The following is a 127,277-nucleotide window of genomic DNA, read 5'->3' as shown; positions in this document are numbered from 1 at the left end:
TAAATTTTAAATCAATCGTTATATTTATATTTATATATATATATATATATATATATATTTATATGTAAAATTAACTACACTTACTTTATATATATTTATAATTAAATTTTTAATTATTAAAATTTAAAATGCTAAAAGTAAGCTTAACGTGTTATTTTCAAGAAATATTATATAATTGTGTGTTGAAAGTATAATCGTGCTGAAAATTATATATATATATATATATATATATATATATATATATATATATATATATTACAAAATAAAATACATATACATTGTATGGTGATGAGGATTTCCCTAAGCCTCTTGAATTTCGGACCTACTAGGACTAGGACGTATCTCGAGCTACAAAACTCGAAAAAGGGTGATTCAAAAACGAGAGGAATATTCACGTTGTGAACCTTAATTTTGACTCAAGAATCACTTAATTTGGATTTGTATAACGCAAGATATGGATAAAAGTTATTCTGGGCTTAATTTGGGGTTTGTTTGGAAGAGAATGCTATGAACCTTAAAATTCAGAATTGGGAAAAATTGAAATTCATACCTTGTAAAGAGAATAAAAAAAAAAGGAAATGTGATAGGGAAGGCGCCACAAACAAGGATGTTTGATAAGCCAACAAGATCGCCACAAGAACGGATGAATTCTTGATAAGATCGGAGGTTGCAAGGAAGAACCCTAGCAAAGAATAATTCTCACTATAATCTGATTTCATTCATGTATATCCTCAAAATGATTTCCAAGTGTTTTAGTACAATTCAGTTTTGGAGTTTGTCCACATAGACTCGACATATAAAAACAAAAACTAATCCCTTTAGCACAAACATGATGTATATGTTCAAGTGGTTAAGTGAGCATATTACATCCTAAGGTGTAAGGATTCAAATCCTATAATAGACAATAAAGCATAATAACATGTTTTTTTACACAAAGTACCAAAATAAATAAAAAGTCTTCAAAATTCAGATTGAAACTTTGGACTCTTCCTTCATTGTAATTGGGCTATGCATGTGTACATTTTAGAATTCAAGTGTTGGACTTCATCTGGGTGTTGGGCCTCACATTGGGGTTGGGCTTCTAGCATGGTGCTCAGCATGTGTTGTAGAGCTTCTTGGGCCTTCCTTGATCTAGCTCTTGTCATGAGCCCTCCTAAGCCTTGTAATGGATCTTGGACTGCTTGGGCCTGCGGTTGGTCTTGGTCTTGGACTTGGGTTTGGGCCTGGGCTTCACTCCTTATGTCCACATCATTCCCTCCTTCTTTAGAAGCATTTGTCCTCAAATCTATTAATTCTTCATTACCTGCATCAAACAAAGACAAGTCAGCCACATTAAAGGTAGCACTCACACCATACTCACCTGGTAGGTCAACTTTGTAAGCATTATCGTTGATTTTGGCCAGCACTTGGAAGGGTCCATCTCCTCTAGGCATCAACTTTGATTTTCTCAGTGATGGAAATCTTTCCTTCCTAAAGTGTACCCATACCCAATCACCTGGTTCAAATGTTACCCTTCTCCTTCCTTTGTTAGCATGTTTGACATACCCTTCCATTTTCTTCTCAATTTGAGTCCTGACCTTTTCATGCAATTTCTTGACATCCTCAGCTTTTTCTTGTCCAGATTTATCCTTCAAATGAGAAATATTAGGCAAAGATAACAAATCCAAAGGTGTCAAAGGATTAAAACCATAAACAATTTTAAATGGAGAGCAATTTGTAGTGCTATGAACAGCCCTATTGTATGCAAACTCTACATGAGGTAAACACTCCTCCCATGACTTAATATTTTTCTTTATGATAGCCCTAAGGAGAGTAGACAAAGTCCTATTAACAACCTCAGTTTGTCCATCTGTTTGGGGATGACAAGTAGTAGAAAACAACAGTTTAGTACCAATCTTACCCCATAAAGTTCTCCAAAAATGACTTAGGAACTTAGAGTCTCTATCACTTACAATGCTTCTTGGTAACCCATGAAGTCTTACCACTTCCTTGAAGAATAGATCAGCCACGTGACATGCATCATCTACTTTCTTGCAAGGTATGAAGTGAGCCATCTTAGAAAACCTGTCAACAACCACAAATATTGAGTCATTTCCTCCCTTGGACCGAGGCAAACCTAGAACAAAATCCATAGAAATATCAATCCAAGGATAATCAGGAATAGGCAAAGGAGTATACAAACCATGCGGCATGACTCTAGATTTAGCTTTCTTACATATTAGACACTTTTCACACAACTTATGGACATCATGCTTCATATGTGGCCAATAAAAATGCTCATGCAAAATGTCCAAAGTCTTTTGAACACCAAAGTGTCCCATTAAACCCCCTTCATGTGCCTCTTTTACAAGCATGTCCCTAATTGAACTTTTAGGCACACAAAGTGTCTTACCCTTGATTAAGTAACCATCATGCTTAAAATAGCCATCATGAGCAGTGTGTGAACATGAATGAAAAATATGAGAAAAATCAGCATCATTCTCATACAAGTCTTTTATATGATCAAATCCAATGAATTTAGTTTCAAGGATAGAAAACAAAGCATACCTTCGCGACAATGCATCAGCAACCACATTGGACTTACCTTTCTTGTGCTTGATTGTATAGGGAAATTGTTCAAGAAATTCCACCTACTTAGCATGTCTCTTGTTTAGTTTACCCTGCCCTTTCAAATACTTCAAAGATTCATGGTCACTATGAATGACAAATTCTTTAGGCAGAAGATAATGTTGCTAAGTTTGCAAAGCCCGAATTAATGCATATAGTTCCTTATCATATGTAGGGTAATTAAGGGCAGCCCCACTTAATTTCTCACTAAAATATGCAATTGGGTGTCCTTCTTGCATTAGAACAGCTCCTATCCCTACTCCAGAGGCATCACATTCAAGTTCAAAGGATTTGGCAAAATTAGGCAATGAAAGTATGGGTGCATGCGTTAATTTTTCTTTTAGGACAGCAAATGTTTTCTCTTGTTTCTCTCCCCATTTAAATTCTACATGCTTCTTAACTAGTTCATTTAGAGAGGCAGCAATGGTACTAAAATCCTTTACAAACCTCCTATAAAAACTAGCAAGCCCATGGAAACTTCTTACCTCTCTCACACTCTTAGGAGTTGGCCATTCTTGAATTGCTTTTATTTTCTCTTTATCTACATGCACTCCACTAGAATTAACCACAAATCCTAAGAAAACAACATGGTCCTTACAAAATGTGCACTTTTCCAAATTAGCATACAATTTTTCTTTTCTAAGTACATGCAAAACAGATTTCAAATGATGCAAATGCTCATCCAAATTTTTGCTATACACAAGAATATCATTAAAGTAGACAACCACAAATTTTCCTAGAAACTCTCTCAAAACATGGTTCATCAATCTCGTGAAAGTAATAGGGGCATTTGTCAAACCAAATGGCATCACTTTCCACTCATACAAGCCATATTTGGTTTTAAAGGCTGTTTTCCACTCATCACCTTCTCTAATCCTAATCTGATTATATCCACTTTTCAAATCAATTTTAGCGAAATAACAAGATCCATACAACTCATCAAGAAGATCATCTAACCTGGGAATGGGATGTCTATACTTGATAGTGATGTTGTTAATTGCTCTACAGTCAGACCACATCCTCTAACTTTCATCCTTTTTAGGCACTAAAATAACAGGAACAGCACAAGGGCTCAAACTCTCCACAACCCAACCTTTGTTCATCAAGTCAGAAACTTGCTTTTGAATTTCTTTGGGGTTACTCCTATATGCTGGTCTGTTAGGTAACACAACTCCTGGAATCAAATCAATCTGGTGCTCAATACCTCTCAAAGGTGGTAGTCCTGATGGTATTTCTCCTGGAAAAATATCTTGAAACTCCTGCAAAATAGATTTAACTCCACTAGAAAGTTCAAGATCAGAATCAAATGTAGCAATCTCTTTATTATAAAGTATATACATAGACTTTCTTGCTATTAGAGCTCTTCTCACCTCACCACTCTTTACAAACAAAATATTTTTCCTTTCTTTCTCTTTATTTTTAAGCTCTTGACCTCTCTCTTTATTTTTGCTCTCTTTTTCTATTTCTTTCTTTTCTTTTCTCTCTTGCTCTCTTTTTTCTTTCATGATATTTTGATCATCACAAACCTCTTTTGGAGACAGTGGAACAAGAGTAACCTTGCGATTATCATGGTGGAAAGTGTATTTATTTGTGTGACCATCATGGTGAGCTTTTCTATCAAATTGCCATGGTCTTCCAAGAAGCAAATGACTAGCTTCCATTGGAACAACATCACATAGAACTTGATCCTTATATTTCCCAACAGAAAATTCAATCTCCACTTGCTTATCCACCTTCAATTTTCCTTCTGCACTTAACCATTGCAACTTGTATGGCCTAGGATGGGATTTGGTATCCAAATTCATTTTTGTGACCAACCTAGTGCTAACAACATTGGTGCAACTCCCGCCATCTATGATCAATGAGCATAACTTCCCTTGGATAAGGCACCTAGTATGGAATATGTTTTCTCTTTGGCTTCCTTCATCTTCCTTGGCTATCCCTCCTAACATCCTTCTCACAATGAATAAGTCTCCCTCAGGAATCTCCTCTACTTCTTCACTCTCTTCTCCACTAGATAGTTCTGATTCAGAACTCTCACTAATAATCTCTTCATTATCTTTTAACACCATAACCTTCTTAGTTGGACACTCAGAAGCTATGTGTCCTCTACCCAAACACTTAAAACACTTTATATCTCTAGATCTAGACTTGTTATCCACTTATTTACCTTTGTTTTGGGTAGGTTGTGGTGCTGCTATAGGTACCCTAGAAGATGAAGTTCCCTCCTTCGTAAACCTCCCCTTCCACCTAGAATTATCAAAATTAGAGGAACTTTTTCTCACACTTTTTCTTTTTAATTGTTGTTCCACTTTCATGGCATGGTGAACTAGGTCTTCCATCTCTACATAATTTTGAAGCTCAACAACATCCCTTATGTCTCCATTCAGCCCATCAAGAAACCTAGCCATGGTAACCTCTCTTTCCTCCTCAACATTGGCTCGAATCATAGCTATTTCTAACTCCTTATGATATTCATCCACACTCCTACTACCTTGGGTAAGCCTTTGCAGCCTATTATGCAACTCTCTATGGTAATGGGATGGCACATACCTCTTCCTCAAAACTCTTTTCAGCTCTTCCCAAGTCTCCAACATAGGCTCTCTATACCTCCTTCTTTCCTTTTGGAATTGATCCCACCATACTAAAGCATAATCAGTGAATTCTAAGGTGGCTAACTTAATCTTTCTCTCATCACTTAGGGTATGGCATGAAAAGATTTGTTCAACTTTCAACTCCCACTCCATAAAGGCTTCAGGATCACTCTTTCCCCTAAAAGGTGGTATATTCACTCTAAATCCCTCATTTATGTCCACCCTAGGTTCCTCCTCATTTTCTCTCCTTCTTCTCCTTTCTTGTCTCTCATCCCTTCTTCTATCTCCATTTTGTTCTTCCTCTCTATTTTGGTTTTGATTTTCTATATTATCAAGCCTCTCATAAATCTCTTCAGTATGCTCCCTTATTATCTGATTCATCCTTTGAGTTAACGCATCTAGTAGCAACCTATGTTCTCTAGGAGGTGATTCCTCTCTTTCAGCCATACTTCTAATTTTATGATAAAATAAGATCTTCACCAAAGTGTTTCACTCTAAGTGTTTCACACAAGAGGCTTTTAAGCAAATGTATCTCTCTTGCCTTTTTCCACTCTTCCTCTAGCCTAAGGTTCTTACAAGCTTCTCTAATCAATTACCAAGAAGTAAAAGACAAGTGACTATCAAGAAAGGCTCTAAATTCAGATTATGGCACCACACAAAGAAGTAGTAAAGAACAATTCTACTACCTAACAAACACAAAAAAAAAAAGACAAGCACGCAAGGAATTATTTGGATAAAATTGAGACAAGAAAGAACAACACAAGCAAAGGGAAGGGATTAAGAATAAAGGCACAAGATAACTAAGAATTTGAGTGACTTAGTTCCTTATAGGTCCTACACTTCAAAAGCTTAAGCACAAGCTTCAACTCTTCTAAAATTCAGCAAACCACACTTTCAAAGTCAATTGTAAGTTTCAGCCACACTACAAGCCACCAAACAACCACTTCACACTTGAATTTAAGTCTCCAACAACAAACTCAAACACTCTCCTTTTTTTTCTACTTTTTTTTTAAAGACAATTTCGTTTCTTTTTTTTTTAATTTAATTTTTTTTTCAGCAAAACAGCCACAAAGAACTAGGTAATTTGCAATCAACAAACTTTAATTTTCTCCTTTGCAAGTACCCAAATTCAGCATACAATTCTAACAACTTAAGTGTACAAATAGAATTTTAATTTCACCCACAAAGTTCCAAAACACAATCACAACTTGTAGTAATTAGAATACCTACTTGGTCGCCAAGTGAAACATTAGAGCAAACACCTCATGAGCGCAATTTGCTGTCTCCAATTCAGCCTCTTCCACAAGTGCAATTTTTGTTCTCCTTGTTCCAATTGCTGCACAAACCCAAACACAACCACACACACACACAACCAGCAGCAAACACTTCCAATTTCAACTCAAAACTAGCCCTAGTTAACCAGGCTCTGATACCAAATGATGAGGATTTCCCTAAGCCTCTTGAATTTTGGACCTACTAGGACTAGGACGTATCTCGAGCTACAAAACTCGAAAAAGGGTGATTCAAAAACGAGAGGAATATTCACGTTGTGAACCTTAATTTTGACTCAAGAATCACTTAATTTGGATTTGTATAACGCAAGATATGGATAAAAGTTATTCTGGGCTTAATTTGGGGTTTGTTTGGAAGAGAATGCTATGAACCTTAAAATTCAGAATTGGGAAAAATTGAAATTCATACCTTGTAAAGAGAATAAAAAAAAAGGAAATGTGATAGGGAAGGCGCCACAAACAAGGATGTTTGATAAGCCAACAAGATCGCCACAAGAACGGATGAATTCTTGATAAGATCGGAGGTTGCAAGGAAGAACCCTGGCAGAGAATAATTCTCACTATAATCTGATTTCATTCATGTATATCCTCAAAATGATTTCCAAGTGTTTTAGTACAATTCAGTTTTGGAGTTTGTCCACATAGACTCGACATATAAAAACAAAAACTAATCCCTTTAGCACAAACATGATGTATATGTTCAAGTGGTTAAGCGAGCATATTACATCCTAAGGTGCAAGGATTCAAATCCTATAATAGACAATAAAGCATAATAACATGTTTTTTTACACAAAGTACCAAAATAAATAAAAAGTCTTCAAAATTCAGATTGAAACTTTGGACTCTTCCTTCATTGTAATTGGGCTATGCATGTGTACACTTTAGAATTCAAGTATTGGACTTCATCTGGGTGTTGGGCCTCACATTGGGGTTGGGCTTCTAGCATGGTGCTCAGCATGTGTTGTAGAGCTTCTTGGGCCTTCCTTGATCTAGCTCTTGTCATGGGCCCTCCTAAGCCTTGTAATGGATCTTGGACTGCTTGGGCTTGCGGTTGGTCTTAGACTTGGGTTTGGGCCTGGGCTTCACTCCTTATGTCCACATCATATGGACTACTAAATTAGTATAAAAATCATTAAAATAAATAAAAATATATTTCATAAAATATTAATAGCTACTCTTTTCAGTTACTTTATCAATTTTTATTATTTTTATTAAACTAAATTTTTAATTAATAAATAAACTTTCAACTAATTATAATGCCTTATCAAACATATTCTAAATAAAAAATATATTAAATTATATATATGAACAAAGAATTTTTTTGGTCATTTCTCATTTTGTTGTTTTAGATATTGATTTTATTTTTTATTATTTAAATTAATTTTTTTATATATTAAAAATTATTTTTAAATATAATATCAAATTTAATTTTCAATTTTCATAACTTATAAAATTTGAAAATTTATTTTTTTATTTTTATTTTATTTAATATAATATAATATAATATTTATTGTTTAAGACTCAAATATTTTCTTAATTATGCTACTTTTTTACCATTTAATATATATTTTTAAATTTAATTTACAATATTCTTAGTGTTAAAATTTTATTTTATTTAATTTTTTGTTTAGATTACTAATTAAGTAGGAATAAGTTTTTGCCAATTGATCTATGTGCTCTGTAATAACTTAATCTTATCTAACATAGTTAAATGTTTATTATTAGAATAAAATATTTAACTTTTAAAAATTTGAGAAATTCATATAACATAATTTTACTTTATTTTATTTTTTAAAATATAATATTATCTATATAACAAATAAAAATTTTACCAACATAAAATTTAAAATGTATATATTATAGATAAATTACAAATCATAAGTTCTTAAAAATTATGATAAAAAAATCAATATTATTTCTATTTATTATCATATATAAATTTAAAAATAATTAATATTATATTTATTACATACAATAAAATTATATTATATTAAATAAAATCAAAATAATAAAAATTTTAAAATTTATGAATAATTCAAAATTTAGTATTCACAAATTAAAGCCAACTCTTAAAAACTCCTATTTAATAAAACACGTACAACCTTATCGTTCAATATTTAGAACTTACATATTATACGTATATTGCCCATTAAAATTAAATTCAAAAAACAAAATCTGAAAATTTAATAAAAATATATTATTATAAAAAACATAATAAAAAGATAAAATAAAAATATTTGTAATGAAAAAATAATTTATTAAAAAATAAAATAAAATTATTAGGATAAATTATAAAAATCTTATTAATTATGTATAATGAATAAAAATATAATTATTAATTACGTTGAAATGAATATTTAATGTCATGTTTTAATATAACAATTAATAATATAATCTTTAAACTCTTATTATAAATAAAGTTTAAGTGGATAAAATAGAAATTTGATCTTCTAAAAAAATTTTGAAACAAACATCGTATTTTCAGTCAATATGAAAATTGTAATTTATTTTAATTTTTTATTTATACTAGTGAAAAATTAAGTATTAATATAAAAAATTATTTTTATTACTTGTGATAAATCATTTCTTTCTAAGGATTTAAAATATTTTTATTTATGATAAATTATGAAAAATTATAGTAACAAAAAAAATTATTTAATTTTCTTTATGAATAAAAATTAATTACATTTAAAATATTTTTGTCTATAAAAATAACCAAAATATTTAATGATATTATATTAATAAATTTTATCTTAAAATAACGTTCATCAAATTATTGACGCCAATAACTTAACTTTTCATTATTAAAATATTATTATTAGTAACTAAATAAATTTTCACAAATTTTATAGAAGTTTTAATTATAATATTTATTTTTTATATTACATAAATATTATTAAATTAAAATAAAATTTTTAACAAATAATTAAGAAAATATATAATATTGAAAACAATTACTTGATATGTTGACAAAAGAACTAATTTTTAAAATTATTAAAAACACTATTAAAATAAGTTATAATTTTCTTTTATTTTTAGTTAAATTTAATATTTTTACAGATAATATATAATTAAATAGTTTAAGAGAAAAATTGATAGGAGACGGATTTTATAAAACTTTAAAAATAAAGAAATTTAATTAATTTAAAAAAAATTAAGAAACCAAAGTTACATGTTATAAAGAATAAAAATGTAACTAAATATATTTATTTTTAAGTAGTATGAAAAGTGTGTATTAATAACTTTTAACTAATGCATCAAACATATATAATAAAAAAGCATGAATGAATTGAATTAATTTTTATTTTTTTATTTTTACTAAACATCAATATTTTATTAAGGATAAATTTAGAATATAAAGGGTACTCTAACTTGTTATAACTCTAAAGGAAATTAACAATATATGTTAAGAGATCATTAGGATCTGCTGCAAGATACCTAGAAGAGTAATACTTACTAGAATCAAACATTCCAAAGCATTTAACACACTATTATTAAAAAAATATTATTCCACTCAAGTCAAATTGTCCATACTACTGCAAATCATACTATTACAACTCCCCTCCATCATCTAAACTTTCATCCTCCAAGCGTCCAAATTCAATGAGGCATCGTCATAACTCTCCAACGATAAAGTATTTAAATCATGATACCACTACCCTCCTTGAAAGAATTCTCCCCCATTTTCTTCGACCATCTGGATTGAAAACACGATATCATTAACATGAATCCTTAGATCTTCATTAATTAGAGCATGTGTTTGAGTTCGTAGGTGAACTTTGGAAAATTCATATGTCTTCAGAAAGTTGTATCATCGTCCATGCACACAAAATGTCCCAGTAATGACAACATCTTCCGAAAAAAAATGTCTTTGACTAAGCATGATATGGCACGTCGTATAAACAAACCCCATGTTCCCCTATTAATAGCCACCATACGAGGATTCCACCAATCAATGGTATAAAATAACTTAGACAAACCATCTTTATACATAGCTATAACCTCTCCTAGATCCTTCAGAACCACTGATCTCAACAAAACCATATAGTTACCCATGGTAATGGCCTTAACATTCAATACGGATTCCTGTAAAAGAAAGTCAGTCATAATATTGCTCTTTTGTGGCTGATGTAACCTTTCCACCACCGCTTTGCAGCATCCCTAAATTGTATCCTGATCAACATGAAACTCGCTGTGAAACCACTATTTTTTCTTAGGTACCCACACCGCATTTTTGTTTGGCCCTCCAACAACACCTTTCCCTTCACTATATTTACATAGCTTTGCTCACCAACACTATCTCTTCCTTCCGCCTTGGTCCCAATGCCGGTCATTGGTTTCGACACCTTCGCACGCATAACATTCTGAGTTTGTCTCGTAATTTCTTGTTTATTGTCAACTCTGCTATATTTAGACACATTCATTGTCATTCGCACATGTTACTTATCGTTATGAAACTTAGTCTCTTTTCCATGTCACAAACATTCCTGACCTCTACAAACCACATGAACCCGAATCTGCGTCTATCCTTATCTTGTTTCTTTGGAATAAACAAATCCTCAACCTTCTCACGCCTCTTGAATATCTCCCATTGACACTCCATGGTTCTCCAAAAAATTTGTAACAAAAATATTGGTAATGTTTGTACATGACCACGTAACTGTCAAATTTTGCTTAAAATTTTATCTATTGAGATGTCACAAGCATCCACTCACCGTGAACCTCCACCTCTCTCTCACACTCTCTCACTCTTATTTTGTAGTACAATGCAAACCACTCTTCCTCAACACCTCCTCCTTTTCTTTCGATCTCAACACTCCTCGAGATCCTTACGATTTACCCTACTCTAATTCTCCTAGACCAAAACATCTCTAATAAAGGACTAAATTAATTATGTTTCATCAAAATATTAAAGATATTAGTAGCAAAAATATTAAAGATAATTTTCTTTTAATTAATTTAAGTATTGTGTTTTTAAACTATTTTTCACTCTATCTATATGTTAGATAAAATTAATTTTTCTTGTGATCTCATTTAATTAATTTATATAGTATATCATTTGTCAACATATTGAATTTAAATAATGCTTAATTTTATTTAATAATTTTTTGATTTGTTTCATACTTCCAATTAACATGTTTTGAATATGTACTTTAACTACATTTTATAATTTTTATATTTTTAAAATAATTTTTTGCAGTAAAACTGAAATAAATTTATAAAAAATTTTAATTTTAAAAATAAATTACAAAAATTAAAAATAAAATTAAATTGAAAAATAATAAATTCTCACTACAGGATTAGTTACATTCTTTTTTCTCTAGAAAAAAGCCTCTTAAATATACTATTATTTAAGATACTTCTTAAATATATTATGTTTAAAAATTATAACTCATAATTTTACGATAGATAAAGTTAAATTGTGAAAAAAAATCAATGGATATTACATATTTAATTTTTAATTTAGTTAATTTGATAAATTAAAAATATTAAATATTTTTATCTTTATTTAATTAAATTAAATTAATTAGAAAAAATTTTAAATGTAAGAAATAAATTAAAATATCTAAAATTCAAATTAATTTAATTAAAAACTAATTAAGGAATGACAAAAGGTAATTAAAATAATAATAATAATAAGAACATTACCACGTAATCAATTAACTTAAAATTCAAAATATTCTATGTTTGCATCACTTCCTACTCTAATATACTGGCATGGTGGGGTAGTAGAGTTAAAATTTTACCATTTCGAATGAAATATCTTTTTCTTTTAATCATCACACTTAACTTTATTTAAAATTCATGAAAGTGTAATAATTTTATAAAAAATGCATATTGTTGATAATTATGTGTAATAATCCTTTTTTAGTTATTTAATAACTTATTTTTTTATTAACTTTTTAATTAATACTTATAATCTGGTAGATTATGAAATCATATAGATTTAATTCTAAAATATTTTTAAACAATTATTCTATCAATGCAAAAGTAAAAAAAAAAAGATAAAAAAAAATTTCTTAGGATATGTTTGATTTCTCTTTTAAAAAAAAATTTATATATTTTTTTAAATATAGTATAAATTATACTCTTAATATCGAATTCTCACTATCGTGTTATAAGCTTTGTGAAAAGTACGCAAACTTTTTTTAAATTTGAAGCAACCTCTTTATATACATCATTAAATACCACTTCTAGTTAATAGTTAAAAAAAAGTTTAAAAATGATATAGATGAAATGTAGAAGCATGTAAAGGTTAATATAAATTATTAATCATTATTTTTGTTAATTTTACTATAACAAATTATCTTTTATGTTGCCTAATTATGTAACAAATTACTTTAGATATTTGAATCAAATCTTTCTTACTAGTATTTTTTCTATAAAATGCTGAACACTTTTATTTAGTTCTTAAGTTTCATACGAAGCTAATTTTGCACTTAGTAGTTGCTCATCTTGAAATAACTCTATTTTTTTTTTCTTTTGGAATAAAAGCTTGAAGAGACTATTCTATATAAAAAAAAAAACTTAGTTATCAAGTATGGGAAGGTCTTATAAGAAAAGAATATTTAGAAGATATTTTTATATTATATTTGTTTAGAAGCAAGTGAAAAATGTTGCTCTTATAGACTTGACATGGGGACATGGCTTTTGATGATTGAGAGAAAATCAAAATAAATTTGAGTGTTATGTTTTTTTGTTTTTTCTCTTCTTCTATTTTAGTTTTGTTTTATTGCCAAAACTAAAATTTAGTAAAATTTTGTAATAAAGTTTGCGCATGTTTAAAGAAAGACAATATACAAGAGATTGTTTGATGGATTATACGGTTCAAAAGAATTACTTCTTTGAAAAATTAAACTTTATTATTTTTATTTATTTTGGTTAATAGATTTCATAGTAACTAAAATTGTAAATCAGTGTAAATGATAAAGACTAAATTTATATTTTAATCAAAAATTAAGTATTGCATATAAAAATTATTAATTAATAATATAAATATTTACCATTTTAAAATTTATAAAAGATTAAAGTATAAATTTAGTTTTCTTTTGTTAATAAATAAGGCTTAACAACTCAAAAACAACAAACCAGATAGTCAATTTAGGATATCAACTACTTACAGTATCCAATATTAAAAAAGATACTAAAGAAGAAGAAGCCTCATCAAAACAAAAGAAAGGTAACTCACACTCAACATCTAATTTAGTCAACCAATCAACACTTTGATTAGTTTTTTTCAAAACATAATTAAATGTTATAATTAAAGTCCTCATATAAGCAAAAGATTTTTAATTCGTCCTAAACATTTTAAATTTATTAACAGCATTAAATGAATTTGTCTTAAACATTTTAAATTTATTAACGGCATTAAATGAATGAGACCAATATATATAACATTTTATAAATATTAGAATTAAAATTTTAATTATAAAGACTAATTTATAAATCAGTGTAGATGATAAGGACTAAATCTGTATTTTAATCATAAATTAAGAAAATAGACTTATTTTAAAAATAAGTACCAAGGAAAACCTCACAAAATTTTAAGAAATCATAAATGTATATTTTTAAAAAAGTAAAAATATTAATTTTTAAGGACTAAGTTTAAACAACTAAATATAATAAAATATTATTAAAAAATATTTATTACATTTTTATTCTAACAAAATCTGTATTCTAACTATAAATTAAAAAAAAACTTGTTAAAAAAATGAAGTACTAAATAAAAAATTAAAAAAATTTAAATACTAAAAGTTTAAATCTTTAAACAAACTTATATATAAAGTAGTTTCATATTAAGATAGTAATTAATTGTTTTTTGGTTATAAAGATAGTTTCTTTGTTATAGAATTTTTTAAAATATTCAAGAATAATTGATATATAATAAAAGTTATAATAAAAGTATTAAACTTGATATTTTTATTCATTTATTTGAAAGGGTAATAAAAGATAAAAATATAAAATAGAAAGATGTTAAGTTGAGCCCTTAGACTAAATTTAAAAAACTAATTATGATAAACTTTTATTAAAAGGAGAGTATTTTTATAATTTTAATATAAAGAATGAAGTCTTTTTTAATTAAACAAAATTATGTTTAAATCCTTAAACTCAATTCTAATAAAATTATATAAAATAAATTAATTTTTTATTAATAAAAAATTAAATGTGTTTTAAAGATAAAATCAAATTATAATACAAGTTAATTATCATTAACAAATTAGTTTTTAAAGTTAAAATTTTATATTTTAATTTTTATAATTTTAATTTACTTTTTGTTCTATCAACATAACTGTGTGTGCTTTCTTTCTCTTCTACATGTGTTTTACTGATCCAATTAAATTTATATCTTTATTATTATTTGGATTTTAAAAAATATATAAAATAACTTTACTATTAATAAAATTATGACCAAAAAATTTACATAAAAGGCAGTGATAATAAATACGAGTATGCCATCAGTTACAGTTCAAATTATATTATATTATTTTAAACATTAGATTATTATTATCAGTATATAATTTGAATTTCTAATACATTGTTTAGTTGAATAGTAAATAAAGGTAAAAAATTATTTTTCCTCCCCTTTGAAATAAGATAGAAACTACGGGATAAAATGAGTAATTTGTTTTTTACTTTTACTTTTTGTTTTAATTTGGTCTTCCAATTATTTTCTTTTACTAACTTTGAAATGTAAATAACTTACTACATCGATTAAAAAAAGAGGTGGAAGAAGAAAAAATAAAAAGGAGAAAAAAAAAGAAAATAATGATAACTACAAAATTAAAAGGAAAAGTAAAATAGTAATTAATAAAATTAAATATAATTAAAAACCTATTTAGTCAATATTTAAAAGTTAAAAAAATAAAATAAAAGGTTAAAGAATTAAACCAGATAAAAATAAAGTTAAAAATTAAAATATTTAACTTTGTCAATAATAGAGAAAAAAATATTTTTTGTGTGTGAATTTCACATTAAAATTTTCTCTCCGTAATGACAAAAATAGTGAAAGCGGGATACAGAACAAAATATATTTTTCTCCCTATAAACAAATAATAGTTACTTCTATCATTAGATATCATTTTACTTTGTACTGCTTTATTTTTCCAACACTTTTTTTTTTCTAAATAACTAAAAGGTTAAATATATTTTTAATTTTTGAAAATATGAATTTTATTTTAATATACAAAATATTCATTCTAAATTCTTAAAAATTAAAAATTAGTGTGCGTTTACTCCCTAGTAAAAGAATACAATAAAACCATATTATTTTTAAATCAAATAAGAAATAATTTTATCTTGATTTACACATCTCTTTATTTACTTTTTTTATTTTTTTCTTTATTTTGTGTCTTTCTCAAACCAAAAATAAGTATATTAATAGACCTTTTTAATAGACATAATAGATATTTATTAATATAATATTTATTAGATTAATTGTATTTTTGTCTCTCTAGCTTAGATAATGTGTAATTTCGGTTCTTCATTATTTTTAGTCAACTAAGTCTCTTCATTCTTAAAAGTCAATAAATTTAGCTTTTCATTGATTTTTCTCCCCCATAAATTTTAAATTATCATTTTCTACCTAAAATATTTACCAATTAAATAAATTAAACTGTGGTCCACTAAAAACTAATCAATCAAAATATTAAAATTTATCCAAAATAAAAAATTTCAAAATTTTCTCTATTCAAATCTTAATTTCACATCTTATAAAACTATTTAAATTTTATAAAATTTTACTAAACTATTAAATGTATTTTGTCTAATAATTTTATTACAAACCCTCTAAAATTTTACATAGAAAATCAAATTTAGAGAATTCTAAATAGAAAAAATCAACAGAAGAACCACGTTGCATAATTTCAAAGAAACTTAATTAATTTAAAAAAATCTAAAAAATTGAAACCGCAGATAATCTAATACTTTTATAATAAAAAAATAATAACCTTATTTTTCAATTTAATAAATTAACGCAATAAATTCTTATCTAAAATTTATTTAAACACAATAATACTCATACAACATACAAAGAAGTTTACTAGTTATTAGAAAACAATTATATTGATTATTTCTGATTTCTTATAACCCACTGTTATTAATTTTTGGGCGCAGGAAAAACTGCTTAGCGTTAGCATCAGGAAAGGGCGAAAAAAAGCGTGTGAGAAACAAAAAGAAAAGAAGTAGAGAAGCAGAAACTCCAAATCCGACATGTTCTAAAGTCTTCTCTGCTTATATGCAACGGGCACAGCTTTAGTAGCCACTGCGCAACACAACCGCATCCTGAAAACGATTTTCACAACGCCGATCGACCCGTCACAAATCGGATCCAAACGAAGATGAATATTTTCAGGTTAGCTGGGGACATGACCCATTTGGCCAGCGTCCTCGTTCTCCTCCTCAAGATCCACACCATCAAATCTTGCGCCGGTACCCTTTCCTCTCTCTTTCTTTCCTTCAGATTTGTATTGCAAATTTCCAATGCTGGTGTTTCTCTCTGTTCGGCTTTGGGGTTTCAATTTTAGAGGATTTGATGTCAAACTATAAGATAGAATTTTTATTTTTATTTTTGGTAATGTTGGGATTGTTGTTGTATGGTGTATTTCTGGTAGATAGGTGCTATAGGTTTCAATTTATGTTCGATTCCGTGAATTTTCTTTTTTATGATAATATCTTTCTGTACAACGTAGAGAACTGTTATACATATTGTATTATTATTGAGGAATCATCTTGCATCTTGAGTCTTGACCCCGTTCTTTTGAACCAAGTTAAAGGTTCGGAGGGTATGCATTTTGCTTTCTTATGAAACAGATACAACCTATCATTTCTAAATTTTGAAGAAACGAGTTGGTGTTTGCCGTGAATATTGTGTCTAACAAGTGCCACCTATCAACAAAGAGCAATATGAAGTTTTACATTAGTCTCAAAAGTACGATTCTAAAACTTATGGTGTCTTTCGGAAATAGGGTGTGTTAAAATTAGTCAGACTAATCTTTTTGCTGTGTCTATTTCTCTATGTGCAAGAAATGGCAAGTTCCAAATAAGTGTTGGTAGAATTTGTATAGTGAGAACACTATATAGGCGTAAGAATGTGGTTGTAGTTGTAGACAAATGAAGAATAAGTCTGACGCAAGTGATGCTGGACAAAGGTGTATGTTGGTCTGCTTCTTAAATTTTGTAGTGCTTTTACTGTAACTCAACTGCTGTTTGTGTTTCTGTTGTGCTAAAGTACTATCGGTAGCCTATACTGAAGCCTGACATGTAATTGTAAAAGAAACCCTTTATCCTGCATCAACATGTATATGTTTTTCCTTCCTATGTATGTGTTTCTTTCTGGTAAAGAAAGAACATAGACTATTTAATTCATTACCAGATGAAGAAAAAGAGGATAAAAGCGATGAACAAAAAATTTATTCATTAAAGCTGTATACACCTACTTAAGCGAGGCTTTTCATTTTCATATTGATTGAATGTGTTTTAGTCTGACTTTTTAATATTTATTTGGGTATGTTTTTGTTGTTATGATTTGAATTTTATATAAAGAATCATATAAAATCTTGATTTGAATCATTGCACCTTGTTTTACCTTTTATTTATTTATCTGGATGAGCTTCAATAAACAATAAACAGTTATGAAAGTTATAATTGTAAACCACAATCAAATCTATGGAAGCATTGGTTTGTACATCTCTCTTGGTTTAGACTTTAGGAATCACTTTTCTCACTATCTTTTCTAGAGAATACATATTTCTGACTGACTTTGGATGCATCTTATTTATTTTGCAGGTGTCTCATTGAAGACTCAAGAACTATACTCAATTGTTTTTGCTTCTCGCTACTTAGATATCTTCACTTCTTATATCTCTCTCTATAATACCATTATGAAGTTGATATTCTTGGGAAGCTCATTTTGTATTGTGTGGTACATGAGATACCATAAAGTTGTTCGTAGATCATATGACAAAGATCAGGATACCTTTCGGCATTATTTTCTCATATTGCCCTGCTTACTATTGGCCCTACTTATCAATGAAAAATTCACATTTAGGGAGGTTAGTATGCGGCTGCTGTTATGTGTTGTCTATACTATAATATCTGTCATGTAACTACTTTGTGCCCTTTTGACTGTTATCAAGAGCTGAGTATGCATTACTTTAACTTACGCTTATTTTCTCAAAAATATATTTATTCATGGAATAGGTGATGTGGACATTTTCCCTGTATTTGGAAGCTGTTGCTATACTTCCTCAACTAGTACTTTTACAGAGAACTAGAAATATTGACAATTTGACTGGACAATATGTCTTTCTTCTTGGGTAAGATACTGTCCAACTATCTATTTCTGAATATTTTTACATATTTCCATGATTCTTGTGGTTCTTGTTATTACATTTGCATTGGAAATGAAATTATTGCTGTTACATTCCAAAGGCATTTATATTATTTGTGTTGATATCTATTCCATCAGAGAATGAGCTTAGTAGTGGTTTGGTGCAAGATGAAGATAGGAGTTGCTACTTTAATACATATCAAGTTCACTGAAGTCAGTAATTCTGTTTAAATATTCAAACAGTGAAAACCATAGCTTTTCATCTGATTATGGTACAGTTTCCAAAACGGTTCATCGTCAAACTCACCTAAATAGGGTGAGTTTGCAGTAGTGTGCATGGGCCAGCTGTCCGTTGGCTTCATTAGAAAAGCTCATTGAATTTGTCCTTCTACTATGATCATGAATTGAAATTTTTTATATGTGGGAGACCTAAGTCCTAAGTTCTTAGTTTTCTTCATCTTTCCTCCCCTTTTCTGAACTGACTCCAACTTTTATTGCCAGTTTGTATGACGTCAAAATACAGATCCCCCTTTTATTCATTTTAGCCCCTAAAATCATGTTCAGGTATATTTAGATGGGAACACTAGCCTTAATTTGCCTAGGTTACATGAACTGTTCAACACCCTAAGTGTGATCTCATGAAACAGTGATCCTATTTCTCTTTTCCTATTTAGATTTCCACAATTGATGGGCATAAGAGTGCAACATAGGAGAGAATTTGGCTATCAATTAAATTAAGTCTCTGAATTATTAAATTCAATTGTTATACAAGCTTGTAGTGTGCATTCTACTTTATTCTGTCTAAGAAGTTAGTTAAGAACTCCATTCAAAATGGCTTTTGTTACTGTCAACTGTTTGAGGGCTATATGAATCAGGTTCCATGAATCTTTTTCCATTTGTTTCAGGTGTTCATTTAATTTGGATATAACTTCCCAGTGATTTGCTCGTGATGTGATATATGTGCATTTGAATAAATTCTTATGAATCTTGTTCAACTTAAACTCATTTGCAATTTTTTTAAGTCCATGATATCATAAAATTATTGTTGTAATATTATTTTGCCTGGCTAAATGCAGTGCATACAGAGCACTATACATTCTCAACTGGATCTATCGCTACTTTACTGAGCCCCACTTTGTCCACTGGATAAGTATGATTCTCTCTGATTTTGTTTTATGGTTATTATTGTTTTCTGCTTTTACACTTATTATAAGTATCAAGTAACTATACCTTCTGCGTATTAGTCACTACCATATGTCTTATGGTTTTGCACCTTTTCATTGCATATTCTAAGTTTCATATTATTTGGAATTCTTGAAACTCATGAAGCATTATAGCATTGTGCTACAATGTTCCTTATAATTCATATAACCGTTTTGTGCAAGCTCTTTAAAATATTCACAAATCTATCTATTATTCACTGCGTAGAATCCATTACTGAAGAAGTTTTACTTTGTTCATTTCTATATAGAAACAAATATTTCCTTTATTCATATATATGTGGTATTATATTATAATAATGTTTATGAAGTGAGTTTCTATTGCTACATATCTTTGAAATGTCTATATGATGTATCCCATGTTTGCTTCTAATATTCAAGTGGCAAATGTTTACGAGCGTTAAATAAGTTAAACATTGATATTTCTTTTTCATCAACTAGGTATGGACAATAATTTGGCATCCAATTATCATGTGGAGTACCTGCTACCATTTAGCTGGTACTCACAGGCTAATATATTCTTGCTGACCGAATACCAATCAACACAAGTTTAGGATAAGTTTATTATTTCTTTTAAAAGAAAAAGAAATTGAAGATTAGCTTATTGATAAGAAAAAAAGTTAATGTTTTTCTGTTTATTTTCCCCTTGTTTAAAAATAGTGATTTCTCTTTAGATGGCACAACTGTTCAACATTCATCACAAATAACCTTTTGCCTAGAAATTAAACCTGTAAACATGATGGTAGCCATGGATCTAGGCCTCTCTGTCTACCATGTCTTGTTGCAACATAAGACATGAGGAAAACATTGACCTGATAACCCCTATTCACCCAAACCAAGAAACAATCGTCTCCCTCCCGCCGCTTCTGTATTCTGAAAATTTCATCCTGATTCCCTTTGATATGTTCTTTTGCAGCATGGATTTCTGGTCTTGTTCAAACACTGCTCTATGCCGATTTCTTTTATTACTATTTCCAAAGGTAAATTGACCAGCTTTTCAGTTCTGTTTTATTTATGCTAATAATCCTTGTTCCATTGGAGTTTTAATCGTTAAAAATTGTGCTGTGCAGCTGGAAGAACAACCAAAAGCTTCATTTGCCAGCATGAGCGTATTCTTCTCAGTTATTAAAAAACAGATTCTATATGGACAGTTAACCGTGAGCAGAGAGGATCCACAAATTTGTCTGGACACAGTGGTTTCTGATTTACCATCCCTATTTGTTCGTTATTGCCACCTCAAATATTTCTGTACTAATTACTAGGAAGATTATAAACAAAATGCATCAAATTGTTTACAACTGTAATCTTGCAATTTTAACTTTAAAAAGTATTGAGATCCAGATTGTGACACAATGCTTATTTGGATCCTTTCCTCTTCCTTGTCTCTATCTAACTTGGGTAAGGTCTTAACAAAGATCTTGTATGGCCTTGTCACTTTGCTTTCATGGTAAAGATAGTAGGTAATTGTGGTGGAGGATTCTAAACGGGTGTTAACTTGTGCGTGAATAATTATTTGAAATAATTTGAGAATTTAGCCCCAAACATCATTCTCTAGTGACATGCAAGTCTTGATTTGATTGGTCATTTAGCTAGGAACATTAGAATCAACAAAAGATTAAATATTTTTGTCCTTGACTATATAAATTTTTTATTTTAGTCTTTAATTTTTTAAAAATTACTAAATTGAGTCATTTTTCCTTTATTTTTTTTATCATCATTAAAAGTATGAAAAGGCAATGTCATTTTATGAAGTTAGAATTAAAGTTATTTTTTTTGTAAAATTTAAACGATCAACACTTCTAATTTAAGAAATTAAAATAGGCATTTATTTGTATGATAATTTTAAATTTTGGCACAAGTCAACCAAAATAATGAAAGTAACGGAAGCAAACCGCAAAAGCCAGAGGATAGTATTCGCGGAGTATATAGTATACTATCACTTCATAATATACTTAGGAGCATAAATACAATTATTTTAACCTCAGGGAATGATAGAACTAGCCTAAAGGAACAACTTTTTCAAAGTTAGATGATACAACACTTTCTTTGGGACAAGCATGTAAAGGAAGTGGCAGCTAAGTTTTAACTCTAGCGACACACGGGCGAAGTGTATCGGAGTAGGAAGTAATGTGAACATAGGATTCATATCTATGTTCACAAATTTTATGTATTTTCATGTACTTTTCACTAGTCAAATAATAACCATAGACATACTTTTGTGTAGCAAAAACTAAAAGATTATCGTTTAAAACAACAAAACTCATGATATCGGAATCCTTCTCAGTCAATCCCATTGCTTTTACTCTCACTTTCAAAATCCTTTTCCACTTGCTTAATTCATAATTTGTCGAAATCCATATAGTGAACACACGTTTTTTCAATCTTACTAGACAAATGGACTGACATGAACTAGTGACTTTGTCCCATTTAAAAATTTTCATATCACAAGTATGGTCATGAGAACCCTTTCTTGCTTCTTTGGGCAACCTCAACATCTTTGAATTTCCATTCTCAAAATTATATGACATAATATATGGCCTAAAATAATTGCTTTTTCTTGTAAAGTAAGGAAAACAATCTGAGATGAAGTAGATGACTCCATTATGATACACAGGCATGTCAAATCTCAGGTTTCTTCCTCCACTAAAAATATTTTGTTCCATTGCTTTCCACACTCCTTTCTTGGATAAGTAAACATTGCAATTCAAATTTGACCAATCTTCTGTGTAAAAAAGAAACACCATCCAATCATTTGAGTCACATTCAAAATCAATAAAATCACCATTAGTGATAGGCTTGTGTAAACAATCAGGGGTAGGAATGGAAAACCAAGACTTTGTTGCTGGATTGCAAATAAATAATTTACTTTGATTTTGATCCATCATACAACAAAGAATCAAACCATTACTTGAACCTAGAATATTAGTTGACTTAGACAAAAAATATAGAACCTCATTAGAGAGCCCAGATGATAGTTCCTCTCCAGGTAGAGGGTGTAACTCAATTTGTCCATTGTGACTTTGACCTTTGTATGGTTGAATGAAGAAACATGTGTCATCTCTTAATAAGGCATTTTGTGCTTGTTTTAATCTAAAATACGTTTCGTTTGGAAACTTTGTGAATAACTTGCCGGCCAACATAAACTTGTAAATAGCTTTTGCTGGTAACCAAGAGAATATTTCAAACAATGCATCTTGGGACACTGTCATTATCACAAAAGGTTTGGAAGTAAAAGAATATTTCAAGAGAAAAAAAAAAGATGCGCGGGATATCATATTTATAAGTAGCAGTAAGACATAATCTAATTTGAGAACTAAATATCTTTAAGAAAATATTTTTTCAAAATTTAAATTATAAAATCGTATCTATATCCAATTTAAAACTAAATATCTCTAAGAAAATATTTTTTAAAATTTAAATTATAGTTCGTATTTATCTTCGAGTAGTTGTTATAACAAAAAGATATATCAATTTGAACTTGTATGTAACAGTTTTAATCTAAACCTGGACTAATTGATTTTTTCCTGGCTATAAAGATTTAACCATCGGGAGTAACCTGTGTGAAATCGTAAACACTTTCTCACCTAATGCATTTTTTTTTTCTAAAGTTTTTTTAATGATAAATAGTATCTTAATTTTGTCGTAAATTTTGGCACATTTTATAATAATTAAGCAAATAATTTGTGTGAGACAGTGGTTGACACAATGCTTATTTGGATCCTTTCCTCTTCTTTGTCTCTATCTAACTTGGGTAAGGTGTTAACAAAGATCTTGCATGGTCTTTTCACTTTGCTTTCATGGTAAAGATAGGTAATTGTTGGGGAGGATCTACACGGATGCTAACTTATGTGTGAATAATTATTTGAAATTATTTGAGAATTTAGCCCAAACATTATTCTCTAGTGACACACACATCTTGATTTGACTGGTCATTCAAATATTTATTTTAATCCTCGATTTAATAATTTTTTATTTTAGTCTTTAATTTTTTAAAAGTTACTCAATTTAGTCAAATTTTTTACTTTATTTTTTTATCCTTGTTAAAAAGATGAAAAGGAAATGTTATTTTATAAAGTTAGAATTAAAGTACTTTTTTTTTATAAAAACTAAAATATGAACACTTCTAATGTAAGAAATTAAAATGGGTATTTATTCTTTAATAAAAAGTGACATTTAGTAATAATAAAACAGATATTAATATTTAGTTTAAACATCAGTTGCTAAATTAAGCAACTCTATCATTTTTTACATCAGTCGATGCATAATTCTTAAAATGCAACGATTTGTTTATTTAGAAAAAGAGGTTGAGTACCTTTCATCCAAGATTCATTGGAAAAATAATGAGTTTTCAAGGCATAAACCATGGATGGAGCTTAATTGTATTTTAATGGCAGTTTATCCCAACATGAGTTGTGATAGGATTGTGAAAGCTTAAAATTTTTTTTAAAAAAAATAAAAGAGTTACTACTAAAGTTTATTAAAGAAAATTTTAAATTTTTTTTTGAACATAATCTTTAAAATTAAAATGGATTCAAAAGTAATTTATGTATAAAAAAATTTATTAGCATCCAATAATATTGGTTTTAAAAAAATAGTTACCTTGAAGTAATTATGTAAATTTATTATAAATTTAAAAATATTTATTTAACCTTAAAATAAAACTTTTGCTATATATATATATATTTACTTTTTTATTTATATATTATAAATATTAATTAATATTAAAGAAAGGAGAAAAAATTACTTTAAAAATTATTTTAACTTGACAGATTTAGTTACCGCTTATACGTATTATTAGGTGTAATGAAAAATTTAAAGCCAGTTAGTTCTATACAAATATTGTGAAATTGGTTAATTAAAATTAAGTTTAGTAAAAGAAATTTTATTTTAAAATTAAAATTATTTTCATAAGATTATAACATTTAGGATACAAGTATATATATATTTACTAGAAAAATAATATCAAAGTTAAAAAAAATTACTCACCTATATTACAAATTGTTACAAAAAAAATATAATAGTTAAGGTAATATATTTGAATTTATAAAAAAATATTTAAATATATATTTTTTAATTTCAAATTTGATATTAAAAAAAGTTTAAGATAACATAAACTATTCATAAATCTCTTACGACTTATTTGTCAACTGAAATTGATGTAAATCGTATAGCAGTATTGTACAATATAGCATAATAAAAGTAGAGAAATAAATTTAAAAAATTAAATGTTTGGTTATTTAACTTATCAAAGTTAGAAACATGATTTATAAAGATCTAGTATAAAATTATTTGTATTCAATGATAGGAGAAATATTTAAAATGTATATTTAAATTAATTAGTACATATAATTATTTAATTAAAAGAAATTAAAATATTATTAAATAAGTTTGTAATACATGATACTTAAGATAATATTAGTATATAAAAGTACTAATGATTTAAAACGCGTTAAGGTATAAATTGTTATACAATAATATTATAAATTACTGTTTTAAAATAATTTTTAACATAATTCAACGAATCAAATACTAATTTGATAGTTAAAAGAAAGATATCTTAACAACTTCATTTTGATTAGTAAAAATATTTATTTAATTAATTAAAATTAAAATAAATTATATTTTTAATATACACTATTTAAGACTTTAGATAATGTAAGTACATGTACAACTTATTAATTTATAACACGTAGCAACAAAGAAACTACATATTAATGTTAAAAATTAATAAAAATATAATATTATTTATTTATTCAATATAAAATAAATTAAAAATTTAATTCACTCATCATCAACATTTTTAAATTATGTAATTTGTAATAAAAGATAATAATGATAAAGAACAAATAACATAAATAAATTATTAAAATTTAAACAACGAAATAACATAAAAATATAGTGAAAATAAATATAATATAATTGAGAAAATATAAATTTATATTATGTTTAAATCAATTTTAATCATATTTTCTTTTTCTTCTTATTATTATTATTACTTGAAAAGATTAAAATATAGAATTAAAAGAACTAAATTTAAGCATAAAAATAAAGAGTAAAATATAGACTAACATAAATAAAATAAAACATGAGATAAAAATAACATAAATAAAAAGAAGAACTTTCATTTTTTTTAGACACAAAAAATGTTGGACTAAAAAAATTTGGACAAAAATAAGATTAGGTTAAAACAAACAGAAAAAGGAGTTGGAATCAAACAAAAATATATAAAAAAAGGTTGAAACACGCAAAATATAAATATTTGGCTAGGATAAAAAAATCCCAAACAAAAAAATTGGGTTGAAACAAGCAAAAAAATAAATACTAGACTAGAACAAAAAAATATTTTGGTCCAAAAAAAAATTATATAAATGTTTCTAGAAAGAAAAAGAAATTACATATATATATATATATATATATATATATATATATATATATATATATATATATATATTTGGAGTTTTGGAGTCTTAGGACATAAAAGGTTTTTTCAAGAAGAAGAGCCATGGAAGGGTGGATGTAAAGTTGGTGGAGGTCATGGTTTGGATTGGTGGATGATAAATAGTGTGTGTGAGAGAAAGCAAAAATGAAGGATGGAAAGTGGAGAAGTGGTGTTGGGTAGGGTTGTCAAAATGTACTTAACTCAAGGAACTGACATGTTTAAGACATTAAATTTGGGTTGGTGGATGATAAATAGTGTGAGAGAGAAAGCAAAAATGAAGGATGGAAAGTGGAGAAGTGGTATTGAGTAGGGTTGTCAAAATGGGCTTAACTCAAGGAACTAAAATTTAGGTTGGTGGATGATAAATAGTGAGAGAGAGAAAGCAAAAATGAAGGATGGAAAGTGGAGAAGTGGTGTTGGGTAGGATTGTCAAAATAGGTTTAACTTGATGAATTGACCTGTTTAAGCCATTAAATTTGGTAGGCCGGGCTGAGTGGTTTGGATTTAATGACCCATTTAGCCTGCCATAATATGGGTCAATGGCGGGTCAGGTCCATTTTTTATTTTTAAAATTTAAAAATAATTATTTATTAATTAAATATTTTTTTATTAATATAAAAATATTTTAAAAATATTTTTCATTTTTTATTGTAATTTTTGGTGGACTGACCCATTAATTAAATGACCCATCAATTTTTTTATTTTATTTTTTTGGTTTTTGGCAGACTGGCTCGTTAGTCTGTCAGTCCACTCTTAAACAAACTGAACTAAAAAATTTAGTCTATTTTTTTAAATGAAGCATGCTCAGGCTAGCTTATTTTTAAACAGACTTTTGGTGGGTCGGGACATGCTGGCCCATTTTTCCATCCCTAGTGTTGGGGTTGATAGGTTGAAGAAGAAGAAGAAAGATGGAAATAAAAGAGTTTTAATGGTGGATTTGAGAGATTGAGGGTGATGGGTTGAGGTAGAGAAAGGAAGAAAACAAAGTGGAGAGGGAGAAAGTGGTGGAGGTGGCTAAAAAAAAAGGGCAAAGCGGCTTAGGTGAACTCCAATGGTGATGGATGGTAGCCAGGGCTGCTGATGACAGTGATTTGTGATTTTTAAATATTGTTCTTTTGTATATTTTTTATTATTTAGACATTCTGAGATTAATTTTATTGTATGCAACTTACATTTATGGTATGAATGTACTTGAATATGCATGAAAGACTTATTTGAAGTTCTTAAATATCTTCTCTTGCTTTCTTTACTTCTTCCTTCTTTTTTCTCTCTATATTCAAAATGTCCTCTATCAAAAAAATTTCATCCCTTCTTTGATGCTTCTCTCAATGGTTATCTACTTCTCTTTTATGTTGGTATGGTTTTTACTTTTAAATTTTTCATACAAGGTCAAAATTCTAAATTTTTCTTTCTTCATGTATTGAGCGAACATTGATTTATGAATTTAATTGTTTGCAATGTTTCATTTTCCATTCTTGAAGTTAAATATGTGTTTGTCCCTTCATTTAAAACTATTTCTTATTTTTTTGAAAATAAAATTATTTCCTTCTTTTTTGGTCAAACAAATTTAAATTTAAATATTAAAAAAATAAATATAAAAAATTTGAATAAAATTTAGTATTTATTATGTTCAAATACCTCTCACTATTTTGTATCAAATTAGAAAATAGCGTTGAAAACAACGGTAGTTATATTTCTATAATTGATTAAAACATAATTTTTGAAGCTATAAATATAAGTTTATTTATTAAAAAGATGAAATAATAAATATTACTTTACTTAAATATTCACATTTCTTTACATTTCATGTATAAATGTGTTAAAATAAATTATTATTTTCTTAATTTTATTTTTTTTAAAATAATATTTATCTAGAAAACAAAATTGTTGTATTAAAAAGAATGCATTTAAAAAAAAAAAAGAATGCATTTTTATCTTCAACATTTAAGAGGATGAGTATCTATCAAATCAAGAATACTTGTTTAAGTGTTTTAATTTTTATTATCAGTCTTTATTCAAATGTTGAGATAATAACATTTATTAAAGTTTGGTTAATTTTGAGATTATATAAAATTACATAATTTGAAGTTTTATAAACTTTGTTATACTTTTTTATACCTACCATTATTTTGATAGCACTGAGCCCGTAAAATTATTATGGGTACCCATTTGTTTTTCTAATTTTTTAAATGTATTTTTATAGATATTGAAAAAAAAACTATATTTTTATGGGCTTGAATTTAAGACCGTTGATCAGATGAGATTCATCATTGTTAACTATTGTTATTTTCTTCTTATCAAGATGTTAATTAAAGTAGATTTTTTTTAAAAAAATATTTTTAATCTAAACTATATTTTCTTTAAAAATTTTGTGAATAACTTAACAATCAACTTGAGTTGGTAAATAACTTTTATTGGTAATCAAAATAATATATCAAATGATTCGACACTATTATATTTATAAGTAATATATTCTAATTCAATTTAAAAATTAAATATCTTTAAAAAAAATATTTTTTCAAAATTTAAATTATAAAGCATATCTATACATAGTAACAAGTTATGATCTAATTTAAAAACTAAAAGTCTCTCAAAATTAAATTATAAATCATATCTACACGTAATAAGAAATTATGATCCAATTTAAAAATTAAGAGCTTATTTGTTTTCTCTTTTTAAATATAATTTTTAATTTTTAAAATTAAAAAATAGAAAAACTTACTTGTAAATGTAAGTTTTAAAAACTATTTTTAAAAATTAATTTTTATTTTTAATTTTTAAAACTGAAAGTAGAATTGCTATTTAGGTGTTTTTATTTTTATTTTTCTGTTTTTTTTCTTCTAAAACTAACAACAGTTTAACTAAAAATAATTTTAAAAACTAAATTATCAAACAAAATTTAGTTTATTTTATTTTTTAAAAACATTTTTATAAAATTGTTTTAAAATATAATTTTTAAAAATTAAAAATTAAAATTAAATCAAACAAACTTTAAATATCTTTAAGATTTTTTTAAAAAAAATTAAATTATAAATCATATTATACGTAATAGAATTTAAAAACTGAATAGCTCGGAAAAAAAATCTTTTCTATAATTTAAATTATATATATATATATATATATATATATATATATAAATTTGATTAGACATATTAATTTTTTTTGGCTATAAAGATTTAACCATTTAGAGCGGCATTAACAATTTTACAAAGAAAGTACAAGTCATGTTGCTATGCCAATTTTATCCAAATTTCTAATCCAAATAATAATATAAAAAAATTAAAATTCAGAATTTGAATAACAAAAATAATTATATTATATAAGAGGTTAAAACAGTGGATAAAAATTGATTTAAAAGAATTTTTTGAGAGTTACAATAGAGTCGATCAATAAATAAAAAATAAGTTAAAAAAATTTAAAAAATGATCAAAGATAATAAATAAATTTTGTAGGAGAGTGAATAAAATTATTTTAAAAAAATTGCTTGGCATTTATTAAAAAATAAAATATTTAAAAACTAGGAACACCAATTTAAAGTTTAAAAATAATATTAGTGACATTTTTTGAATTTTTTTTGTCAAAAGACATTTAATGAAGTTCAATATATATACATGTATATAATATTAAATAATAGATTAAATCTTATGACTTTTAAAAATAGAAATATAAATATTGATGAAAATTTTAAAAGTTTATATAATATAATAAATTTTTTTTTGATATATGTATATATGGGATAAAATCTTCTTATACTGATACAAGTTTAAAATTTTTTACATTTAATTTACAAAAAAATTTAAGTTTATATAAAAGAATTTTACAAATATAAACAGAAGTATCTAAAAAAATTTAAAGTTTATATGAAATAATGAAAAAATTTAAATAACGTATTTTATTTTCAAATTTTAGAATGAAATTAATAAAAATTGTGAATTAAAATAAAATTATTATAAAAAGAGAAAGTGCTTAATTCATAAATAATTTTCACTCAATTTTAATTTTTAAATTACATATAACTAACTATGAATGATAAGAGGTCACTCGATCTTCACTTCTTAAGTAAAGTTATCTTATTTATAATATATAGAGTTAATAAATTGAATTTTTTTATGAAATTATAAATTTGATTTATTAAAGTAATTTAATTTTATCTATGTTGAATTAATATTCAATGTATTTTTATTATAATATGATAAAAATAATAACTTTAATTTTGAGATAATGACACCTATTGATCCTGTGGGGTATATGTAAATATCTTTATTATCATAATACTTGATCTACATATCTTTAAATTGTGAAATTTTTTTTAACATAATAATATAAAAAAATCGTCATTGAGATACTATAAAATTTAATAATATAAAGTTATGCTAATTTTATACTTTTTTTTTATAACTACTAATATTTTGATAGCACTGAGTCAAGTAAAATTGTTATAGGCAACGATTTTTTTTTTTTATATTTAACTATTTTTTTATGGTTTTTGAAAAGAAAACTATATTTTCATGGGCTTAAACTTAATACCCTTATTAAATTAGAGAGTTATCATTAATTAATGTTATTATTTTTATTATATATATATATCAAAATGTTAAGTGACGTAAACTTTTTTGAAAGAATGTTATTATAGGATAATTAAAAAAAGAATTTATAGTTTCTAATTCTTACAAGTTATTTCTATTGATTGGAAAAATCAAGTCTCTTACAATAAATTATAATATTACTATAATTTTTTGTACTTTTAACAAAATGTAAAATATGTTATAAGTGATAATTACTTTGCTAATTCAATTCATGTATAAAAAAAATTATTCTTACATCAGAGTTTTTATTTTTTTAAATTTTAAATGAAAACATTTTTAAGAGTCATACTCTCTCTCATTGTATCGTATAACTTTTCTTACAAGCATTTATTTTTTTTAATTATATTATTTCTTTTAAATATAATTTCTTTAATTTACTTTTTAAATTTTAATATATCGTATCTAATTGAATTTTATTTAATTTTTATTTAAAAATAATTTAATATAATGTATTATAAAATTTAAATTAGTAACGAATTAGAAAATAAAAATGTTATGAAAAATCATTTATACAAAAGTAACATGGATTAACATAAATTGTTATCCATGGCGGAAATCTCCGAATCACCGACGAAACGGTTCAAATCACCCACCGTCGATGACAGAATCAGTCACCTCCCCGATGTCCTTCTCGTCCAAATCCTCTCACTTCTTCCCACCAAACAAGCCGTCGTCACCAGCATTCTCTCCAAGCGGTGGCGCCCTCTCTGGCCCACCGTCACCGTCTTTGACTTCGACGACGAGTCTCCGTCGGATCGGCCCGAATCGGACCGGAGAGACGACCTGAAAGCCCGCAACCTAGTTAGAGAATCAATCAATCCCTTGATATACGAATTCTATAATGAAGGATGATCATGAGAATCATGATATGAATTAGTCAATCCCATTGCTTTTACTCTCACTTTCAAAATCCTTTTTCACTTGCTTAATTCATAATTTGTCGAAACCCATATAGTGAACACACATTTTTTCAATCTTACTAGACAAATGGACTGACATGAATTAGTGACTTTGTTCCATTTAAAAATTCTCATATCACAAGTATGGTCATGAGAACCCTTTCTTACTTCTTTGGGTAACCTCAACATCCTTGAATTTCCATTCTCAAAATTATATGACATAATATATGGCCTAAAATAAATGCTTTTTCTTGTAAAGTAAGGAAAACAATCTGAGATGAAGTAGATGACTCTATTATGATACACAGGCATGTCAAATCTCAAGTTTCTTCCTCCACCAAAAATATTTTGTTTCATTGCTTTCCACACACCTTTCTTGGATAAGTAAACATTGCAATTCAAATTTGACCAATCTTCTGTGTAAAAAAGAAACACCATCCAATCATTTGAGTCACATTCAAAACCAATAAAATCACCATTAGTGATAGGCTTGTGTAAATGATCAGGGGTAGGAATGGAAAACCAAGACTTTGTTGCTGGATTGCAAATAAATAATTTACTTTGATTTTGATCCATCATGCAACAAAGAATCAAACCATTACTTGAACCTAGAATATTAGTTGACTTAGACAAAAAATATAGAACCTCATTAGAGAGCCCAGATGATAGTTCCTCTCCATGTAGAGGGTGTAACTCAATTTGTCCATTGTGACTTTGGCCTTTGTATGGTTGAACGAAGAAACATGTGTCATCTCTTAATAAGGCATTTTGTGCTTGCTTTAGTCTAAAATACGCTTCGTTTGGAAACTTTGTGAATAACTTGCCGGCCAACATAAACTTATAAATAGCTTTTGCTGGTAACCAAGAGAATATTTCAAACAATGCATCTTGGGACACTGTCATTGTCACAAAAGGTTTGGAAGTAAAAGAATATTTCGAGAGAAAAGAAAAGATGCATGGGATATCATATTTATAAGTAGCAGTAAGACATAATCTAATTTGAAAACTAAATATCTTTAAAAAAATATTTTTTCAAAATTTAAATTATAAAATCGTATCTATATCCAATTTAAAACTGAATATCTCTACAAAAATATTTTTCAAAATTTAAATTATAGTTCATATTTATCTTCGAGTAATTAGTTATAACATAAAGATATATCAATTTGAACTTGTATGTAACAGTTTTAATCTATACCCGGACTAATTGATTTTTTCATGGCTATAAAGAATTAACCATGGGAGTAACCTGTGTGAAATCGTAAACACTTTCTCACGTAATGCATTTTTGTTTTCCAATTTTTTTTAATGATAAATAGTATCCTAATTTTGTTGTAAATTTTGGCACATTTTATAATAATTAAGCAAATAATTTGTGTGAGACATAGTGGTTGACACAATGCTTATTTGGATCCTTTCCTCTTCCTTGTCTCTATCTAACTTGGGTAAGGTGTTAACAAAGATCTTGCATGGTCTTTTCACTTTACTTTCATGGTAAAGATAGGTAATTGTTGGGGAGGATCTAAATGGGTGCTAACTTGTGTGTGAATAATTATTTGAAATAATTTGAGAATTTAGCCCAAATATCATTCTCTAGTGACACGCACGTCTTGATTTAATTGTTCATTCAAATATTTATTTTAGTCCTCGACTTAATAATTTTTTTATTTTTTTCTTTAATTTTTTAAAGTTACTCAATTTAGTCAAAAGAAAAAGAAAAATTGCCATGGAAGGGTGGATGTAAGGTTGGTGGAAGTCATGGTTTGGGTTGGTGGAGGTCATGGTTTGGGTTGGTGGTTAATAAATAGTGTGTGAGAGATAAAGCAAAAATAAAGGATGGAAAGTGGAAAAGTGATGTTCGGTAAGATTGTAAAAATGAGCTTAAGTTGACGAACTGACCCATTTAATCCATTAAATTTGGTAGACTGGGTTGAGTGGTTTGGACCCAATGGCCCATTTAGCTTGCCATAATATGGGTCAATGGTGAGCCAGAGTAGGTTGACTCGTCAGGTCTATTTTTTATTTTTAAAATTTTAAAAATAATTATTTATTAATTAAATATTATTTTTTATTAATATAAAAAAAATTTTAAAATATTTTTTATTATTTATTGTAATTTTTTATTTTTTATTACTTTTTGGTGGACTGATCCATTAATTAAATGACCCATCGATTTTTTTATTTTATTTTATTGGTTTTTGGCAGGCTGACTCGTTAGCCTGTCAGCCCACTCTTAAACAAATTGGACTAAAAAACTAGTCTATTTTTAAATGGAGCGTACTCTGGCTAGCTCATTTTTAAATAGGTTGAAGAAGAAGAAGAAGAAGAAGAAGAAGAAGAAGGAGGAGGAGGAGGAGGAGGAGGAGGATGAAAGCAAAGTGGAGAAGGAGAAATTGGTAGAGGTGGCTAAAAAAAAGGGCAAAGTGGCTTAGGTGAAGTTCCAGTGGTGATGGATGCCTAGCTGCTGGTGGCAGTGATTTGTGATTTTTAATTTTTTTTTGTATATTTTTTTATTATTTAGACATTCTAAGATTAATTTTATTATATGAAACTTACATTTACAGTATGAACGTGCTTGAATATGCATGAAAATTTTATAAAATGCATGACAACTTATTTGAAGTTCTTAAATATCTTCTCTTACTTTCCTTTACTTCCTTCTTTTTTCTCTCTTTGTTCAAAATGCCCTCTATCAAAAAAATTTCATTCTTTCTTTAATGCTTCTCTCAATGGTTGTCTACTCCTCTTTTATGTTGGTATGATTTTTCCTTTTAGGATTTTTCATAAAAGGTCAAAATTCTAAAGTTTTTCTTCTTCATATATTGAGCGAACATTAATTTATGGATTTAATTGTTTGCAATGTTTCATTTTCTATTCTTGAAGTTAAATATGGGTTTGCCCCTTTATTTGAAACTATTTCCTATTTTTTTTGAAAATAAAATTATTTCCTTCCTTATTTGGTCAAACAAATTTAAATTCAAATGTTTAACAAATAAATATAAAAATTTTGAATAAAATTTAGTATTCATTATGTTGAAATACCTCTCACTATTTTGTGTCCAATTAGAAAATAGTGTTGAAAACAATGGTAGCTATATTTCTATAATTAATTAAAACATAATTTTTGAAACTATAAATATGTTTATTTATTAAAAAGATAAAATAATAAATATTACTTTACTTAAATATTCACATTTTTTTTATATTTCATGTGTTAAAATAAATTATTATTTTCTTAATTTTATTTTTTCAAGAATAATATTTATCTAGGAAACAAAATTGTTGTATTAAAAAGAATGCATCTTTATCTTCAACATTTAAGAGGATGAGTATCTATCAAATCAAGAATACTTGTTTAAGTGTTTTAATTTTTATTATCGGTCTTTATTCAAATGTTGAGATAATAACATTTATTAAAGTTTTGTTAATTTTGAGATAATATAAAATTACATAATTTGAAGTTTTATAAACTTTGTTATACTTTTTTATATCTACCATTATTTTGATATCACCGAGCCCGTAAAATTATTATGGGCACCCATTTGTTTTTCTAATTTTTTAAATGTATTTTTATAGATATTGAAAAAAAAAAAACTATATTTTTATGGGCTTGAATTTAAGACCGTTGATCAGATGAGATTCATCATTGTTAACTATTGTTATTTTCTTCTTATCAAGATGTTAATTAAAGTAGATTTTTTTAAAAAAAAATATTTTTAATCTAAACTATATTTTCTTTAAAAATTTTGTGAATAACTTACCAATCAACTTGAGTTGGTAAATAACTTTTATTGGTAATCAAAAGAATATATCAAATGATGCGACACTATTATATTTATAAGTAATATATTCTAATTCAATTTAAAAATTGAATATCATTAAAAAAATATATTTTTTCAAAATTTAAATTATAAAGCATATCTATACATAGTATCAAGTCAAGATCTAATTTAAAAACTAAAAGTATCTTCTTTTTTTTCAAAATTAAATTATAAATCATATCTATACATAATAGAAAATTATTATGCAATTTAAAAATTAAGAGCTTGTTTGGTTTTTTATAAATAGAATTTTTAATTTTTAAAATAAAAAAATGTTTGTAAATATAAGTTTTAAAAACTAATTTTAAAAATTAATTTTTATTTTTAGTTTTTAAAACTGAAAATAGAATTGCTATTTAGGTGTTTTTATTTTTATTTTTCTGTTTTTCTTTCTAAAACTAACAAAAGTCTAACTAAAAATAATTTTAAAAAATAAATTATCAAACAAATTTTATTTTATTTATCTAAAAACAGTTTTATAAAATTGTTTTAAAATATAATTTTTAAAAATTAAAAATTAAAATTAAATCAAATAAACTTTAAATATCTTTAAGATTTTTAAAAAAAAAATAAATTATAAATCATATTTATACGTAATAGAATTTAAAAACTGAATAGCTCTGAAAAAACCTTTTTTAAAATTTAAGTTATATTTCATATCTATGTTCAAGTAGTTAATTATATATATATATAAACTTGATTAGACTAATTAATTTTTTTTGGCTATAAAGATTTAACCATTTAGAGCGGCATTAACAATTTTACAAAGAAAGTACAAGTCATGTTGCTATGCCAATTTTATCCGAATTTCTAATCCAAATAATGATATAATAAAATTAAAATTCAGAATTTGAATAACAAAAATGATTATATTCTATTGGAGGTTTAAACAGTGGATAAAAATTGATTTAACAGAATTTTTTTGTGAGTTACAGTAGAGTCGGTCAATACATAAAAAATAAGTTAAAAAAATTTAAAAAATGGTCAGAGATAATAAATAAATTTTTTAGAGAGTGAATAAAATTATTTTAAAAAAATGATTGGCAGTTATTAAAAAATAAAATATTTAAAACTATGAACACCAATTTAAATTTTAAAAATAATATTAGTGACATTTTTTGAATTTTTTTTGTCAAAAGACATTTAATGAAGTTCAATATATATACATATATATAATATTAAATAATAGATTAAATCTTATGACTTTTAAAAATAGAAATATAAATATTGATGAAAATTTTAAAAGTTTATATAATATAATAATTTTTTTTTAATATATGTATATATGGGATAAAATCTTCTTATACTGATACAAGTCTAAAATTTTTTACATTTAATTTACAAAAAAATTTAAGTTTATATAAAAGAATTTTACAAATATAAACAGAAGTATCTAAAAAAATTTAAAGTTTATATGAAATAATGAAAAAATTTAAATAACGTATTTTATTTTCAAATTTTAGAATGAAATTAATAAAAATTGTGAATTAAAATAAAATTATTATAAAAAGAGAAAGTGCTTAATTCATAAATAATTTTCACTCAATTTTAATTTTTAAATTACATATAACTAACTATGAATGATAAGAGGTCACTTGATCTTCACTTCTTAAGTAAAGTTATCTTATTTATAATATATAGAGTTAATAAATTGAATTTTTTTATGAAATTATAAATTTGATTTATTAAAGTAATTTAATTTTATCTATGTTGAATTAATATTCAATGTATTTTTATTATAATATGATAAAAATAATAACTTTAATTTTGAGATAATGACACCTATTGATCCTGTGGGGTATATGTAAATATCTTTATTATCATAATACTTGATCTACATATCTTTAAATTGTGAAATTTTTTTTAACATAATAATATAAAAAAATCGTCATTGAGATACTATAAAATTTAATAATATAAAGTTATGCTAATTTTATACTTTTTTTTATAACTACTAATATTTTGATAGCATTGAGTCAAGTAAAATTGTTATAAGCAACGATTTTTTTTATATTTAACTATTTTTTTATAGTTTTTGAAAAGAAAAATTATATTTTCATGGGCTTAAACTTAATACCCTTATTAAATTAGAGAGTTATCATTAATTAATGTTATTATTTTTATTATATATATAAAAATGTTAAGTGACGTGAACTTTTTCAAAAGAATGTTATTATAGGATAATTAAAAAAAGAATTTATGGTTTCTAATTCTTACAAGTTGTTTCTATTGATTGGAGAAATCAAGTCTCTTACAATAAATTATAATATTACTATAATTTTTCGTACTTTTAACAAAATGTAAAATATATTATAAGTGATAATTACTTTGCTAATTCAATTCATGTATAAAAAAATTTATTCTTACATCGGAGTTTTTATTTTTTTTAAATTTTAAATAAAAACATTTTTAAGAGTCATACTCTCTCTCATTGTATCGTATACCTTTTCTTACAAGCATTAATTTTTTTAATTGGATTATTTCTTTTAAATATAATTTCTTTAATTTACTTTTTAAATTTTAATCTATCGTATCTAATTGAATTTTATTTAATTTTTATTTAAAAATAATTTAATATAATGTATTATAAAATTTAAATTAGTAATGAATTAGAAAATAAAAATGTTATGAAAAATCACTTATACATTAAAAAATTTATTAATCACTAAGAATGTTTTATTTAAAATAAATTTTAAAATACTGTTGTGATAAATACTAAATTGTATACAAATATTTCTTTCTTTTTTAAAATTAATAAATAATAATTTTATTGTTATAAATTATAATGTTTAATAATATTAAATTTTATAATATCGTTTTTTAATAAAAAAAAAACAATGTGAAAAAGACATGTCGAACGAGACTTCAGTGATGCGGGAAAAAAAAAAAAAATAGAAAGAAAAGAAAACACAATGAAAAGATGCTGACATTGCATCTTACACTCGACACAGCACAAAGAACTGTGAAAACCAAAAACAAAAGTAACATAGATTAACATAAATTGTTATCCATGGCGGAAATCTCCGAATCACCGTCGAAACGGTTCAAATCACCCGTTGTCGATGACAGGATCAGTCACCTCCCCGATGTCCTTCTCGTCCAAATCCTGTCACTTCTTCCCACCAAACAAGCCGTCGTCACCGGCATTCTCTCCAAACGGTGGCGCCCTCTCTGGCCCACCGTCACCGTCTTTGACTTCGACGACGAGTCTCCGTCGGACCGGCCCGAATCGGACCGGAGAGACGACCTGAAAGCCCGCAACCCGACCGGGTTTGCCGAGTTCGTATACTCCGTGCTCCTCCTCCACGACGCGCCCACAATCACGCGCTTTCGCCTCCGCTGCGCGAACCCGGAGTGTTCCGCGCGCGACATCGCCGCGTGGCTGGTACACGTGGCGCGCAAGAGAGTGGAGCACGTGGATTTGAGCCTCTCCCTCTCGCGCTACGTGGCGGTCCCTCGACGGCTCTTCAACTGCGACACCGTTTCGGTGATGAAGCTCAACGGGGTGTTCCTCAACGCGCTCGCCTCGTTCTCCGTGCATCTCCCTCTGCTGAGAGTTTTACACGTTGGAGAGAGGGTTTTGTTTGGGTGCCACGATTACGTGGTGAAGCTTCTCGCCGGGTGCCCCGTGCTCGAGGACTTGGTGCTCGAATCCACCTATAATGATGCTTGTGGAGGACTCGTTTGTTCCGATGGAAATTTTGAGCTCAATTTGAAGCATTTGTCACGTGCCAAAATTGGGTTTTCTTGGAAGGAGAGGTGCCAGAAATCCATGCTTATTGTTTTCCAAGCGCTTTGTAATGTTAGGTGCCTCTCGCTTTTGCCCTCCACTGTTGCGGTACGAGATTCTCCACTCTATCCTTATGCAAGCGTTTGTATCTTGAATTCATATTCCCTTCCAACTTCAATTTAACATTGTAGTTAATTGTTTCCTTTTGCCTGAAAGAATATTATGTTGCATTGAAAAAATTTGTGTTTTATGGGATGGGTTGTTAAGGTGTTAGGGTGCGTTTGTTATCCTTTCCTTAGGTCCTACAACATCCTCAAATTTGAATTCAGATAAAAGGAGTGGATTGTGTATTTCTTGGGTACTCTTAGTCTTTTGCAAATAAAGGTCACTAATGTCTTTCCAGTGAAGGAAGATGTTATTTTCAGTGTACACTGTTTTTTCTCATCCTCCACCGTGCTATCAGTTTTCACTTCTGCCAGCCCAATGCTTCTCATAGTCTTACCCTCTACTCTCCACTCTAACAATGTCTCCATTGTTCTGACTAGTACACAAACTTCTCTACTCCTTCAAGATCTACTGATATTATCTGTCTTCCAGACACTGTTTCCTCCTGTGAAGCAGGTGTTGGCTGATTGGAAATGGAAAAATTCTGTGCAGCTGGAGTTCGATGCCTTACAACACAGTTGCTCGTGAGACCTTAAGGATTAATTAATCATTGATCAATAATTGTGCCATATTTTGGATAAATAATAGTAGTAGTAGTAGTAGCTGTAGTACAATTTGTTCAGTGAACAAAACTGTACATGAGCTAAATACCAGCTATTGCTTTCTTTCCTCCAGTTACGTGTCAATTTATATTTTGGCTTTTATTTTCTGAAAGAATGCAATGATTTTTAGGAAAATGTGGCATTTTTTTATTATTTGTTTCCCATGCTTTCTTCATGCAGTGTCTGAAGCATGCTTCTGCGGGTGATATTCCGGTGTTTGACAATTTAATCAAGCTGGAAATTTCATTTGGAAATTATTCTTGGGATTTGTTAGCGAACTTGCTTCAACGATCCCACAAGCTTGAAGCTCTTATGATTTATAAGGTTTGCTGAGTTGAAAAGTGAATCTTGTTTAATCTGTTATTTGCTTTGTTTTGAGGGGCTTTGGTATCTGTTATTGCAGGAACCACAAAAATATGCAAAGGGACAAGAGTCAAGATGGAACCATCCACTGCTTGTTCCTGAATGCCTTTTGTTGCATCTCAAAACGTTCTGCCTCAGAGAGTATCAAGGATTGGAAACTGAGCTGGATTTTGTTGGGTATATTATGCAAAATGCCAGAGTGTTGGAGACAATGACTATCTACTTATCAAGTTCCTTAGGCTTAGACGAAAAGCTCCAAATTCGCAGGCATTTATCTATAATTCAAAGGAACTTTGAAACCTGTCAAATTGTATTCCATTGAAGTGTATAAGGTATGTTTTTCTTAATTTCTTTTCTATGCGCAGATGATAAAGTTAAAAGCTTCATGAAATTAAAAGCTTTTATTATGATCTGTGTTTAGCAGGGTGTGAATTGTTTCAGGAAGGATGGAAAAAAAAATATTTAAATTGAAAGCTCTATTCAATTCTATTTGTTTGTATCTCCTTGCTCATTTCATGGTCAAAATCTAAACATTTTCCTAATGCTAGCTTTTGGGATGTGTACTGAATCTCATGCCCCGTTTTAGTTCAATTATTTGCTGCTCAAAAGCTGCCTTCTCTGTTTGGGTGTTAAGGGTATGGGTATCGTCTCTTTCATTTATGGTCTTTGACTATGGTATCTTCAATTCATTGCTATGAAAATAACTACCTGAGCTGAGGGTGGCAGTTAGGGTATCTTTAAAATTAAATCTATTAAAAGTGCTTATAAACTTTATGCTCTCTTACTATCTTGCGAGAGAATAATATTCCCTTTTCTAACTCTTCTTGTGTTGTCTCTTGAGTTTGGAATGACTAAATGCTTAAAAGAATAAGACCTAGACAGGAGGAATTTATTTCTTTAGTTTGCTTTATGATACTTAGTGGTTGGTGATAATGGGCCAACAAGAGCATTAGATAGGTGTTGCTAAGATGATGATTTTCTGTTGGTTGAGCGTGTACACAAGAAATTATTAGATCAAGAATGAATATATTCAAGAGAAGGTTGGAGTGGCACTTGTTTTGGAAAATGTGGTAGAGTAATGTCTAAGATAGTTTGAACATGTGAAGAAAAGACCAGTAGAAGCTCTGGTTAGACGAGTTGACTAGATGAAAATAACCTTATAATCAGAGGTAAAAGCAGACCAAGAAAGACTGAGTAAAACTTTTTTTTTTTTTTTTACAAATATAGGTCTGGATGGCTTCTCTGAGGTTTGTGACAGAACACAATTGCTTCGTTTGATCCATGTAGCTCTTTTCTACTTTAAATTCTAAACCTAGCTTTAGAATTTGCACATATAATCGTCTTTAATGTAAGAGGAATATCTAGGATTTTAATGCAAAAGGAATACCATGAATGGCTGTTGCTTTGTTTTGTTCAATAGGCTTTTAAACAATTACTCTTTCATATGGAAGAACTTTCTCCTCTTACTCTGGCAGTTTAGTGTTTTGCATTTTCCAAAAATACTGGGATTGATGCAAATCTCTATGTAGGACAAAGCTAACCACCTAGTTTTTGCTCTCTTTTATGAAGTTTATAAAAAGAAGCAGATGAGTCTGCTTTCTGCAGTATTGCTTGACAGTAGATTTAGTCACCTCTTGGCGTATAGTGGTTGAGGTTGGACCATTTTTGTAAAGATCCTGCTGAATACAACTGGTCACTTCTTGAAAGGTCTAAATTTCCTCCTATGGTTTTTGGTTTTGGTGTATTGTATTTATCAAAGGCTGAGCTCCTTATTCCATCCAATATGCCATTTGGTCAAGGCACATCATTTTTCTGTATGATTTTATTTTCTCTCTTTTATGTTATTGAAATAATTTGTCCAACAATTTGGTACAATTGAAATTAGTAGTGTCAAAATAATGGGTTGAACTGTCTGTAAGTTATCTGCATACTGGCCTTGATATAATTGAAATTATGAATATAGTTGAAATATGACAATCTATAATATACAGTAGAGCTGGTTATTGCTGTTGTAGAGACATTGGTTATTTAGGCTTGCTTCTCGATAATTCAGATTCTATTTCATTTATAAGAATTAACGGTCCTATTCTTATGCATGCTTTTCAAAGCAGGAAAACCAAGTACACCACCAGTTTCAAGTGCGGACATTATTCTCTTGTAGTGATGGTATTGCAGCAATTTGCTGATATCAAAGTTTGACGGAGCCTATTTTGATCTGAACAGTATAATGTTCCAGGGCCTTCGTTTTTTGTTGTGTTGCTAATAGTCTTTGTTATTGTGAATACTTCTAGTTGGTCTAGGAATTGAACAGTGAGCTAAGGCTCGTTATAGGCTGTAACATGAATACTTGTCTTACCTAAAGAAGTTACCTTAACATACTGCTATGAGGGAAAAATCTGTAACCAACTTGTATTCCATACTTTAAAAGTTCAAAATAGCTGTGACATTTATTATTTGACTGTAACATGGATAGCTTTCTCTTGGGGAATTGTTTGACTGCCCTGCCAGATCTTGTGTGAGCTTGGATAACATATGATCCTAGTATGTGTCCTAGTCCCCTGTTTTGTGGTGGTTAATTTCTGACATTTATGATTGTAATGTTAATGAACATAACTGAATATTCTTTTAGTATGTGGTTATTAAATGCATTAGTGAAATAAGAAAGTCTATGGGAAATAGGCCCTTCTTTTAGTCATTAACCCTCTCGTGTAGACGAGTCATAAAAGCAAGTACTGTTTAGGTTATAGCACTGCCCAAGTGTAAACCCTGCTTATTCAGGGATTGAAAACGAAATGCCATATTTTAAAGGACAACATAGGTACTGACGGTACTTATCGCCAATTCAGAATTTAAGTTTTACTTTAATTATTTGCATAGTAAGAATTAAATGTCAGCTTACTAGTATTAAAGGTTGATGCACATTATTAAAACGAAACTTTAATTTTAATTGGAGAACCAAATCAACAATACTGGGACTGTGCTTAAATTTTATGCTTTTTTAAATTGTAAATTGTTAAATACATTGGCCTTAGTCTGCGACTATGTTGAATGTAATACAATTTATGGGTTCCTTGGCTTCAAACCACTTACATGGTTCAAAAACAGCTAGATATTTTGATGGAAAAAAAGAAAAGAAAAGAAAAAGATTTAAGGTGATTTCTTTTTGTATTCCTTTTCTTCATCTGAATGCATCAATTTTTTCCATCTTCTGGAAATCAGATTTTTGAAGATACTATTTTCTAAATTAAATTATGTGAGTCATTTTAGAACATTAAATTTTGAAAGGTGGTCAAAAAGAAATTGCCTAAATTTAATATTCTACTTTAAATTTTGTACTAATGAAATCTACGTAATAGAAAAAATCTCCCATCTCTCATTGAACTCTTTATGAAAGAGATTTTTTTATTCTGCATCACTTTTTTTCAGTTGTAAGATTTTATTATACTTCTGAAATTTAACTTTTTAAAAAAATTAAATGCATATTTAGAATTTACTTTTTGAAAATAATTTTATATGTCCCAAAAATTAAATTTTAAAAATGACAAAAAAAAGGAGTAATGCAAATAAAAAGAGTGTGTAAATAAATTATCTATAAAAAAGACGAGATCTCCTAATAAATTGAGAATTTTTAATATTAATTAACTCAAATAGTGTGCTTTTTTCAGGTGAATTTTTATATCAAAATAACACATTGTTTGAGGTATTTAATAAATTAATAAAAAAAGTACATTTTATCTTCTTATATGTTTTATTACATGCAATTTAGATTCTAATTCTTAAAGTAGGTAACATAATATTTTATACTCTTAAAAGTGTAAAAAAAAAAAAAAAAAACTTTCCGTTACTTAGCTGTTCGATTTCTCTGTTTCTTGACAATAATACTCCATGCATCATTTTGTACACTGTTTTAGTTTAAGAAATAGAAAAATTAGACACGAAGTGACAGAAAAACCTTTTTTTTTTTACACTTTCAAAATTTAAAGTCTGAAGTGCATTTGACCAAATATAAATGTTAGTAAATTAGACCTTTTTCTAAATTAATTTAGCATATTTATTTTTAATATATATAATTTAAACGTAATCCACTGAAAAAAGCACAATTCGTGCCTTGATTATAATAAAAAAATTACACATACTTTTGTAAAAATATTAAATATAATTCAAATTATGATAATATTAAATTAGTACTAATATCTTTTAAAATAAAAAACAATCATCAGGACAAAAATAATAGACATTAATTCTTTACATTTTTGTGCATTTTCATTTTACACTGTATAATAATCTTGTTTAATATATTTGATATATTTAAATTAATTTTTAAACATTAAAATTAACACATTATTATAACTACATCTTATTGTAAAATTTAAGCCCCTAGTCTAAATTTTTCTTTCTTAAGGTAATTAATCATTCAGTAACAAGTAAGAAACAAAAAATAAAACAAAATAAAAAACTCTCCATCCATTGATGTATAACATTACTATACTCTTTGATGATGAACTACCGTTGAATGGAATTTTTATGATTTTTAAGTGTTAGCGGGAGACAACCTTTAATATGAAAGCAAAGAAAAATGGCAACCCACCCAACTTCTCTTTATCATGTAAATTGCTTTAGTTTATTGTGTATTATTGGTCATTGATCCCATTACTTTGTGCCTTTCGGCTATGCATGAAAAAACAAACTCATGAGGGTGGAAATAACCATTCCTCATGCGTTGCGTAGTTTTAAGTCTTTTGGTCTTCTCCACGTTCCTTTCATTACTCTCATCATTCATTTTTGTGACAATCTTTTCAGTTTCCTAGTTCTTCGTTTTGGATACCCAGATAGAGTTAAAACTTCACAATGAACAGTACTCCATCCATTTTCCATACTAATTACAACCTTTCTTCTCAATTCTCATGGCTCTGCAACCATCCTCATCCTCTTCCTTCACCTAAAGATTCAGTTGTGATGTATTCCTCAGCTTTAGAGGCTTAGATACTCGTCACGGTTTCACTGGTTATCTCTACAAAGCTCTTTGTGACAGCGGAATCAGCACCTTCATTGACGATGAGGAGCTTCAGAAAGGGAAGGAAATCACACCATCACTTCTTAAGGCAATTGAAGCATCTAGGATTGCCATTGTCGTGCTCTCTAACTACTATGCATCATCATCGTTTTGCTTGGACGAACTTTCCAACATCCTTCATTGCGTTAACCAAAAGGGTCGGTTGGTTTGGCCTATTTTCTATTATGTGGATCCTTCCCATGTAAGACATCAAACAGGTACCTATGAAGAAGCATTGGCTAAGCACGAGGAGAGGTTTCATAGATAACAAGGAAAAGATCAAGAATTGGAGAAATGCTTTGCAACAAGTAGCTAACTTATCTGGCTGGCATATCAAGCATGGGTACGTGTTAGAAGTAATTCTAACCAATAGATAGGATTAGTTGAATAAATTAGTTTAACATTTTATCATTCCTAACTATCAGTTTGTTTTAGTTGTTTCTTGTGTATGCTATAAATACCAATTTTTCGTAAAAGATGAAATATACATAATACATTCTCTCTCATTTTTCCTCTCTCTGTTATTGCATTTCGTGAGTGTATTTAAGTTTTTGCTCTTGCTCCAACAAAATTGGTATCCTGAGCCAAGGTTTCGATTGAGGGATCTTTGCGACACATACAATGGGATCAACTGGCGCGAATTTCTCAGCAAATCTTCCCGTTCTCAATGGAAAGAACTGGGATCGGTGGTGTGTGCAAATGAAGGCGATTTTGGGCTATCAGGAAGTTGCAGAAATTGTTGAAGAAGGTTATCCAACGCTCATTGAAGATTCCACAGAAGGACAAAAGGCGCTACACAAAGAAAATAAGAAGAAAGATTGTAAAGCGATGTTCTTGATTCATCAATGTGTTGATGAGGCGCACTTTGAGAAGATTGCAGGCGCTGCAACTTCGCGAGAAGCGTGGAAGATCCTGGAGAAATGCAGTGAAGGTGCAGAGCAATTAAAGAAGGTGAGATGATGAGGCGTCAATACGAATTAATGCAAATGGAGAATAATGAAAAGATAGCTGAACTCTTCAACAAAATACATTCTCTCTCACTTTTTCTCTCTCTGTTATTGCATTTCGTGAGTGTGTTTAAGTTTTTTCTCTTGCTCCAACAAAATTGGTATCATCACTCACACGAATGCCATGAAGAATTGTGGTGAGAAAATCTCAGATCAAAGAATTGTAGAAAAGATTCTGAGAACGCTCAATCCCAAATTTCGACCACATTGTTGTAGCCATTGAAGAATCCAAGAAGCTTGAGGAATTGAAGGTAGAAGAACTTCAAGTTCTCTCGAGGCACATGAGCAAAGACTCATTGAAAGAGGTTCAGAGAAGCCTGGTGAACATCAAGCACTGCAGGCTCAGACATCAAGAAGAGGACGCTACAAAGGAAAATTCAGAGGTCGAGGTCGTGAGAGAGATTCCAGAGATGGCTTCAGAAAAAATGTTGAAAGCCAAGAAAGAGGAAAGATTGATCAAGATCAACAAGAAAGTTCTAATAAAAGAGGGAACTTTAATAATTGGCGAGGAGGAAGAAAAAAAATTGATAGGAAAAGGAATCAAATGCTTCAATTGTAATCAAATTGGACACTTTTCTACAGAATGTACAACCCCAGCAAGTCACGCAGATCATCAAGGAAGCCAGTCACACGAAGATTATCATGCACACATGGTTAAAGAAGAGAATGAAGCGAACTTCGAGGAATAACCTTTGATGCTAATGATGATCACCAATTCAGAATCTTATAACAATGAAGTATGGTACATAGATTCTGGATGTTCCAATCATATGATTGGACATCGAGATTGGATTGTCAATTTTGACCCAAAGAAGAAAAGTAATGTGAAATTTGCAGACAATAGAGCCACTCAGGGTGAAGGTTCTAGAAATGTTCTAGTCAAAAAAGAAGATGGAAGACAAGCAGTGATTACAAATATTTTATATGTTCCTGGAATGACCACTAACTTGATTAGTTTGGGTCAGCTCTTGGAGAAAGGATGTTCAGTGAATTCAGTTAAATGTTTTCTAGAAATTTATGACAAAGCAAAGAGATTGGTGATGAAAGCTCCATTGGCCAAGAACAGAACCTTCAAGGTAAGCTTAAACACTATTGAATCTCAGTGTCTTTCCGCTGCTACTTTGTCAGATGATTCATGGTTATGGCATCTTAGACTTGGCCACTTAAATTTTAGAGATATGAATCTCCTGAAATCTAAAGAAATGTTAACTGGTCTTCCTTCAATTAAAATTCCTAAGAAGATATGTGACACTTGCTTAATCAACAAACAACCCAGGAATTCATGCAGCAATTTTACTGCTTATAAGGCCAATGAAATACTGCATATTGTTTACTCAGATGTCTGTGGACCTTTTGAGACTCTATCATTAGGAGGAAATATATATTTTGTCTCTTTTGTTGATGATAGAAGCAAGAAAGTGTGGCTTTACCTAATTAAAGTCAAGAGTGAAGTGTTCAATATTTTTAAAGATTTCAAAGTTCTTGTTGAAAAGCAATATGGAAAGTACATTAAAATTCTGAGAACAGATGGCGGAGGTGAATTCACATCTGGAGAACTTGAAAATTTGTGTAAAGAACATGGTATAGGTCATGAGGTAACTGCTCCATACACTCCCCAACACAATGGCATTGCAGAAAGAAGGAATAGGACAATCTTGAACATGGTTAGAAGCATAAAGAGAAGAATCTTCCTCACAGTTTCTGGGGTGAAGCAGCTATGACAGGTGTATATATTCTGAAGAGGTGTCCAACCAAGAGGCTTGACTCTATGGTTTCAGAAGAAACTTGGTTAGGAAGCAAACCTTCAGTCAAACATTTTAGAATTTTTGGATCTTTATGTTATAGACATGTTCCTGATCAGAGGAGAAAGAAGTTGGATGACAAGAGTGAGCCAATGATTTTTGTTGGATACAGTTCTACTGGTTCATACAAGTTATATAATCCAAAGATTCAGCAAGTTCTATTCAGTAGAGATGTCTACTTTGATGAATTAAGCTCATGGGGAGAATTTCAGTCTACTTTTGAGACAATACAGAAGATTCAGCTTGAATGGAATGATGATCTAGTGAGAGAAATACATCCAGAAGTGATTAATAATGAACCTCAGGTGGAAGTTGATAGATTTACAAGAGTAAGAAGTTTTTCCTTGAGACTCAGAGATTATCAGATTTACTCTGATAGTGTAATTACTGATGATGGTGATTTAGTTCAGCATATGGCACTTATGGCAGACATGGAACCTATTACTTTTGAGGAAGCTGTCTCTAAGGAAGTATGGAGATCAACAATGGAGGAAGAATTGAAGAGCATTGAAAAAATGATACATGGGAAATGGTAAATTTACTTTAGAACAAAAAGCCTATTGCTGTTAAATGGGTTTTTAAAACTAAACTCAAGCCTGAGAAACGATTGCCAAACATAAAGCCAGGTTGGTGGCTAAAGGATTCATGCAGAAGGAAGGCTTAGACTATACTAAAGTATTTGCTCAAGTAGCAAGATTGGAGACTGTAAGATTGATTGTTTCATTGGCTAGTTGGAGAAATTGGAAACTGTGGCAACTAGATGTCAAGTTAGCCTTTCTAAATGGGCCACTTGATGAAGAAGTATTTGTGGTACAACCTCCTAGCTTCATATGTAAAGGTAAAGAACAGAAGGTTCTGAGACTGAAGAAAGCCCTATATGGCTTAAAACAAGCACCTAGGGCATGGAACAAAAGAATTGATTCTTTTCTCACTGGTTTTGGTTTTCAGAAATGCTCAGTCGAGCATGGTGTGTATATCAAAACAGTAGGTGAAACTGAGATTTTGATATTGTGCTTGTATGTTGATGATTTACTTATAACTGGTAATAGTTTGACTGCCATTGAATCACTCAAGCAAAGATTGAAGATTGAATTTGAGATGACCGATCTAGGTATTCTATCTTATTTTCTGGAATGGAGTTCGCCTACACTGAGAGAGACATTCTCATGCATCAAAGAAAGTATATTTATAAAGTCCTGAAGAAATTTAAAATGATGGGTTGTAAACCAGTAGAGACTCCAGCTGAATTGAATGTGAAACTTGTAAAGAGTGAAGATGAGGGCTCTGTTGATGAAACTATGTTCAGGCAGGTTGTTGGCAGCCTGAGATTTATTTGTCACAGCAGGCTAGAAATAGCCTTTAGTGTTGGTTTGGTCAGCAAGTTCATGAGTGATCCTAGATAATCACACTTGACTGTAGCTAAAAGAATCATGAGGTATCTTAGAGGAACACTCGAATATGGCATTTTGTTTCCTCATCACACCAAGGGAGATGATGGTCTACACCTTGTAGCCTATTCTAATTCTGACTGGTGTGGTGATCTGGTTGACAGAAGGAGTATCATGGGGCAAGTGTTCCTGTTGTCAGGATCTCCTATATCTTGGAATTCTAAAAAGCAAACAGTAGTAGCGTTGTCTACTTGTGAGGCTGAATACATTGCAGCTTGTGCAGCTGCCTGTCAAGCTTTATAGTTATCCTCTTTACTCAAAGAATTGAAGGTGTTTACTGGTGAGGCAGTGGATTTGTTGGTAGATAGCAAATCAGCAACTGATTTGGCTAAGAATCCTGTGTCACATGGTAGGAGCAAGCACATAGACACCAAATTCCATTTCCTCAGAGATCAAGTAAGTAAGGGAAATATCATACTATAGCACTGCAGAACTAAGAAACAACTTGCTGACATTATGACCAAGTCTTTGAAGAGTGAAAGGTACAAAGAGTTAAGAGAATTTTTAAATGTTGTTAGTTTGTAATTGGTTTGAATCAAGGGTGTTAGAAGTAATTCTAACCAATAGATAGGATTAGTTGAATAAGTTAATTCAACATTTTATCATTCCTAATTATCAGTTTGTTTTAGTTATTTCTGGTATGCTATAAATACCAACCTTTAATAAAAGATAAAATATACAAAATATATTCTCTCTCACTTTTCCTCTCTTTGTTATTGCATTTTGTGAGTGTATTTAAGTTTTTGCTCTTGCTCCAATAGTACGTTCTTATTATATCATGTTTTTCCCTTTTATTATAACTTGACTAATGCAAATCACTATCACAAACACAAACATGATGTATTAGTATAAGTATGACTTCATTTCTTTTATTTGATAGGGATGGATATGAACACGAATTTATTGGAAATATCGTTCAAGAGGTCTCAAGAAAGATCAATCGGGTTCCTTTTCTGTTGCTGAATATCCATTGGAATGGAGTCTCGGTGGTAGAAGTAATTTCATTTTTGGATATTGGGTCTAATGATGAAGTTCACATGATAGGGATCCATGGAATCGGTTGTATAGGTAAAACGACCCTTGCTTTGGCAGTTTATAATTCAATTGCCGATCATTTTGAAGGTTTATGTTTTCTTGAAATGTCAGAGAAAATTTTAGAAAACATGGAGGACTATATCTCCAAAAGATCATTGTTTCTAAAACAGTTGGAGAGGTGAAAAATGAGTTACAAGTGTCAATGAAGGAATTTCAATCATTAATCAGAGGCTCCAGCACAAGAAGGTTCTTTTGATTCTAGATGATGTTGACAAGAGAGAGCAATTACTGGCTATTGCTGGGAGACCTGATTGGTTTGGTAATGGCAGTAGAGTGATCATCACAACTCGTGACAAACAGTTGCTAGTACGTCATGATGTTAAAGAACATATGAAGTGGGAGAGTTGAACAAGGAAGATTCTTTTGAATTGCTCACGTTGAATGCTTTTAAAACTGACAAATTTAGTTAAACTTATGTGGACATCTTCAACCGTGCAATCACTTAGGCTCTAACTTGTTCGGAAAGAGCATAGAAGAATGGAAATCTGCATTAGACCAGTAACATTGAAATAATACACTGGAATCTCTCGTATAGTAAAAAAACATAGTAGAATGGAATGGAAAGGCGTTCAAGAAAATGAAAAACCTCAAAACACTCATTATTGGAAATGGTCATTTTTCCAAAGGTCCTGAGCATCTTCCAAAGAGTTTAAGAATAATGTTTTGTTGGACATATCCTTCCCCTTATTTACCTTCTGATTTTTGCCCAACGAATCTTGTAATATTCAAGTTACCCTGTAGTTGACATCAAATGAGTGGGTCGGCTTAGGGAAGAAGGCAAGATTCATTTCCCTATCATGTTTATTAATGACTTCACCTTTTGATTATTATTCATTTCGTTCTTTGTTTATTTCTTTTTGTAGAAGTTTTACAACGTGAGTCTTAAACTTGGATCAGTGCGATTGTTTAACACTGATACCTGATGTATCTGGTCTGCCAAATCTAGAAGAATTATCATTTGAACTGTGTCAGAATTTAATTGCAATAGATGACTCGGTAGGGTTGCTGAGTAAACTTAGAAGTCTTGAGAACTGGTTTTTGTGAGAAGCTTATGAAATGTCCACCCCTCAAGTTAACCTCCCTTGAATACCTGGACCTTCATGACTGTTCTAGTCTTGAATATTTTCCAGAAATATTAGGTATATAACAAAGCTTGATTTCTTGGGAGGCGTTGGCTCTTGCATGAAGCAAGTGCCACATTCCATTGAAAATCTTACACGGCTAGCATTGAAATTTTCATGATGCCAGAGTTGACTCGTGTCACTATGGTGGGAAACAAAACGGAGTGTGAGATACACCTAAAAGAGGACGATTACAAAGGTGAAGAAAAAGCAAGTTCAATGCTGTCACTTGAATTGTTGCAAGCGACTTCGAGAAATTAGAGGGATTCCGGCGAACTTAGAACATTTCTCTGCAGCAGAATGTGAATCCTTGAGTTTCTCACAGAGAAGCATGTAGAGGGAAATGGGATCAACTCTTCCGATTCCTTGTATTTGTATGCCAACAAAGATTTATGTACATTATGTCCCATCATTTTTATACTAAATATTTTATTATCACTTAATACACTTTTAGAAAATCAGGCCATCTAGTTGTATTAATATTTAAATAAACAAATAAATAACCTTGACTTAGCTTTATATTCTTATTTCATTTGTTTAGTCATTGTAATTTTAGAGTAACAAAAAACATTCTTTGCATTCTATTTATGACAATATTATATTATGTATAGCAACAGAATTAATTGAGCAGGTATCATAATATCCTTCAAATATCTCACATTATATTACGTGTTATCACAAACGACTTAGATTTTAAAGCCTAGGTGCATGTCACAACAAACCTCTTCAAATCGTATATATTTATTAGTTTAGTAGCAATGCATAAATATTCTATTTTGGGATAAATATATATAATTTAATAATTAAAAACAAAATTTTATAATTTTGTAAATAAATATATATCAAATAAAATTATTTCAAATAATAAATTTTAAAAATATTTTAACTTAACTATATAATTATGAATATTATATATCAAAGTGATTAAGATTTAAAAAATTAAATAAATTTAGAATATAGTTGTTTTAAAATAATACTTTTATGGTATAATGTCAAAAAAAAATTAATTAGATGTCAATAATCAATATATATTAATAATTATAAATTTAAGAAATAAGACTCTTAAAAGTAAAGTCCAAATTCAAATAAAAAAAATTTAAAATAATTTTATAAGTATAAAATAGATATTTATGAAAAATTTAAATAAGATAATAAAGAAAAGTTAAGTAATAATTTTAATCTTTAAAATTTAGAAAATAATTAAAAAATATATGAATAAAGAGTAAAATCATTACAACAAGATAAAATGTAATTTAATGAAAGTAATTCTGTTAATGCTTCACTTCTCAAATAATAAACTTTTATTTATAATATAAAAGTTACTTGTTACAAGCTCTTTAAAATTTTTATTATATGCACTACATAAAGTAAAGAAAAAAGTACATCAAAGCAAACTAATATTAATATTAAATGAGTAAAAAATTTACAAATAATAAAGGTTTTAATTTAATTTTACAACCCTAGATAATAAAGAGAATTATATTTTATTTTGCTTGTTTCAATTTATATTTATTTTTTATATTTTATATTTTATTGCACTGAAACTTTATTTAAATATTTAATAATGTAATATATGTTTAGCTTAATTATATTTTTAGTTCCTATAAATATTGAACATTTTACGATAAATTCTTATAAATTTTTTTATTAGGATTTAGTTTATGAAAAGTTAAGAAATTAGGTTTAATCTTTACCGTCAATTCCTTTTTGTTAAGTGCTGAGGTGACTGACGGACTATCAGTTCAACACTCTTAAATGATGTATCATGTCACATGGCACCATGTAGAAGTATTGACGGAAAGAAGTTGATGGCAGGGACTAAATTGTAATTTATTAACTTTTCAAGGATTAAATTCTAAAAAAAAAAAATTATAAAAACTTATCGCAAAATATCTTATATTTATAGGGACAAAAAATATAATTAAACCTATATGTTAATACTAACATTTAAATATAAATTTAACTTTCATTAATGTTCAATCTGTCAATTTTAATTTGTCATACTTTTACTAATTAAGGGTTAAAATATTTTAGATTTGGTTGATTATATAAGTTAAATAGTTGATTTTTTTTTTGAAAATTTAAATAATTATGTGATTTACTATTACTTTTTTATATATAAATTAATTTTTTTTTTATTATTACAGAGGCTAAAGCATAAATAATAAAAAATTACAATATTTTTCTAGGAGAACAAATCTCATAATTATTCTCTTTAAGGATAAAAAACATGGAATCTCAAAGAGAATATAAGAAAACTAATTCTAAGCCAACTTTATGTCCTAAATTTGCAAGATGTTTAACAAATTTGTTAGCCTTTCTAGAAATATGGACTAACGACAATTCATAATTTAGGTTTATCTTTTTTTTGTTCCACCAATGTTAAATAATAGTGAAATGGTTCACAAGATTTCTTGATTAGATTGATAACAACTAAAGAGTTTATTTCTTTAATAACCTTTCATGAGTAAAGGGTTGCATGAACTCTCAAACCATGCAAAAGGCTCAATATTTCAACTTTTAGAATAGTTTAACTATCCAAAATTCAATAAAATCCTTGCACAAAATGACTACTTGCATTTATGATAGTAGTTCAACAAGTTGCTCTACCAAAAACTAGAAGTAAAGAACTATTAAATCATTGTTGCACCATTTAAGATTGAAGCTCATTAATGGAACATTAGCTTCCTTTTAATCTAATTAATGTAAATAATAGTATGTTGATGTAAGTTTGAGTAAAGTTCAAAGTTTCAATAAACTAAATGATTTTTATCCTTCTAAATTAACCAAATAGATATCCAACGAAAGTTCTTCAAGAGTATTTGACCAATCTCATAAGATTAATTGACCAAAGTCATGGAACTATCAAAAAGATTAAAATTTAACCAAAAAGTTACAACTTTGCTAAAAAACTACATTAAGGTTCCTAATCATTAATATTGTTCCAAAATTCTTTCACATGAATGGATATTGTCTTTAAGGTTATGCATAATAGATTCAGGAGCATCATTATAGTAAGGGTAAATGTCAAAGTCAACAAAATCTCTACGCTTCATTTATAGATTAGTTAGGAGTTAACCATGAGCAACTCTCCAAATAAATATTTTTATTCTTTACAGATCCTTTTAATTTTCAAAGTCTAAACAAACAAAAGAATTATTAGACTGATCCAACATAGTTAAGGATTCATATTGTAATTTCAATGAAAAAAATTTCATTTGGAGATGAAGATCATCTTCATCATTTGGTCTTGGAGGAATGATGCAAGCATTGTCATTAGAAATTGAAATAGGAAGGTTATCATTCAAAGATTCCCAATCCCAAGTATCATTCTTAACAAAAGAATTCACAGTAAAATTTTGACTACCAATATTAGTGACCCAAATATCTTCCTAAAATCTAACTGAACTCCCATTACCAATTACTCATGCAACATTGTTCTTAACAAAATCTAATATTTAAACCAAACTACCTCAAATATTAGAAGTTTTGGCCATCTAGCTTATTAACAATAGGAATAGGAATATTAGACACTCCACAATTATATTTTTTATTTAGAACTCTAGCCTATAAGGCTTAAGGTTACAAAATTAGTTGCCAACTAAGCTTGATCACATAAGCTAATTTAGTCACTCTAAGAATCTAAATCAAAGACGATAATAAGACTTAGGCTCATAAAGTTCTTTTTCTTAATAGCGCTACCTCAAATAAAGCTTATGCACAATTTCTCTATTTTATCTAAAATTGTAGTCAGGACACAAGCTAGGGCAAGAGTCACTCTAACAACAATAGATAAACTACTATTCCTCAAACATAAGAGTTTATTTCTCACCTTGTCAATAAGAAAAGAAAATGAATTGTAGGAAGGTTAAGAGTTTGTCATAGGCACTACCAAATACATGCACACATTATCCTTGGGCTTAATTTCAAGGCTTAAAGATTAAAATAATGCAATTATAAAAAATAATTATTAAAATAATGTAAAAAAGAAAATAATTCCCTGTCTGGGGCGTTTTTTGGCCACATCAGCTATAATTTCGTATAAAAGTCAGACGAAACAAGTTTTGATTAATTTTTATTTGATCATTTCGTATTAAAGATAGACAAAATACGGGGAGCAGAACACGTGGCAGTAGTTTCATATAAGGATGAGACGAAAAGGGTTAAATATTTTGAAATAAAGTTTCCCGCCAGAGGACACGTGGCCCAATCAACGTGTTTCGTCTCTGCGTTAGACGAAAGCATCTTTTCGTCTGACGCAGAGACGAAACACGTTGATTGGGCCACGTGTCCTTTGGCAGGAGGTCACCGACGCTCCTCCTTCATTTCTCCTCTTCCGTTTCGAGAACTCCCGCAAACCTCCATTGTTGACGATCTGGACCTTCGGTGAGGTTATTTTTTATCATTTTAGAGTGAGTTTTGAGTGTGATTAGTGATACATTGCACAAAACTGTCCAGATCGATTGAGTTTGGAGTGATTTGTGGTGTTGTTGTTCTGAAACTTTGAGAAAGTTGGGAGAACGGAGAATAGGAGGTCGTTGGCAGAGAGACGTTACGGTCCAGTGGAGTTGTTGCCGTGTGGAGTTGTTGCTGTCGTTGAGAACCCACTGTCGCCGGAAAACGTACTGTCCGCCCCTGCCGCTGTCCCCCACCCCCTCTCCATCAATCCAGGTTTTTCAATTTCTGAAAAAATTTTAAATTTTATATTTATTAATAATAGTAAAAGGTTGAATAAAATTTTATTACAGTAATATTAGATTAAAAATTAGAGTAATATTAGATTAAAAATTTGTAGATATATCAACATAATCAGAATTTGTATAATTAAATTTTGACAATAATATTAATAAAAAAATTAGAGTTTACACTTAGAATAATTAGAATTTGAAGTAAAAAATTTTAAAAATTGTAAAAAATAATTAAAAATCAAATAATAAATAGTTAAATAAAATTGAAAATAGAAAAATATAAAATAGTTGTATGGTTGATTAATTATATAAGAAATAATAAATAGAAAAAAGTGTAACAAAATTATAACATAAATTATGTTTTTTAAATTAAATAACATTTAAGAATATAAATTAAAAGATTGATTTATGATTAATGAACAGATAATTACAAAAATGTTAAGAAGGTAAAAATTGAGAGCATTAAAATTAAGCATATACATTTATATAAAAAGATTATAGTAGCAAAAATTTGAGTTTATTAAATAATTAAAAAAAATAAAATATATTTATTTATGGTTAATTATGGTTTATGGTGAAAATTATTGGAGTAATATTAAATAATTGAAAATAAATAATTAGAATTATATAAGTTTATTTATGATAAAATAATAAGTGTATATATTGAATTTAAATTTTAGAGTAATACTAATAAGATGAAATTAAGTTATTAATTATAAAAAATTATAATCTTGGTAGAAAAAATAAATTTAGTAATGTAATTTAAGTTATTAGAGTGATATTAAATAATATAGAATAAATAATTATAATAATAATTATGTAATATTATTTATGATTAAATTATAAATTTATTTATTGAATTTTTAATTTAGATCGATATTAATAAGATGAGATTAAGTAATTATAATTAAATTATTTAATCTTTAATGAAATAAGAACTTTAGTTAGGTAATTTAAGTTATGGGGTCATATTTGTTCGTTGAGAAAAAAGAATTATAATTATAATTATGTAATATTATCTATGATTCATCCTAGTCACCAAATATTCTTACAATCGCCTTTTATTTTGCCTTCCAAGCTTTTTTGTATGAAATTTTATATCCAAATTGAGTTGTCATCTTTTCTTGAATTAGACTTATAGGCAATGATGGTTCAAGATTAACCATACCTACACAAAACAAAAATAAAAATTGGTAAGTATCTTTACAGAGAAAATACATCACGAAATCAGAGATTATTCAAAACTTACCAATTATGCATGAAGAAATCAAATCTGAATCTAGTTTGGTATGGTCTTGAGATATTGTAGAGTTGAGACATTTATGCTTACCCCCACACCTTGTTATTTTCCACTTCACTGAATTTTTTAGCAATGATGCTCTTATTCTTCATGGGCAACCATTGTTATGGTTTAAACACTTCACATGTAACTTTATTGGTTTTGAGTCAACAACAAAATAATTATGATGTATTCTCATTGCATGTTGTTTTAAGACATTTTTAACTTCATCTTTTGAGTTAAATAACAAACCCACATATAACGAATCTCCAATAACCCATGAATTATCTTCACTAATTTCTTCTGCTTCAATTTCTTCGTCTAGGTGGTCCCAATTAATATATTTGTAGTGTGGACTTACATTCCAAAAAGGTATTTCACCTACAGCTACATTTAAACATACAATATTCATCATTAAAATAAAATAAACAATTTAATTAATTTACTTTTTAAATCTTACCTCCAACATTTTCTTGTTGTAAATTTAAGTTTGAATCAAAATCACCATCAATGTCTGTATCTGACGAGCTGTCTAAAGGAATATGTCCTTCATCAATATCATTTGTCTCATCATCATTATTGACTTCATCATCTTCATCTTCATAACTGCATAAATCTCCACATCTTTCAAAATACAAACACTTATTCAATATATGTTGTCACTAAAAAAATTTAAAAATAAATTATAACAATATAATTTATACCTTCTGTAACATTTATATTGACCATTTCCATAAGGTTAGGCGGTGACATTGATAAGCTTAAGTCCAACATATTCGACCCACCTCTTGAACTTTTACCAAATGCAATATCCACATATAATTCAATAAGACTTGTAATACTTTGTTGTTGATACGCACTAATCATACAATCAATATCGTCATTATCATATATATCCAATGCATTGTATTGTTTAGCGCTTGAATCAACCATAAAACGAAAAATTATTCTAGATATGACATGATTATTACTAAGATTCAATTTGTCATGAATCTTTTTCTTTAAATTCATATAACTTATCCCTCTTCTTATCTTTATCATTTTTTTGTTACCTTCAAATTTCACACCTTCGTTTCCAACAATAATTTTTCCATTCCAATATACAATAATAATAATCTCATTCATCCTGCATTTATAAAACAAAACATATCAATAATTATTTACAATTATACTTATTTATATAAATAATTTATTTGTAACACAAACATATTATTATTTTTCACATCATTTTTATATTATAAAAAATGTTATATCTTTAATACATATTCAATTTATATATAATAAAATATTCACAATAAATATAACATTATTTTTTTAATTAAACAAATTTATATTAAATATCTACTAAACTTTTATATTTTTTTTATAATTATCTTAAATATTAAATTTTAATTTTAATATACACAATAATATATTTATTAAATCTTCATAAATTTTAACTATCTCTATTTATAATAATTAAAAATTTTTAATAACTAAAATATTAAAAAAAGTTTTGAAATATTAAAAATTTTTAATAACTATCTCTATTTACAACCTCAAAAATTTGCTTTCAATCTTCAAACTGCAGGAATAGCTTTCAATTTGAGATTTAGATATATCCCTTTCAATTTCACGACCCACCTTTCAAATTTTCATGCTGATTTTGACCCAGATTTCAAACATCATATATAGGAAATTTTGGCTGGATAAAAGGGTGCAGCAAAAATGAAAGGACCGCGGGATAAAAGGGCTTTCGTCTGAGATATAGGCGAAATGACATCTTTTCATCCTGACAGGAGGCGAAATGAGTCCCTTTTTCGTCTTGTTTGTGGACGAAATTATAAGATTCAAACACGTGTTCAAATCCTATACTTTCGTCCTGGATTGAGACGAATTTCTAGTATTAAGACACCTGTCCTTCGTTTCGCCTCTGACAGATACGAATTGAGTGATGGGTGTCAACATATAACGTATTTCGTCCCTATTTTAGGCGAAATGATTAAATTTAAACTAAAAAAAAATTATTTTCATCTGATTGGTATACGAAATACATGCTGACGTGGCAAAAAAAAAAACCCCAGACAAGAAATAAGTTTTAATTTTGTTTTAATTTGATTATTATTTTTTAAAAAAGCTTTATTTTAATCATTAAGCCTAATTTCAAGCATATTCATAATATAATAAAAGGATTGACTCTTGACATTTCCTTTATTGATTTTTGACCCAAACACTTGCAAAAATCAATGAGAATATAAAACTAATAGTAACTTGATTTCAAATTCACTTAAACCACTAAAATTAAGTCATCCACAAACATTAGATGAGATATTTTATGCTCATTACAGCCAAACATAAAAGGTTCTCGTTTAACCAAATTATTTGCATCATTAATAATATAAAAAGTCTATTAGTATATAAAACAAAGATATAAGGAGATATAAGATCTATGTGACGAATTCCTTGAAGGAAAGAACTTGATAGAAGGTCTACCATACTAGCTTATACTCATAGAAGAAGATGATATACAATGGTTTATAATATTAATTAATTTATAATCAAGCCTTGCATAATGGAGTAACTTAGTCACAAAGTTTAAATGAAGATTATCATAAGCTTTTTTTAAATCAATTTTCAGAATCATATAACTCATTTTACCTTTTAAATTATTGAAGGAATAAACTAACTCCTAAAAAATAACATTTTAAGAGTCAGTTTTCTCAAAATAAAATTATACTAAAAAGGACTTCTCCTTATTTATATGTCCTTTTGTTGGGTTGACATATTATTAACTAGGCTATTGCCTATTGGGCTAAACCTTAGCCCAAACATTTGGAAACCTATCTTATCGAATCCCAGCTTAAATAATTGCTCTTTTATGTTTTGAAAAATAATAAAGTTCTTTGCCACCTTACTTTATTTGTTTATTTTTTGAAACATAACCCGTTTTACTCATCATAATGGTAACTTGCCACATTTTCATTAATTTCTTCCTTAACAACCTTAATAAATTCCCCTCTTTCTTTTAACCATGTTACTCATATCTTTATTTGATGTTCTGTAAAACTTATCTTTTTTCCTTTTGCATTATAGCCTCATCACCTTTTCTTGATGTAGAGCTTTCCTATGGAGATGCCACTTTTGAATCAAATCCTAACGGTTCTCAAACTAAATTGACTTCTCATTCTATGTTATTTGATATTTGTCTTCAATTATCCATTCCTTAGTTTGAGCTGTTAAATGCATCAAGTCGTTGGGTGCTCAACATTCCTTCTCTTGAATGCAACTTCAACCCAACCTATTCTCCAGGAAATAACTTATTCTCTGTCAAGCCAACAAGTACTCTCTTTTTAGACATGCAGGTTCACCTTTCTTATTCGATAATACAAAATCCTTCTTCACTCATGGGCCTTTCCTTGCTTTGCTCTCATTTAATTCATTAAGAATTTTCTCGATTGCCCTTATGTTTCATATCACATGTCTCTTTAATGGGTGAATGAGTAGATTGGGTTGCATATATTTTTTCTCCTGATCTGAATTTGGTTACCATCTTAGAGTGAGTAGGCATCGCAGAGGCTATCAGTGCATCTCTTGGACTTTTGACTATAATCCAATCTCTTTTGCTCTCATAGATTTACAATACATCCCTAACCTTGTCTTGCTAGTTCTCTCATGTCTTCTCTCAAAGTGTCAAGTTATGTAATACGCATCTAACTGATATGGATCATAAGGCATGTACTCAACCATACCAAACTGATGCATGACTTGATCGGGTTGATGTTACTCACACACCTAGAAACATATAAGTGATACTATAGCTCTCTACAAATCCATATCCTCACGATATATTGCAAGCAACAAATTAATCAAATAAATTGTATATGGTTGCCATACAATTTGCATTTCATCAACAAATATTAACCCTTATCAATATTAAACTGAATAACAAACATCAATGATAATAATAATATTATGTATACCAAAAATTAAAATAATGCCTCCTTATGACTTAGGTAATCAAATTTATATATATAATAATGAAGGTTCTTCTTTTCCTTCCTATAACCCTAGTTTGATAAGCACATGCAAAAAATGTTACAAAAATAACCATTATATGAGAAATAAATGGCAAATCATAGTATATTAACCAACCAATGCAAAGTCAAATGCGTACAATGCTTCAAAACATGCAAAAGATTGCCTTATGTGTGTGTGTGATTACCCGAAGCTAATTAGGAGAACCTATCTCATTACCACATGACAATCAATGCAGTAAGGCCTCTTATACTAGTCTGATCAATATTGGAGGTGATGCAATGTAACATCCTTATTTTATTCAAAACAATAAGAAAATAAGTTCAGAATTAAGAAGAAAAAATTTAGTTAAATCCATTTACCATTCGAATATAACAAGTGGAATTATAAAATATTTGGTTTATTTTGCTCAACTTACAAAAACTTAAATGACAAAGTAATAAGAATTAAACCAATTTTAAGAGGAAACATCAAAATAACATTAATATACATTGTTCTTATAATGTACAAGATGTTGACATTTGTAAAATATACATAAAAATACATTAGGACTCATTTACAACATTTACAAAATACAAAATATAACAAATCTTAATGAGCAGTCTATCCACCAAAAAGACTAATAAAGATACTAGTTATCTCCATGCCAACTCTCGATCGCCTCAATGTTGTCGAAATCGAGATCATCATCTAATTCTAGATATCGATCGCTTGAGTTTGCAGTGGCCTGTCTACCAGTAATTCACTCAAAATTCCATCGAGACGGGCTTCCGAGGTAGTCATGATCATGATATGTGAACAGGTAGGCACAATTGCTGGGATTCTAACTGTATCATGATAAAGGTACATACACAAGATATGGTAGATTCTATTGTTTACAGAAAAATAAAAAAGTACACTAGGATAGTTTCATTTCTAGCATAATATAGTTACGAGGTACATTGTCCACATATAAGGCCAACTTAAAATAGCAAAATCTATGTACTTGTTAAATACATAGTTTACCCTATACTGTACAAAACTATCTATAAGCCTAATGCTCTCTCTGGGTACTGTCATTACCAAGCATAAGTTCACAATTAAGTCAACAATACAAATAAGGATATACAACAAACCATCATGCAACGAGATCATTAATTATTCAGCTTATAATATTTTCTGTCTATTAACACTCAGAATTATCATTTCATACTTTCATTGCCCCTGGGATCCCTTAAGGTCTTCCTTAGCATAGATAGTTGCTGGATAAACGCAGCTACACGAATACAACGTGTGCCAACCGACCCTTTTTAGCAAAAGCATGGTCAAGAGTTTAAGTTAGAAAGAAAGTGTGAGGCTCGTGATGCTCTTACTCTTATTTGTTACGCACAATTCAAAAAGAGCATCCACCACCCTCTTTTTCCCAAAATTTCTCAATCACCTCCATCTTTCACACTCCTAGTGTACCTGTGAACTATCCATACTTGTCCTTATCATATTCCTTCCTCATTTCACTTCTCTTTCCATATTTTCCATTTCATTTCTACATTTCTCATTATGGATTTATTCTTCTTATTATTTGCTGTAACCTGAGCTCATTATTGGTATCCTATCATATTATTCATCTTTTCATTTCTCAATTTTATTTAAGTTCATTACTACGTCACGTATAAATTAATCATTGCTAAGGGTTGGTCACCTTTAGACTCAATCCAAAACATACATGCATATATACTCGAAACAAAAATCATACACATCATCAAACACCACAAAACATGCTTTAAACATAACAAAAACATGTTCTCATCCAACATATACTCAAAATCATGCATTTCAACACAGTATTTTTGTGAACACAAATATATCACTTTCTTAGTAATAAAATAAAGCTCTCCTTACTTTGAAATAAAAGTTTAGTGAAGGGTTTTTGAGGGATCTTGATAAAAAAACTAGGTTCTTCCAAAATATCATAAGAGATCCTATTTAGAGGAGGAAAAATAGGAAAATAACTAAAGAAATGGAGAACTAAGTTTCAAGATCTTACCAAATAGCAAGAAGAGCAAACTTCCAAGCTTAGATCAAAGAAAAGTTGGAGCTTTTTAAGGATTTGCTGAGAAAATAAGGAGAGAGGTCAGAGAGAACGTAGAAGGGTTGTAACTTGGATAATAATCCAAGTTTTTCAACTTAGAAACCCTGAAATACCCTTCAACTCGTGACATTCTCGCTACAACGAAACCTTCTCTTGCTGCAGTGAAAAAACCAGACAAAATTACACTTTGCTATTTTTCATTCTAACTATAGCGAGAGCTCCCTGCTACAGTAAGAGTATCCTCGCTACAGCGAGAGAGCGTTATAGAGTTTGATTTTAGACGCTCATTTCTTGCTACAGCGAGACACATTTTGCTATAGCGAGAAATCCTGCAATTCATACACCTAAAACTCTCCTAATTTCAAGTAACAAGTATTAATAATTATTGTACAAAATAAAATTAATAAATAATAAAAATAGGAGTGTTACATGCAAAACTCTCAATAACTGACGATCCCTAACAATATTGACCAGTAACAACAATCCACAACTCCAAAAGAATAGAAATGTCCTATAGAATAATTGTACACTCTCTAAGAAGCAGGTAGAATATATGCGTCTCTAGTCTCCATCTTCAAATACAATAACACTCATATGTAATAAAAATTTATATAATTTCCTAACATCAAAATGAAATAACACTCATAATTAGTAACAATGTAATAAATTGTTTATTAATTTCATAACAATTACTAATCACAATATTTGTTATTATTTTTTAGGATTTTTTAATAAATAATAATAATAATAATAAAATTATATTATATTTATATAATAACTCCCTGTAATAACATTAATTCTACTAAATTTTTTATCAACTATTTCAATTTACATTATAATTATTTTATTAGTATAAATACTTTTTTCATTTATATTTTTTAATAAATACTCCAAGATTTTGTAATTTACTTATAAATAAATTTTATATGATTTATTACTATTGACCATGGAGAGGGGCATTAACACGTTATCGTTTTTCTCTAACAAGTTATGTTTAAATTAAAAACAAAACTTGTTTCAATTGCACCACGTGTCACACTTGTCTCCATTCAAATTTGAATTTTTTTTAAAGAAATTACTATTTTATCTATGGTGCAGACAAAATTTAATAAGTTTTGATATGTGCCATAATCTCTTAGTTTCGTATTTTTTGCAAAAAAATTTAATTAAAAGAACAAGTTCCGTCCCTCACATGGAAGAAGAAACTGACGATGTAGTCAAAAGATTCCAGGAAATTATTTTAAAAAATATTATTTTAATAATTTAGTTTTAAAAAATAAAAGCCCAATGAATTGGTGTTGTAATGTTCCAGGCATGATTTCATTTTCATCAACTATTCATAGGAACGAACCTAAAACTTTTATCACCGGTCAGACCAAATAAAAGATTTTCAAACTCAAAGCATTGATACAAAAAAATCAATATCAAGAAAAAAGAACAGTTCCCCATGGCTCTGTGCCGAAAGCATAAGGTCCAGTTTACCATAATATTGATAAGGAAAACATCACTAACATAAGATATTTCTTCTTCCTTCTGCTTCTCCATTACAAACTGCAACCAAACAATCTAAACGATTTCACAATACCTTATATTCACATTCGTGGAGAACAACTAACTCTCTGAAATCCCCAGATTCCAGTGAGAAGTGAATATTAGAAAAATCAGAGGAAATTACAGAACCTACAAAATCTGCTTTAAATCATAGATAATGGATATGATAGAGGAAAAACATGCTACCATTCTGCTCATTTATATACTATAACCATTCTCTTATCCACAATACACTTGGCTTGGTTGGTCAGTGTTCAAGCGTCATGCAAGTTGCTTGCACAGGTGTCGATCACAGTGCTTGATTAGCCGTTTGGATTCATCCTTCCTAAAAGACTCATGTTTTGTAATGCTAATTTCATGTTTTACTCATTAACACCCTTCAGTCGTGTATTTGTGTCTTCACCAAATTTGGCCAGAAATTAAATTCTAAGATGACATGCTTTAATCTTTCTAATAAGAAAAGGTTGTAACCACTGCTCTACACTCATTGCTATCAAAGGACAAAAAGGTCCCTTTTGAGCATACGAGCTCACATTACTTCGTGGTTTTATGAGATAGAAAAGAAACACAAGAAAACAAAACGAAATAAAAAATGACAAACTTTACAACCACTTGAAATTCAACATGGCAATTGCCAGAGAATGCATACACTGCAACTCAAGTGAAGTAGCAAACTTTTTTACGGTTAATAAATAAAAAGGGTGGTTAATTTGATAAACGAAACAAGTCAATATTCCTGGAGGTACCAATGAAAAAAAAAACATCAAGGAATTACTTGCTACTTGCTACTGTTCAAATCTTATCTGCTATCATATAAATTGAACTTTACAAGTTGAAGAACTCCCAGTGCACAAGGCTAGTGCTGTTATTTTAAGCGTCTCCTTCTTCCATGGAGATACACCAGTATAACAGCAAATTCTCATGGTATTAAAAAATCTTGCATACATCGTAATATATCTGGCAATTGAAAGTCAGCTTCTATACCGTAATAATTATTAAGAGAACATGTTCTAAGGTGCAATGATAGGCATTCAGGAACAGGTTGTGGATCATGTGGCCCATCTTCATGTTCATCAGATGTAAGGTAGTCTGGAATTTTCTTCTGTCAAAAAATATGCGCAAAATAAGATAAACACAAACAACCGAAGAAAAGGTCAAAGTAGATATAATCCATAAAGGCTTGAACTCATCAAACCGTGTCAACGGCAAGACTTCGAAGCTTAGGACAATGCTTGAGCACTTCTACCACCTTATGCAAATAAGCACGATCCTTATCTATGAAGAGAACCATGTGTGTTAAATTGTGAAACACGGGAATGTCTTCGTAACGGACGACAAAAGAGGCCGCCTATTAGTTGCAACAGAACGAGGTTAGAGAATTCGTTTCACTTACAGCACGGAAACAAAAATGTGTTAGTTTGAATATTTCTAGGATGGAGATAACTATATAAAATTCATATAAAAATAAATTAATAAATATTTAATTTCATTGAATTTTATATTACTTGAGCAATAATTATATGCACCTTAGATGTAATGTCAATATTTAAATAAAGATATGATATAAAATAAAGCAGAAGCGGCATTAGTACCCAGTCAACTTGGAGAAACTGAACATTACTGGTTACTGTCAAAGGAACCTCAAGTTGAACGACTTTAGCGGTGAGCAAATTGAGCAAGGTTTTAAACTCTGCTCCCAGTGAATGGTTACGAAAAGATACACCCTGCACTTCCAAATCCTCAACATTTGTGCAGGCGGAAAGAAACTCCGCAAATTGTGTGAGGTAAGGTTAACAGCCGTAAAAGTTGGAAACGAACAACACACCAATTGGAGAACGACAAGGGTTCTGCAGTTGAGTATGGAACAGGGCAAGTTGACGCTTTTACCCGTATGCCGAGGAAAACATAGGTCGAGCTGTTCAACTCGTCGTTGACACGCAGCATCAACCCATGTTTTAAAATTGTTAGCATTGGCACTGCAAAGAGAATAATGGCAACACTTGAATCGGAATGTTTGGATGGGTTGGTGCACATTTCGGGACAGGAAAACTGAGTACACCGATTGAACAAAGAGGGGATAAGTGGTGATTCCATAACTGCAATCGTCGAAATCGAGAGTGGTAATTGAACGCCAGATAGGGTTCCACCGCTTGGAAAGGACGCTTGTTTTAACGGCGTGGTTGGTCGGCAGAAAAGAGAGAATGTGGCAGAGGATTTCGTCTGGTAAAGTGCTTATTATATCCTTCTGCCTCTTCTGGTACATTTTCGCTGCTCAGAGGATGAAGGCAGTACCAATGCCGATCAAATCAAGAATTTGGATAAAATATTAAGGTAACTTCCCGGCATTCTCTCGCACTTAGAACAGGGTTAATAATTTATTTAAAAAAAATATAAATATTTATAATCTTTAAAATATTATAAAATAACAAGGTTAATTTAGTAAAAATATATAATATTTTCTCAAATAAGAAGGAAAGAGAAAAAAGTTAATATAAAATTTACAAAAATAATTTTAAAAATTTATAAATCATTATTATCTTATTTAAAAAATTTTAAAACAAAAGTGATTTTTTTTTTTTTAAAAAAAAAATTCATAAGCCCACGATATAGAACTTTTTAGGCAGAATAATCGACTAAACTAACATTTTAATCCTTGAGAGAGTTTGAGTCCAACATTTTATTCCTTAAAACATTTAAAATATCACATTAGTCCACAACTTTTTTCTTTGTTATGCATTTTAATCCCTGACGTTAGACCCCGTTAAGAGACCCTCACAGAAGGCTAAGCTATCATGTTAAGTGCTACGTCAGAATCTCTGTTGGCAGCAATGACATCGTTTTGGAAGCTGACATGGTAGAGATAATTGCGAAACGGTCGTTGTCATTGAAACTCCTTTTGCCCAAATTGAATCTTCTCATTATTGTTGAAGAACCTACCCTAAATTCAGGCTCTCTCTCGCCTAAATTCTTATTCGTAATTTGATTGGGGGTGAAATATTTCAAGATTGAAGTTTATTGTAGTGAAACAAGGGCCAACAAGTAGAGAATTCGGTAAAAAAAAAAATTTCTTAATTCATTGAGTCAATTTTTTGGTTTAGGGACAAAGAACCCTAACTGTTTAATATTTTGGGGACAACGAACCCTATCTGTTTTCTTTCTCCTTAATCAATTTGAATGTGATTATTGGAAAATATTTTTTGTTTGTTATCAAGAAAATAACAAGGGATGGTAGGAAGTGGTCCCTGGTAGACAGTGGCCCCCTTATGTTTCCTACAATTTTTTAGTTTTTAAAATTAAAGAAGATAATGTTAATGAAAGTAGTCCCTTTCTGCACGGTTTAACCCATTTTTCAATGTGCGTGCATGACTTTCATTGTTTATTAAGTAAATTAGTTTAAAATTGCAAAAGATTGCTGACATTTTTTATAATTGTTTCTCTGTAAATGCAGACAATTAAGTTTTACATTCACCATAGAGGAAATTTTTTGGAAGAGAATGGAATTAAGAAGGAGTACAGGTGGGATAAAATTGAGGTTTGGACTGATGTTGATGAAGATATGGTAGATATTTTTAACTTCAAAAACTTTGCCAAGGCAATGGGGTATTTCATTAACATAAAAAATATATTTTGATCTGACCGTGATAAAGAGTTTGATGAAGGTTTGAAATTATTAAAATATGATGTTGATGTATTGGAAATGATGGCTGTTGCTAAAAGGAATAGAAGAGAGATGCATGTCTATTATGAGCATGAGATTGCTACACCACAATTGCTTGAAGACAGTGAAATTTTAATGTTGGAAGGCCCTCCAGATGATATTGTACCAATGGAAAAAGAAATTCAACTTGAACAACCAGTAACAGAAGAAGTACAAGTTGAACAACCAGCAATGGAAGAAGTACAAGTTGAAGATGTAACAGCTGAAGAATTAGAAGTTGAAGATATAACACCAGTCCACAAAGTACAAGTTGAAGTTGATAAGAAATAGCAAAAGAAAAAGGCAAAGGGAAAGCGAATTGGAAAGGGAAAAGGAAAAGGTGACTCTGGTAAATCAGCTGGGGAAATAAGAAGAAGAAGTTTGCGAATTGGAGCCATGAAAGAAAACTTTCAATCTGCTACATCAGAGAAAAAACCAAAAAAAGAAAAAAAGCATGGGAAAAGAAAAAGGAAAAGGGAAAGAGGCAAAAAAAATTGAAGGAAAAGGTAAAGAAAAAATGACCTATATTGATGAAGAAGATTATTTACATGAGGAACTTTCTAAAAATAGCATAGAAGATGTAGAAGAGGTGGGTCATAGAAAAACTCCAAAATGAGAAAAGCATTCTGAAAATTCATGGAGGTCTGAAGAATTAAGAACTCTAGCAAACTCAAATGATGAAGATAGTAACAAACAAATTTTTCCCAAATTTAATGATTCTGCAAATTTTGGAAATGTTTACTTGGAGCTAAGAATGGAGTTTGAAAGTTTACAGTCTTTCAAAAAAGGTGTTAAGGATTATACAATTCAGATGGTAAGAGAAATAAGGTGGGTAAAAAATGACAAAGTCAGAGTAAGAGCTAAGTGTAAATATGAAAACTGCAAGTGGAAAATATATTGTGCAAAAAACAATGTCACGCATAGCTTCCAGATCAAGACTTTTCTCGGTGAGCACAGTTGTGGCAGGATTTTTAAAAATAAACAAGCAACATAAGATTGGGTTGTAGGTAAACTTGTTATCAAACTAAGGAAACACCCCAATATGAAACATCCTGAAGTTGTTGAGTACTTTAAAAAGAAATTTGGTGTGCAGATAAAAGATACCAAAATATATAGGTCAATAGTTAAGGTAAGAGAGATTGTAGAGGCAAGTGAGAAAGAACAATTTGGAAAGTTGTGGGACTATTGTGGAAAACTTTTGAGAAGTAATCCAGGTTCAACTGTCAAAATGAAAACTAATTCTCAAGTTGAAGGTCCACTGTAGTTTAAAAGATTGTATATATATCTTGCTGGGTGCAAAAATGACTTTAAGGCTGGATGTAGACCAATGATAGGGCTTGATGGTGCATTTTTAAAGGGTTATTACCGAGGATAGTTATTGACAGCAGTGGGACAAGATGCTAATAATCACATATGGGTAATAGCCTATGCTGTTGTGGATGTTAAAAATAAGGAGAATTGGTAATGGTTTTTATCACTCTTACATGAAGATATGAGAAATTATAAGCAACATGGTTGGAATTTCATATCTGACATGTAGAAGGTAAACATCTACGTAGGATATAGTTACTCATTACTTAGAATTGACAAGGACTTAATTGCATGAATAATAAATAAGTTAGGGACTAAATTGCATGATTTTTATTCTATCAAGGACTAAAGTAAACTTCGTATTTTACTGTAGGGTTTGATTTCAGCTTTGCAAGAAGTGATGCTAGGTGCACACTATAGGTTTTGTGTGTGGCATCTATGGCAAAATTTCTGTAAGCAATGGAAGGATAAAGTCTTGAAACACTTTGTATAGGAATGTGTAAGATCAATCACCATCTCATAATTTAATTCAAACATGTATATAATAAAGATAATGAATTAGAAGGCATGGGCATACTTAGACAAGTGGCAAAAGGAGGCATGGACTAAAACATACTTTAGTGAATGGCCAAAGGTGGAAAACATCTGTAGCAATAACTGCGAGGTCTTCAACTCAAACATTGTAAATGCAAGGTGTAAACCAATATTAACAATGCTGGAAGAAGTTCAATGCTACATCATGACAACAATTTGTACTAATAAGTTGAAGTTGGCAGCCCATGCATGTCAGTTTCCTTCTATACAGCAAAGTAGGTTGGAGAAATTAAAACAACAAAGCATTAAGTGGACACCAATATGGGCAAGTAAACATAATCCTAATTTTCTGATAATTTTTAGTAATATAACATTAAATTTGTCTTAACTAAACTTCTATCATAGGTGATGATGATACTCATAAATTTGAAGAGCAATATTCCATAACTAAGGTTGTTGTTCACTTGGGTAGCCACACAACACTTGTAGATTTTGACAATTAACAGGTTAGTTATTTCTATATGATGGCTTATGTGTTAAATTTATATGAATATGCAACATATATAATGTCTGATATTTTTTTTCCTTATAATTTTTATAGGTATGCCTTGTATGCATGTTATTGCTGCAATAGCATATAAAAATGAGAGACCAAAAGATTACTGCCATGGATGGTTAACAATTGAAGCATGTCGTGCAATCTATGAACATCATCAAGGTGGTGCGACTTAAATCATAATCATGCTTGCCTAAAAATATATGTTATTCAAGGGTGATGCGACCTAAAACATTTGAAGCATAAAATAAGTTGCTGAAGTACAACTTATAGCACTGGACATGATCTAGCTAATAAAACCATATTAGCATAAGTCACAATACCATTAACACGACCATATTCTTTACAAACTAAATTACAAGGCAGTTTCATCCAATTCGATTTATACACTTGTTACAAATACATCATATGCTCCTTAATAAGTTACACCATCATGTAACTTATAAAATAAGAAAAGATAAAAGACATATTTCAAGATTTTGTAAAAAAGATATATTTATAATTTTATATTTTTTATTTTATTTCTTAAAAATTTCAAAAATATTTCATTGAGGAAAAAATTATACATACTTCTATATTTTAAATATACTTTAATATAATATTTAATAAAAATTGTATTATTTAGTAATTTCTTAATAAATATTTTTATTAAAAAGTTCTCTTAAAAATTTAACATTAAAAAAGTTTCGTGGATTTAAAAAATAGTATTTTAAATAAAAAAGTTAAACAAATTAAAAATAAATAAAAGTAAAACTTAACAAGTACTCTAAAAAAAATAAAATGAAAGATAATTTCTGAATTACCTTATAAATTATGATGACATTTTGTATTTTATAAAATAATTATTACCATTAGTTTATTAATAATAAAGAAAGCATTTTATATTCTTTCACATGTTAAACAATTATTTCTGTTAATTTATTAATTTTATAATAATAAATAAAAAAATTAATTAATTATTTAAAAAATAAAAATATTAGAAGAATTGGAATATATATATACACCACATTCTCAAATTCATGGTCCCAAAATAAAACCTAGACTAAGACCAGGCTTGGCAGCTTTTACAATCCTACTTGCTTTCCGTGATCCCCGCTATACCTACCGAAAATCAAGGTTCCAAAACAACTGATATATACGTGTGTTGACACCTGCGACGACACCAATGGCGGATACGATAAGCACTTTACCAGACGAACTCCTCTGCCACATTCTTTCTTTTCTCCAAACCAAACACGCCGTTGCAACAAGCGTTCTCTCCAAGCGATGGAACCCTCTTTGGCGTTCAATCCCCATTCTCGATTTCAATGATGACAACGTCAAAGACGAAAAAGGCATTGCTCGTTTCGTCGAATTCGTGGACTATGTCTTGCACGCGCGAGACGCGAAGCAAGCCATCGAAAGTTTCCACTTCATGACTCGCAGTGCACTTTTCGACGTTTCCAGCGTTGAGAAGTTGGTCAACCTTGCAATGGAGAGCCGAGTTGCACACCTCGATCTCTGCGTGGGCAAGGACGATGAAATACCTATTTTGCCCTTTAGCGTTCTCAGCTGCAACACTCTTGTGGTTCTCGATGTGTGTGGGTTCAGAGTGCCGGAGTTTTCGTCAATTGAACTTCGTTCACTCAAAACGCTGCGTTTGGAAGCGGTCCATTTCGAGAGTTTTCGAAGCTTTATGGACTTTCTCGCTGGATGTCCGAATCTTGAGGATTTTGAAGCAGAATATGTAATATACGACTCTGAGGATGACTATCGTGACTATGGAGATATCAAAAGCTCGACCTTAAACAAGTTGATGAAAGCATCTATCTTTGACTGTGATATTCCTTTTCCGCCAAAGATATTTCACAACGTAGAGTTTCTGTGCATGGAAATACCCAAGGTATGATTGGAGTCTACAATGCTACGTGAATTTACACATAAATTGGATGTTTAAACGTGCTTTTTCTAGCTCAAAATAGGCTAACTTTTACTTTCTATAAAGTTATTTGATTTATTTTAATTTTTATAGTTTTAAAATTATTGATTTTAATTAGTAACTACTACAAAATGATGACGTAGTTAATTCAAATATCGTAGCATGTCAATTTTGTATCATGTATTGTTTTCATTGAACCAGGTATTTGACGGATGGAAATAAATAATTTTAAAAATATAAAAATAAAAAAAAAATAATTATTGAGATTAAATTAAAATTTATATATTTTGAGAGATGAAAAATATATCTTTAATCTTAAAATGAAATTCTTTTATGATTTCTAACCATTTTTTATTATTATTATCATCACTCAGGAGCATCGTTGTTACAGTCACTTTCCCACTTTTTATAATTTGACCTGCATGGAGCTTTTCTTTCTCGACCACAACTGGGATTTGTTGGTAGAACTGCTCAAGCATACCCCTAAGCTTCAAAATCTTTCCCTGGATGTTTTTGAGGTTTGTTATGGATTATTTATGTTTTATCTTCTCTTAATATATTTTTTATGTTTTATATTATGTGTATTATTAACAGGATGATGAGGATGGACGAATTAGTGTAAATGATAAGCAAAAGAGTTGGACAGAGCCCGAATGTGTTCCTGAATGCCTTTCCTCACACCTTAGAACTTGCACTTTAGGAAATTTTGTTGGCTTGCAAAGGGAGCTTGACTTAGCAAGATATATTACGAAGAATGCAAGAGTCTTACAATCCATCAAAATATGCACTCGAGGAAAGTGGAAAGTTTTCGAAAACTCATCTTCGTGCCCTTTGAAGGACATGGAACTGTGCATAAATTAAAGAGAGAGATACCTGAATGATTTAGTACTTGCCAACCTTTTTTTTTACCGTTCATATAGTTTGAATTAGATCCATATTTACCCAGTTTTAGCAATTGTATCCGGATTTCTGATTTAATGCATAACCACCAGGGTAGGAAGGTGAAAATTGTAAATTGATGTTTTTCATGTTGGACATGTCATGTCTTTTCTCTTTTAACACACAAGCATGTACTTGAGCACACCATCCACACAGGCAAAGATCAAACATTAGATGTTAGCTGATAAGGAATTTTGTTTGTCTGTCTCTGGATAGCAATAATGTAATGATTAATCCCATTGAAAAAGACCAGACCTAAATGATCTATTTAAATGCTTGATATTTGGACAAAACACAATGACATCATTTGACCCAAGTACCTGATTTTGTTATTATTGTGAAGCTAACTGTCATGTGTTAGTGTCTTAACCAAATTTTAGCAGAAATTAACTTCTTAGGTGAGATAATGCTATCTTTACAATTATAAAGGATTTTTGAGCCATAGTGCAAAGGCTGAATCATAGAAAATTATCTAGCATTACAGTTACCACCAGCGCATGTAACATCCTTTTTTTTAATTAACATAATGATCGTAAAAAAAAAATCATCAAAATAGGAGATCGGTCACTTGAAATACACCAACCGCCATGCGGATATTAGCTCTTAGCACATTCTCAAACTGGGCACATAAATCATCTTCACCTCTTTCATGTTGATAATGGGCCAATATTTCATCAACTCATAAAATTTGGCAGCATAATCTCCCACTGACATATCTCCTTGTTTCAGCTCTAGAAATTCCCTCACCTTCTGTTTCTGCAAGTTCCTGGGAAAGTAGTTTCCCAGGAAACAAGCCTTAAACACTTCCCAAGTGATGTGACCCTCTTCCTGTGGCAGGGTCTGACCCGCGTACTTCCACTAGTCCTCCCTTCTCCGCATAGCATATAGGTTGCATAACCCACTTTATGCTCCTCATAGCAGCCCATAGCATTAAATATCTTCTCTATGTCAGCAATCCATCTTTGGGCTCCTTCTGGATCAAATTTCCCTTCAAACTTAAGAAGATCATGTTTTGTAAAAGACGACAACCCCCGATACTCTGCGGGTTCAGCATTCTGGTTCTATGCCAGAATCTCTACGGCTTGAGCCACACGGTTCAATATCTCATTAGCAACTCCCGCGGGTCTACTTCTACCAGCCATTTTTCTATATAGAAAGTTTATGAACTTATCAGCAACCATTATTCACTCTAATGCACATAAACATTCAAGTGAGTAAATCACACACATTCCTGTTTAGAAAACTAAATAGGTCATCCTAACAATTAATTCTCTCATATTCCTGTTAGGCAAGACTATGAGAGTACACCACAGATAAACTAGTCCCATACCCCAGTCCGGTTTGGAAGAACTGCTCTGATACCAAAATGTAAAATCCTTATTTTTAATTAACATAATAATAGTAAAAAAAAATAATCAAAATCATCAAAATTGGAGAGATCCTGAATAACAAAGGTTCAAATCGAAAAAACTTGAATAGTAAAACGTTAGTCTTTAAAACTGGTAATAAACATTAAGTATCGTAATCATAATTTGCTTCATAATGTACAACATATATTTGTATTTCAAATACACATAAAGTTATCAAAATACATTAAGACCATTCATTTACATTTACAAGTACTCAAAATAATAATGGTCCTAATGAGCAGCCTAACCACCCTTTGACCAAGTGACACTAGTCATCCCCGTGCCACTCTTCTATCATCGCTAGGTCTTCAGCAGTCAACTCATCATCCAAACCCAGATAATGATCGCTCGGGTCTGCGGTGACCTGAACACTTGTAATATGCTCGATTGTCCATTGTGATGGTATTCTAGACTGATCGTGGTCATGGTATGTGACAAGATACGTTACTGCTGCAGAGGTTCTCTCAACACCAGAAAAGATATAGATACAGAGGGTGTGATGGATTCTATATACAGACAAATCAAAAGGGATACTAAAGGCTAGCTCCAATTCCATCATCACTACCTCACTAGGCACCTCACTATCATATACAAGGATTCTAAAGGAAGTAAATCTTTGATACTCGCCAAAAACATCATTTACAATATTTACTTCTGAATTGTCTACTATTCTAATTCCCTCCCTAGGTGTCGTCATTTGAGTTTCCTGAAATGGTTATGTAAGGATGAGTCTCTACATTCATTGCCAAGCATACACACTCAGAGAATTCAATAATACAGGTCAAACATTCAACATGCATCATATAATCAACTCAATTATGCATTCAAATTATGTTTCTCTATTTATTCTCTCATTACTTGTTTCCAAACTCAGTACCATTCTCATTTTCACTATCCCTGGGATCCATTGAGGTCTTCTTTAACATAGATAGTTGCTGGATAGCCGCAACTACATAGATACAACGTGTGCCGACCTTGCCCCTTTTAGTAAAAATGTAGTCAGGAGTATAGGCCAGGAAACAAGTGTGAGGCCTGTGGTGTCCCTACTCTCATTTGTATTGCGCAATTCAAGAGGAATATCCACCACCCTCATTTCTCCCAAGACTTCTCAGTCTTCTCCATCTTCCACACTTCCAGTGTACCTCTGAACTATCTATGCTTGTCCTTTTCTTATCCATTCTGATTTCCTTTCTCTTTCTCTTTTATATCTTATCTTTCTAGGCCTCTTTCTATTTCATTATCTCACTATCTATTACTTTTTCATTGCCGAGGGTTATTCCTCTCGGGCTCAGTACATCATACACATGCTCAGATTCAAACATATCATACTCATCATATATCATTTTCAAACATCACAGAGCATGTTTTAAACACATCAATCACATGTTATCAATCAAAACATACTCATTTCAAGCATTTTCACCCATACATACAATAGTTCCTAGCAATGAAATAGAGCTCTCCTTACCGTTAGACGAAGTTCTGAAAGAGATTTTGTGAAAGGTTCTGAGTGAAGGACTAAGATTTTCCTAGATATCACAAAAGAGAACATTTTGAGAAAGGAGAAACTTATAAAACACCTAAAAAGAGAAAATAAAGCTCCAAGAACTTACTTGGAGTTGATTGATGAAGTTCCTAAGCTTGGATTTGTAAAAAAGTTGAGGTTTTGGAGAGATTTTCTAAGAAGAAAGGGTTAGGGGTTGAGAGAATAAGAGAGAGCTCGAAACTTGGATTGTAATCCAAGTTTTCTAACTTGGAAACCCTTAAATACCTCTCGACTCGAGATATTATCGCTACAGCGAGACTTTCTCTTGCTACAGCAAAAAAATCAGACAAAATTACGCTTTGCTGTCTGTCATTCTACCTACAGCGAGAGCTCCTCGCTACAGCGAGATAGCACTAGAATACTTGATTTTTATGTTAATTTCTCTCTACAGCGAAAAATCCTGCAACTCACACATTTAAAACTCTCCTAATTTCAAGCAACATACATTAATAACTCACATCAAGTATAAAATTAATAATTAATAAAGTAGGGATGTTACAGCGCATGCATCTTCTAAGATGTTGAGAGACTAGTTGGTGTGTTTTGGGAGGAACAATATTTTTAAATTATTTAGATTAAGAAGCTTGGTGGATTATTTCCATGGGAATGCTAGCTTAGTTTTATTTCAACGTGTTAATATTTATATGTTGTTGAATGTAACTAATTTATTTAAATTATCTTGAGATATGTTTGACTTAATTTTTGTTTTGATTAAATTAATATAATGTAATTTGTTTTAGCATGAGGACTAATTTACAATGCTTGCTTTGTTTTTGTGCTAAGTGTTGTTCTTTCTTTCTATTCATGTAGAAAACTAAATAGTCTAACTATATTCTTAGAAATAGAACTATAATTGGCTAGTTTTGGTGCATCTATGGAACTCATGATAGGTTTAATTTGGTAAATTTTTTGAAAAATTATTTTAAAAAATTAATATAAAAAATAGTAAAACTTATCTAATAATTTAAAAATAATGTATACTTTTTTATTTTATAATAAATTCTGTCATTTAATTTTTTTATATTTAATTTAGAGAGATAAATTATTTATAACCTATGAAAGAAGTTGTATTTATTTTTATATTGATTTTTTTCTTGTATAAATATTTTTTTAAAAGTTTACTCAAATTGAGTCACAGTGAAGTTATTTAGATATTAACCAAATAATTGTATTGGTGTTAGTTTATCTCGTAGTTTCATCGATGATAAATAAAAGAATATTATTTTATTTATGATCTTAAAACTTCTAATGCATGTTTTGGACATATTTTATTATTTTAGTTATGACTTCAATATAAACCACCAATTTTATATTTTTTCAATAAAAGTTCAAAAGCTTTGAGTTTGATCTCTAATAAATATCACGCTCTTACAGTCTTATCTAGCAAGTTTATTAGGTAGTTATTGTAAGTAATAAAATTCAGAATTTTTAAGTTTCAAGTATCATTTCCAGGGATTAATTCATTCAATTACCACTTTACAGATTAAAGGTTATTTGAGCTAATCGAAATTAGAGGTGTTTTGAACATTTGAATAACTAAAGTAATGAAGTGCAAAAAATTAGAGAGTAATAGCAAAACATAGTGAAGAATTGAGAGATAAGATGAATAATCAAATGAAGTTAGGGTTGACTTCATCAATATTTCAATTGCAAAACTGAATATGAGCTGAATAAGTTTCTTAATTGATTGATGATCAATTTTATTAGGTTAATTAAAATTCAATTATTTGACTCAATAATCCTAATATTTAATTAACTACCCTAATTCCTTAGGTGTAAATTATTCAAATATTGCATAAAGAATTAGAAATTAATAGATCACAAGATCATGGATGTTTATTCCTAAGATATCAATAACCTTGATATTCAATTCAGATATGAGAAACTAACTTAACTTCTATTGATGAAAATCTTCTAAGTTCAATTCAATTGAATAGTTCATCCAAGAATTGCATTAAAGATATAATTAAATGTTTAACACAATCGAAGTCTTAGAATTCATATCCATAATCAATTTACAATGTCAAAATTAAATCTATCAATCCTTAACCAAAACAAACTAAAACATAATTATAAAAGAAAGAGAGAAAGAAAGAGGAGAAAAGGTGTAGAAAATATCTATGAATCCAAGTTCTAGGTCTAATTTCTTTAGATTTGAGCCTTGAAATCCACCATCAATCCTCTGTCTCTCTCTCACTCTATAAGAATGTGGAAAGGAAAAAAAATGAGAAAAAAATTCCCTAAAAATATGTGTTTTCAACTATTTATAATTTTTCTTGCACTTTTGGCATAACTACTTTTGGTAGAAAAAGTAGCTACGCACACTAAGCAATACAGAGCACAGCGGCTGGTGTAGCCACTTTCTACCCTGAAAGTAGCCACGCGCAGCATAATTTCACAAATAAGCTTGTGCGTGACTATTTTTGCCTATAAAAGTCGCTACACGCATAGCAATTCTCCCAAAAGGACTTTGGAGTGTCCACTTTTGATAAGGAAAGTAACCATGTGTAGCACCTTTCTTCCTATAACCCTTCAAAGTTGCTACTTTTGGCCTAAGCAAAGTTAACGCGCAATAGAATTCTTCCTCAAACAGCTTTCAAGTAACTACTTTTGACACCCAAATTGGCCACCCCTAGCACATTTATGCCTAGTACCTTATGAAATTCTCACTTTTTGTGCTAAGAGTGATAACTCTAAGTCCCAATTGATCTCTTCAAGTCTCTAACTCATGTGCCTTTACTCAGAATTTCGTGCAAATTTATTTCAACAACAAAATTACATTAAAATTCTACTAAAGTCAAACAATTTGAATTATTAAAGGTAAAAATTGAATTATTTAACATTTACATATTTTTGTGCCATTTTCTTCTTTTAATTACTCTTTTCTATTAGAAAAATCCTAGAAAAACTACTTAAAAACATACTAAAATTTGGATTTATCAATAAATCACTCAAAATTTGTTATCTCCTTTTTCCAAAAATCTTCTTTCTTCTTCTCCCATATGTAATCCATTTGGAGATTAAATATGATTGTCTAAAACAATGGACAAGTTTACTTTTGTAGGCTCTAGTGTTTGACCTAGAAGTCACTGGAGTATTCCTTTTGATAAAGCTACATTAATAAAAATTGGATGGGAAAAATAAACTTGAACACATTGGTCATTTAATGGATGATGTGTTTTACTAAATTTAATAATTGATTTTTTAAAGTTAAGAGAAAAGACATTTTATGTAACATCCTAATTTTAATTTGCATTTTTTGTTTTCAAAATAGAAGAATCTCTAAACAAAAATTAATTTTAGCTCAAGGAAAATTTCTCACTCAAGCAAAAATGAGCAATAGAAATAGGTAGTTCTCTGATAAACTTTCGCTCAAGCGAAAAACTTCTCGCTCAAGAAAAAATATTTGTAAAAGAGTAACAAATTTTGTTTGATTTTCTCGCTTAAGCGAGAATCTTTGAGAAAAAAAGGGCATTTAAGTAATTATGACACTTCAAAATCATAGATTTCAAAACAAGTAGTCATTCTCATCCCTCTCTCTGTTCACTCTCTCCCTTACACATCTAAAACAACTTTAAACTCCAAAACCTCTTTCGAGTCCGAGCTTGAATATCTTTTTCTCTTGATTGCAAGTAAGTTATTGGAGCTCAATTTCTGAGTCTCACTTCTATTTTATTATTTTCTTTCTACTCAAAAATTGTTCTATTTTGTAATGCTTAAGAAGAACCTTGGTCCTTTGGACAATATCTTCCATTAGAGACTTGCACCTTTCTTTTGGATCTCAAGAAGGTCTTGATCTTAGAGATGTTATCTCTCATCTCTTTGTTGTAAAAGACCTATCTCCAAGTAAAGGGAGTTGATTCCAAACTATAACTTCTATTTATATGTTTTTGTCTTAAAAACTCAAATTTTTCCTATTTTGGATAATAGAGCCCTAATGTTGTCTCAAAATTATAATGTTAAAATGAATTTTTGGGCATAAAAAACCTCTAATTTGTTTCTAGAACTAGCTAAACAAAATTTCATAGTAAAATTTATAAATACTTTTAAGTTTCTCCAATTTTACTATTAATTATTATATACGTATGGTTAATATTGTAAATTATTATTCTGAACAATATGTGTATTGGGAAAAATACTAAACTTTAGGTTAGATGATTTTTATTAAGAATGAGAGAGTGTGATCTCCGACAATGTATTTCTAAACTATATAATTGGTTTAAGTCTGAAGATGTCCAACCTTCAGCGCATTGTATTAATTTGTATAATTGTGTGTTTCTTGTTTTATAAATATATGTTTAAATGAGAATTTTGGTTGTTTGTATAAGATTGATGAAAAGTGTTGACTGTTCTTGAATGATGAAACATATTTTAGTAAGTATATGTGAATTGGATTAAGTCTAAATTTGTGTGACCTTATACATATTTTATTTGATTGAATGATGAAAAAGAGATGAAGGAAAATATATATGTTATTAGTAAAAACAAAAAAGTAATAATAATTGGTATGAATATTTGAGAATTGTTGAGAAAAGGCAAGTAAAAGAGAAAGGATGATTAATACATACGTCGTAAATATATGGATTAGTGTGATTATAATATATATATATATATATATATATATATAATATTTTATGTGTTATTTGATTTATTTATAAAATAAAAGATTTAGTGAAGCGAATGATACTCACTCTTACTAATTATTTTCAATAAATAAAATTGAAGGAATTAAATGAAGTTTGATCCGTTTTAAGATCATATTCTTGATAAAGTGGTAGAAAAGACTGCTCTGTTATGATTTAAAATGTTATTTTGAAGGTTGTAATATTTTATAAAGTTTATATTTGAAATTGATAAGAACATGTAAATGTTTTATATTGGTAGTTAGTTAAATTTTGTTGTAACGAATAATTTGAGATGTTGATAATATTGGTAGTTAATTATTTTGGTTCTAGTTTATATTAATTCACGTTGTAAGATACAATGTTGTTTATGTCTCAAGTCTATACCAGTATAATATGAATCAAATAATTTATTAATATGAAAATTTTAGTATTTACTCTATCGATAAATTAAAAATTTCATAACTATTTCCTTTTAAAAGCTTTGAATATTGTTGAGTTTTCATAAATTGAAAATAGGAATACAAATTTTACTTTTCTTTAATTATTTAAGCTATAAATATACAAGAAATTTACTTATTTCCTATTTCTCGTTATAAATCAATATTTATATTGAATAAAGAAATAAAGATGTTACAAAATAAATAATAAATTTTAATTTTTAAAAAATATTAATTTTAAATTTTCTAATTGAATTTAAATTATTAAAATAGCAAAACCTTATTAAAATATATTTATTTTATTGTACAAATTTAATGTAATAAATATTTTTAATATTAAGTGATAACATTTAAATGCCCAAATTTAACTTTTAAAATTGAAATTAATAATTTTTTATATTTTAATATATAATTTCAAACATATAATAAAAATTTAAAATATAATAATTTTTTATTGAAATTAATGTGTTACTTAAACCCATAATCCACTCTACATAACCTACTATATAATCTTAATTTATTTAAGATCTATATATAATGTGCTTATTTTGACCCTAAGTTCCAATATATAATAAAAAAATTGAGTTAATTCAGCCTTTTTAAAGAGTAATTAATAAATATTATAATATTTTTTAGTAAAAAACACATGTGTTTGTTTATTTTTTATTAAATTATTTTATTTAAAATTATTTAAAAACTATATTTTAAATATAGAAAATATATTTTAAAAAATAAAAAATTCTGTCAATTCAAAATCAAATCAAGTAATTTCACTTAAAAATATATTTTATCAAATTAAGATAAGTAAAAATTTAGATTTACATGCATCATCAAGTTTTACTAAGTTCTCAAGTTATTTTTTTTTATATTTATGAATTTTGTAATATTAAGTATTACTTATCCATAATTTTTGTTATGACAATGTTATATATATATTTTTAACATATTAAATTTTATTTAAATAAATCATTTCAAACATTTTGAAGACATATAAGTTAACAAATTTAGCTATTATTGCTTTCTATTATCATTTTTATGTCTCTATTTTACTTTAAAAATATTACTGAACATGTGATGTTTCAAAGATAATTTTATAAAAATAAATAAATAAAAAATAATATAAAATTATTAAACATAAAAAAGTTTATAATTAATATTAAAATATAATTATAAAATAATATATTATAAAATCATTTATAAAATTAAATGAATAAAAAATATTATTATGATTTAATAATTATTAATAATATAAATAAAAATTAGATAAACACATAACTTAATTTGATAATAAATTATTATATTTTATTAATATTATTTAATAACAATAATTTATTTTTAATATTTTATTTAAATTAAATTAAATTAAAGTTATTTTTAAATAATTTTATTTATTTATAAGTTTATAATAAAAATATTTTAATAAATTATAATAATTTTTTGAAATATAATTAGTCCATGGTTAGTCCTAACTTATTAAACTTTATAACTTTTTTGATTCAATAAATTTTTTACATTGTGAACTTTTTTTGTCCGATCTCAAATTAGTAGTTGATTCTGGCTCATTTGACACTGGTATTCTTTATAAGGGTAAAAATTAAATAACATTTTTGTCCTATCTCAAACAAGAAACCAATAATGTGGTGAGGACTGTTACTGGACAAATTCCCCGTTTCCCAGGGACTCCGTACGATAACTCTGCTCCCAATTGATCCTTTGAATCTCTGAGTTCCAATGCGTGACCTGATTAGCACGTTACCAGACGCTGTTCTCTGTTACATTCTCTCCTTTCTCCCAACACGCGATGCCGTCGCCACAAGTCTGCTTTCAAAGAGGTGGGAAACCCTCTGGCTCTCAGTCCCCATTCTCGACATCAACGACGATACCTATCACCAAAACGACATGCCCCTCCCCTGCTTCGTTAAGTTCGCATACGCAGCCATTCTCGCTCTCGGTGTCCACCAATCCGTTAAACGGTTCTGCCTCCTATGTGAGGCTTATGACGACGAGCCTTCTTTTTCCGATTTCAATTTATGGGTAAGAACGGCAATACGACACGGTATTGAGCATCTCCACCTCCAGATGTCCTTTTCAGTTAGACTGAACTTGCCTTGCTACATTTTCAGCCTCAAAACGCTTGTCGTTCTCAAGTTGAATGGTTTATCTGTCGATTCCTTTTCTTCTGTTGACTTGCCCTCGCTCAAAACCCTTCATTTGAATCGCGTTAATATTTTGGAGCCTCGATATTTCGTCAATCTTCTTAATGGGTGTCCAATTCTTGAGGATTTGGAAGCAAAGAATATTGATTTTAAAATCTTATCTGATATAAACTCTGAGGGAGACTTCAAAATCTTGTCCAATTTGGTCAGGGCAGATATTTCTCAACTTAATATGTTTTCTGTTCCTCTAAAAGTAATTTGTAATGTAGGGTTTCTGCGCATACAAAAAGAGGTATGAATGAGCTTAATTTGTTCCTTATTTTTAGTTTTAGAAATTGGCATTCCTCATTGATGATGTTTTCTCTTTGTAACTCCTGCAGCTCATCACAAACTTTCAAGTGTTTCCCAATTTAACTCAATTGGAACTCATGATTGAAGGCTTTGTTAACTTGACTTTCGTATTTGAAACGCTCAAGCGCTGTCCCAAGCTTGAAAGTTTCGTCCTTGGTGAGACTAGATATACAGATCCTATAGAAGAACAGGTTTTGCCGAACCCATTTATTGTTCCTGCATTCATTTCTTCACAGCTTAAGAAGTGTTGTTTTGTTAATTATATGGGCAAGGAAGCTTCGCTGCTACTTGCAAAATATATTATGCAGAATTCAAGAGCTTTAAGAACCATGAAAATTTGCAGTGCCATTCCCTCAAATACATGGCAAAAGCTTGAAATGCTGAAACAATTATCCTTGTGCCCAAGGAGCTCTGCGACTTGTGAACTTTTATTTGAATGATTACTGGTAGGCTTGTAAGTAGCTGAAAATTGTAAATTGTTCGTATATGGCTGCTTTTGTTATTGGTCTTACTCTAAATACAATGCAGCTTCTGGTTTTGGCGGTTTTGAAGGATATAAATTGTGTTTCATTGTGCAAATTGAAGAAAATGATGATCCTTATTATCATATAGATTTTCAAATTTAAATTGATTTTATGCGGTTGTGGGAAAACAATGCTTCTAGCTCTGTGAAGTTATTGTATATGGGAAAGTAATGTTTTTTGGGGCTAGTGGAGTGTTGTTTTTTTCTTGAACTGTTGTGGACTGTACACACCACTTATATATACAAATTATAAACTTAGTTGTTTGCCCATAAAGGAACTCTTAATTTTTTTTTTCTCTTTTGATTGCTTTAAGGTTTTGATTGTCGAGTGTCGGTAATTTTGAAATGAAATTAACTTCTTATATGAGATATATCGTGCTTTCAATTAGAAATGATTTTAACATCAATATGCAGTATGTAGAAGATCTCATTGGTGTGCGCAACTGTGCCTTTGATATTACAGTGCATGAGTATTACAGTAAGGGTAAATCACACAAGCTATTGATTATGAAGCACAACACTGCAATCTATGAAGTTTGAATACTCCAAATTTGCTATAGTATCAGTATTAGACATGTATCTGATACCAATAAGCGTATGATACTTCCAGATATTTATCCAAAAAGCATCTCAATTCTTCTTTTATTTTAAATATAATATACTGGCTTGATACGACTTTGATACAAGTGAGATATGGCTTTTAAAACATTCAAATATGGCTGAGGTTAGTGGATATGATACTCTCAACTCATTTAATCTTGAAATAGTGAGTCTCAAGATTTGCACAATTCTTTTGACAGTTTTGATATTTTAGTCTTCAATTAGCAACATGAGTCTCATCACCTATGACTAGTGCTTGTGGACAACACAAGTCTCGTCTTCCACAATTAGGGCTAGCAGTTCTTGTGGATATCAACTCTTGCAAAATCAAGCACCTTTGTTCTAGTTCTTAGAGCTTTTGTGCACATCAGAGCCTCTAGATCTGGCAACGTCACTAGTTCCATCCTACGTGGTAGGTTACACATAGGTTGGTAGTGATGGTTGGAAAGTCGCACCACTTGGTCCTATGGTTGTAGATTGCACTGCAAGACACGCATAGGGCTTACACATTGATTCTGCTTTGACTTTTGAATCCTTGTACTTTGGATGTCTAGTCTTTCCACCATTGAAACATCATCTTCCTCTTTTATTTGGGCATTTTCAACTTAGGTTAGACATATTTTTGAAGTTATTATTTTGTTGTTTGTACATTTTATAGCAACCTAGTTAAAACTTAATCTTTACTTATTATTGTATATTTCAACAATTGTGTTTGTTTTTAGTAAATACATAGAAGTGGGCCTTAATGTTGACTGTTGTTAAATTCTATAATTTCAATTAAATTTGTTTCTTTAAAATTTCAAGATGATCATGCTCCATTTTAGACATTTGTCACTATAAAAGAAGTTAACATATGGAGGTGGCAATAAGCTCTAGAGTTGTAATTTTTGTGACATCAAAAGTTCATAAAAGCATATTTACTTAGTATTTTTAGTGTTAGTGTTGGTATTTGGCAAGGTCATTATATTGGTACTTGGTTTATTTAAAAAGAATTTGTGAGAAAGGTTTAGAATAGAATAAAACCTAAAACGTTTCACTACCTGCAACAAGTTGCCTTCAATACCAACCACCTTACCCTAAAAGAAAAACAAAAATGCATAGTGGTACTATAGAATAAACTTTTAATGTTGAGGATTGGAATCAACTTAGAGTAGAGGTAGCATGAATGATTTATTCTGATGGCTTATCATTTCAATATGCTAGAAATTCGTACTATGTTAGCTCATTCATTTTCTACCAACCACAATCTTAGTGATTTCCTTCTTCTTAGTTACAATACTTTAAGTCTTTTACAACAAGAGAGATCTTATATTGAATGGTTGCTTCAACCTATAAAATCTTTATGACTTGTAAAAAGAGTTGTATTTGTTGTTGATGGATAGACAATTATACAAAGAAGGCCTTTGATAAATTTCATGACTGTAATGTTTTCAAGAAGTATAATGATAAGTATAATAAGGACGTAATCATTGAAGTTGGTCTGAAAGATGATTTTTAAAGCATAATCAATAATGCTCCCATGGTAAACAAAAATTTTAGTTGAAGTTGAGTTTCATAATGTATTTTAGACCTCTTATATGGTTCACACTTTGAATCTAGTATTGAAATATAAAAATATTCATTAAAAATGTTTTCAATGAGTGCTATTGGATTATTGAAGTGGTTGATAAAACATTTTTTGTTAGAACTTTCATAATGATTTACTCACAAAATTAATTACTTTTAATGAATTTTCTTCGCTTAAATTTTTTTTTTTTAACTAAACCTTGTTTTTCACCATTAACTGTGATGCTAAAGAGATCTAAAGTATTGAAGTGTGATTCATAAAATATGGTCTTTAATGATCAATAGTATAGTTCTAGAGAAGATGATGGAAAAGATGTACATGTGAAATATTTTTTTTAAAATAATATATGGTGAGACATGTGACACCTTTAATTTCAATTTCAAAATACATAATTTATGTCAAAATAGAAGAATAAAATAAATTCAAAACATGTAATATAAAAATGTGAAAAACTTTAAACTTTTTTATGAATAAATCTTTTTACAAATTAACCAAGGTAATAAAATGAGAAAAAGATAATTTGTAACTGAATAATTATATTATACTGAAATATTTAAAGAATTTACATATACTAAATTTCATTTACATAAAAACAGTATAATGTTTACTACTGTCAACAAAATACAATAGGACTCAGAACATACATTTACAACATCAAAATATAGACTAAACCTGGTGAGCAATTTGCATATGCACCCAACTTACTGAGCACTCAGTCTTAGTTGTCATCGTTATGTCAGCCATCTATCTCCATTAGCTCCTCTAGTGTCTGGTTCTCATCCTCTCCAAGGTTATCAGAATCAGTTACAACCTCAACACTTGCTCGAAAATATACTAGGTAAGACTCTCAAGAAAGTCATGATCGTGGAAAGTGTTAATATTATCTACAACTCTTGAAGGCCTAACACTCCCTTCGTAGATATAGAGACTAAGTGTATCGAATCCTATTATTTACAGGGTAATTAAAAGGAACATAATCTACATTAATTTATACAGTCCATACACTATTTGGTTCATCATCACAGTCTATACTAAAATTACAATAATAAAATCGTTGATATTTTCTAAATACATAATTCATTTTACAATAAACAAAATAGTCTACTAATCTAATCGGTCCTTGGGGTGCCATTATCTTTGTTCCTGAAATGCTTAGTAAAAATAAGTATTTATGTTATCATTAAACATAATACAATTTAATTATTAACATCATAACATAATTATAATCATGGAAGAAAAGGAAACATAGTCACATCAATCACAGAAACAATACCTTAGCAATTCTCACACAATCATGTACATTTCATCACAAATCACGACACTTTTCTCTCTCAAATACACACTTTCTCATGTAATGTGATCACAAATATTTAATGCCTCCAGCACTTCGTAAGGTTTTACACAGATAGGTAAATAGTTATCGGTTAGCCCATGCACATAGATATAACGGATACAATAATGATCTCTTAAGAAAGGTATAGTCAGGAATCTAATTAAGAAACGAGTGAGAGACCGAAAATGTGTATACACATACACGAATGTTACTCACCACTTTATGTTTTTCCCAAATTTTTCATTATCTTTGAACTCTATACTCTTAATGTATCTCTGTAACTATTCATACTAATTTCTTTCATCACTTTATATTTATTCCATACTCCTTTTCACATCAATCTCATTATTCAACTAAAAAATCGTGTTTAGTAAAATACTTTCGGCCTAAGTTCATAACACATAAGTTTCAGTATATTACAAACTTCTAAAATCATCCAAAATATACATTATTAATCTTTCACCACAATCAAATCTCATTCAACTAAAGGATAATACTTGCTTAAGATATTTTTGAACTAAATTCTTATCACATATTTCACATAAATACAGTACAAACATCTTAGTCAACCAAATATACACCATTAACCTTTCATAACAATTAAATATCATTCAATCATATATTTACAGGTAATAAACACACAATAGTACTCTCATAAGTACAAAATATTTGCTATGTTTTAATGATAAAATAGAGCTTTCTTACCTTAAGAATAAAAGTTAGGAAGGAATTTGTAGAGAATATCTTTCAAAGGACACAACTTTTCCTACATATTATACAAAATAGAGTACCTTTGATAAGAGAGAAAAATAGAGAAATTGAAACAAGTTTGGGGAATTGTTTTGAGAAACTTATTTGGAGTCGATTGGATTAGATGTTTAAGTTTAGATTCGAGAAACAATTAGAGTTTGAAGGGGGTTTCTCTAAGGAAAGGAGGTGAGAGGTCAGAGAGAAATCAGAGAACAAGGTAATTTGAATTGCAATGCAAGTTTTCAAGCTGAAAATTCTTTAAATACTCCTCAAACTCGCGCATTCTTGCTTGGGCGAGACATCATCTCGCCTGGACGAAAACACTAAATAGTGGTTCCTCAAGCATTTATTGAATGCAAGTTATTTTTTTTAGTTATTATTTGTGTGCAATAGACGTTGTAGTATAACTAATTGTTTTATGATATATATGTGCTATAGTGAATAATGGCTAAGGAAAGCTTCCAATAGGTTATTTTGCATCAAGATGATGAAGTTTTGAGAGAAAGAAACAAATGTTTAAAAATATATTTTCTAAACCTTGAAGAAACAAATAATATTTTTGTTGAAATTTGAAAATTCTCATCTTTTTTGGGTTACTTTACTTCTTTTGATTCAGTTGAAGATAGGTGGATATTGGACCCAAAATCTTAGTGAGTAGATCTTCTATCCTTTTACTCCAAAAACTTGCCATAAAGTTTTTGTAAGAATTTCATACTTCATCATGTTGTAAAAAGAATTAGAGTATATACTCCATTCATTTTTTAAAGAGAAACACAATGAATCCAGAAAAAAGGTTGATGATTTGGTTTACGTGCATATCAACCTTTATCTTTTGTCTATGAGAGAAGATATATATAAAAGAAAAGACAAAGATGAGATGTTGATGGAGATATATATGATCCATTTTGTAATACCTTAAATTTAATTTCAAATAAATAATAATTTTGCAAATTCGAAATAATAAAAGTTTCATAAATTATTTTGAAATAGGAAAAATGTTACAAGTTTATATCAAATAACTACTATATGACCTATTCAAATACAACAATTGCAAAAAAATATTCTAAATCCTATAGTAGTTCCATCCACCCTTTTACTCAAACCGGTGCTGATCGTCTTGATTACCTGAAAATGAATGTGAGGGTGAGTACTTTACACTACTCGTTACACAAACGAACATAGAGTTTCACCTTGCACTTATTTTACATAATTTCTAACACAATTCATAAAATATATGCATAGGCAACAATACTACTCCATTCAATTTAATTCAAACACTAATGCACTCATGGCATCAAACAGTTTATACACACAAAGTTAACAAACAATAATCTCGTGCACTCACTGCACGCCAGCCACACTCACACTGACACTGTGATCACAAGTTTTCACTATGGATGGTCGTTGGTTACCTCCGCCTCAGGATACCACGTGGGTAGTCACAGGTCGCTCAGCAAAGGTAGTGGTAAGAGGTCTAGTCAGGAAGAGAGTGTGTGGCCCGTGGTGTACCCGGTCCCACTGTCGGTATCACTACTACTTCCTTTTTCCCAAGGTATTTCCACCGTCCGCATTTTTCACATCTCCAGTGTATCGCTGAACTATTCACAACATATTACACCGACATATAACACTGGCGTTAGTCACGCCCCATTCACACACATTATAATATTCATTCTTAGTATACGGCATAAAGCCTATAGTCATGCATAATACATGGCACTAGGCCCTCATTCGTTTTACAGTACACGACACAAAGCCTATATTTATTCATATTACACGACCCTCGGGCTCACACTTATTCACAATATTCATTCAAATATACAGCACAAGTGCATATACCCATTCACAATACTCGGCATATATGCCCTCATTCTATTACACGACATTTATTATATAATCCACATTCATCAGTTTTGGGTAAACACACATTCTTTCATCCACGCACATAATATTCACATCTCACGGCACATGACCCATATCATATTTCACAACCATTCCAATAACACATATTTCCTACTTTCTAACTCATTCACATCACAATATTCAACGAAATAAACGGCTAATCACACATATTGAGATAAGGTAGAGTCCTCCCTTACCTTGAATTGAAGACCCACACTTGAATTCAATCACAGAAGTGCGCTCTTCATGAATTTCAGCCTAAATGCATGGAAGAACTCCATGAGAATCCAAGGAAACCGAGAAATAGAGAAAGAGGATGAAAAACGAAAACCCTAACCATTAAAACTCACATCTAAGCGTTCCCCACACGGATTCAACCTTCAATCTAGCTTCTGAACGACTTTGAAGGCAATTTAATCTGTAGAATAGGGTTTTGGGTCGAGAGAATCAAAGAAATTTTGAAGGAAAAGTGAGAAATAACCTTTCTCGAACCCTAACCCCCTTTAAATCTTTTCTGATCGTGACACTCTCACTACAGCGAGAATATCTCGCTGTAGCGACTCCCTTCCTCGCTACAGCGAAAAACTCAGATAAATTGTACTTTAGTTTCTGCGGAATCTCGCTACAGCGAGACTGCACCTAGAAATGCAGTTGAAATTGTGACTTTATCGCTACAGCGAGAGACCACCCACTACAGTGACAAGGCGACAGTTTCATCCTTCTCTCCCAATACCCTCTCGCTACAGCAAGAAAGGCACAGTTTCATGCCTCATGCCTAGGGGCTTCTCGCTACAGTGAGAATGTCCTGTAGCAGCATCTACACTTAGCCTGTTCTTAGCCGAATAACATCATCATTACGCATTCAAATACAAATTACATCTTTCACATTTACACGTACATATAAACACATATACATATATCAATAATAATCAATATTACAAAATTCGGGGTGTTACACATTTGATGATGGTGTTGGATTTCTTGAATTGACTAAGTTATCTCATTAAAATACAGTCACTATATATTTTGTAATTATGTACTCTTCCTTATAAAATTTAATAGCTTCATTGTGATCAAAACACACAGATTCATTCCAATGTCTCTCAGTATCTTCTCTCTCAACAATAGTGATAGAGGAAATGAGTGTGAAACACTTAGTATTAAATAGTAAATAATAAAAAATTATGCAATGGCAAAGCCTTCTTTTTGTGATGCTTAAATAGCATAGAGTAATTCTATACTTCTTTTGGGGAGAACTATTTAAATTTTGTGGCATTTTAATTTGGATCGGAGCAAACCATATAATAATATGTTCATAGAGGAAACAATATTCTTTCTTAGGTAAGGAAAAGTTACGATCACAATAAAATGTGATCATCCATATTCATTGACATTGTTATGTAATACATTAATATCTTACAAATATTTTGTGTTTGTATATATCTTTTCTTTACTATTATTTCTAATTTCTAATTTACAATTTTCATTTCCCTCTTCTCTATCCACCCCAGCTATAACCTCCACACCTCTCCCACTATCCACATCTTAATCTCAATCAACTCCAACTCTCATACCTCTCCCATCTCCCTCTCCACTTCTCACTCCAACTCTAACCTTCACATCTCTCCTGTTACCAAGCTGTAACCCCTACTCACTAGAAGCAGATCTTGCGTATGACAGGGGGGAGCCACGACTCCCCTAAACTTTTCTCAAATTTATATATATATATATATATATATATATATATACTTTTACATATTTTTAAATTATATTTATATTATTACATTATTATTTGTTAGAAAGTTTGAAAGTCAAATTTCATTCTCTTTCCCAAAATAAGCTTTTTCCACACGTTTTCTTATTCGAAGAACAGTGGTTGTGTGACAGAACTTTATTTCTCCTACAAGTTATTGTTCCATAACGCAGTACGCAGGCTCTCCACTCTTGGGTCTCCTAATCTTCATTCTCCTATCCAGTTTTTCTTTCAAGCTCAATGCTAAGCTGTTAACATTTCTACTCACAGGTGAGTTCCATTAAATTTTGTTATTGATAACCCTCATAAAAAATTAATTTTTTTTGAAAGTGTGGGGTGGGATGTTTGTATAAAATTGATGTTCTGCATTTTTCTGCTTCTCTTGTATTTTTTTGCAATTTTTTTATGTTAAACATTTTCCTAATACTAAATATAGTAAACTTAAAATGAATGTATTATGACAAAAACAAGCTTTGATTATGATTTTTATCATCTTTCTAGCTAAAATAGGAGATTTTGACGAATAACATATATCATATAATTTTTTTTATTAAAATTAAAATTTTTCTCAACGACACAATTTTTTTTATTTAGAGTCACATTTCAAAAATATAATTTATCCATTTATTAATTCTTTTAAAATCTATTTATTTCAATGTTTTGCATTATGATAACTGTGAAGATAATCTTTTTCTTTTCTATATAGGTGAAAGATGATAAATTTATATTAGAAAAAGTATGATAAAGAGTAAAATAATTGATTCTCTTTTCAAGAGAAAAGCTTGTGAGAAAGATGAAAAAAATGCAAATTATATGTCAAGTGAACTTGAGAAATTTTTTGAGAATCCAAAAATTGAATAAAATGAGAAACAACTCTTAGATTCCTAGAGTTACATATAATGAATTTGAAAATTCTTTGGACCGTGATCCAGGAAAACATCCTCAAATTTGGCAATATCCACCAAATCAAGTAGATGAGGTACGAAGGGCTTATCTAAAATTGGGTCTTTATCAAATGCATCTAGAAAATTATTCTTTGTCTGGTAAAGATGATCATCCAAGGAGATTTTAATACACTTGGTTTAGAATATTTTCTTTATGGTTAGAGTATTCACCTTCAAAAGATGCTGCATATTGCTTGTCTTGCTATCTTTTTAATAAAAAAGCAAGCGGACGCCCTGGTTTAGATGTTTTCATTGCTACAGGTGATTGAATTTGAATTCTAATTGGCAATGAGTTCATTGTCATCATTAGGTTCTAACTTTGTTGATTTTTTTTCTATAGGTTTTAAAAGTTAGAGGAAAGTTAATAATGGAAAGAATTGTGCTTTTCTTAAACACATTGAGAAGGATCCTTGCACACCACACAATAATGCAGTGAGAGCTTGTCAAGACTTGTTGAATCAAAATTGTCATATTACAAATGTTTTTCATGTGCAAAGCTTAGATTAAATTACGAAGAATCGTTTGCATCTCAAGACTTCAATTGACACGGTTCATTATTTATCACTTCAAGCTTATGCTTTTAGAGGTCATGATGAAACTAGTGAATTAAGAAACCAAGGTAATTTTCTTGAGATGATAAAACTCATGGCATCATATAGTGATGAAGTTGCAAAAGTTGTGTTGGAAAATGCTCATATAATTCCAAATATACTTCCCATAAAATTCAAAAAGAGATATATTGAATATTCTTTCTAGTAAAGTGAAAAACCACATTTGTGAGGAAGTTGAGAATTCTAAGTTTTGTATAATTATTGATGAAGCTCGTGATGAATCAAAAAAGGAACAAATGGCTCTTGTTTTGAGATTTGTCGATAAAAATGGTTATACACAAGAGCGATTTTTTGATATTGTGCATGTTAAAGACATTACGACATTAACTCTGATGAATGAATTATGTGTTGTAATTTCTCGACATAATCTTAATGTTTCTAATATTCGTGGTCAAGGATATGATGGTGCTCGTAATATGAGAGGAAAATGGAATGGATTACAAGCATTATTCTTGAGTGATTGTCCTTATTCATATTATGTTCATTGTTTTGCTCATTGATTACAACTTGCCTTGGTTGCTGCATCAAGAGAAGTTATTCCAATTCATCAATTCTTTTCAAAATTAACTTTTTTCTTCTAGTAAGCGTCATGATGAATTACAAGCTGCCAAGTTAGATGAAATTGCATATTCGTTAGAGATTGATGATCTTGAAACTGGTAAAGGGGCAAATCAAATTGGTACTTTGAAAAGAGCAAGGGATACTCGTTGGAGCTCCCATTTCTCTTCTATTTGTAGCTTGATAAATATGTATGGTGCAACTTGTTCTGTTCTAGAAAAAATTATTATTGATGGATCTACTTATTCTCAACATGGGGATGCTGATAATGCTTACAAAAGCTTGACCTCATTTGAGTTTATATTGATCTTGCATTTTGTAATGCCCCGATTCTCCTAATTTAGCTAACGACCCTTGAATCGTACTTACTTGCTTATTCTGGTTTATTATTATCGGAATAATTAGATAGAGGTTAAATTATTTTATTTTGATAGAATATTGATTTATTTCTAAGTTCGGTATTTTAGGGTAACTGCATGCAATATATGGTTTCAATATCGTCCAAGGATTTCTTTGAGTATGTTCAGCTGTACTGTCTGCAATGCCCCTGATAATTTTATCCGAAAAAGTTAAATTTTTGTCTTATTTAAAAAAAATGTCAAATCAAAATTATCCGCCTTGAAAAACGTTAGATTTTGTAATTATTGCTAAGATTTTGTAATTATTCCTTAGCCGTCGAAATTCTGCACGGAATCTCACAAAATCTAGTAATCATTACTGTAAAGATTTTCAAATCTAGTATCGGCCACTAGAATTTCATGCAAAAAGATTCTTGCCTCCCAATTTGTAGACATAATTATTCCAGAACTTTCTTGTCTTGTCTTCTAAAAGGCCGGCATAATGATTACTTTAATTAAATGCTTTTCTTGAAATTTGCACCATGTCAAATATCCCTTCAAAAGTCAATCTCGTCACATCAAATTCCTCGTCGGCCAATCACATTGCATGCATTTGCTGCCTAGAATCTAGCCTTTGGAATTTTATACAATTCTTGGAATATTCTACTCCAAACCGTGTGCATGTAGCCTCCGCATTCCTCCATGCATTTTGCTTGCCAAAATGTATTTACTTAACTTGCAAGTTTGCAAAAGGAATTCACTATTCATGCACAAAAACCGTGGCACCCTTATTATTCAAGTTTTTCACCAAATTTCACTTCCAAACCGTGAACATTAAGTTAGATTTGGCAAAGGAAAATTGAACACTTCATATAAATAGGTCAAGCTACCTTATTTCCTCTCTTTTTTTCACTCTAAAAATCGTGAGCCTCCCACTCTTTCTCTCAAAATTCTTTCAAGTTCCCATTCTCTCCATTTTCTTCAAAGAAACCGAGACCCTCTCTCCCTAAATCCCTTCAAAATTTCTCATTTTCTCAACCTTTCAAGACAAGCCAAGGAGCTCCAAGCTTTCACCCTTGCATTCTCTTGCTTGATTCTTCAAAACCGTGACCATTCCTTCAAGGAGGTAAGCTTTCTTATCCTTTTCCTTCTTTGATTTGAAGAACCATGGAAGCCTAACACCAAAAGCTCCTAAAACTTCCTTTTTCACTTTGATCTTAACCATTTTGAAGCTTTTTCCCTTTTCTCTTCAAAGAACCGAGGAAGACAACCTAACCAAGAGGAGAGAGATTGAAGTTTGAAACTCATCCTCTTGGTCCAGCACCTTTCTTTTGAAGAACCAGCCAAGATCAACTCCTTTTGCTCTCAAATTTTTGACACATTCAAGACAAAGGGGAGCTCTCACCATAGATGTGTTTGCATGTCCCTTTCTTGGCTGTTTTTGCTTATTTTTCCTTTGAAAAATAGTGTATATTGGACTGCATGTTTGAAGAACTTCAAATCTGAACTTGCATGTTAAATTTTATCCAAAAAGTGTGTGGATTTCCTTGTTTGCATGCCTCGGTTACATTCTAAAGAGTTTGATTCCACTTTTAATCAACTTTGTTCCTTAAAAGCTTGAAACTTTGATGTGTGGGTGTGGATTTTCCCTTGTGCATGTCTCAATTTTTATGTTCCTTTGGTGCAATCCTTGAATTAATGTTAATTCTTCCTTCAAACCATGAACCGTGAACTTGATTAACATATCCTTTCACTTGCATGTTGAATTTTAACCACGAAATGCTTTGGATCCCTTTGTGCATGCCTCGGTTTCGCTTTTGTTTGGCTGGATTCTTTGTTTAAAATGTTGATTTACCCTTGTAATCAATAAACCATGGATTGCATGTGAAATGGAAGCCATTGCATATTGATTTCGTCCCCTAAGTGTTTCAGTTTTCCCTTGAAAGTTTGAATGTCACTTGGAAATGTTGCCCCTGCACTTGGACGATGAAACTATGTCATTGCATGTTAATTTCCTTTGTGTTACCTATTTTTAACTTGACAAAAATTTAGTGGAAAGGCTGGACAGATTTGATTTTTCATGTAAAAGACTAGAATGTTGTACTTAAAGTTAAAAAAAAAATTGTTTAAGGAAAGTTAGTAAAATTATAAAGGGAAGTCACACAAAAAGAAAAGGTAATTGTAGTGGAAAATCTTAATTTTTGGGCACTCAAACCATATGGAAAAAATTGAACTACACTTTAGAATTTGAAAACCGTGCTGGATTTTGTGTGATTTGCATGAAAATGGTTGCTTGCTAGTTTGGATGATGGATGATTGAATTGATTGTGATGTATGTTTCCACTTGGTTTAAAAAGTTTCATGCATGTGGTGCTATAGGAATTTGTGGTGGACAAGAAAGTGAGAACTATTCACTCTCAATTTTGATGATAAGGAATCCTAAAAGTTGTACTTAAAATTGTGTTAACTTTGATGAAATATGGGTGATAAGGATTGTATAATGATAGGGTGCGTTTGCTGTTTGCACTTGGATCCGTGAGTATTAAGATGAATCATGCATCATATTCATTGCATTATATAAGGAATAAAAGGGAAAAAAATCAAGTGCAGCCCTTTTTGATGAAAAGTTTACCCAAACTGAAAAGATAGCAATTAAAGGTATGGAGATGGTAATTAAGGGTCTGGACATAGTAGTTAATTGATAAAAGTCATTCTTGGAAAGATCTCACTATTAGCTACTTAATAGAACCCATCGCGTGAGGACTTAATATTAATAAACCTAAAGAGAGTTAGAACTAAACTAAGTAACCTTGAATTAAATAGGTAGTCGGGAATCAATACAAGTAATTAGAAAATAACTAAATGGAAAAACCAGAGAGAAAGAGGAAAGTGGAAACAAGTCATATCTAAATAGGAAGTAGTATAGTTAATAACGATGGAAATGATAAAATGAGCGATGGTGATATAGTAAATTATTATAATGGAATTAGATGAGGAAAATCTGAGTGGATTATGTCAAAATGACTGAAATTATGTGTTGAGAAATAGTGGATGTGTATTGATGGGATTGGAAGCTTGTATGTAATTCCTAAACCTTGTTGTTTAACAAATTGATGCTGGATGAGAAAGTGAATAATGATGGAGCAGGCCTTGTGAGGGCTTTGATTCTGTGCTTTGAATTCCATGTGATCCAAGATTGAGAGAACATTGGGGAGAGAAAAGAAAATCATGCTCCATGCATCATAACATTTCTTTGGAACGACTTGATGGCATAACAGAGGCACAACTGTAGGTATTGGAGGTTCGGTCCCGAGTAGACTTACGGGGGTGGCGAAAGGGGGAATAGTCAACCTAGATGGCGCAGCAGAGCTCTCTGTGGCCGGGTCGTGACCCTACTTGCAAGCGTTAGCCAAGCCCGACAAGAACTCCACATCTTAGGGTCATTGAGGTCCATTCCCGAAGAGACCTAGTTTGGGGCCAGCACTAGTTTGAGTGTTTTTGAATAATGATATAAATTCTTTTCTGTGCAATTGTGATGCAGGGAATGGAGTCCTCCGATCGCCACACGACTTGGATATGAAATTGTTAACTCTACACTAAATGCTGGGCAAGTCACTAGCAGTAGAGTAAGGGATCCTCATGCATACCATATGCATTAAAGCGAAAATTCGAGGGATGGATAGCGAGGAAAGAAACTTGCATTCATGCATCATATGCATTATTAGTTTGATGAACCTAGGAATTATCTATGAGAAGTATGAACCGACTTATATTGTACCGATGTTTGTTTTGAGATTGGATAATGATGTGGTTTGGGTGATGGTATGAAAAGCCACCTTCCTTGGGGTATGACTATTGAATGTTTGTTTGTGTATGGAGAACTCACCCCTGTTTGTGTGTGTTGTTGTACTTTTGTATATGCCTTATACAGATGACCAACTTCCGAGTGAAGGTGTGGATCCTGCCATCTGAGGAGGATGTTTGGGTGTTCGACGCGGCAGCACAGCAAAGCATTTTCCATGGAATGGCACGAGTGATTCATGGACAAGATATAGGAAACTCATAGATCACCCACTTTATGGTTGACACCCCTATCGAGCTTGTTTTCTCCACCCCACCTGGAGATTCTCACCTACCTTATCCTGCACTTGCAGCTACTCCTTCTCCCATGTCTGTTGATCCCCGTACTCCCAGTTCTAGGCCAGTACCTGCACCTGTACCATTCCCTACTGAGGATCCTACTCCACCCCCTGTGGCCACTGAGAGAGATGTCCATATGGCAGAACCCTCAATGAGGAATGATGATGTACTGCCCCACATGCTCCCTACTTACCCAAACACCTATTCGCCTTCACTATCGTCCATTCGCTAGCTCACACTGCTGGATGGATTGAAGAGGACACTAAGGACGCTGCTTCCTCTAGCTCTGCTTCCCCGACATCTTCTGAGGAGTCTAATCCCATTGAGGATTATTCACCTTATGAGTGCGTTTGTTGTTTGTTTCTGTCCTAGTGGGACTGCTCGTAGGGCGTTTGGTTTACTTATGTTGTGATTCTGTTTGATGGATTGGGTTAATATTTCTTGCTCTCGACGCTATCTGAATACTTTATTATTTCTGCCAAACTGATGTTTAATACCTTGAGGTATCTTTATGTCACGAGTTATGTTTATCTTTATCCCACTGTGTGGTTGAAATTGGAAAGTGAACGGATGATTGTCTATGGAATGCGGAATATTATTTGTATGATTAAAACTCTCTATGAAGAGAGAGATTATGTTCGTACTTGAAAAAAAAATCCTGTTATTTTTAGGTGTCACATATTTGATGAGAGAAATTATGGGAATAACAGATGTTCTTTGTCAAGCTTTGCAACAACAATCTCAGGATGTGGTTAATGCTATGCATTTAGTTCGTTCTACAAAGGCACTTATTCAAAACTTGAGAGAAGAAGGTTGGGATAAATTATTTAAAAATGTGACATCTTTTTGTGAAAAATATGATATTAAGGTTCCTCAATTTAGTGCTTCTTATATAGCAAGGCAAGGACACTCTCGTCACCAAAAAGATCATATTACAATAGAGCATTATTTGAGAGTTGAAATATTCTTTGTTACAATTGATAAGCAATTACAAGAGTCGAATTGTATATTTAATGACCAAGCAATGGAGTTATTCACTCTAAGCTTAGCATTGGTTCCTAAAGATGCTTATAAAGCTTTTAATATTGAAAAAATTGCACTCTTATAGATAAATATTATCCCATGGATTTCAATGAGCAGGAAAAGATTAATTTGCATTTTCAACTTCAGCATTTCACTGTTGATGCTTGTCAAGATTCAAATTTGAAGAATTTATCAACAATGCAAGAGTTGTGTATATGTCTCGCCACAACAAAAAAGTCAAAAGTTTACTACTTGATTGATAGATTACTCCGTCTTATCATTACTTTTCCAGTTTTTACAGATACAACAGAAAGATCTTTTTTTGCAATGAAAGTTATCAAGATCAGATTGAGAAATAAGATGGAAGCTGACTTTTTAGCAGATAGTATGGTAGTCTATATTGAAAGGGATATTGCAACAAGCTTTAGTTCGGACGTAATTATTAAATATTTTGAGTCATTGAAAGAGCATAGAGCAACACTTTTTTTAAGTAAAGGTAACTTTGATATTTGATGATAATCTCATAATTATTTTATAAAATGACTAGTAAAATATAGTAATTTTTCTTGGATTTCATTATCATAGATGTTTGTTTTAAGTGGAGAAAATGATGAATATTGTTATTTTTTTAATTAGAAAAAATTAATTTACATCTAAAAAGAGTTAATTTAACACCCCAAATTTTTTGTCCAAGTTCTGCCACTACTACTCGCATCTTAATCCCAACCCCAATTACAACTCCCATACCCCTCCTATCTTCCTCTTCACTACCCATCTAAACTCCAACCTCCACACCTCTCCCGCTACCCACACCCTTTCCCCTTACCCACATCTTAATCCCAACTCCAACTCTAACCTTTACACCCTTCCCGCTACCTACACTCCTCTAGTCACCCAACCCCAACTCCAACTCCCACACCTCTCCCACTATCCAACCTCTCCACATCGTAATCCTAACCTTAGAGGAAAAAAATACACTTTTTTGTACGCAAAATTTTAAAACTCTAACTTTTCTTTTGAGTAAATAATCTCATATGTGGGTAAGATCCTAAGCTTGTATACATGTAGAGGTCCTGCTGAGTCCAACACAATTTCAATGAACATAAAAGTACAATATATTGATAATAAGTATTGTGAGAGGGTGAGATTGGAGTTGGAGTTTGATGGGGTGATGGGAGTGAGATAGCATGGTGGAATAGCAGTTTAAGGGAGGGGAGAGATTGCGAATTAAGGGAAAGAATTGTGAGAATGGAAATGTGGGGAAGGGGAAAGGGAGAGGGAGAGGGAGAGGGAGAGGGTGGGGGTGGGAACGAAGGTGTGGGGAGAGGGAGGGGGAAGAAGAGGGGTGGGGCAGTGGAAAATAGAAGGGAAGAAGATAAGTTTATTTGTAATTTATGTAAAATGTGTTCAGGAACTAATTTTTAAATATTTAATTTAATTAATAAAAAATTAAAAATTTAAAGTACTGAGTTGGCTGTTCGTCTGCTAGCTTAGCACATAATAGAGGGGAGTTAGCAGGGACTAAATCCTAACAAAAAAATTTATAAAGACTTATATCAAAATACCCAATATTTATATGTACCAAAAACATAATTAAGCCTTGTTCAAATTGAAGGTGATTGGAGATTTATAATATTTTTTTGATCTAGAATTTTTTCGTTCATAGAAAGGCATAAATATGTCACAAGGAAAGTGTACTTTAAGTTTATTAGAGGATACAACCTTTAATGACTGCAAACAAACTTTTCTCTGCCTATGAATCATAATCTTAAATTGACATATCAAGATAGAGAACCTTGTATAGTATATAATAGTATAAAACATTAATAAGAAGATTTGCTCTATTTAACCGTATCCAGACCCAACATATGCTATGTAGTTAATGAACTTAGCCCGTGCATGTCTTAACCTTGTACACTCATTTACATGCCATCCATTATTTACTTCATTATCTTAAAAGTTCATTGGCCAAAGGTATTTGTTCTCATGCACGCAATAATCCCTTACCAAAACAAAAATAAACATTGTTAGATAAATTGTACCATAAACCAATAACAACATAATAAATCTATGTTTGATGTAAATGTGTAAGATTTGACTATATTAGACTTTCCTAGTTTTCTAATTAAAACCTCTAAGAACCAATTCCAAAATTCTTTAGTTTTTCCTTCCATAATTGATAGTAGTTGTCATTCATAATAACCTTTAAGTCAGTAGCCATCTAACCCAATAATTGGCCTACAATGTAAGCATATCTTAATGCACGCATAGATGACTACAAACAACATTTTGAAAGATAACATTTAAGGAACATGATTTTTTAATGTTACTTCATCACTTTCAGAAGATAGTATTTTGATCTTCATAATAGACCCTATATTAGCCCTCAATAGCTTATGACAATAATCATACAATATCTTGTACTATTCTTTCCAAGACTCATCAATATCCTCCAATGTTTTTTTCTTAGCTCAACAAGTTTTTGATTTTGTTACTCTCATGCTTCATTTATGTTATGCTCTATCTTGAACGTCTACCAACTTTATGATTAGATTCTCTCTTACACTTCCATAATTTTTTTGCTCAATCATAGTGCATTAAGGATTTTAACTTAAAATTTTGATAAATTGTCATTTTTCTACTTTATCTAAGGTTTAGCCTATTTTTTTATTAGAATTGTTATTTTATTCCATGGCTAGTTTTTCTTGATCTTATTGTAAGAAGTGATAACGGTGCAACTTGCTTAAAATAGATCGAATCTTGGATAAAAGTTGTTGAAATAATAAAAGAATAAAGTGAATTTTGAATCTAAAATTTGAAATTTAAACTTGAATTGTGAAATTTGAAGTAACACTCTTTGAGGTTTTATAATATCGATGTTATTTGTCAATTATAATTTCCTTTTTTTTATGTCATTATTATTTTTGAATTGATTACTTAAGGGTAAATACTCGTTAATCAATTGATAAACAATTATACAATTAATTGGTTAGTGAAGCTAAGAGGTAATTTGAGTTTAAGAGTTATGTTCAATCTATCGCCTAGACTTTTAATTAGTTAATTAATTTTAACAAATTTAATATTTCTTAACACACTTATTTATTTTGTTTCTTTTTATGATTATTAAGATAACATATAGATAAGAATATAATCGTTATTACATGATCATTAGATAATGGTAATAATTGATTAAATGATTAATAGTTGCTTTAACACAAATGAATAAAATTGAATTGAGGAACATATATGTAATGACAAGAAAAAACTAAAGTTCCAGTTTTTTATCCATATCAAATTAACTTTATGATTTCTTTACTTTCTATTTCCTTTTTAACTTTTTTGAATTTTTTTAATTCAAATATTCAAGGAACAATATTAGTAGATGCTTGCAACCTTGTAGGAATGATACAGGGAGGGTCTCAAATCTCCCTCTTACTATAATTAAAAAGTACACTTATCCATTGGTTCAAAACTTTTTGAAGAGTTAAAATCTACAACAAATTTCCTACTATATATATGTCAATATCCGCTAGCTTCCTTAACTTTCATATATCTTCACCCATACAAAAATATGCCAACTAGCCACATCTTTTCCTACAAACCACTCTCACTCTAACTTTGTCTTTCTTTTGACATTTTATGTCTTTACCTAAATGAATGAGATATATAGGTATTGCACCTTTTAAACGTCCTTAATTACAAACATAGTCCCCAACTCCTAGTTATAATCCTCTATTCTCTTGATTACTTGAATAAAGGATAACTTGATTTGCATCTACCTTCATCATTTATCTTTATATCATTATGTAACTCCTTAGACTAATAGTTAACATCTCAAAGACCCTGATCTTGCATACATAAACTAAAAGTAGGAGTTTTAATATAAACACCCACATTCTGAAACCTTGATCTTCCCTTTTATTTTGGAGGTTTCACTTATTGCTTATCTTTTTTCTTGGTTGCATAACTGATGTTCTTTATTTCATCCAAACATATCTAATATGACCAATAATCTTCATACATGTGCAAATGCACTACTTTGCCACTCTTAGAGGTAGTTTTCTTCTCTTTCACAAAATAACCTCCATGGTAAATATAGCCATGTCTTAACACAAAGGTACATTCAAGTAAACAATTAGTAACAACTAAAACATACAAACTAAAACATGCAAAGCAACACTTACAATACAAAAATACAATATGACATCACACATGTACAACTACAACCCTATTTACTAACACTTATTCTTTGAACACCTACAACAATAAAATACCTCCAAAAACTAACAACAAACACAAAATAAATTCAATTGTTTTGCATACATTCAACAACTCCTTTCTAGATGAATGTTCTTAAAAATATTCATAAGATTCACTTTGATATTTTGTCAATATATGATGATGAACTTTCTACCTTTTTTCTTCCATCAACGTGTGCTTCTTCTATGCTTTTGTGCGATATAGGAAACATCTCTTAAAAAGGAATATTATTATTTTATTACATGACTAATTATATTTCAACAAAATTAATAACATCATAAGTTTAATGGAAATGACTAACTTAGACCAAATTTTCAAGATACTACACCTATAAAAACATGTTAGAAGACTGAAGTGAAACAAAGTCAAGAGTAAATAGACAACTCTAGTAATTTACCTAAAAGTTTTAATATTGACCACTAATTGAAAAATGATTGTACATTTAAATTTTAAAGTAATTATTCATTAAGTTAATGAATCTTATGGTGTGATAATCTAACAACTTAAAGAAAAAGTATTTTGCCGAATATTTCTTTTAAATAATATAATTATGTTACTAATTGTGTGAAAAATACAAAATATTTAAATTTAAAAAGTTTAATTTTACTCTAATGTTATTGAAATATATAATTACTATAGGAGAATATTTAGTTATACTTAGAATAAAGGGGAACATTGGATTCTTATTCCATAACATAACATTGAATTGTACAATGTATAAGTGAAATCATATCACTAATGTATATAATGACATATAATATAATTTATTAATTATAATTTAATATATATAGTTCTTAATATTTTTTATTGAATATTTATTATTATTGTAGCTATATAATATGATAGATATGTAATGATATTTTTTAATTTTAGGTTGTAATATAATTATATGTACAAAATTAGACTCTAAATCACTAAATTAAATAAGTGTTGTTAAATTATGATAAAGGAGGGTAAGAAGCTGCAAAAATAAACATAATAAAAAGATTCACTATTTTAGTAATTTTTATGTTAAATTAAAGGAAAATAGTTTCACATAAAATAATTAAAATAAAAATAAACTTAACAATTAAAAATAATAATTTAGTAACTTTATATAAATAAAAAAAAAATCTCTAACTCAGTAGCTTCTTATTATAATTTTATATAATTAATATACCTGTTGTGTTAACAATGCATAATAATTAAAAAGAGAGTTTAATTATATAGTAAAATTGATAGTTTAAATGCTTAGAATGATTATTTATTTGTCAACATTTTGTAAATATAGAATAGTTTTTTTTTATGTTGTTGATTTATTTATTTTAGTCGTTACTATTATAGTCTTATTCAATTGGTAGAGTTCAAAAGTTGTCTTACTTACAATTTTTATACAAAACAAGAGGTAAGAAATATCAATTTAGATTTATTTTTTAGAGAATCTTACAATTTTGTTTTGAATAAATGTTAATTTGCAAGTATTTTGTATTATTATTTTACGAAGTTTAATCACTAGTTCTTGACTAATCATAGAATTCATAATGGGCATATTCTAGAATTTTGACTCATACTATTAGTGTAGAAGGAAGCAAGCTTATTCTAATTTTTATTTTTTAAAAGTTATTTTCTTTATTTTATCAATGACATGATCACTAAATATTTACCATTGGATAATGGACATATTATTTGTAAAAATTATGACTTCTTTTAATTAACTTAGCCTAAATAATTAATTATCTATTAGTTGGTATTTATATGCACTAGTGGAAAAAATAAATTTAAAATCACACTTTTAAAATCGGTTATTAAGTAATCGATTTTAAAAATGACGCGGTGACAATTTTGTAAATAATTGCTAGCGTTTTAAAATCAGTTGTGTATGTCCGATTTTAAAAAATATATATAAAATCAGTTTTTCTATTAACCGATTTTAAAAGATATATATAAAATCAGTTTTCTTATTAACCAATTTTAAAAGGTATATATAAAATCGGTTTTCCTATTAACTGATCTTGTATGATTTTTTATACAAATATCTCCCTTTATTGAGTCATTCTCGCAGCAGAGGAGCCCCTTCCCGTTCCAGCGCTCAGCAAAGACCTAGGTAAGTTGGAGATTTGCTTTGGGGTTCCCATCCGTTAATATAATAGATTTGCTCCGGGCCGGCAATTGCTCCTCAGGCTTCCTTCCAGCGGAGAAGAGCAAAGCAAGGTCTAGCGGTGGAGCGTCTCGGCCTATCTACTAAAGAAGGAGGTTTTCTAAAAAAAACTCAGGATTTGGAGAAGGTTGAAAGGTGGGGGTAGGATTCAAAGTTACAATCTTTAGGTCGGAGGCAAGTGCATGCATTTTAGGTAATGTATTCACTTCTTTCATTGTTTTGGATGCTTTTTCTTTATCTATATTTGGTTTTACGTTCTAATTTAGATGCCGATAGTAACGTTCGTGAATGCATCATTCACAATGTCATCGTTTTTGGTTTCCTGAATGACTGTTGCTTATTTTTAATAGGAAATTCAAGATTGAATAATAGAGATGATCACCCGATCCTGTTCATGCATAGGGAGGATTCACATGTTTGGGTCTACTGTGCACCATCAGACCATAGGAGATGATATGGTTAGGGTTTTAGTAATGGATGTTAGACATCCAGAGGCAAGAGTTCCTATGCCGACAGAGGAGGTTCAAATGATGGGATAAGCCCTAAACACCTTCCTTGAGTGGCCTCAGAGTTTGGTGAAGATGATATCTTCAGAGGTATGTTATTTAAGTAATATTTAATTTTAACTTAGTGTTATTTTCTTTTAATGTAGTATAATATCAAAACTGTACGTTGTTGAATATGATGTTGTTGCCCCACCAAAGGATAAGGAGAAGCTTGTGGTTACCCTTTCAAGAAATCTATCTCCGATAAAGAGGCTATGGAGATTAGTCGCAGATATGGAAGATGACATATTAAAAGTACTTGATTCTTTAAAATCGGTTGTGTCATATCCGATTTTAAAAGTTCAGTTTCAAAATCGGTTGTTAACTGATTTTAAAAAGTTCACTATTTAAAATCGGTCGTTTCAAAATTGATTAAACAACCGATTTTAAAAATAAAAAATAATCGATTTTAAAAATATTTTTTCTACTAGTGATGGAGTTGTAAATTAAATTTATAAACAATTGAAATACATATGAATAATTAAGTATTTATGAGTTGTAAATTTATAAGTTTAAGAGATACATATGAATAATCAGGTATTTGTATGATATTTTTACTTGGGCTAACTAAGAAAATGTTAAAATTTTTCAATTAGGGCTCAAAATATAGCAAAGACCACTTTCAATCAAGCACCGGACATAAAAAAAAATTGTCCATTTTGTTTTTTCTTACAAATTTTTCTTTTAAAAAAATTATGAAAATGAGCTTAAATAATACTCAAATAGAAATAAATAAATAGGCTCAAATCATAATAACTCACTTGACCAAAGTATTTTTTTTTAACTTCAAATGCAAATTAATCTGATGGGCTCAGAGCTAGCTTCAGTTCAAGATATTATTATTGTTCATAGTTTAGATCAATTTTAGACCTCTAGGCCTGAACTCGACTAAATCCATCATGCATTGATGAGCTTCTTCTCATAAATTTATTTTGTTTCTCATAATTACATATAAACATCACAAAATGGGAAGGGTGAGTACGTATAACCCATACACTATTTTACAAGAAAATACACAATACTAATGACTAAAATATTATTACTACTTATTTAATATATCATAACTTATTAATTTTTATTAGTTTTTTTTAATTCTTCCATAAAATAATTGATTATCCATTAATATTTTAAGTTTCATGGTTGAACAACTGGGGGTCTTATGCCTATAATCTAGATAGTGCCACATGGAACATTAATCCCTTCGTAATCCTTATTCACTATGCACATCATTGTTTTGTATAGTCACTTCCAATCGTACATACTCAAACCAATCATGGGAAGCACAAGCGCTAATCGAATAATCGGGACTTAATGCAAAGTGTTCGGATACTATTATATCCCCATTGGTCATGAACTTGAACAATTGCTTTTTCCCCCACTTATACTAAGCATATTTCAACCATTTGTGTAATTATAATTATTCAATTTGATACATTATGAGTAATTTTTTTGTAACCCATCACTCTCAGTTGAAGAGATCATAATAGTACACATCAAGTATTTTCATGATTTCTTCTTTTAAGAGAAAAACTCATCATCATAGTTTATCTTTCTTCTTCTAAATTTCATATAGAGCCTCAAGCAGAAAAATCCATAACTAATTCTATTCAAACTCAAAAATCATGAAATGATTTTTCTTACTTTCCTTTAAGTGACTATTTTTATATATAAATAAATAGCTAATATATAGGTCACATACCTTAGCCTTAATTAAGAGGTCACTGATGTCAATTTCTAAAATTTAATACAATAAATAATTTATATTTAATTTATTTTAATGTTAAATTTAGTGAAACAAATTTATACTTACTCCTAAAATAGTCATTTATTTAAATTAAATCAATATAAAATTTATCTAAAAAAATATCCCTAGTACTTTTCAAAATTACAGTTAAGTTTCTATCTTTTACAAAAATTACAAGCAGGTCCATCCTAGTTATTAAATTTCTAGAGTTTTCTTAGGACACGCGTGTCCTAATCCTATTGATAAAGGTGTTATTTTTATTATTTAAAAGAGTTTAAGTCTTAATTTCCTTTCTTAACAAAAAAAATATCTAGAATACAAATTTGATTTGAATTCTTTTTTCTATCAATTTAGATTTAAACTCTATTCTATTTTATTCTAGGTCCCTTTCCATTTTCCTTATTTTTCATATAAAATTTTGTAGTCTTACAGAGTCCTGGGTAAGTTTTAGCAAAATTTGAATTTAATGCAACAAAAATTTAGTGTTTTTATCAAAATGGTATAATAGGTCAAAGTTAAAAGAAAAATTCTTTAAAATAGTATTTACACTACTTAAACATATAAATGAATATTTCATAATTAGAATTTAGATTAAACCATAAAAACTTAATAATTGACAAAAACAAAAAATTAATAATTTTCCCTGTTAACAATAATTTCTGCAAAAAAAATTATTTTCTTAATTTATTTTCTTTCTTAGTAATAATTCTAAATCTTTTAAACTAATAACTATCTATTAAATAAAGGGATAAGAGATTCTCTTGACTCAAATTCAATTAGCACATATATTTCCTTAGCCTATGAGTAAGTATTTCCCTCCTTACCTAGATTTTAGCCTAATTTTTGTGTTCCTAGTGAGCAATTCTTGTTCCTTCTTTAATTTTCTTTGACACTTTCAAGAGAATCCTCCTAATCTCCTTTTCATGTGACAATGGTGGGGTCTTTGGAAAAATATTGAAAATGACTTAGAAAGTAGAATTCTAATGTGTGTTCAAGGGTTATTTTGAATTTTCACTTAGTTTTTGGTGGAATATGTTATGAAAACAACTTGTGATGATCCTTGGCGGGTCATAGAGGACCAATTTATAGAGGAGCCAAGGAGTCATGGCTGATTTTTTAAAGAAAAATCTAGTCCCTTCATAATTACACATAAATTGCATCCTTTGAGCAAGTATACATTTATCTTTCTTTATCCTTTTCTCCTTGCAAGATTTTTCTCATTTTCTTATGCCATTTTACACCACATGTAAAGGTTCAATTACTTATCCAATTTGGCTTCACCTTGCATTAAATTGAAGTGCTTAAGTGTCTTAGTGATTTTTCAAATTTAATGTCTTAAAATTTAAATTTAATTCAAACTATTTTTCATTGGTCCACCTTTTTAGCTTATTTGGTCCTTTTAGATTTTTATGCTTAAGCTCACCTTATATATCCCTTAGCTTATTCGTTTTGGAGCTGTCATGTAATGATTTCTAGAAAAATTTTAAAATTACTACAAGTGGCTTTCTAAATATTGTCCATTTAGCTTAAATTTTGTGCTTTTGTATTTTGAGATTTTCTTAGACTAATTGAATCAAATTCTACACGTCCTTGGCTTTTAATTTAATAGCTAACGTATAATAAACTTCTAAAAAATTTTGATGTTAGCTATTGACAATTAAGGATATTTATCAAGTTAGTTTCTTGATAATTCATGAAGTTTTTGGACCTTTATATTTATCTTTTTGTATCCTTACCTAATTTATGTATGTATTATTCTTATTAAATGATAATTAAGTTAGTCTTCCCATAAAAATTTAGTTGCCTCAATTTTTAAAATTTTATGCACTTTAATCAGAATTTAAATTTCACCTAATAGACTTGCCTTTGAAATTTTTCATTCTATTTTCTATCCTTCTTTTAAAATTTTAACCTAAACAAATTTAGAAAAGATCACAACTTAAATAAGAACTTAATAAAATATGACTGTTACAGCTAGGATTAGTGTGGGACATACCAAAACAAATCATGTAAAAAATAATTATTTAATTTATTAAATTTTAACTATATATTATATTGATTATATGTGTAAAATTTCATCAAAATTGAGCAATTATATGAATGCAATAAAATGATATTTATTTTCATGCTTTTCAAATGTTAATATCAGGTTAATTTTGATGTGCAAAAACAAGTCAAATAATTTTGATATGATCTAAAATTTTGGGAGCATGATATATATGATTGGAATTTTTAATTTAATGGTTGATTTTATAATTAGATTATCTAATAAAAAGTTATTAAAGAGCGTAAGAATGGATGCAGCATATAGGATAAATTTAAAATATTATCAGATTTCATGGTTGCTTGGCACTTTTAATTTAATGGTTGATTTTGTGATCAAATTTTTGTAGATTGTTAATTAAAAATATTTTCATAAATAAAAATTGTGAATATATATTTATAATTATAATGACTAATAATAATTTACATTAAATAAAAAATTAATATGTAAGATAAATAAGTTACATAAATTATTATTTTATTTATAATTTATAGGTAAGCTATAATGATGCATTTTACTTTATAATGTAGAAAATATATTATTTAATGTCAAATAAATGGTAAATTATAATAATTAATTATAATTTACATAAACAAATAAAAAATTTAAAATTAAAAGTTACGTTGTTATTGTATTTATCAATTAATATTTATTATATAATTATTTATTTTAATTTATAGTGTAGTTAATATATTACTTAATATTATAGTATAGATAATTTTATCTTTTATATATATATATATATATAGATAGATAGATAGTAATCAACCTTTATATTATAAATAATATAAAATATTATTTGAAAAGTGAAACATTTAGTAAAATTATTCTTTTAGTCATGTATATTTTTAAGATTAAAATTAATTAAAAATAATGAGTGAATTACAGTTTCTCTTCTAGCTGTGTGGTTTTAAAAATTAAAATTTACTTATGAATTACACTCTCATTTCTTGATTTAAATTTTACTTAATTTTTGTTAATTTTATTATAAATTTGTAGATAAGAGTTGGTACTTAATTTTTCTTTGTTACTATATAGAAATTTTTATATTTTTTATAAATATTTATATTTACATTTAAAAATTCTTTATTATCTTATATTTCATGTTTACAGAATTAAGTTAAAATAATTATATATATATATATATGAAAAATAAAACACTTATACATTGAACATTTAATTTTATTTCACTTTTAATATTATTAATATTAAAACTAACTAGGTTTAAATACAGTTTTGATTCTCATAAATATAATACATTTTATAATAAATCTTTATATGTGTTACATTTATAAGAAATTTTTTTATAAATATTTAAAATATGTTAAAAATTTATTTATAAATAATAATTTAAAATAATAAAATATTAAAAAGTTAAATAATATAACAATATGTGGCAATGGTTCTGAGTCAGATAAGCACTTAACAATAAAAAAGTTAACGACAAAAATTAAATCCTAATTTCTTAACATTTTAATGACTAAACTCTAATAAAATATTTTATAAAAATTTATCACTAAATATATTATATTTATATAGATAAAAATATAATTAAATATAAAATATTTAAAAATTAAATAATATAATAGTAATGTAGAAGTGTTGAGCAACTCAGCTCAACACTTAAAAGTAAGTGAGTTTAATGACATAGACTAATTTTATTTTAATATTTCAAAATTAATTCATAATAAAAAAATTTATAAAAATTTGCCATAAAATGTACTATATGTACAAAAACTAAACTTATATTTAAGTTTATTAAATAATTAAAGTTTATTGTAAATATAATTTTTATATTAACTATTATAAAAATCTACTATTCTTGCTGAAATGATAATTTATGATTGTGTGAGAGTGTAATTTTTTTTTTGCACTGTCAGTATATTTAAATTAAATTAAATTAATATAAATATTATAAGTAATAAAATATGAACTTAATTTGAATAGAATGAAAAGTAAACATATTTTATACTTTTATTAATTATGGATTAATACTAACGAGAATTATTAGTTTTTACAATAATTGATGTAAAAATTTTATATACAGCGTTCTCTATTTATTACTAATTTTTTATAAATACAACATTAAAATATATAAGATAATTTGCAGGAAATTTAAAAATAATTTTATATAAAATAATAAGAAAATTTTAATAAATATAAAAATTTATATAAAGTAATAAAAAACTGTTAAATAAAAATTTTTATCTCTAAAATTTAAAATAAAATTTTAAAAAAATATAAAAAGTAAAATTATTTTAAAAAAATGAGAGTATGTTCATATATTATTTTTAATTCTAAAACATACACGCGACAAGGTACAAAAAAAAGTAGTTTTACTAAAATTTTAACCTTAAAGTGATTAATGACAAGTGTAAAAATATTTATAATAACAATGCATTAAAATAAATATAATAAAATTTAATAAATTTATTATTTATTTTTTAATTGCTCAATACCAAGTAGGCTGGATATGAGGTAATAAGCCCATGGACCCAATGTCTACTGTGTGATTTTTAGGTTTTCTTATGCCTCTTCTAGATTCAATCTAACGTTCATGAAAATGTCACGAGCTCGATGTTCACCAGCTCTTCCTGAAGAACTCATTGTTGAGATCTTATCATGGGTTTCGGTGAAACATCTCATGCGTATGAGGTGCGTTTGTAAATCTTGGAAGTCCATGATCTCGGATCCAACTTTGGTGAAACTACATCTTGAAAGATCGTCCAAAGAACCCCATGTTATACTAACACTAGAAGATCTATCCCATGACCTTGAGGACGATGATCATACCTATGCCATACCTTACTCCGTTAATCATTTACTTGAGAACCCATCAGACACCCTTGATGAAGATGGTTGCTATCAATTAAAAACCAATTACTGGGTCGTGGGCTCGTGTAATGGATTGGTTTGTTTGTATGGCTTTTATGTTGAAGATGAATTTGACAAATATTGGGTTCGATTTTGGAACCCAGCCACAAGGATGAAATCAAAGAAATCTCCGTGCTTGCATGTCAATCCATGTTGTCGAAGATTTAGGTCATTTGTTTCTGTCAAGTTTGGATTTGGCTATGATGATTCAAGTGACACTTACAAGGTGGTGTTTGTCCTTTTAGATTGTAGATCTGAGACAATTGAGGTAATAATTCATTGCATGGGTGACAACTATTGGAGAAAGATTTTAAATTTTCCTAGTTTTCCGATTCTAGAGCAAAATGGACTATTTGTGAATGGCACTGTAAACTGGTTAGCACTTGACAAGTTTGGTTCTCATTATCAATGGGAAGTTGTTACTACCAATCAGTTAGTCATTTTTTCATTTGATCTACAAAAAGAGACATACAAATATTTATCGTTACCTGATGGCCTTGTTGATGTCCCTAGTGATGAGCCGAATCTTGTGGTTTTAAGGGATTGTCTGTGCCTTTTCTATGATGACCGAAAAACCCATTTTGTTGTTTGGCAAATGAGGGAGTTTGGAGTTGGAAAGTCCTGGAATCAATTGGTGAAGGTTAGTTATGAGCATCTTCGGTGTGAAGGGTTACTTCGTCCATTGTTATTATTGTGCATATCTGAAAATGGTGATGTCTTGCTGTTGCTAAACAATGATGATACCGAAGTTATTACATATAATCGGAGAAGTAACACAGCAGAACATACTGAAATTCCAAATGACATAGTTTGGTGGAAGGGCGACGATTACTTTCAAAGTTTGGTTTTGCCTTGTCCAAATTAAGCTCCTCTCCAACAATGTGCTTGTTTCATTCTACTTGACTCAAGTAAGTGATTTTAGAATCCTCCATTTCTTTTATAGACAACACATATTGTGAATAATTTTTTTGGTTCCTTAGTTTGGATAATTTGTTGGATGATTCTATTGAGTATATATTGCTACAATTTTAGGATCCAAATCTTTAGATTGGATGAGGGTATTTTTAACTTCATAGTTATTATAAATGATTTTCTCAAAGGGAGTTGATTCTCTCTTAAAATTTCTAATCTAGGGCTAGTTTCCATAAGTTTCAAACATACGTAAAGAAAATAATTATTTTATTTATTTATTTAATATTGATTTCATTTGCTCACGAATTTCCTAATAGACGTGGAATAGAAGAAACGCAATAATATTATATTACATTTAATATGTTTAATCCCATTTTGATTCTATTGGACACATTAAAGATCTGAGAAAGGTAATGCAAAGGTCATTGAAGGTCACATGCTTTTATTGATTTCGTTTTGATGATAGATTACTTCATTACTGGATTGTCAAACTCACTCTTTTATTGCTTCATGTTTCAGGTACTGACGACCCTGCGATTCCATCGATCCCTTACAGAGGTTAAATGTTGCTGTTGGTGTTATGGTTTCTATTTATTAGAAACTTATTTTGTTTACTGAATATGTTCTATATGATGACCAACTTTGGCTCTTGAAATTTTATGGAATTTATAGAATCAAAAGGCTTTATAAAATCTTATAATTTTGAAAAATGCAGTGTATGAGATATACTTCTTAATCAAAAAGATGTTTTTGATTGTAACTAATCATGGACCCGGATAGAGGCCATGATGAATTTTCAATTAACTAACAATATTGGTGCTAAGTGAAGTGATACTAGTTCTATGTTAAGAACTTAATTATCCCTGCATATTACATTCTTCGAGGTTTTCTTTATATTTAATTAATTATTATTACACAATTTTAAATTTTTTGAAACAGTTACTTGAAAAATAGATAGTATAATTGTTTTTCAATAATTAGTTATAGAGAAATTTAACTGGCGATTAACAAAGTAAAGTTTATGGGGCTAGCATTTGACATGGTGAAGGGTCAACGATAGTGATAGGTTCCATTTTAGGCACAATAATAAGAAATTGACAATGATTTTAGGCACAGTAAGGATAACTTTGTTGAATTTCTGATAATAGTTGTATGGCAGTGACGAGTTTAGTTGATAACATTGAAGGTGATATAAGGAGGGGTTTATGGCGTCAAGAAGTGATTCAATAATGGTGGTTTGCTAGTGAAAGAATGGTGAAATATGATGGTGAAGCACATGTTCACAATTTTTACACATGAAATTAACTTAAATATATTCATTAAGGAATCATATATTGAAGTTATTTATATATTATCTAACTTATATTTATTGAAATAGTTAGTATATTTACTTTATTTAATTATTTTTCACATAAAAAAAATAAGGAAACAATAAAATTTATCTTAATAATTAAAATAATTTTATACTAACTAATTGCCTAATTGTAAAAGTAAAAGTTAACGAGAATTCACTCAATACAGAGTTTAATATCAAATTTATTTTATTTATATTATTGTTTTATTTAAATAGTAAAAATTAGTTGATATATTTATATTATTAAATTAATTTCTTTGTCTAAGAATAAAAAAATAATTACATTTATATTAATAATAATAAATAGCCGATAATCACTAATATATATTTCATTCGTTATATATTTCTGTGATAAATATATGTAGTACAAATATATATTTTAAGTTAAAATTATCAACAAAATATATATTATTATATTATACATTATTAACAAATATTCTTTTTTGTTTTATGAAAAAATAACAACACTTACTTTAATAATCATAATAATCTTATAACATAATAAAATTAATAATAATATTATTATTTTTTTAAATATTAGTGATATTAATATAATTTTCTTTTGAATTAATTTCTTTATTAAATAGTAAGAAAATAAATTTTTGCTATATAAATATATATTTTAAGTAAAAATTATCGATAAAATATACATTATTACATTATATATCATACATTATTAACAAATAATCTTTTTTATTTTATGATCAAATAATAACACTTACTTTAATAATCTTAGTTTTATTTATATTATTCTAAAATATTATAATCAAAATATATTTTATTTGAATAGTAAAAAATAATTAATATATTTATATTATTAAATTAGTTTTTTTAACAAAGTAAAAAAATAATTATATTTATATTAATAATAATAAATAACATTTAATCACTAATGTATATTTAATCTGTTATATATTTATATAATAAATATATGTAAATTAAATTATTGAATAGATTAAATTTATTTTATAAATTTTTTAATAATAAATATTTTAAAATTTAATATTATAAATTATTCCGTACATTGCACCGAGCGCACACTATATATATATATATATTCATAATAAAAATATAAAATTAACAATAGAAAGCAACACTAATTAAAATTTTTAAGTTATTTATTATTGTCAAAATGCTCAAAATAAATTATTTAGTTAATATATTAAAAAAATTAAATACAATATTGTCATCATAAAAAATTATAAATATATTATATTTAAAATTATAAAATTCATGAATATAATAAAGTAACTTACAAATTTAACAAAAGTTAATAAATTTTTATAAATTTAAATTTTTTCTCATCTTAATTTAATAGAATTTTTTAAAATAAAATAATTTAGTTTAATAAAAATTTATTTTTAATTTAAATTTGATTTTTAATTTATTTTAATAAAAAAATAATAAATAAGCACATATATCTATTAATTAAAAAACAACATAATAATTATTAACTATTTTAAAAAAATTAGACTAACCCTAACTCAACCCACTTGGCTTAGGAGCAAAGTAACCCTAGTGCATGTAGTGGGGTAGAGTTGACAGCTCTCAGTATAATATATATATTCGTCGGAAAACCTAAAAGTTTTCATGCCTAATCAAAGAACGTCGTTCCCTTTCATTAAGGTGAGTAGTAATCGCCGTTCTTCCACTGAGTTGATCCTCTGAGGCTCTGAGCTGTGCAATATGTCAAACCATGACAGAATAAGCGCGTTATCAGACGACGTTTTGCGCCACATTCTGTCCTTTATGCCAACTCGAGATGCCTTCACCACAAGTCTTCTTTCCAAGAGGTGGAGACCACTCTGGCTCACTGTTCCCACTCTCAACTTCCATGAAAGAGATTATCTTGTTTCTCGCAAAAAACACTCCTTCTCCTTTGTTAAGTTTGTACACGCCATAATACTTATACGAGGTCTCAACCCATCCATCAAAAGCTTCACACTCAACTGCTGCAGTTCTCCTGATCTTTATAATTCTGATTTATATATACGGACAAGCCTTGAAGTTCTACGCAAAATCGAGCACCTCGACCTTGAGATACGCATTAACCGGACCTTACCTTTCTGCTTTTTCGCCATCAAAACCCTCGTTGTTCTCAGGTTGAATGGGTTAACTGTGAATAATTCTGGTTCTGTTGACTTTCCCTCCCTCAAAACTATGCATTTGAACCGCATTACGTTTAGAGAAGTTGGAGATTTTTTGGAGATTCTTTATGGCTGTCCAGTGCTTGAGGATTTACGGGCATATAATCTTTTGTTTTTTAGCTATAAGATACCCTTTTCTGAAGAGCCTAGAAGCTTACCCAAATTGGTCAGGGCAGAAATTGATATGATTCATGATACTGACATTCCCCTGAAGTTGTTTTCTAATGCTGAGTCTCTCTACATACAGCAGGTATGAATATATGGAAAAGGAAAATGTGTTTAATTTGTTATTGATTTGATTTTGTTTCTTGCAAGTGTCACTCATATTTCTAAAGGTACCTCTTGCAGTTCAGCGGAGACATTCCTCTGTTTCCTCATTTGACTCAATTGAAGTTCAGCCCTCGATACTATGCTAAGTGGAATGTGACATTTGAAATGCTCAAGTGTTGCCCCAAACTTCGAGAACTTGGGTTTCATAAGTTTTCATATGGTATGGGCGATCTTTGCCCTTACCAGCAATTTGTTCCTGAATGCATTTCTTCACAGCTTAGAACGTGCACTATTAAATATTATGAAAGTGAGCGATGTTATCTTCAATTTGCAAAATTTATTTTGCTGAATTCAAGAGTTTTAGAGGTCATGAGAATTAACAGTAGTTCTACCTTATCTTCAAAGGCCAAGCTTGAAATGCTACAAGAATTATCCTTGTGCCCAAGGATCTCTACAATTTGTACACTTCAATTTACATAATTTGACAGGGTAGTGTGTAGGTGAGAATTGTTCGTAGATGACTGCATTTTTTCTTTTTTGCTTTCAAACATACAAGGGAACTGCTGTGCACTGTAATGATTCTAGCTCTTCTGAAATTAATAATTTTTTTTATGAATGATAGCTAATTTGTTATTGAGTTTAATCCATGTGTTCCCATTCTCTGGCTATTGTTTACGAAGCTCTTAATTATTTGATATTTGATGCATGACGACCAAATCGGAGGGTGTAAATGAAAGTTTCTTATGTTGATGAAGTATGTTTCTTTTTCTCACCTTAAGTGTACATACAGTACTTGCCAAATACACGTAATTTAAGGCAATGTGCTATTTTACTCATTTTTTTTTCTGTTAAGTTAAATTATTTACATTTAGTTCTTTTAGTTTTTTAAAAGTGTAATTTTGTTCTTAGATTTAATTACTCATATTTAGTTCTTTTAATTTTTCAAATATTTAAATTAATTCTTTTATTATGATTTTTATTATATTTTATTTTGTATTTATATTATTATTTTTTCTATAAAACGGGGCTAATATTAAGGATACTAAGAGTACGCATATATAAAGTATCTTTCTGTGGCTCTTTTGATGACATTAAAGTTGTGTTTTCTTTAAAAGGATGTAAATAGGACTCGTGTTAGTCTGTGGGGTCCTTGAAAGTTTAAGAACTTCGCTGTTACAGTGGCAGCTACAAAGTATTTATTTTCTGCTTATAGCAGATTTAGCATTTTTGAGATTATCTTGCTTGACTAGATGTAATGAATTTAGGCTTTGATTTTGCTCCTCTAATTTTATGACTGGGTGCTAATGAAATTAGTTAAGTTGTTTGACTGATATCAAAATGCAGAGGAAAAGAATAAACTATATATTGTATCATAAGTACACTAAAAGAAATATATCAATTAAAATTTGGCTATAAAAAAATTTGTAGTTAATAGCAATTAAATTTAACAAAAAAATCTAAAATTCATTGCTAATAGAATCAAAATAGTAACTCGAGATATTTATAATAATAAAAAATATAACAAAAAAATCTAGTCGCTAAAATTTTTTAGGGGTTAAAATTCTGTAGCTAAATAAAAAAAGTCAAAATTTTAGTTACTGAATTAGCCATTCAATTTCTTGGTAGCTAAAATTTGATGGTTAGTTTTTATTTTTTACCTTTTATGTAGCCACCAAATTTAAGTAAAGAAAAAGTAACTAAAATAAAAGGAAAAAAAAACCATTTTTTATTAAAAATAATTTGATTTAATTTTTTAAAAAAGAGATAATTTTAAAATTGTAGAGTAAATATCTATTTATATAATTATTTATTTTGAATGATTCAGAGGAAATATCTTTTCACAATTTCAAAAATTGATTATTTAAAAATTTAAAAAGATATTTATAGTTTTTGAAAAGATTAATGATACGAAACATCTTTTTAATGATTTAGAGGAAGTTTCATTTTAAAAATTTTTAAAAATAAATAATTTTAATTTATAGATTGTGTTCTAAAAATTAGTGAATAATATTTGTATTATTTGAAAAGATTAATTATCTTATTTTTGGAAAAAATATTTTTTTATTTTATTAAATAACTAAATTTAAATCTTAAAATAAGATATTTTTAGTCTATAAAAAGAATTAGTTTTGACATTAATTTTTTAAATATAAATGTTTTACTTCAATTTAAATATTCACTAAGTGTGTTTTTTTATGGATGAAAACAGTAACACCCAAAAATTTAACTTTTTCGTAAAAATAAATTTATGACATTTTCACGCAATTATAATAATAATATACATTATAATATGAATAGTTTATATAATACTTATAAGTATATTTTTATAAATAAATATTTAAAATTAATCGTTAACTAAAGTTTTAAACAAAATTTATCATATTATATATTATAGCAGAGAAATTAATATTTTAAAATTAATTATCATATATTTAATTTTTTGCAAAATGTCTTATTTTTATATATACTTTGGAAAAATATTATAAATAATTATTTCACTTTAAATGTTATAATTAATTAAATTATAATTATAATGTAAAAAAATTAATATAAATGACTTTTATTATAACTATTTTTTTTTAAATAATACTTATGTTAAAATGCTCCCTTTAAGAGTATTTGTTAAAACACTCTTATTTGAATCTCAAAAACGCTACTTAGATGTAACACTTAGAATTTATATATAGAAGTTAATATTATTAACAGTCAAAAAAAAATATCATATGCTTTATTTTTAAAATTAAAATTCTTATTTTTTTAATTTATTGTGACGTTCTATAATAATATATTTAAACATTTGAAATATTTACTAATTTCTTTATTTATAAATGATATTTAATTTTAAAAATATTTCTCAAAACACACAACTTTCTAATATTATAAATTATCAACAAATAGTGATAGAAATAATCAATATTAATTTGAATTAAATTTTTAAATTTTAACATACGATATCTTAAAAGACATATGATATCTTAAAAGATAATGAATCTTAATTTTAATAATTTGTTTTCAATTTTTTTCTTTAATATCAATAATCTTTTTTTTAAATTTATTATTATTAATTTAATCAAATAAATATCATTACTAATATTAATATTTTCTTAATTTTTTAATATTTAAAAGATAAAAATTATATATATTATTTTAAAAAATATAGAAATGTTTTGGGTTAGGAAAACTTTTCAATTTAAAATATAGAAATATTAATAATGATATTTTTAAAATTTTAAATTTATTATTATTAATTATGTCATATTTAAAAATAGAAAATATTCATTTTTATGAATAAAAAAAATTAGATTTTGTATCATTTGTTAAGATTTTAATATAAAATATTTTTAAATCTTGATTTTGCATCCATTAAATATCTTTCTATTTAAAAAGTAAATAAATTTAAAGATTATTATAATCTTAATTAATCTTTAAATTTATTTTGAACTTAAAATTTACATGCCATATTAATAATAATAATAATAATGTAAAAAGTCATTTTCAATTTAATCTTAATTTAAATATGGACCTCATGTCCATGATCCAACATTCACTCACATATGATTAGGGTCTCAAAATCTGAATTTAACTTGTTAGTCTTTGTATTTTGTGGATACTTTCTCCTTTTAATTAAGTAACTCTCAAACAATGGTTAAACTTTACTAATTCCTCCATTTCCCTCTCCTTTCCCCTCCTACTAAACATGAAATCTAAACATAGTTTAAGATATAATTTGTTTATGTAATAGGTCAATTTTATAATTATGTTAATTGCTTTATTTTAAGCATTATGTACGGAGCTCTCTTTGTAACAACTCAAACATAAAAAAAATTATGATTCATTCTAAATTTTTGTATTTAGTAGATTTGACAGTTTCCATAAGGCTCATAACCAATAATTGAGGTTAATCTGATATAGAAACCACATAAAATTGGTTATTTCCTGATGGCTTATCAAACTCCTTTTATTCTTCACCACTACTATTGAAATTCAAAGGGTGCAATGTTTGCACAAAAGGTTATAATTTTTCTTTGAAATTAGGGTATGAAGAGCTCCTTTAAGAAAAGTCACTTTAAAAACTTTAAAGAAAGTAAGGTAGACTAAGAATATTACAAGTATTTTGTTTTAAGCTCTATGACAATTTTTCTTTGCACAAAATTTTAAATTATCAATGTGCAAGGAAATAAAAATATTGTTTTTATGGGCAATAAGGTAAAATGATGTGTTTTCTTTTGATAGGAGGATAAATAATGCCTTTCTTAAGTTAAATATTTTGATTTTTATCTTAGTGGTTGTCGTGATATAGTGGATTAAAAGCTTACTTGTATTATCAAGTGAAACTCAAGATGATCCATTCTTAAGCAATTTATGTATGTGTTTAGTTTCACGTTTAAATAATTACATATTTATGTTGTTAACTATAACTTCTATATTAATCCACTTTTACAAATTTTGTCAGTTTTTAAAAATACATGATAAAATTTATTATTTTGAATACACTAAGTATGGCAAAAACCTTTTTTGAATTTACCAACCATTTTAGCATTTAATGTTTGTCTTTGTCTAAGAATTTATCAAAGTACTTATGAAAATTATCAAAGTACTTATGAAAATTCAAATTTTAAATGATGGAAAGATAAGTAGATTCTTTATTTTCTTCTAGTTTAAAGATAATTAAACTTAATAGATCTATTTTTTTTGGATCTAAATCTTCTTTCCAATTTTGATGAGAATTGAACCGTTCAGTTTTATTTTTATTTAAGTAAAAATAGATTTATTTAAGTGAAAATAATAAAAACGATAATTTTTTTAACAAAATTCATTTAAGCAAATTGCATATCTTCTCCCTCAACTTTCTTCTCTCTTTCCCTTCAAATCTATTCTTCATTCTCCAACCTTCTTATCTAACCCCCTTTCCTCTCCTATACTTAACTCATCTCTTCCTCTCCTAACTCCCTTTTCACCCTCTCCACTCTTATACCTAACTTATCTCTTCCTCTATTCATCCTCTCTCTCTCATTACCATACTCACTTTTTTCTTCTCACACCCAAATTCACTTAAATTTTTTTTTTTTAAACAAAAATAAAACTAGACGTCTAGTTTCTAGTTTAATAGAAGATGATCTAAATTTATTTTTTTATTATTTTAATATATATATATATATATATATATATTATCTTAAGATATTTTATATCATAATTTTTTTTTATAAAAAAATATACAGAAATTGTTAAATTTAAAGGTAAAATTAAAAATCATTATATTAAATTTAAAAAATAAAATTCATTGTATATTCATTATATATTCAGTGATAAAATAATTTTAAATTCAAAGACAAATATATAGACAGCATACTCTAACATTAAAGATAGGTTTAGAAACAATCTAATGTTTGGACGTAGAGATAAATTTTAAAAAATAACATTAAATTTAGAGAAAGATTGCATGAACTTAGAGACTGATTATTTTTTGTCCGTATTAGAGATGGAAGTACATATTTTAAATTAGAGATTAAAATTAATATTTAAAGACAAATAACGATGGAATTAAAATTTTGTTTAAAAATTAATAAAAAATATTTTTAATCTGTGCATATGCTGTTAGTTTACTAGCATCATTTTAAAATAATGCCGATAAAATATATCGCCAAACTTTTTTTTTTGTTTTTGCTATATTTTGCCAAACTTTAACTAAAACATATTTTTTTTCAACAAATACAGTGTGTATTATTGTTTAATATATAAGGTATATACTAAAAGTTCAAGATCTTTATTTTTTAAATGTATTTATTCATTTTTATTTGTTATCCAACAAAAATGCAGATTAGCTTTTTAGATAAAACATGAAAGCTGAAAGATATCCTTTTTTTTTTTTTAAATTAAACAAGACTACATAATTTAAATATGTTAGAAGTGAAAATTTTAATTTAAATATAAAATTTGAAAACATGATGCGCTAAAGTATAAAATTTTAAAGATAATTACAGAAATATGAAACTCAAAAATTATTATCAATAATTTTAAAATAAATAAATAAATTTTAAAATTTATTATTAATGATTTTTAAATTTATAAAATTAATTAATTAGTTGATTTTAAATTCTTATATTTTATTAATAAATTGTAAATGATAATCTTTAAATTTTTTAGTCTTCTAATTTTTTTAAAAATTTTATATTATAATATATATTATTTTTAAATACTGTATAAAAAAAAGGCCAAAAATCGGTTATCCACATGACCTGCATCATTTGCGTTAAGAAAAAAAAAAGAACTTATTTTTTTGCCTTGGACTTTTGTGTGCATTTTCAATTTTTCATATGTATATAAAGTATAAACCTACCCTGCACATAATCTTGTGTGAATTATTTTATTTTATAATATTAATTATTTAAAATTTATTTTGGTTACTATATAATATTTAATTATAAAATAAATTCAGTTATATATTTTTAATTTATCCATATTATTGGTAATTACTAAATTCCAATATTTCCTTCTGTTTATGTAATCTTAATAAAAATTATTTTTTAAGCAATTTTTCTAAAATATTATTTTATTATTAATTTAAATTTTTTCATGTTATCATATTTAAAAGCTATTTTAAAAATTTTAATTATTTTATAAAAAATAAAATAAATGAATGAGATTATAAAGATATATAAAAGTGAATGAAACAAAAATATAATACAAAGGATTAGTCGAGTAAATCAAACATTATTTTGCATTATTTGTGAATATTTTATGAAAGAATAAAAACAACTAATTATTAAAATTTATCATAAACCATATATTATGGAAAAAGAGGAACTAGCCTAAGAGAAAAATTTTGAAGATGAGAAAAATATTATGTTGTGCAACTAAATTATTATCATTCTAAAAGCATACGTATTATGTTCAAACATTTTGATGGTTTATATTTTGGAAGGGTGATCAGGATTTTTATTGTTTAAAAATTTTGATTCATAGAACTCAGTTAATGTAAGGACTTCAATAAACGATGAGGGTTGATGGAATTTTACCTCTTTTTTGTATCTTCCATTGTAACTTAGATATTGAGCAACTAAGGTAGAAATTGGATAAAAAGTCAACAACGTGATTTGCTATAACTTTAACTCAGACAGGTACTCTTGGACCGTCATGGTTTGTGTGAGCTTAAACAAAGCACATGTCATGCATGCGTTGAGCCTTTGGGGTGTTGTGAGTACCACAACGTTCTCTCATTTCTCTTTGTTTTCCTTTTCCTTTTCTGTTCTCAACCCTGGTAGACATCATTGCTTGTCTTGCTTCATAGGAGATGTTCATTGTGGGAACAAATGGACCTGCAAGGGTTTTGGAGTGGTCATTGGCGGAGCTCCTGGGAAATCACACGTTTTTAAGAAGGCAAGAAATCACACGTTTTTAAGAAGGCAAAAGAAGAGATTGAGACTGTGGTTGGCAAAGACAAGCTCGTTAAAGAGTCAGATTTACGTTATCTCTAAGCAGTAGTTTGATTCAATTTTTAATTTTAAAATATGTTTAGGACACATACAAGCTCGTTAAAGAGTCAGATGCACATACATGTATTTTTTATTTCCAGAGTTTAGGGTTTAGGGTTTAGAGATTGATAATAATTTAAATAAATAAATAAAAATATATATTAAAAATGCATATATGTGCATCTGCATAGTTTGATTCAATTTTTAATTTTAAAATATGTTTAT

At 28.9% G+C, this 127,277-nt stretch overlaps 7 protein-coding genes and 1 pseudogene across 7 annotated transcripts; 7 read left to right on the top strand and 1 right to left on the bottom strand.

Moving 5' to 3' along the window:
- The first annotated feature begins 16,582 nt into the window (after positions 1–16,582).
- Positions 16,583–21,390, top strand: LOC113862688 (ER lumen protein-retaining receptor). The gene is made up of 6 exons (XM_027495815.1): positions 16,583–16,921; positions 18,278–18,543; positions 18,692–18,807; positions 19,898–19,971; positions 20,958–21,021; positions 21,112–21,390. The coding sequence occupies exons 1-6, from the start codon at positions 16,831–16,833 to the stop codon at positions 21,146–21,148; spliced, it is 648 nt and encodes a 215-aa protein (XP_027351616.1). The 5' UTR covers positions 16,583–16,830; the 3' UTR covers positions 21,149–21,390.
- A 17,343-nt stretch (positions 21,391–38,733) lies between these two features.
- On the top strand, positions 38,734–43,126 carry LOC113861304 (F-box/FBD/LRR-repeat protein At4g00160-like). Its single transcript, XM_027494039.1, has 4 exons — positions 38,734–39,624; positions 40,464–40,607; positions 40,687–40,978; positions 42,758–43,126. The coding sequence occupies exons 1-3, from the start codon at positions 38,797–38,799 to the stop codon at positions 40,966–40,968; spliced, it is 1,254 nt and encodes a 417-aa protein (XP_027349840.1). The 5' UTR covers positions 38,734–38,796; the 3' UTR covers positions 40,969–40,978; positions 42,758–43,126.
- Positions 41,880–51,461, top strand: LOC113862374 (annotated as a pseudogene).
- Positions 51,462–52,397: 936 nt separating this feature from the next.
- Positions 52,398–68,035, bottom strand: LOC113862373 (F-box protein At1g60400-like). The gene is made up of 7 exons (XM_027495462.1): positions 67,598–68,035; positions 67,365–67,496; positions 66,968–67,120; positions 66,718–66,874; positions 65,838–65,910; positions 58,645–58,745; positions 52,398–52,537 (listed from the first exon to the last, which is right to left on the bottom strand). The coding sequence occupies exons 1-7, from the start codon at positions 68,033–68,035 to the stop codon at positions 52,398–52,400; spliced, it is 1,194 nt and encodes a 397-aa protein (XP_027351263.1).
- Positions 68,036–73,035: 5,000 nt separating this feature from the next.
- Positions 73,036–74,649, top strand: LOC113862372 (F-box/FBD/LRR-repeat protein At4g00160-like). The gene is made up of 3 exons (XM_027495461.1): positions 73,036–73,752; positions 74,163–74,306; positions 74,383–74,649. The coding sequence occupies exons 1-3, from the start codon at positions 73,036–73,038 to the stop codon at positions 74,647–74,649; spliced, it is 1,128 nt and encodes a 375-aa protein (XP_027351262.1).
- Positions 74,650–84,473: 9,824 nt separating this feature from the next.
- On the top strand, positions 84,474–85,826 carry LOC113861306 (FBD-associated F-box protein At4g10400-like). Its single transcript, XM_027494040.1, has 2 exons — positions 84,474–85,192; positions 85,281–85,826. The coding sequence occupies exons 1-2, from the start codon at positions 84,476–84,478 to the stop codon at positions 85,689–85,691; spliced, it is 1,128 nt and encodes a 375-aa protein (XP_027349841.1). The 5' UTR covers positions 84,474–84,475; the 3' UTR covers positions 85,692–85,826.
- Positions 85,827–114,586: 28,760 nt separating this feature from the next.
- LOC113862371 (F-box/kelch-repeat protein At3g23880-like) lies at positions 114,587–115,762 on the top strand. The gene has a single exon (XM_027495460.1). The coding sequence runs from the start codon at positions 114,587–114,589 to the stop codon at positions 115,760–115,762; it is 1,176 nt and encodes a 391-aa protein (XP_027351261.1).
- Positions 115,763–118,849: 3,087 nt separating this feature from the next.
- LOC113862370 (F-box/LRR-repeat protein At3g59200-like) lies at positions 118,850–127,062 on the top strand. The gene is made up of 3 exons (XM_027495459.1): positions 118,850–119,560; positions 119,659–119,800; positions 126,869–127,062. Exons 1-3 carry the CDS (start codon positions 118,850–118,852, stop codon positions 127,060–127,062), a joined length of 1,047 nt encoding a protein of 348 aa, XP_027351260.1.
- Positions 127,063–127,277: the final 215 nt, after the last annotated feature.

Source organism: Abrus precatorius, unplaced genomic scaffold (assembly GCF_003935025.1).
Source record: "Abrus precatorius isolate BTA unplaced genomic scaffold, Abrus_2018 Scaffold3, whole genome shotgun sequence".
NCBI lineage: Eukaryota > Viridiplantae > Streptophyta > Magnoliopsida > Fabales > Fabaceae > Abrus > Abrus precatorius.
This window is presented reverse-complemented; position numbering and strand designations above follow the sequence as displayed.

Coding starts and splice junctions, on each gene's coding strand:
- LOC113862688 (XM_027495815.1), top strand. CDS start 16,831: ATGAATATTTTCAGGTTAGCTGGGGACATGACCCATTTGGCCAGCGTC. Junction 18,544..18,691: donor AAAAATTCACATTTAGGGAG/GTTAGTATGCGG, acceptor TTCATGGAATAG/GTGATGTGGACATTTTCCCT. Junction 19,972..20,957: donor CCACTTTGTCCACTGGATAA/GTATGATTCTCT, acceptor GTTCTTTTGCAG/CATGGATTTCTGGTCTTGTT.
- LOC113861304 (XM_027494039.1), top strand. CDS start 38,797: ATGGCGGAAATCTCCGAATCACCGTCGAAACGGTTCAAATCACCCGTT. Junction 39,625..40,463: donor TTTTGCCCTCCACTGTTGCG/GTACGAGATTCT, acceptor TTCTTCATGCAG/TGTCTGAAGCATGCTTCTGC. Junction 40,608..40,686: donor AAGCTCTTATGATTTATAAG/GTTTGCTGAGTT, acceptor CTGTTATTGCAG/GAACCACAAAAATATGCAAA.
- LOC113862373 (XM_027495462.1), bottom strand. CDS start 68,035: ATGTACCAGAAGAGGCAGAAGGATATAATAAGCACTTTACCAGACGAA. Junction 67,497..67,597: donor CCCTTGTCGTTCTCCAATTG/GTGTGTTGTTCG, acceptor TTGGAAGTGCAG/GGTGTATCTTTTCGTAACCA. Junction 52,538..58,644: donor GTCAGATACAGACATTGATG/GTGATTTTGATT, acceptor TACAAATACAAG/GAATCGGAAGAGTTGATCCC.
- LOC113862372 (XM_027495461.1), top strand. CDS start 73,036: ATGGCGGATACGATAAGCACTTTACCAGACGAACTCCTCTGCCACATT. Junction 73,753..74,162: donor TGTGCATGGAAATACCCAAG/GTATGATTGGAG, acceptor ATCATCACTCAG/GAGCATCGTTGTTACAGTCA. Junction 74,307..74,382: donor TTTCCCTGGATGTTTTTGAG/GTTTGTTATGGA, acceptor TATTATTAACAG/GATGATGAGGATGGACGAAT.
- LOC113861306 (XM_027494040.1), top strand. CDS start 84,476: ATGCGTGACCTGATTAGCACGTTACCAGACGCTGTTCTCTGTTACATT. Junction 85,193..85,280: donor TTCTGCGCATACAAAAAGAG/GTATGAATGAGC, acceptor TAACTCCTGCAG/CTCATCACAAACTTTCAAGT.
- LOC113862371 (XM_027495460.1), top strand. CDS start 114,587: ATGTCACGAGCTCGATGTTCACCAGCTCTTCCTGAAGAACTCATTGTT.
- LOC113862370 (XM_027495459.1), top strand. CDS start 118,850: ATGTCAAACCATGACAGAATAAGCGCGTTATCAGACGACGTTTTGCGC. Junction 119,561..119,658: donor AGTCTCTCTACATACAGCAG/GTATGAATATAT, acceptor TACCTCTTGCAG/TTCAGCGGAGACATTCCTCT. Junction 119,801..126,868: donor GTTTCATAAGTTTTCATATG/GTATGGGCGATC, acceptor CTTGCTTCATAG/GAGATGTTCATTGTGGGAAC.